This window comes from Gordionus sp. m RMFG-2023, chromosome 2 (genome assembly GCF_954871325.1).
Source record: "Gordionus sp. m RMFG-2023 chromosome 2, tfGorSpeb1-WG-v2, whole genome shotgun sequence".
Lineage (NCBI taxonomy): Eukaryota > Metazoa > Nematomorpha > Gordioida > Chordodea > Parachordodidae > Gordionus > Gordionus sp. m RMFG-2023.
In genome coordinates this window covers 46,784,354-46,895,745 of record NC_088776.1, presented here as the reverse complement: position 1 = coordinate 46,895,745, position 111,392 = coordinate 46,784,354, and the positions used below count along the sequence as shown (strand labels likewise).

General features: G+C 26.8%; 5 protein-coding genes and 2 long non-coding RNA genes across 13 annotated transcripts; 5 read left to right on the top strand and 2 right to left on the bottom strand.

Annotated features, from left to right (window-relative positions):
* The first annotated feature begins 960 nt into the window (after positions 1–960).
* LOC135923346 (uncharacterized) lies at positions 961–5,517 on the top strand. 4 transcript variants are annotated; one of them, XR_010571194.1, is made up of 4 exons: positions 961–1,046; positions 1,094–1,225; positions 2,812–2,925; positions 3,545–5,517. It is a non-coding gene; the product is annotated as an uncharacterized LOC135923346 (long non-coding RNA). The 4 variants fall into 4 exon arrangements; XR_010571192.1 differs by lacking the exon at positions 3,545–5,517 and adding an exon at positions 2,984–3,466; XR_010571191.1 differs by lacking the exon at positions 3,545–5,517 and having other exon boundaries at positions 2,812–3,466.
* A 3,739-nt stretch (positions 5,518–9,256) lies between these two features.
* On the bottom strand, positions 9,257–13,667 carry LOC135923800 (uncharacterized). The gene is made up of 4 exons (XR_010571273.1): positions 13,509–13,667; positions 13,303–13,416; positions 9,396–9,516; positions 9,257–9,337 (listed from the first exon to the last, which is right to left on the bottom strand). It is a non-coding gene; the product is annotated as an uncharacterized LOC135923800 (long non-coding RNA).
* On the top strand, positions 10,698–35,967 carry LOC135923799 (uncharacterized). Of its 3 annotated transcripts, none has more exons than XM_065458746.1 (18): positions 10,698–11,403; positions 11,446–11,506; positions 11,550–11,658; positions 13,520–13,674; positions 14,365–14,613; positions 15,651–16,759; positions 17,066–17,215; positions 17,341–17,638; positions 17,879–18,068; positions 20,181–20,626; positions 20,912–20,999; positions 24,339–24,555; positions 24,786–24,954; positions 25,419–25,724; positions 26,444–26,552; positions 31,478–31,739; positions 33,992–34,147; positions 35,720–35,967. In XM_065458746.1, exons 1-18 carry the CDS (start codon positions 11,272–11,274, stop codon positions 35,780–35,782), a joined length of 4,269 nt encoding a protein of 1,422 aa, XP_065314818.1. In that variant the 5' UTR covers positions 10,698–11,271; the 3' UTR covers positions 35,783–35,967. The 3 variants fall into 3 exon arrangements, with proteins under 3 accessions (XP_065314818.1, XP_065314819.1, XP_065314817.1); XM_065458747.1 differs by having other exon boundaries at positions 10,712–11,403; positions 14,365–14,622; positions 34,022–34,147; positions 35,720–35,962; XM_065458745.1 differs by having other exon boundaries at positions 10,712–11,403; positions 14,365–14,622; positions 35,720–35,962.
* A 2,313-nt stretch (positions 35,968–38,280) lies between these two features.
* On the top strand, positions 38,281–58,905 carry LOC135924390 (endoplasmic reticulum metallopeptidase 1-like). The gene is made up of 13 exons (XM_065459446.1): positions 38,281–38,758; positions 38,908–39,035; positions 40,028–40,133; positions 40,535–40,774; positions 41,026–41,408; positions 42,992–43,195; positions 44,496–44,664; positions 45,854–46,035; positions 50,363–50,524; positions 54,928–55,163; positions 55,902–56,011; positions 56,277–56,467; positions 58,587–58,905. Exons 1-13 carry the CDS (start codon positions 38,281–38,283, stop codon positions 58,770–58,772), a joined length of 2,775 nt encoding a protein of 924 aa, XP_065315518.1. The 3' UTR covers positions 58,773–58,905.
* A 1,226-nt stretch (positions 58,906–60,131) lies between these two features.
* On the bottom strand, positions 60,132–70,417 carry LOC135923250 (CCR4-NOT transcription complex subunit 11-like). The gene is made up of 10 exons (XM_065457904.1): positions 70,306–70,417; positions 70,128–70,262; positions 69,967–70,086; positions 65,631–65,684; positions 65,467–65,579; positions 63,316–64,639; positions 63,038–63,117; positions 62,886–62,955; positions 62,645–62,800; positions 60,132–60,384 (listed from the first exon to the last, which is right to left on the bottom strand). The coding sequence occupies exons 1-10, from the start codon at positions 70,309–70,311 to the stop codon at positions 60,208–60,210; spliced, it is 2,235 nt and encodes a 744-aa protein (XP_065313976.1). The 5' UTR covers positions 70,312–70,417; the 3' UTR covers positions 60,132–60,207.
* A 606-nt stretch (positions 70,418–71,023) lies between these two features.
* Positions 71,024–82,401, top strand: LOC135924711 (mitochondrial import inner membrane translocase subunit Tim23-like). Of its 2 annotated transcripts, XR_010571371.1 has the most exons (8): positions 71,024–71,080; positions 71,123–71,181; positions 71,222–71,315; positions 71,366–71,453; positions 71,494–71,552; positions 71,671–71,781; positions 79,970–80,082; positions 82,178–82,308. XR_010571371.1 is itself a non-coding variant. In XM_065459813.1 (7 exons), exons 1-7 carry the CDS (start codon positions 71,047–71,049, stop codon positions 82,297–82,299), a joined length of 567 nt encoding a protein of 188 aa, XP_065315885.1. In that variant the 5' UTR covers positions 71,024–71,046; the 3' UTR covers positions 82,300–82,401. The 2 variants fall into 2 exon arrangements, 1 of the variants encoding a protein (XP_065315885.1); XM_065459813.1 differs by lacking the exon at positions 79,970–80,082 and having other exon boundaries at positions 82,178–82,401.
* Positions 82,402–94,249: 11,848 nt separating this feature from the next.
* On the top strand, positions 94,250–94,970 carry LOC135924719 (uncharacterized). Its single transcript, XM_065459826.1, has 3 exons — positions 94,250–94,360; positions 94,403–94,672; positions 94,714–94,970. The coding sequence occupies exons 1-3, from the start codon at positions 94,289–94,291 to the stop codon at positions 94,849–94,851; spliced, it is 480 nt and encodes a 159-aa protein (XP_065315898.1). The 5' UTR covers positions 94,250–94,288; the 3' UTR covers positions 94,852–94,970.
* Positions 94,971–111,392: the final 16,422 nt, after the last annotated feature.

Here is a 111,392-nt window from a genome sequence, read left to right as displayed (position 1 = left end):
AATCTATATATTGCAAACAATCATAGACATTATTTTCCAAATAAAACTTTCTGCTATCCTTTCAAATGTAATTTAAATGCTTCGATATTTTCAGCAAGCTCATAATGCTATAATAATAAATTCATTGTAAATGAAGGGAGTTTTAATTGAATTTATTATCTAAAAAATAACTCCTCTATATTCACATAATGTCGATAGTTGATAGTATAGATAAAATTATTTAAATAATTCTTTTAAAATTAAAGACTATCATTATAATTAAAAAAGTGAAATTAAAAACATCGCCGCCGAAGGTGGCAGTAATTTTTTAGGGGGGTAGGTATAGGTTTTTTAGGGGAGTTTGCATCCAGTGAAAATCCTGTCATGTAGACGCTGTCTATTCTTAACATCGTCAAAATCCTTTGAAGTTCATTTTTAACTGATACCTCTATTGTCCGTTTTTTCCTATCTCTAACGGTTCCACCCTTTCCTTGATATATTCTCTTCTTCTTTGTGTCTATCCAAAACTACTTTGTCTAGTCTCCCTTTTATATGATGTATTTATTCCTACGATGATTTTTTTTAGATTTTCCTAAAATCTACTTTATAAATTTTATTTCTATTATACCCACCTCTTTTTCCTAACTCATCTTGATAGCCCAACATTCTAATCCATACAAACCACCGTCTCCGCTGCAGCGGCTTTTATCACGGCGGGGATAAGGTTAGTAATATCAGTGAAGTTCTCAGAGGTACTGGGTAAAACGCACGATTATTCATTTTGTAAAATTTACAGGGAGTTAATTTCTTGGTAATCTCAATTATTTGCTAAATGTTACAATATGATGCTAGTTAATTTATAATATAATCGTTTTGCAATATGTTTATTAATTTTGTTATATAAATGTTCATTACGATTAAATTTATCCTTGATATAAAATTAATCTCTAGGCACTTATAGTGTTTTGTTTTATTCATTATATTTCTTTTATTTTGCAACTTATTTTAATTTCATACAGTTATATATAATTTAAAAACAGTTAATGAGATGGATATTATACTATTTAGTATTTATCTTGTATCAATAATTATTTTTTTGAACTTCAGCATTCAGCTAGACGATTTACTCTCCTACTCTCTATACCAAATCAAAGATTGCAAGAAAAGACAAATTAAAATTTTATTTCAATGATGATCTTGCTCCATACCGTCCTATTCCATGGTAGAAGTCTGGGTTTTAATGGTGGTAAGTATTGTAGTTAAAATTGATTATTTTAAATATACCATTTTTCTTGGTTTTTATATTTTCACTTTTCGTTTTCAAATTTCTGTTAGCTTAAAAGACGTTATAACCTATTTAATTTTTGTAGTATGGAAAGATGATTTTTCTAAAAAAAAAATCTTTGAACACACCACACAAAATTTTTCATAATAAACTAAAATAAAAAAATATATAAATATAAAGAGATAATTAATTCCAATTTTCCTGTTATATCATATAAAATGTTACATATAATAGTTGTTTTGTCCCTTGTGATAAAACAATGATAATTATAAATAATAAAAATCTGTAGAATATAATGTATAATATTATTTTTTTTATTTATTGATTAACATAAATTTAAAAAAATTATTGGTTTTCAACATTAAAAATAAATTTTTTTTTTTTATTTCATGATATCTTTTAATACTATTTCCCGATCATAAATTTTTATTGTCTCTTTCTCTTCTATTGTACCAATATATATTTTTTAATGTTATACAATATGTGTAAAAAAATTATATTTTTTCCTTGTATATTATAATTTATAAGTGTTATATACTACAATATTTATATGTTGTTTATGCATATTCATATGATATATTTATCGTCTATATGGCAGAATATTTATTGAAGGCAACACCCCTTTAAAAACCTATACCTAACCCCCCACCCTAAAATAAATTTCGCAACCTTTGGCGGTCATATTCCCACGTTATTAATTTCAAGTTATTAATTATGGCAATCCCTTAATATATTTTAAAAGGAATAACTTAAATTATCACTACTCTACCTCAAATTATAATTGTGAATGTAAAAGTGTTAGTTTTAGAATATGAATTAAATTAAAAATCTTTCCCTCATTCACAATAAATGCATTATTATAGTATGTTGTATGGTAAGAATATGAGTTTTTTGATAGAATGTCTAATAGTTTTAATTTACATTTAAAAATATTTAAAAAAATTATCCTGAAATGAGTTTTATTTGAAAAATAATGACTCTGATATGCAATATATAGATTTTGTCGATATTTAGTAATATACAGAGTTTCCCATTCAAAAAAAGAAAAGTGTCAATCATAAAAGGAAAAGATCATATCAAATAAGGAAAAGAGTCAATCATAAAAGGAAAAAGTTCAATCAAAAAAGGAAAAGACCCAAAGACCTAGGAAAAAGTCTGATCAAAAAAGGAAAAGTATCAAACAAAATAGGAAAGTGTCAATCAAAAAATGAAAATTCTCATTCAAAAAAGAATAATCGTTATTTTTTAAAAAAATATATATTTTAATCATTTTGAAAAAGATAACATGATGAATATGATTTTTGTGATAGATAATGAACCATTTCATCATAACCATACAATTAGGAAGTCGATAGAAAGAAAGTATACAATAAAATGTTTACCACCTTACAGTCCTTATCTTAATACCATTAAAAACATGTTTTTACAAGTTGTGATGACCAGAGAATAATTGGAAATATAATAGGAATCATTTGCTGAACATTACTAATTGTATTTCAAAGCAACCTAATGAATTAAATATTATTTCATTGTATATAATAAACCAGGCATACGATCAAACGTCATGTCTGGTCGAAATGGAAGATTACTAACTCTGCTTCAAAAAAAATTAATAAAAAAAACCTATTGCTACAACCACAAGTTGCATCGATTCAAAATTGGTATAAATAATTTGTTATTTTTTTAATTTTATCTAATGCTTAAATATATATTTTTTAGACATTTTAACATATCCTGTAAATATACAGGTCATACTCTTAAGAAACATCTAGATCCGAAGTGGACTGGTTATTTTAAAACATCTCGTATCATTTATAAGAATTTTGAGGCTATTGGTAAGGTATTATTATACACTTCTATTAGAATTCTTAACTCAGAGATTTCCACTCATGATTCAGTCGAAGCTTCTGGTCTTTTATTTCAATTCATTAATATAAACTAGTAGAAAGCCCATTAAAAATGACTGGGAATAGGATTTTTATTCATTTTTTACGATAGATGACATGCCAGGTTCAAGCTCACAATATTAGGAAGCATCCAAGATCTTATAATTATAAAATTGTTTATCAAACCCAGATCAACCCTTAATAATTTGTAAAAGATATTCCCAAGTCAGGTGCATGCTAATATTAATTTTGAAATTCCAAGCCCAGTCCTACCCATTATAATTTTGTGTTGATTGATTTAAATTTGAATATTGTTTATTTTATATATTAACTATTTAAGTTGATTGTTTAATATGTTCAATTAACTTTTTATATATATATACTATGTTTTTAGATATACAAAAAGAATAATAAAATTTGATTTTAAAAAGAATTAATTTAAATAGTTTCTTAAAACAAAATACTTTCTTTTATGGTGCCCCGGTTACGGTGGTACGTTTTTCGTTTTAAATTAAAGTTAAATGATAAAAGTTTTAAAAAAAAATTTTAAAAATATCCTTACCTTGAATTCTTTAGTAAAAATAAAAAGTAAACGAATTACTTATCAAATTCGTCGTTCGATATTGGAGATGATATAAGGACAAATAAAATTTTTTTGACTTTTCTTTTCGATAGTCAAAATTTTATCCAAATTTACAAAATTATAAAAGGTAAAAAAATTTTATTTAGAATAAATATAACTTGTTAACTTCTTGTTTCTTTTATGGCGCCCTGTTATGTTTTTGTAAAAAAAAAAAGAATAAAATATAGAAAATTTGCCTAAAACTAAAAGATATAAATTAAATTAAATTTGAAATTGATGACTACCTTATTTATTGATTTGACTACCTATTGTGACGATTGTGTAATCCATTGAGATGACTCTATTTATATGACTACCTATTGTGACGATTATTTAATCCATTGAGATGACTCTATTTATATGACTACCTATTTACTATCTATTGTGATGACTATCTAACCTATGGAGACTGCTTAACCTATGGAGATGACTACCTATTATGACTACCTAATCTATTGTGACTCCCTAATCTATTGTGATGACTATCTAACCTATGGAGACTGCGTAACCTATGGAGATGACTATCTATTATGACTACCTTATTTATTGTGACTGCCTAATCTATTGATATCCAATGCCTAATCTATGGAGATGTTAGCACGTTCTTTCATGCAAAAAGCTTCTTTCTTCGTCCCGGCTCTGGATGTTGGACTGGAATATGATAACCAGCACCTAACCTAATGTGACAACCTAGGAAGAACTGATATGGAAGTTGAACGATAGGTTATGAATTCTATTTTGTGAGACCAATGATATTAAAGTGAAATTAAAACATATGAATTAAAAGGGATTGATTTAAATAACCCTTATAAGTAATACTTAATATGATAAAAATGTTTTTGAAATAAAGCTTTTGAAGACAAAAGGTTATGTAAAAATTAAACATCATTATTTTAGAAAAATATTGTGTGAAATTTAAATTTTTTTTAAGAGAGGGAAATGTGCATAATATTTGCATATTTTAACCTCGGAGATTGAAAATAAATAAAAATAAATTAAGTATTAAAACGCTACTAATTAAATATGGAAACGCTAAAAAATGTAAAACGCAAAAAAATATAAAACGCTAAAAATATAAAACGCATAAAACGCTAAAAGTATAAAACGCTATGATTAACTTAACACCTAAAAAATAATATAATAATTATTTATCATTCCTTATTTTGGATTTTATTCCTTATTCCTTATCATTCCTTATTACATATTTTATTGTTCCGAAATTCAAAATTTTATTCGTGCATATTATTCATATATTTGATTTGATCAACTATTCCAAATTACATATTCCGACTTATTCCAAATTCCAATATTCGACTGGATTAATTATGAAACATGATAATAACAATTTTGAGAAATGTGAACAACATACGATAAGGATATCAAACCAACGATAACGTTCAACGATTTTATCAAACCTACGCGATTGATTCAAGCCTACAAAAAACGTACAAACTCACGCAACTCTAATAAACGATTTATCAAACCTACGTGATAGAATCAAGCCTACGAGAACATTTGAGACTTATGTGCTAACCAAGATGAAACCGAGTACAATCAAAACGGGAAAAAACTTCTGGGACAACAAGCTCTCGATGACTGCTGAGAAGAAGATTAGTTCTTTGTAGAAGAGGGGGAATGTTGATTGATTTAAATTTGAATATTGTTTATTTTATATATTAACTATTTAAGTTGATTGTTTAATATGTTCAATTAACTTTTTATATATATATATATATGTTTTTAGATAAAAAATATATAGTAATAAATTTGATTTAAATTTAAATAGTAATAGTTGATATAAGTCCCTTCTTTTATTTCTTTTATTTTGAAAATTTTTTCCCGCCTTGGACATAGTTAAATTTTTAATATTATCACATGAACGGGAAATATCTGATTTACCAATTAGTCTAATATGGAAAAAAAACATGTAAATTCCGTATTAAGAAAAACTGGGAAGGCCTGGGCAACCACTTATTAGAGAATCATGACAAATAAAATAAAAATAACCGACTCTTATACTTTTTTGTAATATGATCAATTAAAATTATATCTAAAAAATATGTTGTTTATTATATAAGGTTATTGTTGTTTTTCAGATAAATTTAATGTATGTCTTGCATTTCTGAAATTATTTGTCAGAGAATTTGATAAGGGATATATATTTTTTTATGTAAAGTAAAAAAAAATTGCTGTCTATTTAAATTACAAAAATGCCATTAAACACTATTGAAACTTATATGCAAATTATTTATATATTTTTTAAGATATTTTGTTTTATTGACATATAAATTTAGGATAATTTTTTTAAAAAATAATGAGGATTATTTATTATGTATTTGATAAAATTAAGAGCAAATCCTTGTTGACATTTTAATTTTTGATGGAAAAAGTGACAAAATAAATCTGGGCGGTCGTATGGAGAGGAAATAATTAATGTATAATTTTATATCATTTAGGGTTGTAGATGAAAGTAATGACGGATTAACAAAGCAGTGTACAAAACACATTGCGTCCTGATAAAGATGATATGCCTATGCCTTGGGATGCTGGTAAAAGATGAACGCAAAACGATATTTCTGTCAATGTCATCATTGGTATCCCCCTCTAAAATAGAATCATGAACGACAATGTTAACTCAACCATAAAACGGTCATAAAGGCCACGACAGAACTACTGCATATTTCCATTAATAAAGTTGATGAAATTGGCCGTACTGTACATTCAAGTTTGAACACGCAAAACGATATTTTTGTCAATGTCAGCATTGGTATCCCCTTCTAAAATAGAATCATGAACGACAATGTTAACTCAACCATAAAACGGTCGTTATTGTTTTAAAGGGCACGACAGAACTACTGCATATTTTTCCATTAATAAAGTTGATGAAATTGGCCATACTGTACATTCAAGTTTGAACATTCCTCTAAATATTCATGAAAGTTTCTCAAAGAATCGGATAAAGTAATATTTATATTAACTCCTAGTGAAGTGAATGATAGTACAGAATTAAATGTTTATATTTGTTAAAAAATAGGCGGAGGCATAGGGATTGTGGTAGTGGTGATAGTATAATTTGGAGAACTGGGTGAAAATAAAATAAACATATATATAAAACATAAGATAAAAAAAACAAAATCCATATGAGTTCATTTCAAGCGTAGTTCTTTATTATTTTGTCTACCAGTAACTCTAGAACGGGTAAGGCGTTTGTTTAATCGTCATTATTTTCTTTGCTTATCTTTTATAATAGATTCATCATATTTTGTAGCAATGTGAGGGATTAGGGTTAGCCTATACAAATAAAGAAATCAGGCAAATATATAAATAAACTATTGTTGAATTTAAACAAACATTAAAATAATGTAAAACCGGTAGATGGGTCAATATTAGATGCATATTTCTACTAGTTGAAGAGCTATCATCAAAAAAAATTTTTGGGGGACTTATCAAGCCTATTATGCTATTCTAAAAGTTAAAAAATAACATGATGAATGTAATGTTATTAAGATTAAGGTTAATTAATTGTAAGGTAATTAAAAAATAAGATTAAAAAAGGGGGGAAAAAGAAGATATAATTTATTATAATATAAAAATAATAAAAATTATATTAAAGGAATTGATAAGGTTTCGAGAAATAGGGGTTAATAGATAATAGAGATAGAAAGAAAAGAATGAGATAATAAAATTTAGTGATAAATAAATTCATTAAGGGAGGGGAAAAAAATAAAGAAAGAGTTATTTATAAGAATTGGAGAATATAAATAAGTTAGGAAAAGAATATTTAAATATTTGAATATACTTGATTATCTTCTTAATTATTGGTTATGAAAGAAAAATATGAGTACAAAAAATTGTAATGTAAGCACTGACAAAAATTGTGAGTATGTTCAAAATAAATATACAAGTTGAGTATCTTGTAGAGATTTCATTAATGTGTAATTGATATTATGAGATGAAAATTGATAAGGTAATCTAAAAAATAAAGAAAGGATTAAGTGAAATATTAGCCTGAATCTTTTTATTCACATCATTTATTTCATTCATATTTAGAAAGTTGAGGGAATATTGTTTATATATTTTCAAATCTCTCAATCCATGTTAAATATGTGTACACCATCAATTCTCTAAATTCCCTTCATCTGTTTGTATAAAATAAATAAATAAAATCAACAAATAAAAATAAATACATACCGATGACATTACGTAGCGATGACATGACGTCACGATGACGTAGTGAGGACATCGGAAAATTATAATATAAATTACATTTATTGGTCTTTTTAAGAGGTAATAATAACAATAGATTCAATAAATAAATATCTATAGTCAGTAAGTACTACTATAGTAGATGTTAAAAATTATATTAATTCTACAATTAATTTATTAAAAAATAAAAAAATTGATATTCTTTTGATTTGATAAGAATTAAAGCTGAGAAACCTATATCAAAATTTTATATCATCCCTAAATATCATCTTATGTACGTAAAACGCCTATACATCTTCAAGATTTTTTAGTCGATATATGCAATTTAATTGTTAAATGGACTTCAATTGGAGATCTTTAAAAAAGAATGATAAAATTGATTACTTTTAAGATATTTTTTAGATAGATTTACACAAGATGTTGATATTCTTCTATCATGTTTCCCTCCTTGACCCTCATTATTTTATATCAGATAAAATGAGCCCATTAGAAACATTATCATTAAATATGAAATGTTACATCATGAAATAAAAATAGCAAAAGGGCTATTAGCTGCAAAAGTTAAAGAAACATAATTTTGAAAATTTCGTAAATATTATGTATACAATAATTATCATCTTGCATTTAAAGAATTTATAAATGCTACTTCAGCAGCCATCATCATGTATCAACGCCGTTTTTTGAAGCCTCATTCTTTATATTAAAGAGAATTCTATCTATCACTAGAAAATCGATGAAAGATCGATATAAACAAAATTTAGTATTAATGGCTTAAGAAAAAAAATATTAAAGAATTTAGCTTTAAATTCATTTATTGTTACAAAAATCGTGGATTATAAATTTTTAATAAAAATAGTAAAAATATTTTATGAGTGCCTAACTATTTGTTTTATTTTTAAAAAATATTGACCACCCTAAAAGTTGCCCCCCCCCAGCAGGATATTCCTGGCTACGGCCCTAAAAATTAGGTTCACACCTCTTTATGATACATTATAAGTTAATATATATATATGTGTTGTATTATTATTATTTTCGAGTTATGATGTTTTGGATCCTAAATCTAGTTGTAAGATAGAAATTTATCTTAATCATATATTTCTTGTGATTTATAATATACATTCAGGGTTTACTTTAATATTTGTGATGTTTTAACAATATGTTCCAGGAATAAAATTCATTTTATATGATTTTATATAATATGAAAATGACAAGACGAAGTGGTATAGATAAATGAAAAATAAAAAGTTAAATATTTATTTAAACATAAATAATATATAATTCACTTGAGCAGTTCCTTGATTAATTCCAAAAGATATTATATAACTAAATTTATTAAAGCTGATGTCGCATTTCGAGATTCTTAATAAATTTTTTCCGAATAATCTATTTTTTTACATTATACTAAAATACAATTTACCTAGCCAAATCTCTCTTATCGGGTATGGACATTTTCTCCATCTTCTAATTGCCCACAAGCATTTATTGAGTCAGTTTCCTTGTGAGGTAGGTAATTGCTCCTGGTTAAAAATTGCTGAATACTTGTTGATTATGTATTTTTTATTTGCTTTAGATTAACATTTTTATTTCGTATTTTTATCTTTCGGTGTAATTCAATTTACCTAGATTTTTTAAATGGCCAGATTAAAATTTTAGCTAAAATTACATTATTTAACCCTCAAGATTTGGAGGCCCAAACCTTTCTGACATTTATGCGAATCTCCTGTCTTATATAATATTATTTTGGCTAAAATCTTAATCGGACCATTTTTAAAAATCGATCCAAACGAGCCATATAACAACACTATTAGGTGAAACGCTTATTTTATTATTATTTTTCTTTTTTTATCTATATCAGCGTAATAAAAAGTTTACTTATTTTTGTAATCTAAATTGAATTGAATAATAGACTTTTAATTGTAAAAGCTTGATATAAATAAACATATTGTGAAGATGATACTTTTTTTAATCAACTCAATTAATCAGATTATCGTATTATCTATGAATTAAACAACAATATCACCCTAAATATATATCCAAACCAACTAAAATAGCACTTCTCATTTAAATTTAAACTCTAAAACTAGTAAGATTGACATGAGTAAAGGTCTAGTTTTCTTATTTTACAACATAAAAATTATTGTGCTTAAAAAATGACAAATGATGAATTATATGTTCCAAAATACATAATACTATGTGCTAAAGCAATGAATAGTATCTTAAATTTTTGCTATGAATTTCTCGCATTTCTGTCATCTTCCTTCATCTATTGTATTTGTAATTTTTATCTAATTCTAGATCTAAAGTGACTTCCTGCGCATGAATAATTGCCATTTATAAAAGTGACGCATACAGAAAAAAATGCTATATTTTCTTTATTTATGTTTTCTTAACTTATTTAACAAAATTTAGGTAGAGAAAAGAATATAAAATAAAAAATAATTAGATGCTTAATCCCCAAGAATAAATTTCACATTTTATTCACAAAAATGCATCAAATTAATCGCTTAGCTTATTTTTGCATCTTTTAGAAAATATATTCTGCCAGTGTGCAATTCTAAATAATATTATCTTAATTTATATATTTATATTTGAGTTGAGTTGTATAACATTCTGTCATGTCATTAATGAAGTTGTCAGCTGTTTCATTAAACTTCAGTTTTGATAACAAATATTCATATTTATTAAATGCAATGAATTCAAAAACAGCTGAAAGCATGCTAGAGAGAAAACATCCAAATGAAATAAATATCTATAATTGTAAGCAATTAATTTATATTAAACCGAATAAACCAAAGAAGAAGGATAAAAATATAAACAAGAAACTACATTATCAATTTGATCTCGACAATTTAATATGCCAATTTGATAGGTTATCTATAGTTAAATCTCAGAACAATTCTGTTAAACAAGAAAATCATTCATATTCAGAGGATGATGATCTTAAAAAAATTATTAAGTCTGTAAACAAAAATATTTTAAAATTAAATAAATTATGTCCTTCACCGTCAATTCTTGATTCCCAAACAAAGCTAAAATTTAAGACTATATCAAAAGGTACAAGTTTGCCTTTAAAAAAAAGATTTGCAGAAATTAATGATTTTTCTAAAAAAAATAAAAGATTTAAATATATTAAAAATGATATAAATTTTAAAAATAAGCCTATAATCAATGCAAATATAAAAGTATTTGATGGAGAAAAAAAGAGAGATTCATCAATATTAGTGAAGCTAAAACGCAATAATAATGATACTTATAAAATAATAGATCAAGAGCCCTTAGATAAAAAGATCCAAATGGAAGATTTTAATAAAAAAATATTTGAAAATGCCACATTAAATAAAAATAAGAAATTGGATCATCCGTATAAAAATAAAAAGCACAATTATTTAGACATTATGAAGCCATCAAATACTAAACTCGAAAAGGTTTGATGTTGAGATGAATTAAATGATCTTATATATTTATAGGATAAAGGTATATCAGTAGATGTTGACATATCAAAATTATCTTATAAGAAAATAAAATCAAGTATATTAGATAAATTGGTAGACTTTTAAAATTTTATTTTAAGATATTTTTATTGACATTAAACCCCTAACGGGCTATGAAAACCAAGCTTGTTCCTGTAAAAAACCCAATCTGCCATTTCTTATGGGATGTCAAGACAACTGTTTAAACAGGTTGATATTTTATTAATACCCTTTTGAAAATCTTTATATTTTATTTGGGAAAAACTATAAATTTGTTATAATTCTAATCATTTGTCTTTTAACTTTTAAGGGTATACTGGTTTACATTTATATTTAAACAGAAATTTTAATTATTGCTTTTAAATATATTTTTATAATAAAAATTAAGGAAATTTTGTTTTATTGGCACAAAAAATTCTCATTAAATTTTAAATTAATATTCAATCTTCAAAATTTTAATAATCAATCTAAAAGTTAAATTAATAGATGTTAAAAATATCAAAGCTTAATATACAAATTTGACTAGGAGCTATATTCATCACTCAGTCACTCATTATCACTCATGTGTTAAAACCATATTAATGCAACTTTATTAAATTATTTTTAATCTTATTTTTCATCAATATAATACTTTTTTGAAATCAATATTCATTTGCTCTTTTGATACAGAAAATGTCTTTTTAGAAAATTTATGTTAGTTTTTCTATATATTTTTTTGCTCATTTAGATTTGGAGGTCTTTTATTAAACTATTGAATTTTTTGTTAATTTTAAACCTCTTCCCCTCCCCCTTCATTTAAAGTTGGCAACACTGGTAAAATAAACATTAAATAACTATATATGTTCTCTTGACCAATTTTTAAAAATAGAATTATAAAGCCTGGCCTGGATGGATTTGAATATTTTTCAACCCCAGTCTGGATTTTTATTTTTGATTTGTTTAAGTAATGTTGTTAAACTACTTAATTTGAGCTAATTTTTAAAGTGGCGACTCAATTTTTTAGCCAAAATAATTATGTCATAAGCCTCGAGATTTCCTAATAGATTGTCCAAATCTAATTTTCTTAATTTTCAATATCCCTATAAAATACCAAATATTGGGACTGGGCCAGGTCATAAAAATAGAGCCTATAAATTTTTTAAAAAATTTGGTGACAGGCCTGAAACGACCTCTGCAAATCTCTAATATTTGGGGAGAGTTGGCAGTATGGATAATAGCTCAACTCAAGAAATGTTCAACTGAAGGAGATATTTTAATTGATAATTAAGTAGAAGAGATATGGGCTAGGATTAATTAAAGTTTTAAGAGATATGAGTTAGGATTAAGATTATATTAAAAATTGTTTTTTAATAAAATTATATCATATTTATATTAAAACCTGTCAAATCTGACAAGTCATGTTATTAAACAAATAGAAATTAAATAAATCAGCTGTCGTAACGGCAATTTCCTTGAATTGAACCATGATCGGTATTGTTATTTCTTCATTTTAAACAAAAAAAACAAACGGAAATATTTTTCTCTTTTCATATTAGAGATATTTATCTAAATTTAAGAACCCCTGTTAAAAACCAGCCATTTTCATAAAACTTGTATCTTAATCCTTGAGATTTGGCGTTGATTCAGTATCGGATACTGGTAATTACCCGGTCTGAAAATTAACATAATGTGCGAATTAAATCGAATTTTTATTAAATAAAGGGTTCTATGTCAAATATCCGAAACCTGGGTTCCCGCCCCCGGTTAGCGCATTTTTTTGCCAGGTCAAATTTATTTTTTTGGAATATGCGGGGTCTTTCCCAGTCAAGTCAAACAGATACTTATACCCGTTTAGAAATAAAATTCATATATCACCTCTTTTAATTTTTTAATGGCTATTTTTCGGCCCAGTGTCCTATAACGATAGTCGTAGTATAACGAAAGTTTGGCCAAATTTTTACTTATTTGATCCATTTTTTCTCATTCAATCTTTATTATAAAGTATAATATTTTTTTTCAAAAAAAAATAGATCGATAATTTGATTTTTAAAACAAAAAATAAATAAAAAACGTATGTTAACTTTTTAAAAAGAATGATGTATGTAGAGTGCAATCCCTCTTCGTGCCCTTGCGAAGAAAAATGTTCCAACCAAAAGATTCAAAAATATCAGTGGTTTACCGGCATCGAACTATTTATGACACCTGATCGGGGTTACGGAATTAGAACGACCAAACCATTAAAATCTGGTTTATTAATAAATAAATATTTCGTCTTTTTTAAAATATCTTTTATAAAAAAGAATGAATGCCATATTATGTATATTTACCTATACTCACAAATTTATTCATTGAAATGCACTTTGAAGTGTCTATGATAAAAGTCAGCTGGTGACACGTTATATTGGTTTCCCATATAAAATTTTACATTTTCAAGATTTTAATTATTTATTAAAATGGCGATTACCAGCTGATTTGTATTGATACATATTTAAATGAATGAATTGGCAGTCTGAGTAGTATTTTATATAATTGTAAAAATATATTAGATTTTTTTATATAGATAAAAAGTGTCTTTCAAATTAGTTTTTTATTTATTTATTTTCACAAGAAATAGGAAAAAGAAAGAAATGATTTTTAAAACTATTTTGCTAATAAAAATATTTGTAAAATAAGAAGCATATTCACGTACGCAAGAACGACAAAGCAAAATCATTTGTCGGTTATTGTTAACTTTATTTACATAGCCCATGCGTTCATTTTATCCGATTTTGTTATTTTAAAATCTCTCTAATATCCAAAAACTCCTTTATTTTTCCTAAAAGTGAACACATTTTAAAAAAATCTTATTCGACCCTCCCCCTATTTAGTCATATTACACAATATTCCATTTTTTTATACTAATAACAATTTTCACCCCTACTTCCCTCCAAAAAATAGGCGAATTTATCCTAGAATATACGGGAGAGGTGGTCAGCGCCAAAGAATTTGCTCGCCGGTCCCACACCCCTGCTTACACGGCTTCACTACATCATTACTGCCTGTACGTGGACTCGAAATGCGTAATAGACGCTTCAAGACGAGGTTCCCCTGCCCGGTTTGTCAACCATTCCTGCGCCCCCAACTGTGTGGTCAAAAAGTGGAGCGTCAACGGATTCGTTAGAATGGCCCTTTTTTCCAAACCCGCCGGTAATCGAAGTACGTTTTATAAATATTAAATGCCATTTATGCCTGTGTCGCATCAGATCTATAAAATAATAAGTCGTACGTTTCTACATTTTAGCCATTTTTCAAAATATACTAATTGTTTTTCTTACTTCAGAAGCCAAACCCTAGCCTAAAGAGCCAACTTCACTAGGTCGGGAATTGCTGTATTTTTTTTTAAATAATATTTTTTATCTATATCAAACTCATAATTTATTCTGATCTCTCTAAATCATTAGTGATTTACCAAAATAATTTAGATATAATATTTCGTTGCTCCTGGGTTTCACCTATAAACCTATGAAAAATTTATTTGTTTAACTCTTTTTTTTAGATCTGTTTCACTTCCAAATAACATTTATTGTGAGTCATCGCTAATAAAATTGATCTAAATTAGGAGTCTACAACGGGTATAATTTTTTTTAAAATAATTAAACAAGTAAACGGACAGTCGATCAATTTTATTTTACGGATGAGATAGGAAATTAGGGCTTATAATATTTGTTATATTTTGAATATTTTATAAACATTTACTAAAATAAAAAATGAAACCAATTCAAATTATTTTAAAATATGGACTGGTGGGTGAATACAACATTTTCAAACTAGGGATCTAAAAAACAATTATTTTTTTTTCAAGCATAAAATACGGGAAATAGCGAGAAAAAAACAAAAATATACCTAGATATCTGTCGAAATTTTAAACATTTTAAAATTTTTTTAAAAAATAAGCTTTTTATAACTCGATTTAGCAAAATGAGAAAATTATAAAATAATTGCGATAATCAAAAATTTGCAATAAAATGTTGGTTGAATATATTCTCCATAATGATAGTAGTAATAATAGTAATTCAAAGCGGTTTTTTGCATCCCTATTTAAAACTATTGGACGAATTATTTTCACAAAATATAGGCGGGCGGACGTATTAATTTGGAAGGACCGACTTGTAGATTAAACGCGCCCGTTGTAGACCTCTTCTGTTTTTACAAAATAGGAAATTATTTATAATATTATCACTTAGATGTAATTCCTCCTGGCACTGAACTGACATACGATTATAATTTCACTTGTTTCGAGGGCGGAGCCGCTCAAACATGTTTGTGCGGTAGTGGTCCCGGCACTTGTAGAGGTTTCATAAGCACGCAAAATGGCAACAATAATGGCATCTGTAGTAACAACAACGCTCAAATTTATACGCCAAATAATACAAAAAATACTCACGGTAATGATGTTAATCGCGCTAAGACTAGGAGATCGAATTACATTAAGAAAGAAGAAGGCCAACCGACCAAATCGACTAATAAGATGACACATAAAACCAATAAATCTCTTAATGTAATCGAGCAAGTCAAATGCCGGAAATCGCGATTTGGAATGAAATATAAAAAGAAAAATCACGCTGACAAAGGTAAAGGTAATAATGGCGATAAGCTTAAATTAATAGAAACTAAACGCAAAACGAACGTTGATAAAATAAAGCGCTATACCAACGACATAGTTTTGGGGGTCACCTTGTATAATGGGGATGCTTCTATTAAGGATATTTTAAACTCAAATAAAAAGGTCAAACGCCACGACATCAATAGATATAAAAAAATGGTGATTAATGATCTAAAATCTGATAAATCTAAAAAACTATCCAAGCGCCCGAAATTTTTAAAGGGTTACAAAAAATGCTTAAGGAATCTCGAAACAACCCAAAAAACAACCAGCGGTGACAAATTATATAACATTAACAAAAAATCGAAACCATTACCTAATAACAAAGATATAATAAAGTCTAGGAAATTTGGCCTATTAGATAACACCTCCTCAATCCTAGATGATAAACAAAATTCATTAGTCAAAATCGATGGTGCAATTAATGGCCAACCTAAAAGTATCAACATAAAAGGAAAAGAAAAACACGGATCTAAGCGACCACTCATTGACATCCAACCTAAGAAAGGCCTCGTCAAAAATGGTCTAGTTAGAAAATTGCGGCAATCAACTTTCCGTCAAAGATATCAGGTGATGACCGGTGCTACGAAGAACTCGGTAAAAACCAAATATGTTGAGAAAAAAATATTGTCTGTACAAGGCAAAACGGGGCTTCCTACTGCGGGTTATCTCAAGAAAAGATCTCATAAAGTATAATTAATTTTTGTAGAACTTTTATCTCTAAAACATCACATTATTTAAATAAATATGATTAGTCATTTATATATAATATAAAATATAAAGTAAATTTCTCCAAGCCTGGGTACAACCCGGACCTTAAAATAATTTATTAGAAATTAGACCAAGTTTGAAATTTGATTTTACAAAGCCGGACCAGACCGGTAAATGAGTAACCCCACAAGTCTCTGCAAAATTATAATTTATTTGGTATAATCGCAATTATATTTGGTAAAATAAAGTTTTTTTATATTATACACACCAAAAAATTAAAATTAGGCTAAAAGTATTCAAATTGCAAACGAAAAAATTAAATTACTGAACAGTATTAAAATGGGTGCGCACAAATTACTACCAGCCAAGCATACATGTGACGGTGCTATATGTACTAAAAAGTTTAGGAAGGCAGATAAAATCTTACTTATAAAAGTATAAAATAACCTCTAAATTTCTCTTGTATAATTGAATCAAATTTAAGATTTTATTTCAACTTCTAGATATTATAATTTTTTACTAACTATTTAATATTGAATTAATCTCCCTTAACATAAAAGAGTCTACCTTCTCAACCCCTCGAAAAGTATCAACTCTTCAATTTTTACGCACATTTTAAAACTACTCCCGTATGCCTTTTGAAACGTCTCCTAACTGCTGCCCAAACTGAAATCGGCAATAAAAACTTGAATCATAACATCAAACACATTTTCCTCTCTCGAAATTTCAAGGAATATTTGAGATCTTATAGCGCTATTTTGAATAGGAATCTAACGCTTAAACGAATGATGATCAATCAAATCACCTATGATACGAATAAAAGCTCTGGTGGTGATGATGCTGGAACTGATGAAAAAGGTGTGTTATATAATATATAATATATTTACTATATATATTATATTTAGAGAATTATCAGAAACCTAAAGATCAATTTTAGACCGAACTGGGTTTAAAAATGAAAATATTCGCGAACCCATACATTAGGTACCTCCAGGTCTCTGAGTTTTACATTAATGAGTGTAATGACCAATTTATACGCTTACGTTATGTTTACAAACATATTAATTATACGATAAATATGTATATAAATAAATACAGAAAATATGAACGAAGCAACTGAAAATGGAATAACTTTGCTAAAAAAGATTTTCTATTTGGTCAAATTTCATCAGGACAAACGGATCAAAGAATGGAAATATTTGTCGAGTCCATTCTTAAACCCAATCATTAACGGATTTTTACCTAACACTAAATCATCGAAAACACACGATACCAATACGGATTTAAAGTTTAAAATTTAAAAAAATGATTGCCCATATTAATTCGAAATACGGTGTTTTGCTTTTGATAAAAATTACTTGATACGCTCGTGTTCTATAATTATATTTAAATTTATGTCATAATAAATATTCAAGTGGTTATCCTTGATCATAATTATTGTTATAACTCCACTTTTGATCAAAAAAAATTAAGGTCAAACGTTTATTAAAAATAATTGAAAATGGAGTTGGGACCAGTAACAGAGGCCTGTATTGGCTGGAGGATTATAAAAATGAAGAGGGGTTATCATTTTTCTTGCTAATAACAATTTTTCCGATTAGGCTACATTGCTATAATTTTTTACGAAGATTATTATATAAGGAATATGCTTTAAATTTGTTGAGTATATTTTATCGAAATCAAATAAAGATGGTATAAATTATTTTTTATGCTTTTTTTTAAAATATGAAAGAAGGAAATCTTTATATAAATCATTTAATGATTTTGAAAAATATTTAAATTTAATTATTAACTGTATTTTTATATCAGCCTCAAAATTATTTGCATCTCCTTCATTTTCAATATCAGATTTCGAAAATTATAAATATACAGTATTTCTAAATTGGACATTTCATAAATCACTAATCTTTCATTCCTTTGAGTCAAAAATATATCCAAAAGTGGAATAAAAACGATTATTTTATAGCATCCTCAATTCAGTCCACGTTAATACTGGAACGATTTGTTTGTCGGTGAAAGTCGAGGCTTGTGAATCTCAAAATCATATAATTTCGCTTTCATCTCAACAATCACATCTCAAGAAATTCCTAGTAGATATTGTCTCTCCGATTTCTAAGTTGTAATATAATGAAAATAATATTCGCGATTCTCATAACTTCAGCTAAAACCATATCATTTTTCTGAAAGATATTGCATAAAATTGTTGTGTAACAAATAATTTGTTAATACATTTTATTGTCATATTAAATCTAATAATGTATCAGCTTAATATAAAATATCTGTTCAGTTCATTCTGATATTTCTTTAAGGGCTTACAAAATTCTTCAAGTTCAAAAAATGCTGTAACAGCTTGATGTTGAAGGCTTTATCTTGTCGTGCAGGCTTTTTACAGTTTCTTATTCAGCAAATTCTCTATATTTGGATATACATTTCATACACTCTAGAAATGTTCTAATCATAGTTATTAGTAAAGATAAATTAAATATAATTTTTGGTTGATAAAATTTTCTTATATCCATCATTGTGTAAGGTTTAAAAAATGTAAGAAAATAAACTTTAAATTTTCGCGGGATACAATTGATATATTGCTACAGGAGGGGGGGGGTGTTAGCTACGTGCCTGGCACGTCGACTACTTGTTTTATTTATCATTATATGAATGCATATTCATGTCATATAATCGACGAGCAAACCACGAAATGTTGCTTTAGACTCATATGTATGGACACTTAAATGCATTTAATGAATAAATCGCCAATCTAGTGGTATATATATATACTGGTAATGGAAAAATTGGTATAAAACACTATGATCCTTAGCCGACCATATATTTAATAAAGTTTAAAAAAAATAATTAGCTACTAGCGCGCTACATTTAAAAAGTAGTTTTTTTATTTGGTAACAATTAAAGCCATCTACAAATTTGTTTGCTTGGATAAAATAGGAAAAAAGGAGAAGAGTTAAGAATATAATGACTTCAAAAGAATACCTTCAAGAATGAAATAATACAAATTGGTATGATATAGATGCTTTTAGTTGACCTTTATGCGGGCTGTGCCGGAATAGTACATTTTTATGCTTAAACTCTGCTCTTGACTCTGTGCAAGGTCTGAGCCAAATTTTTAAATTTATTTGGCCGTGTGTCGAGTTCATTTATTTTCAGGGGTCTGGGCGGCTATAACCACAAACACCTGGTGTATAAAGTGAAAACTTCTTTCCGATAATAATCAGAGACGCGTTCTAAAATTTATTTTGAATATCGGGTATTTTAAAAAAAATTTAAAAAATTATTGAATATAAATAACAATATTAAATGAATGTTTTTATGCGTTTATTCTCATACGAACAGGAGCTAATCCATATTCGATCTATAAAAATTTTATTGTATCTTTATTTATCAGCCACAAGAATTTACCCGGTACCGTTACTTGCTTTAAAGATTTAGAAAAAAAGCTCAACCTCAACTCATATAAATCTTTCTCCCATTTTGATCGCGATTTTTCCGCCATGCTCTCTAATTTTAAATCCACATATTGCAACAATCCGTTCTTACCTAATATCAAAAATCATGAGCTTGTCTTAAAAGCGACAGAAAATCTCTCTCAACCTAACAATCTCGACAAAATGGACATGTGTAGATTGGGGAAAAAATGTCGAAAAATGAGCCAGGCCCTTAAATATTTGGAACAAATTTACGTCATTCTCGTAAACGTAAGGATTCACGACCTGCGACGTTATTTTAAAGATGAATGTATCGATATCAAATCATTGGATATAATCAAAGAACCTTTTTGCCGATATCATGATTTGATTAAAAATAACGAATGTGATGATGATAACCTTACAAGTGAAATATTTTTTGTTTGTTTTAGATATACGACAACTAGGCGAAAGAAAATACAATGAATGCCACAAATCATGTTTACTTTTACGGGATTAGTCAATCATTTTTTTAACAATTATTTATAATTGAATCTTATACAAGATAACAGGTGACTAATGTTATTTGCTAAGCACATTTTTAATGAAACTTTGTCGAAAATTTGATAATAATTTCTTTAATCAGGAAATTCTATACTAAAGTCCTGACCTCAAACATTGCATCATATTCGTATTATTTTTATATTTTAAGAATCAAAGAATGACTCCATGGAAACGTTGGACACTGAATCACAATCCTTTGACAATTCTAGCACCAATGTTCAGCTCAACAATAATGAGTAAACCATTATATTTAATGATAGTATATACTAGAGATCCCCAGATCCCGGCACGCGGGCTTGAGAGGGCATTTTTTTTAAATAATAGAGCCGGGAAAAAAATTTACGGACAATTCATATATAAAAAATAGTGACAGGTCTTGCACATCTCTAATTTTTCGTGAAATTTTAATGAGCCAACCCGTGCATTAAAATTTTAATATATTTTTTTTTGAATTTCTAGCTAATATGTTGATTTTATTTAATACTATATGAAAATAAATTAGAAAAGTTATTTAAGATTTGATCCAATTACAACATGATACAGATATCAAAAAACAACTAAATTGAAAATTAGATATAGACATTAAAAGTGTGTTAGCCAGAAAATTCGTCTAACAAAATTAAACTGCCCAGACCTCTATTTTGTAAAATATTTACGGGCAGGGCCAGAAATACATTTAAATAACGGGTTAGAACTTTATCAAAAAATCTTAACGGAGTAGGCTTTGCGAATCTCCGTAATATATGGTTGTCCGTTGTTTTGAGCATAAAGTTACATTTGTGATATGGAAATAACAATTTATGTTTTGTACAATTTCGATTTGAACATCATAGATAAAAATATAATATCAATACCATTTCTCCCGTTTTATTAAAACTTTAAAAAGATTTATATATAAAAAATTTAGGAGAAGGATTACTTATTAATTAATTTTTTTGAATAAAATCAATTGTTATATGTGTTTCCTCCCAAATATTTACCTTATATTTTTTGGAATTTTTTTTCCTTTCCTAAAAGGTTCGCTAGGACATGCTCGACGCTTTAAAGAAATTTATTCATTTTAGGATAATTATTTTTGGATGAAACAAATTTTACGAAAAACAATTTAACATGCACTTTATAAAAAATAATTACAAAAAAATGAACAATTTAAATTAAGGAATTTATCGATAATTTCGTCATCAAAGATTTCCCCTCGTGGAGTACATTAATAATTTACCTAACCATAATATTAATTTTTAACAATTCTCTTGTATATGATGTTGAAAACATTTCGTATGCTTGAATTTTTTAATAATTGCGAGTTTCTACTCGAAACAAAAAAGAACAGACATTCTAATACAATATATGTCGTATTAGGATATGGAATCCATTAATTTTTAAGATCTAACTGGAAACATATTCCAGCGTATATAGGGTACGTGCCCTATTAATTTAATACAATTTCCCTCATAACTTTTGTGTATTACACATATCGGTCCGGTTCTTACGAGCCATTTTTATAGCTCGGCCTGGATTTTTAGTAGAAAATTCGGCGTCACCTAGGTAGTGTTTAGAAACGGCTTGATATTTAAAAATGATTAACCCAATGTTTTAGCCAAAAAAAATGCCCAAACCAGATTTTGCTCAAAGATAGCAGAAAGGATTTGGACATCTATTTAGACAAAATCTTGTAATATTATTTTGTCTAAATTTTTAATTTAAAATAGACTAAATCGAGCTGTTTAACAACTATATATACAAAGACCTATGCACCAACCACCATATCGGCGGCGTCAGTTCATTAAAAAGATCGGCTGGCCGCGGCAAATCGATTTAGGCGCCCCCACAAAAATCGGCGGCATCTGCAAATATCTTTCTAATTAAAATTATAAATATATTGGACACTTTTAAAATAATATGCCTTATTATGCAAATTACGAATTAAATTATAACTATAATTTAACGGTTTTATTAAGTTTTAATTATCATGTATTAATATTATTTTATTTAGACTTATAGGACATAATGATGATCTTTTAGAGTTCAGAGTGAGCCCAGCTATGGAACTGGAACACTCAGGACTTTTCTAGATAATATAGAAAGTTTAGGAAGATCCAATGTTCTTATCTATCCAAAATCTAAAACATCTCTTATCTTTATTATAAGGCGAAAATAATGAATAACATTCTTTTTCTAGGCTAGTTAAATAGTTTTATAATTCCAGATTCTTGTGATGAACATTTGGTTGCTAATATCTTAAGATAATCGAGTCTTGAAGCAACTTCTGCGGTTTCACATTCGGTTAATTCATCTGTGTAAGGCACCAGAGAGGTACTATGTTGAGATAAAAATTGCACCGGTAATATTTTTTCCTTTAAATATTCATTTACTATGTTAACAGATTAGAAAAGAAAATCCAAAAGTGCTCTAATCACTTAAGTAAAAAAAATAAACAAATTAATAAATAAAAACTAATTTATGTATTTTAAAATATTACCTGAAGATCGGTTATTTGAAGTCTATGATCAAATTTATTAAGCATATTTTGTTTAAGGGATGCTATGGGAGGACGAAATAAAAAGAATAAATTTAAGTAATCCTTTTTTGGGCGGATAAAAATTCAACAGTTTATGGTTTTAAGAAAATTTAAAAGTTCATGCACCAAGTTCCAATCGGAATTAAATAATTAGATATCCAGTTTTTTCGTTCTCTTTAATATATTAAAGGATTTTTATTATTTCACGTCTCACTTTCTAGCATTATTAAAATACTATGCCAGCGTGTAGGCGCATTTAATTTTAAAGTTTTGTTTTTTCTCATGATTTTTGATTTTCACTATCATCATCAAAACCAAAACGATCTTCGTAAAAAGGATCATTATCATCCAAATCTAAAATATTCGATGTATATAATATCGATTAAAATCATTTCCTATTTTCGATATTGATCAAAATCCGCTTTAAATCTTAGACAACTATAAATTCTCTCACTTTTTTAATGAGATTTTATATTTTATTAATTTTTTTTATTCCATCTACTACTACTAGATTATGTAATACATGCCTTAAACATGATGGCCATATTCTTATAGACAAATACTTTTCTTTACATTGGGTCGTGTTTCCTTAACCATTTAAAATTTCTTAGAGCCTAAATTTAATTCATTTTCGACTTTATCTATCTCGGAAAGAATAGCTTCGGCGGGATGTTTTTGAGTGACATGATGCATAGCCAAATTGCGATATTAAAATTATTATCTTTTTCATGTAATGTAAAGGTAATATAATTTTGCCGTCTTTATTTTTCCTTCTACATATCAAAAGTTATAGCAAAAAATAAAATCGCATTTTTTAATAATTTAAAATATGTATTAATATTATACTTAATAATAAAAAATATTTATCTTCGGCAGCGGCGTGATTTGCGCTGACACTTTTTTAGCCGCATGGTCAAAAATTACATGCGGCGGCGCACAGGATTATATACGCCAATAAAAAAATTTTTAAATGGATCTTTAGACTCTGACCCTTTAGTTATGCTATATTTGCAAGTCTATCACTTCAATACTAGTAATTTTGTTTTTTATTGATAAGCTCTCATTCAGAATCGACGACCAATAATAATGATGATATCGATCCCCAGGATATTGTCAACTGTCCTTGTCGGATATTTAGAGAGGAGGGGACCATGATTCAATGCGATAAATGTTTAACTTGGCAACATTGCGAATGTGTCGGTTATACAAAAACTAACGAATCGGAAGAAAATTGCTATATTTGCCCATTTTGTTCGGGACAAAACGCATCGATGGTTTGGATTATTTTTAATTTTTTTTGTTTCCTCGTGAATTATTTAGTTTATCTTAAAAAAATTAAAAATTTGACATTTAAAAAGATATTTAGTTATAAACCAAAAATTAAATTTATTTCTTTATTTGTTTCGGTGAGAAGATATTATTTTAAAAAACGTCTTTATATTTAAAATCGCACTGTCAATATAAAAAAATTTATTATCTTTTTCGCAAAAATATTATTATCCAGGATATAAAATTATGTACGGCCGTCGTTAAAGATTATGACTCCAAAGATTTATCACCTAGCTCCGAAAATGACCACAAAAATAGTCATGAATTAACCTACTTTCGTACAATGGCCAGTAACGATTCAACTTTTCGAATCAAAAGCGGGGAATGCTACTATGTTATACGGGGTTAAAATAGCAGTTTGAAATACACGACACTTTTTTTTAAATTTATGTAGAGGGAAAATCATTATGGTTCATACATTTAAAATTGTTTATGGTCAGTCCATCGAACCCGGAATAATATTGATTCGGGGTGGGTTCAGACCCCTTTCAGAAAATTGGATCCGATTAAGTTCCTTTTATCAAAATTTGAGCTAAATAGAGTTTAAAATTCCTGAAACTTCATTCGGGTTCATAGTTCTAAATGTAGTAAGAAAGAATTTATTATTTTTTTAAAGTAATGAATAAAAATTGATTTGTTTGGTAAATTAATTACCTATAAATTTAATTTAAAATAATAATAATTTAATTATTCAATTCTTCATATGTCTATAAAAAATTTAATTTTGGGTGACAATTTCACTGCTGATTTAATATTTTTTACTTGCAGAACAATTGATTATATATAATTATTTTTTTATCAATTTTAGCCAATATTCCTAATTCTAATCAAACTCTACCGAAACACGATGAAATGGACATATTTCGAATCCTTTACCTATTCACCGATAGTTTCAATAATAGATATGCTCAAGGGCATCATTTTTTTAGGCCCGCGGAAACTTTCCATGAACCTTCCAGAAAATTCTTCACCAACGAATTACTATTAGTTTACGTTTACGAAACAGTTCCAGTTAGTAGCATACATTCGGCTTGTTGGGTACTGGACCTGTCTACTTATTGTAAAGGCAGGCCTTTAATCGAGAAAAGGTGGGATATTAATGCAGAAAATAGAGGTTAAATCAAATCTAATATAACAAAATGTTGTTTTGTATCATATTTTTTTTAAAGAAAATCTTTATTGCCTTATAAATTATTTTTCATATTTTCCCATTTATTTTGAATCTCTATCTTTAACTATTAAATTATTTGTTGTTCATGTCTATTTTTTTTTAGCTTAAGATCTATTTAAAAATATTTACATTCTTTGCCTTAATATACCGAAGATAAAATTGTCACGCTGTTGATAAGTAGCCGGGCCACTCCATTTTGTATGTGATGATTTTTGCTAATACCTCTTATCAGAATTTTTATTTTCACACTTCCTAATATGCCCATTTTTTCCTTTTTTAAAAAAAAATCCAACCCCCCCCCCCCCCTCATTCCAACCATCTATTTATGCTAGAACCATATTAACCGTCGCAACATATGTTATTCGAATTTTTATAGTGTTTTCATCGTTTCGCTCCATATTCATAAATTATAACTATTTACTGATTGGTTTGATTTTGTAAATAACGCCGCGTTAAATACCGAACCGTTTGAACAAAACGCCTTCACTATAAAATGAAGCGGCAGGGGGGATTTTCCCATTTTGTTCGAGCGGTGCGGGTATTTACCGCTACGGAAATCACAGCTGATTCTTCACAGCGATAATAATATAAATGAGGCGCCTGACTGCATTTCCTCATTTTTTAAACCTTTAAAAAATAAATAAAATTTTTTTTAAATTTAGGATATACTAATTTGAATCAATTAATACTTCCCGATGAAAAAGATGTTTATGTTTGTCAGTTTAAAGTTGACAAAAAAGCCTTCCGTTTCGATAGACTCACTAAATTCAGGTAATTTTTGTTTAAAAATAACATGTTAATATAGTTGAAACTTGCAGGCCCATACCAATATGTCGCCTTGGTTCGATATTTATTTTAAATTGGCTGGGCTTAAAAAACTTCTCTTTTTTTGAAAATGGGTACTTTTACAGAACTCTGGAATCTTGATATTTGATTTCTCAAATAAACTCCATGAAATTCTATAAATAATATTATCTAAAAAAATCACATCGCATAATGTAAGTAGTAAGCTTACGATTTAACACACCTGCTTTATAAATTTTGAAATATTATATCAGCTAATTAAAAAAAATAAAAGGGTTATAGATATAATTTTAAATTATTAATTGACATTCAATTTGATTTTGTGTATAATATATAAAGGTTCCTTGGCTTAATTTAGGAAGTTACAAATATCATTTTAAATTTTAATGTTTTGGAGGATAAAATAGGCCTATAGTTGATGTAGTGGCTCTTATACCAACCTAAGCCTATGAAGCAAAATACTCCCCTAAATATAAGGACTAGTGATAATGCACGCTAAATCATTTGCTAAACAACGACTAAATTTTGTCAAAATTAAATAAGTCTCATTTATTTTCTAATCGGAATTATAGCCCGCCCAACTAGGCGGGCGAGTGGAATAAAATTTCTAAATAACGGGCAGACGGGTGAGCGGGTTAAGAAAATTTAAACTATGGATAAGCGGGCAGGCTGGTTAAAAAATTTACAACTTTTATGTTATTTAAAATCATTTGAGTGAACATTAAAAAAATATGCTCTATGAAATTTCAACATTTTTAATACCAAAGTACCGATAATTGAGGGTATTATCGTCGGAAGGAATTAATTAGGTAAAAAATATATCAAAAACATGTTAGATTTTGATGGATGAATATAACATCGACGTGGATGAAAATCTGATTTTACCCGTTTCCCCAATAGCAATAAGATTTCAATTAAAGATTATTAAATTATAATTGCAATGTTTGAAAAAGATAGCATCCACGTCAAAATTAAACAACAACAGATTGGAATATGTAGCTGCTACAGAGGAATGCATTACCTAATGACATAACCAAATATTATTTAAATTAGGGGTATACCGATACCATTTGGAGGCCGACCCCATCCGAATTGATATTCCCAATATTAAATTGATATCGGCCGATTACCGATCTGATATCATATCTAATTTTGTATTCTGTAAAGATACCAATGGTTTTAATTTTAATATACTTTTTATTAGTATAACATTAATTTAACTATACCATAATAACTTATGTCATTTAAATATATTATAATGATCAGTTATAGTTTATATATTCAATTCAATAAAATATTTTTATTGTTAAATCACTTTTATATAATAAATAATACATTAATTATATACATAATAAGTAATAAACAAATATTTATGAAATTTGAAATAAATATTTAAAATAATATTTAACATTAATATATCGAAGATTTCTTTTTAGAAATATCAAAATTTTCAATTTGTCAAAGGTCAGCCTGCAGCGATGGTAACTGTCAATATCACCAGCTTCACTAAAAACTGATTCTGAAGAAATTATCGCACACTTTTATAAACAGAATGCACAAAAAAAATAACAATATGGCAGAATGTTTATTAATTAATTATTATTATTAAAAAATATATATAAAAATGGATTTCGATTTTATTTATAAAAATAAATGATTTTAGATATAACTTCTTTTAAAAATTTTATAACATTTTATTTTTATTAAAGACGCCATTTTATATCGGATCGGATCGGAAAATTTTATAATATTTGCCGATAACCGATATTTTAAAATGGGTGATATCGGCCCGATCCGATAAAAAATATCGATACATCCCTAATTTAAATCTTTATGTAAAGAGATTTTGTTATTTGGCAAGATTTTAAGCTACTTAGTTTAGTTTAAATTACTTTATTTATTTATTATTAATGGGTTCACTTTTTATTTAAATAGCTCACTTGAGTAGAAAATATACTTTAACAAATATCCTATTTTGATGGAAACGACAATAAAAAGTTTTATCAAAGCTATCGAGTTAAGCTGAAAAAGCATTGGTAAAATATTGGCAATTCCAGAAACCAATGCTTTTTTTGAACAAGGAATTAGCATTGCTGGAAGGGTTTTAATATCAATATCAATAAATATTAATTTTATATTATTACATAAATATTTTATTAGATCAATTCCTTACCCGTAATTTAAATTAAATATTTTTTATGAAATTATAAAACTTTTTTGGGCGATGTAGCGCTGAAACGAATTCTTTTTTTTTATTAGATGCTTAAAAAAATTGAAAGAATTAGCTTATTTAAATTTTATATAAGCGGCGTGGGTTAAAATTTTTTTGTAAATAATGGGCGGCGGGTAAAAAATTTTATAAAGGGAAGCGAGTATATTTTTAAAACTATAGGTGGGTTGGGTGGATGGGTTAAAATTTTTTAATAACATTGGACTAGCCGGCTTGTGGGTTAAAAACTCGCCCATTGCAGACCACTAATCGGAATCACGTGGTCGAGTTTGATCTACTATATATAATCCCCCAAGTATAGAACTGCCAAGTTGACTTCAGAAAGAAACATGGCCTTTTATGGATTCGAGCCCTGGTCCTTCAGATTTGTGATCAACGCACTCACCGACTAGGCTACAGAAGATATACAAAAATATGATTTTTTTTCATTATATATATATATATATAATTAAACATCTTACGTGTATGGTAATTTATTAAAATCATGAAAAAACAGTGCACGATTGGCGTGCATTATTATATCCAAAAAGTAGCAGCTATATTTATAAAATTTGTATGAAAAATTTTTTAAATTACTTAAAAAAACTTTTTTTTCTTCGAAATCGAAATTTAATTAACTTGATCCTCATTACTTTTCTTCATTAATATTAATGGCATCACCATCAAAAGATATATATATTATATACCCCATAAAATAAATGTAAAATTATAATATTTTTTACTAAATTCATACTATTATTTGGTTCTTTTTTCTTGAATTTTGTTTTATACCCTTTAAGCTATGATTAATAGTAGTAGAAAACAATATACTACATTTAATTTAAATAAATATTGCGTTCCTATATGAGGCTTATCTCTTTATTTCCCTCAATCAAAATTCGTTACTTCATAAATGAAGCCAAGGATTTTTTATATTTAGACAACAAATTCAAATTGAAATTTTGGATTACAATTATGCTTCATTTCTGGCAGACAAAATTTACAAATAATTATACTTTTTTAATTTAGCTTTTTTAAATTTTATATTCATTCTATATATCTTGAAAAATTTTATGAAAAAGACTACTAAATGTAAAAGGAATTACCTTTCTACACGACTTAATATGGTCATAATTTTATTTTAAATACTCTGTAGTTTTTTATAAATAAATTTAATGAATTATCAAAAATATTTGATGGATTAACTCTTGAGTGGTAAGTTTTTTAATATCAATTTCAACAGGGGCGGACTGGCAAGTAAGTCTAGTGGAAAAATGTCCCACGGGGCCTTGAAATTTTAAAAATTTGGGAGCCTTTAGGAAAGAATTTTGGGCCTTAGGAAAGAGAAAAGATACTTTTTTAAATCGGTAAAAAACATAAAATAATTTTTCAATATTATAAATTTTTGATTTTATTTTCTGGTGGAATATAAGCGTTATAAAAAAAAGCAAATAGATTTAAATGTGTAGCCCTTAATAGTCGAAATATAAAACATTTCCCTATTATCATTTAAAATGTGAATTCAATAGAATTAAATAGGGAACACATTTTATTCTTATTATTTTCTTAAAATAAATAGCCAAGAATATTATAGTCTATATATAGAAAATAGAATATTATTATTATGTATATAAATATTTAATGGGAATAGACCAAAATAAAAATAATAATAACACAAACAAAATCAAGCCCCGTAAAAACATTTATTTTAATATTAAATATATGATATATTATATTATAAAATTAATCCTAATATATATATATATATGGGAAGATTATTTTAAATAATTTATTTATTAAAGGCGGATTGGCTTGACCGCCATTAAGTGAATGAAATAATATGTAAAATAATTATGAACACAAAATTTTATTAATTAACTTGAAGAATAATGTATTTAAACTTAAAAAACGAGCTATCATTTTAAATGGATCATACATAAATATTAAAAAGAAAAGAATTCTTTTAAATTTTAATATATTGGAGTAGGTTTCAAATTAAATCATAATGGGACCTCTTTTAGAAATGTCCCATAAACCCTTTAGTCTCCCAGTTCGCCCCTGAACTTCAATATAACCTTTTGAGTTTTGAAAATTGTTATTACAGATTAGCGTATATATATTTTTATATGGTTTTTAGTTACTACTATTTTATTCTGAACTATATATATGTAAATTTTCGTGCATTTTTAACGAGCAGTTCTTAAGAAAGTTTTTTAGAGGCTGGAAGCAATTGATTCTATTTGTTCTGTTCTTCCATGTTTTTAATATTGATTTTCATAGTAAAAATATGCTATGTAATAATTATGGCTATTTTATTTTTGACTTTTTGCATTAACTCTTTCATTTATTTATCATTCGATTTTCAAAATTTATATAATTAATTTATGGTTAACTTTAAAGAGTATTTTAGCTATAATACCTAAAAGAATATAGATCAGGCATTATAATGTTTATGAATACTTTATTTATTTTTTACTTTACCAAACTCTAGGATTAAAAAGGTTTTCAGTAATCAATCTATAAAGATATATTTTCTACACAAAATTTAACTCTGTTCGTAACTAGGGTTTCATAATAGGCCAATAGTGTTAGAACATAATGTTCAAATATTATTGCTCAAATCAAAACCTAAACCTATATAAATTGCAATTTAAATCAAAAAATATTAATATGATATATGAAGATATACATCGTTACAGAAATCGTACTGCTTCCATACTTTCCCTAACAAATTAAATCCCAAACGCATATTTTTCCCCCACGAAATCCCAAAGGCTTACACTAAAATGGACCCTTGCTTAAAATTTCTATCGTTAGATGCTGACAACTTGCCAAACAGTATTAAGAGTCAAATTATGGCGGACAAGAAAAATGTCAACGAAAAATCTCACAAAAATAACGATAAAAATTCCAAAAAACTATTTCCTAGTGGAGGATCAGATCAGGTCAGTCATAAAAAAAATAATGATTTTTCAAGAAATAACTTTTTTTAAAAATAATATTATTAACTAATATGTCTGGAAATAAATTATATGTTTTTTTTTGCTAAAGGTATCCCTATCCAAATATAGGATTTAATTGTATTATTTTTTCATCTTGAATTTTCTTTAACTAAAACTAATGCCAATATTTAAGCCACCAGTACTTATACTATATGCTCAGTATTTTTTTAATTATATTTATTTATATCAGATAAATTTATGATGTTAATGAAACGGTATTATTTTATAAAACAAGTTATCAGTAAAAAAAAAAATAAGTTTTCTAGCCAGAGATTCGAACCGAACCCGGGTTTTGGGTAAAAAATTTCAACCCGAACCGAACCTGAACATAAAATTTTCAAATCTCAAACCAAACCCAGTGTATTGTTTAAATTAATATAAGATATTTATATAATTATAAATACAAATATTAATAATTTACTTGACATTTTATAATATATTCAAATTTTCAATGAAGTGTTAATCAATTTTAAACAACTTAATTCATTTACTCCTTTTTTAAATTTATTTTCAAAGATTCTTATTGGATTGTTAATCACACGCCATTTATTTTTAATTTTTAACTTATTCTCAAAGATTATCGAACCCACCTTTTTTTTTAACCTTAAACCGAATCGAACCCGGGCAAAAATTTTGCCGGGTTCGCATCCCTGTTTTTAGCTGTAATCGATAAATTTTTTGTTTTTGAATAATGATTTTTTTTGTTACCATCGGAAGAATATATTTTAAAAAAATATGCCAAATTTAATTAATTCTTATAATTCACCTGAATAATGGAAAGGAGTTTAAATTTAAACTGACTCCTCTCATTGTCAAAACTAGTAATCTTACATGATATAAAATAAATCCGTAACAATCCGAAATATTTAATAAAGATTAGAAGCCCCAATAAAAAATATTATTTTATTATAAATATGAATTAATTCATTGTTATTACTTCGATAGAGTATAAAGATTAGATTAGAAGCTAGGTATTATATATTTCTTTTATTTATCGAGAGATTAGGGAAGGCATGATATTGGTAGTTTATATGTAAAATCATGTCACATACAAGTGGTGTCATTAAATAAATAGGCCAATACTAAAAATTTGATTATATTTAGCTTGAATAAAAGGATTACACATTTGGGACTCTGAAGAATGGTGGTAATATGAATACTATATATTAGGTATAGGTGAAAAACTTATATCGGGTATGGTTTGTTTCAAAGGTATAATGCTCTATTTTTAGAATTCATTTTGAAAAAAAAATCATCATATCTGGTTTTAATGCAAAAACTCATTTGGGTATGGGCTAGGTTTATATATTATTTTAATGGGGGGAAGGGGGGGGGGGGTATTATGAATGTCGCTAAAATTAATTTATTAGTATGGGCTATTTACCGGATTATGATCCAACTCAAGGAAATTGCTGTTACAACCGCTGATTTATTTTAAACCATTTTTAATACATCTTAATCCCTAACCCATGTCTCTCAAATCTTTTATTAACACTAATAACCCATATCTCTAACCTTTAATTCTACTCCTTTCAGATACTTGTTTAATTTTATATATCTCATCCAATTAAAAGATTTCCTTAAATTGAACATTCTTTGGGTTGAACTATTATCTATTTGCCGATACCAGTTGCCTGTAGTATAATTTTAGTTTAGTAAGAGAGAGCAAGTCTTATATTAATAATCATTTAAGCTTTTCCGGGTGTTTTTCTTTTGGGTTATTTTTCCTTTATTTTACACTAAGTATATGGGCCAAAGCTAGATGTGGTCTACGGTTAGTCAAGATAAGATAACTAGTTTTTTCTTGCTTGATTCGCCAAAATTAGATATAAGGTGATTGTTTAGTATATTGCCAAATTAATTAAAATAATGAAGTTTTTTTACTAGTAATATAAATTATGCTAATTTTTTTTACTATATATTTACCAACATTTTTTATTTCTAAACACTGTTATAGGTAAAAGGTTTTATTATTTATGATAAAAATACTGTGAATTTTTTTTAAAATACTGACCATTTAGTATAAAATACTGGAGAAATAAATAATAAACAAAACTTAATTATCATCGAAAACCCCCATCCAGATTACTGATTCTTATTACTATATAATATTTTCCTGCGTTTATAATTTTCATTGCGAGCTCCACAGACCCTGTGTTTTAATTTTTTTTTAACTGTATATTATATATAATCAGGATGACTCATTTTTTCGTCATCTTTCTCAGGATGAAAATATGTCTGAATATAACGATAAAATTATTCAAAATTTGATGTCTTCCGATCTCTTTTCGACATTTTTATCCGATCTACTCAAACCTAAAGTTCACAATTTAATCGATCTTGAACGAAAGGTAAAGCATATACATTTAATTTGGTTAGTTATTTAAATATGCTAAGTATAATCTAATTGCCCAGTTTTTTTTTAATAGTAAAGAAATTAATATTTCTCTTTTTAAATTGACCTCGAGAGATTAGGTGATGGCACAAGATTAAGTGGGATTTCGCTTACCCCTTTAAAAGATCTCATTAAATTTTTATAGCTTTGATATTTTAAAACTTATTTAGGTTAATCTTAAATTGATTAATAAATATAAAAATTTATGATTTAATGCAAGATAAACAAAATTCTAAATCATGTCGAAATAAATCCATTTAAAACATGTAAAAATTCTTTGACGAATAAACCACTGGTAAATTTTTGAAAATTATGGATTTTATTAAATATTAATATTAGTTAATTTTAAAATTATAATTTAAATATGCATTAGTTATTAATTTTTTTAATTTGTGACAGTGAATTCTTGTTTAATATTTCCTAAAACCAAATTAAAATAATTATTTATAAATAGTAAGATCAGTCAGGAGAGGAAATAATAGAGCTCTTCTACATCTTATAATCGTCTATATTTGTAGTTGCAAATATTACCAATAATCGCATGATTCTAATAGCAGAAACAATTAGAAAAACTTTATCTATGGAAGAATGGCTTTTTAAATAAATTAATTTCTATCATAATTATGGCAATAAAATGTATGAAATTTTTCATTTTTGTTGAGTTTTATATAAAATATGCGAAAAATTAGTTATAAGTATACTCATAAAACAAATATTCGATTTGTACATATAAAATTGTGGTCACCGTAACTATTTAATAAAAATATATGAAACTTTTCAGAAATTAGGATAAAATAGGCTACTGTTAAAATCAGGTTATCTACGCTTTTTTATAATAAAGATTTTAAAATATATGAGGTGTGGTGCCGCTATCCCACTCAGCCTCTTGCGTAGTGTTGTTAAATGGCTCAATTTGAGCCAATTTTTAAAAATGGTAAACTCCGACTCAAATCGAGCTGTTATACAAAACTACTCTTGATGATGGTTAAAGTTTTATATTAAAATTGCTAATTTTTCTAAAACTTGATTATATTTTTTATCAAAAGCCTTTAGAGAGAGGCACACCTATAGTAAATCCTGGCTCCGATTTTATAAATTTTTTAACTTGACCAGATTTTTTTTGCAGCTATCTGATTTTTAGAATTTAGTTATTCAGAATAATTTTGGTCACATTTTGTAATTATTAAAGTGAAGTCATCAAGCTAATGACAATAATGATTCTTGTGACATCTCAACTATTTGATATAAAGTAACTATTGGATTTTAGTTGGCTAAAAAATTATTCACACCCTGCACATGGTATCTTTCTAAAAATGTTTAGACCCACCCCATGAAAATTTGCTTGAAAAATTTAATTATCCATAAAAATTTTAACATTTTTTATTAAAACTGAGGTTTTTCATTAAAAACTACAATTACATAAAAAAATCAGAATATGGGAATTTTTATCCCAACTATAATTTTTTTAAAAATTTTACATGATCATTTTTTGTTTATATGCCATAAAAATATTTTATTTTATACTTAGAAACTTCATCTAGAAAATATGGTCCAAAAAATTTATGAACATAGAGGAAATCTGAAATCTTAGTAGCTAATGATATTTAATTGATTTTGGATACATTAGTAATTATATTATTTAGACAAAAAAATAAATTGATATTACTAAATAAATTTATTATTTATAAAATAATTTTTTTTATAAAAATTTTAAATACAATTGTGATATTTTATAATAGTTGCTTTTTAAAATTATTACAATTTTTTCATGAATGACATTTTACACATATTACAATTGTATATTTGCATCGTAATTATATTATATAACTTTTGATGATATATTTTAAATCATGAATTTTATAAAAATAATTTTTCTATAATAAATTATATTTTGTTTACAAATATTATTAAACCAGATGATAATCTAAATATTATTTTATGTATTAAATTAATTAGTCAAAGAATATTTAGTTATTAAATACTTCCATCTCAATAATCATTTAAATATGTATATGGCTGTTTAGGACTTTTGATTTTATGACAATTATAGTAGAATATATAAAATAAAATAAACAAATTTTTAATAAAGATAGTTATAAAAATTTTTTAAAGTATATACCATGTTAATCATAATTTCTTTTTATTATGTGGGAGAGATCATTTTTGATAAAGCTTTTAATATTTTGCAAAACTTCAGAATCAAATTCAGGAGGAACTTGAGATTCCTTAGTTATCCAGTTATACAAATCAACTTCATTTGTGTCATTTATCAATTTATCATATGATCTTAACTGATTTTCTGTATATGAATCTAGTTTTGCTTTTGAAAAATTCTTTAATATTAAGCCTAATTCCCTTGTTCCCCTATATATGCTTTGATATTTGAGTCTCCTTATTTCATTATTATTATAGGTTAGAGCACGAATTATATAAATTTTCTTGTGTACTTTGAAAAAATAAAAAAAATTGTACATATGATAGGATAAATGTCAAAACATCAGAATATATTTGGTAAACCTGTTTAATTACTAAAATCTTAACAGGCCTTCGTTAGTCATAGTCAAATTTAACAAGCAAAAGTATTTTATATTTTTGCCAAGATATGCTTAAATATTTTTTAAATCTTATGTTTATAGAATATATATAACATTAACGATTGTTTAATTCTTTATAAATATCATCTATTATGTATGTTATAAAACTAAGATCTTGTCTTAGGGCTATGTTGTGTTACAACTATAGTGTTAAAAACTAATGGGTGCTTAAAGAAATGATCAGCAATTTAGGATTTTTTTTAAAAAAAATATAAGATGTGTGTCATTTTTTTTAAAAAATGCAATATTAATGTCAAGTCAAAATAACTCTTGTGAAGATGTGTTAAAATATTAAAGGTTACTTATGAAATGTTAAAAACAGGGCCATGTAACGGAATAGAGAACGTCTTAGGTCGTATTCAATTGGCATCCGATGCGACATGATTTAACAGTTGATCAATTTTTAAAATCTGTTTACGAGATCAATTTCTTTAATAATATTAAATTTATCCTCAATTCTATTCATGAGAATGATATTAATTTTAATAAAGAAAAAATGACATCATAAACAGATTTTAAAAATTTATAATTTCTCCTAATATTTGTCCAATTTTCATGAACACATAAATATAAATAGAATAAATAATAATCTTAATAGAAATAATTTTACATTCATTTTTATTTTAATATTATAAAATATTATTTTTTATATTTAAAAAAAAACTTGGATCATAGAATTTAAATGACAATATATAAAATAGTCATCAATATTTTAATGTTCAGTATAATTTTTTATTTAATAATATATGTTTTTTAAATTCAGAATCCTTATAATCATTTAACTGATTATAAATTATTTATTATTAAAATAATGTGTTAGTTAGACTTAACCATCATTCATATATACTAAATATAAAATATGATTAACCAGGCAGGATTCAGGTGGTCAGGGTTCGTGGTCTAGTAAAATAAATACTTATATAAAATTTAGTAAAAATAACAGGAGCATCAGTTTTTCATCAACTTTATTTATTAAGCCCTACCATAAAATTAATTTATCATTATAAATAAAATATAAGCCAATTACCATGATATCTTTCAAAATGGAAATGCTAAAATTAAAATATCGATTTTTTATGCCTAATTTTGACAGTGCTTTGCAACTTGCAATTAAATAAGCTATTTTTATCTTGTGATTATATCTTTTCTTTGGTCTTATTTAAATTTAATAATCCTACAAATAAAAAAAGTTTAGATCTTTACAAAATAATTTTTATCAAAATATGTTTTTATATTAAAAAAAAAATTATGTTGTATGTTTTATAGAAATTGCATATTTTTTTATATTTAATTTTAATATAGTTTATATACTTATTTTTAATATATTTTAACATTTACTAAATTTAAAAAAGGGTTCTGGTTCAATAAAATATTGAGGGTTCGAAGTGGCTAAGGATTGGATCCAAAACCCTGATTTAAATAAATACATAGTTAGTGGAGTCAAAAAATATATTTAATATTTAAATTTTAAAAAATGCTTAGAAAAAATAGTCAAATGAATAATTATCTTATGCAGAAAGATTATTCTACATTTCATATTCCAGGCAATAAGCCGTCTAATCATTTTTTCCTATTATTTTTATTAATATTGATAGCTATAACTTATATAATAGGATGGATAATAAAACACCCTAGATCAAACCAAACCTATGCCAATAATGGATTTTTAGAAAAAAATGCTTTGACTGATTTAGATAAATTTATAACCAACACAAATGTTCGTCTATCTGGAACTACAAATATAGACCTTGCAACTTCATTACTATACAATATACTTAATGAAAAAATTGCTAATTCAAAACATGAAGTATCTATAGATATTCAGACAACTTCTGGCACATTCTCTTTACATTTCCTAGAATCTTTTACAAATTCATATGCTAATATTACAAATATTATTGTTAAACTAGGATCAAATAAAAAGAAAGCCATTTTGTTAAATTGCCATTATGATAGTGTTTTAAACTCACCAGGTATGTTTGATACAATATATCTTATCATATATCTTATGATCAATATTTAAATATGTCTTCTAAATATTAACTGATCATCAGATTAGGTGTGAATAGTTAAATATTATTGAAAAATTATATAGTTATATATATAATTGAAATAATTAAAGGGGCCAATGATGATGCTGTCAATTGCTTTATAATGATTGAAATTATGAGTTTATTAATATCATCAGCAACTCCAATTGAAATTCCAATCATTTTTTTATTCAATGGTGCAGAGGAAATGATTTTACAAGTTTTTTTTGTTATTATACCCACAAATCTTCTTTGTTTATAGCTCAACCAAGGAACGTTCATCTGAAAGTGTTATAATCAGATAAAATATATTTAATAAAAACAGGTAGCTGTAACAAGGGGTAGTATAAAAAAATGAGATTGGCTCAGTTTAATTAAATGCATGGAAGATATGAGGTTAAGGTTAATATATTAAAAATGGGTTTTAATAAAATTATATTTTTTATCTATCTAATTTAACTGGCCATAAGATTAAAACTAATATGATAGACCTTTGCACCACACCATTTCTAGATATTTCATGGCCCCACTAATTTTAAGCTGCATGCTGCTGTCTCCTGCCAATTTTTTTTAAATACCAGTGATGTGTCACTTATTTATAAATATCTTTAAATAGAAAACAAAACTTGTATAAAAATATAAAATTTTAAATTTATTCTAATATTAAAATCATTTATATTTCTTACTACCTATAATCTTGGTTGCCAACAAAAACAAGAAATACTTAGCCATAATTTGAAAAAATTATTAATTTTTTTATATGAAACATACACCTAAAATATTGAAAAAAATAGCACATATTTTTATTCTCATCCATATTTTAGAAGATTTTATGTTATTAATTAAATATTTACCTTTTGTTACATATTTCCTTAAATCTTTACAAGTATATTTAAAATTATATTTGATATTTTCGCTTCTAAAGTTGACATAGATAATTGATTGCTACCTTCTTTCCAGAATTTTTTTATTAGACTAAATGTATGCTCTGAATCAGTATTTATACAAAATTTATATTGTATTGTATTGTTTAAAATTTTGTGTTATTCATTGAATTGCTTATAACTAAGTTTAGAGACTAGTCAAATTTAGGCATTCTTTTTATATGTTTTAGAAACCTGAACCAACTTGCCTTATTAAAATATTCACAATCAGACCTTCCAGGGGTCTAATGTTGCTTTATAATATGAATATAACAGAATTTTAATTTAGGGTAGTCATGGATTTATGTCCAACCACAAATGGGCCTCTCAAGTATCCAGCGTTATAAATTTGGACGCTTGTGGTACGCCAGGTCGTTTGCTCCTTTTTCAAACCGGTATTTTTATGCTAAAATTTTATAAACGCTTTTATGATATGAATAAGAACTCCATAAATTGATATTATATGATAAACTTGTATTATTGTTTTAAATACTCCATCTATTGATCGAAACTAACATTTTATTTTGATGGGACCAGGCAGGTTAAACCTAACACTTTCGCAAATTTTAAAATTTTAATAAAATCGCGTTAAATTTTAGAAATTTATAATATTTTTTAGAATTATATTTTGGACATGTTTTTATTTTTATAATTAAAATTATTTAATTTTCATTAAAGTTTGTGAATTTCGATATTTTTTGCAAAACCATATAATGAGATAAGTAGGATATGCTTATTTCAAGTTGTTTTAATTTTTGTATTCATTGATTTATTTTCCCACATTTCCCCTTCTTAGGCGATAACAATTTGTTACTCAAGGCTTATTCTCGCTCTTTTAAAAACCCATTCGGTGGCAGTTTATATTTCGCTATATTTAGAAGCGGGATGATACCCATGCAAACAGATTTTTACGTATTTCACAAATTATTCGATATACAATCTTCGATCGATTTGGCTTTCGTTGATAATAATTACGTCTACCACACGCGTCATGATACTACAAGGTTTATCAAATCGGGGACTGTCCAAGCTGCTGGTAAACAGGGTGTGAAAATTAAAATCAATTTGATTTAAATCCCAAATGCTGGTAAAACTGGGTGTGGAAATTTAATGGGTGCCTATATCGTCGAACTTTTATTTTCGCCAATTTTTTATATTTGACAATCAAATTATGGTTCCTATATATCAGGTTGCTTATTCCACTTATAATGTTGAGCCTAATTCTATAAGTATACTAATATTAAGTTGTTATTAATAAAAAAAATAAACATGCTTTGCTTTTAAAAGGTGAAGATTTACTATCCCTGATTCGCAGTGTGGAATCTTTATCATACTCCGATTATCTTGAAGCCATTGGAAGCGACAAAAATAATAGCGAATCAAAATTATCGCCCATGGTCACCTTAGAGATTATAGGCTTGAAATTCATAGTTTATCCCAAGCGATGGGACAGATTAATATGCCTATTTATCTGCGCTCTTACTTGGTTATATTTGATCTCCAAGTACTACACCAGGTTCCGTATATCTAGAACTACATTTCTTTGCCATGCGCATGACGGAAAATGTCCCGATTTAAGAGATAATCGATTTTTTGATAGCATAGTAAATAAATATAATCAGGATGATAACGAAAAAAAAACACGTCAGACATGTTGTGTCTGCTTAAAGGTGAGAGTATTTATAATTTTATCTTAATGATTTGATATTAAAGTTAAGATAGAGTTGGGTGGCCTCTTAAAAAAAAGAATCTAGATACAGATACCTTAAATGTATCGTATGATATCAAAAAGGGTAAAGGTATAAGATACTTTACCTTTTGTCAAATGAGAGTATCTTAGGTACAAGATACTTTTTTGAAGAAGTGAAATCCCGTGGTTTTCATACTTTCTCACTCAACTGCTATAAAGAAATTGTGTATGACCCAGCAATAAAAGTGAAAATAAAGAGATGTATAAATTTAATCAAACATTGGTGAATAATAGCCTCAAAAATACAATTATCATGGTATCTAACCAAATCCCAAAACCGAAATAATCAACCAAAGCGTTATAAGAAAATTTTGAAAGGAGATTAAATAAAAGCGCAATACATAGAACCGTAACAGTTTTTGAAATTGTATTTATTTATTTTAAATATATTGGCTTAACTAATAATATTTTTTCATATTTTATAATAAAATGTAGAAATTCAACCTATTTATTTTAATTTTTTGGTTTTTGATTTTTTAAAATATTATTTATTAGGTGTCAACAAAATAATAGATAAGGTAATATAAAAGCCATAACATATATAAACAAGAATTAACCGTTAAGTTGTTAAGAAATAACCGAAATAGAACTAATCTTTTTACAATTTTAAACTATTAGCTGGAATGGGACAAACCTGTTAAATACCTAATGGTAACATCCTTATTAAATCAATTTAAACAAATACAATTAAGAAATCGAAATAACCCAAATAATACTATTTTTATTGGACAATAATTCCCCTATAAAATAAGATGATGATTATTATTTTAATACATTGATCAATTTAAATATGGATATGAAATTATAAAACTGTATTTTCTAATTTGCACAGAACACAGTAAAGTTGATAGTTAAATTTTAAATAATAATAAATATTAATTTAAAATATAGAGATAGGAAACAAAGTTTAAAACAAAATAAAAAAATTAATACAAGAATCACGGGGAAAAAAGTATTTGTATCTTTTGACAAGAAAATAAAAATATACAGAGTACAAGATACAAAAGGATCTTGTATCTTATATTTCAAGTATTCGCAGTACTGCCCAACTCTGAGTATATATTTATAGTAGAAACCATTTTGATTGCCAAATTTATTTTTAAAAAGAGCTTACTGCGTAACCCTGAATTCTCAGTTAGCTTGAATTCACGGCGAAGTATAAAAAATACAATATAATATAATAATAATAATAATTATACATTAATTTTTGTATACTTCGCCGTGAATTTGCGCTAACTGCGAATGTATGGTAATAATAGTAGAACCAATTTTATATATTATAAATAGCTTAAAAATATTTTCTTAATCCTTCACTTTATTTATTAATATTATTGGTCGGTTTTAGGCTTTCGTCGAAACCAATCAAAACTTATAAGGAAGATAAATTAGCCTCATAAGGTAGATAAATTAACCTTATAAGGAAGATCGAATTCAATTATCATTATTTTGTTTCTTTAACTAATAATAATATTTTACTTAACCCAATCGTTATTTATTTTATAGGGGCCTATTCTAGCCATATCAATTATAATCCTCGGCTGGGTGGTTAGCTTAATTATAAGTCTAACTGTAGCCCTTTTCGTCAATATTATAAACCGACAAATGTCTTGGTACAATAGAAATTTTCTGATCGTCGGCCTCTATTTCACGCCCACCTTGATAGGGTTATTTTTGGTTCATTCTTCTGACTTCAATCCTTTGACAAAAGTAAAGTTGTTTTAATTTTATTTCAATGTATTTTTTATTCTATATTTACATATCGACCTGCGTATCTGACATTTTGTTGCAAATTTTCGGAGAAACAAATAATAATTTAATTGCTATTTATTATAATAGTTATCAATCATTAGAACTTTGCTGATTCGCAAATTCTTCATCAATCCGATGTTTATATATAACCGATACGAAACCAATACAGATTCGATATTTAGAATGATTTTTATTTAACATTTTTGAACCATTAGCCATTAAAAAGCTAAGCTCTAAACTATAAAGCAAAAATAAAAAACGCTTTGAAATTTTCCGTTTCTTACGAGAAAAGCAATATTTGGTGCATTATCACGAAGTGTATTTTGTTTTTTTATATTTCCCAAAAGTTAGTCATCTTATTTAAAAAATATGAGCAATGTTTATGGCTGCATCTGAGTATGACACTTTAAATATTTTTAAATCATTTTCTTTTTGAATTACACAATTACATTTTGGTTCTTTTTATTCATTTATCATTATTGGGAAACTGTGTTCTTCTACATTTGTTGAACCCTTTCCCGGGTGAAGAACTAGTTTTCCATCTAACCCCATTTCTCCATTTACTGGTAACCTGGTCATCGCCACTAACCAAATCTAGCATTTTCATGTCATTATTTATTTCTTTCTTCCAGCTTGTATCTAGTCGCCCTCTGGGTCTTGATCCCTTTTACTTTCATCAGATGGCACCTATTAATCCACTGATGTATATATATATATATATACAATATAAAATCAAAAACAATGTTAATAACATCGGATCGGTTTTTTGAAAATATCGGCCCGATCCTATTTTTTTAAAGCTGTAAATATCGGCACAGCCCTTAATTAATAAACAAAAAACACCCTTCTATTTTATATTGATGCAAGAAAATAATTAATTTTGAAAATATGACGGTTTGCAATGCAGCCTACGTTATTATACTTTTTGTTCATAATATATATAATTTTCTTTACTAATAAAACCTAAACCGGTCGCTATATATCTATACTCAAAAAAATAATTTATTTAATCGAATCAGATCAATTTTTTTTTTGCCAAAAACAAATTTGATATTAGTCACAGAGTTCTATCAAGTTTCAGTCATATTTTTAATTTGGCTTTTATGTTGACCTGGCAAAATTTAGCACTATCCAGCTACTCTTTATAATAAAGATTTGTAATTTTAAATCTTTCCTATTATTTTGATTTGAACTACTGTATTTAATAAATAATATAATGTTTTTTAGAAAAAAACAATTTATCAAATTATTTTATAAGATTAAGAACGCGTACTTATTGAATTATCACGCATCTCTTTTAATCACCTCCTTCTTTTGTCTCACCCTAATCATCCTCAATGTGGATTTGGTCAATTATTATTGGATTTGGCTGATAGCGGCCCTTCTAGGATCCTATACTTTTGAAGGAAAATGGATAAATAATGAAAGTATATTTAATTTGTATTAAGAATTAGTTTACTATGTAGATTATTTCCAAACACGTTTTTTCAAAACGGTTAAAAATAAAATAAACACAACTCTTCTAGACTTAAACTATTAAGTTTAGTTTATTTTTTACCATATTGAAAAACGTCCAGTCTGAAAGACCTCTTAAACGGTTTATAGCAGAAGCTTTAATTTTTTAACATAGTTGAAAATTGTTTTTAAAGAATATTGAATGAATGTTTAATCGTTTCCTGTGCTTAGAGCAGGGTTGAAAAGTCGGTCAAATACGGTCAATTGACCGAAAAAATATTTGATCCGTCAAATATGGTAAATTATAGTCAAATCCTCTAAAATTTTATTTTCTTGATTGAATTTATCACATATAATAGACACCTTAATGAATTTGACTCCTAATCCAAAATAATGATATTATAATAGCTCAAATCTGACAAAGAGCATTATCAAAATGACAATCTTCCACTCGAATTAGAGGACAATATTTTACCAAGTAGAAATCACAATTTAATTTTTATTCCATCTTAACAAACTGGTGAATCTAAAATTAGAAAGAAAATAATCTAGTATAAAATGTCTTATAAATGAAATAACGCTAACAAAAAAATTAAAATGAAATAATTCGCCTTTGCAAGTAATTTTACATCGGACTAGGTATTGAATCTGTAAATATTATTCAGATCTCGACATCAAACCGATAAAATGGATTTTACCCACCTTGCGCTTTGAAGGAAGTGGAAAATGTCATAATTGCCCTTCAAAGTTCAATTTCTGCTTCAAAAATAAATTATCTCGGAATATTATTTATACCAAGAACCGAAATCGATTTAAAACTTTGACTAAGGGAAAAATTAGATAATACCAACGATTTTCTAAAAATATAAAAGAAAATGATTATAATCCAGTTAAATTCGAAAAAAGACTGCAATAGCAACCGAAACATTCTTTCTAGAACGAATCAACCAAAATATAAAATTATATGTATACATATATGAACCTATTTTGTATATTATACTATTTATATTATACTAAATAAATTAACAATGTCATAAAAACATAAAATAAAATGGCCGATTGTATTTGACCGCTCAAAAACACAACCCTAAATTAATGATCATTGCTATTACTAAATTATATTTTATTTTATTTTTCCCACATTTATTTTTTACATTTAAGAATCATCTTGCTGGGTGCACTTCATAATCCTCTGCTTCCCTCTTACACTGACCTTGTATACCGGAGTGGTATGCCCTAGATTTGCCTTACCTATATTTGGGTTTACGGGACACAAAATTTCACCCGATTATATCGTTGCCATTTTTAGTGGCTTTGTGATTAATATTCTGCTGCATTTTTTCGTACGAAATATTTTTTTTATAGTGTAATTATATATGAATAATTTTTCGACATATGTGATGTTTATGGATGTATAATCAGGGATCCGAATCATAAGGAATGCCGGTTTAGTTTAGGTGTAGGTTGAACCTTTAAAACCCGGTTCGAATCTTAACTTTTTAGAATAAGAGAACCTATTAAAAAAATTTATCGCTATTCCAAAATAATAATATTGAAACTTTTACTATTAAAATAGTTAAAATTCTCTTCTATTAAAATATATCTCGACAAAATTATTATATCGATTAAAGTTTTTTTTTAAAAAAACGATAATACTTTTATTTATAATTCTTCTGGTATATATACATTTATATAATTATCCAATTTAACTTCTAATAATATGCAATTTGATTAACCTCGATAATATAATATTACATGTCGGAATAATATAATATACAAATATAAGGTGACCTTTAAATATATCTTACAATAATAAATATTCAAATGTAACATATCTTCCAATTTAAGATCGTCTACCAATCTTTTTATTTACCAAGTTCAAGTTCATCTATTAATCTTTTTGTTGGCTTTAGTTCCCTTGTTGGATAACCCGTTTGCCTTCCTTTTTGACTTGGTTCATTGTTATTATTGATTTGATTTCGCGTAGTTGGTCGGGATGTTTTAATACGGTTTTGTACGTTTATTTTTTTCCCCTTTTTCTTCTTCCCTTTTCCAGGATTGTGATGGCGATTCTAGTTTTTCGACCAATTGTTCCCACCATCACTGTTTTATTTTCGCTTGTTATTTTATCATCATTTATTTGAGATCTATAGCGATTCGTTGGTAGAATTATTCTCAATCGTAGTTCACCTGAAGCTTACCACTACCATTGGAGTACTCCAGGTTACTCTAGTTTGTCAATATTCACGTTACCATTATCATTATATTGTTGATCATGTAATTTCTACATATGTTGGTAACGATAAGTCAAATTCTATAATCCCTAGAAATCCAAATAGGCTGTGTCAAATTTTATAATCCACGGAAATCCAAATAGGCTGTGTCAAATTTTATAATCCACGGAAATCCAACGAGGATGTATCAATCATTTTGATAGTGCTCTCATTTCTATAATCCATGGAAATCTAAATAGGCTGCATCAATCATTTTGATAGTGCCCTTTATCATTATTATAAATTCTATAATCCATGGAAATCTAAATAGGTTTATCATTATCATAAATTCTATAATCCATGGAAATCTAAACAGGCTGCATCAATCATTTTGATAGTGCCCTTTATCATTATCATAAATTCTATAATCCATGGAAATCTAAATAGGCTGCATCAATCATTTTGATAGTGCCCTTTATCATTATCATAAATTCTATAATCCATGGAAATCTAAATAGGCTGCATCAATCATTTTGATAGTGCCCTTTATCATTATCATAAATTCTCTAATTCATGGAAATCTAAATAGGCTGCATCATGCCTTTATCGTATAAATTCTATAATTTTGTTTAAGTTTCACGGTTGGTCTTCGTCTTTAGTATCTGGGTATCGTAAACATAGTTTTCCGGCGATTAATTGATCGCGAATTCTTAATTATTTATTACGGATTCAGTAGGGCCGCGACTTAATCTAATGAAATCAATTTCTCCTCTATCAATAGAAAATTTTGAGGATAGTCGTCAGTAGCCCATTTATCTCATTCATCTTTTATCCATGATTGCTAAATCAATTTATTTATTTATTTTCTTTAACAAAAAAAAAATTATAATTCTATATAATATTTAACTTGACCGAAGACCAAAAACCGCGCGACCTTTTTCCTCGTCGCCAAATATTATATCGATTAAAGTTTTTTTAAAAAAACGATAATACTTTTATTTGTAATTCTTTTGGTATATATACATTTATATAATTATTCAATTTAACTTCTAATAATATGCAATTTGATTAACCTCGATAATATAATATTACATATTGGAATAATATATTATACAAATATAAGGTGACCTTTAAATATATCTTACAATGATAAATATCAAAAATTATTAAAGGTTCTATTTAATCTCTGTAAATAGTAACGGTTAATTCCTGGTTATCGGTTTAGGTTCGGATTGGAGCCTTACATTAAATTTAATAGCAATGCACATAACTGTCCACCATTAAAATCCTATCCAAAATTAAATTATTCCAGCTTTTTATTTGACTCTATTCATGAATTTTGGAATCGACAAAATTATTATCGATTTATTTCTTACGATGAAAACAAATGGATATCACGAGGGACCAATCTGCTTACCTATTATGTTTGAGATAAACTAAGAGTTTAACTTATAATATATGCTGACCCAGGCCAAATCACCTATGCTCTCAATAAAATATCTAAATTATGTTGAAATTATTATAAATAAATAAAATTTTTAAACCTCTTTTTGAAACGTTAAACCAGTTATTTTTAATAATTATAATACTCTGGCTAAAGTTCGGAAGATTATCGAATTAGTTTCAGGTACGCGGTTTGGTTTGGCACCCTGGATTATCAAATATTAACCTTTTCTTATTACAAATATAAAATGCCATTTCGAAATAAAAAGGTTAAGTATGATAAACGCGTGCATTTTAGCTCACAAAGCTTGTTCAAACCAATTTTTTTTATTAAATTAGCCCCATAGACGTGAGACCTTCTAAACCCAATGTAGAGAACCCTCCCTGGAGGCTACCCCACCCCTCTAGCCTCAGTGGAAAATTACCCCCCCCCCCACCCCTTTCCTAATTATTATTATTTTTATAAATTCTCAATTATATACCATACACAAAATTATTTTGTTTTATAAAAAATATAAAATACAACGGCGTGATTTATTGTAAAAATAATATATTTCATAAGAAATTTATAATTTTATATATTATTTCAAAATATGTTTATTGCAAATTTTTTAATCAAAAATTAAAATAAAGAAGCAAAAATACTAGTAAGAAGCAAAAATACTAGTAAGAAGCAAAAATGCTATTAAGGAGTAAAAATGTTATAAGCTCTGAACTAATTTTTATATTACGGTAAAGACAATCAGTGGATTATCACCAACTAATGTTTATACGTTTTACCTGTTTTATATTATGATACTTGAAATAATTATGATTTTGTTGAATAAAGATTAAATAGTAGCTCAGTTAATTTGAATAATATTCTAAGATATATTTATTATTAATATGATCAATTAGCTATAGTATCATGGCGAATATCTGGCCAAAAATGCAGAATTATTGGGGAGAAGGGATTTGGAGGAGGGTTTTTTTTCTAGTGGATTTTCTGGTTTAGATGGTGATGATAATTAAATTTAAAAAAATATGAAAGTTATCCTCTTTAATCGATTTTGTTCGCCAACAATGATGAATTTACTTTAATAATATCAATATTTAGGCTTGTATGCCATGTTTTTTCTGTTTATGTTTATGGATATTCACCCGCCAATTTGATAGTCATATTTCTTTTGCTTCATACTGCTTGGCATGAATAAAATACCAACAAGGAATATAACATTTTAGCATTTATTATTCTATTTTTAATCAATAACTATATAAATTTAAAATAAATTTTTAACTGCGAGGGAGGAGGGGAGATGGGTATAAATATTATGTTAATATTTATAAAATCAAATAATCTTAGAATATTGTATCATAAAATCTCACTACGCATAGAGGTCAGCCCGGACCAAAAGGCTTTGGCCAAAAATAAAGATTTTTTGGCCGGGTCGGGCAAATTGTTCAAAATTTTTTATTAGCCGGGCCAAAGTTTTGAAAATGTTTCTAAAACTGATAAGCCAATTTATAACGTTTTCCTTCATAAAAATTTATTACGGGCTAGGACAGACAACTTATACTGGCCAGGCCGAAAAATCTGATAGAAAATTTCCACGTGCTGAACTGTGCTGACCTCTAGTTACCTCTTACCCCCCCTGAAATTTCAATGAAGAAGTTTCTCATACCGACTCCCCCTTGTTAAAGGGCTCTGCCCAGATGAGCGGCAATGATATGAAAAGGGATATTATGTCAATACATTCGTTTCTGTGGTTGTTAAGAATATATGGAATAAATTGTAATGCATATAAAAATGAATTATTTTGAGCAAAAAAAAATACACATATTTTATCCAATTTTGGGAGATAAATAAAACAAGATTCCATTTAGGTTCTAAATTAAATCTAAACGCGGCCAACCAATTTTTTGAAAAAAAAATCGGTTTTGTGGGAGTGCTTAATCTGGTCCTAGATAACCTTACTAACTATCTTATTTACTTCTTTTCTTTTAATACACACTACTATAATTCTATCATTCACAGGTCACGCGCATATACACTCTGCCAAAACGAGAAATCAATTCCCTACTCTTTTTGCTTAGCGCTTTTTTTGGAATAAACCTAATTCTAGCATGCTTTACTCCTTTAGGATTTCCTTTCAGTGCGGATCCACAAAAACCGGTGTTGAATAGACAATTTATTATCGTAATTTTTTTTTTCATTCACATTTATGATTGTTATATTTGAATGTTTATATATATTTTAAAAGGTTACGCTATTTGATTTATATATTATTATAACTTTCTTACATTTAATATTATCTTATGGAGGTCAATGTAATTGCATATTAGTAGAAGTTAAATGACATAATTATAAAAGACTCTATATAGGAAACAATTTTATAATAAAGAATCTATTGTTTTGACTATAAAAAATGGCGACAAAATAAAAAAAAAATCTAAGTCGCGCGGTTTTCGGTCAAGTTTTATAATATATAGAATTATAAAAAAAAAATTCTGTTTATACAAAAAAAAAATTACATATATTTAGAAATTATGGATAAAATTATTCTCCAGGACTTTAAAAACGAAGATTTTTCCATCGAGGACTACGTTGATTATATCAAATATATACTAAATGTGAAAAATATTCCTCAAACTGACGCCACTTTAAAAAAATTATTTATAGCTTATGGAGGAATAAACATTATAACTGATATCAAAAATTACTCTATCCTAGGAATAATGGTATATAAAAGAGCCGAATAAACATGATAATAATAATCGGATAAATCAACATGATAAAAATAATCGGCATTATAATAATAATATGATAAACGGCACTATCAAAAATGATAATAAAGCATATATAAAAAGAGAACTAGTGCCCGGGTATAATAACTACCATACAAATAATAATAGTAATTGGAGAAAACCATGCTATTTCTGTAATCGGTTTCATGCTATTAGAAATTGTCCCGCCTACGGAAAATTGTGCAGCAAATGTAGGAAACCAAACCACTTCGCCGTATGTTGTAAAGCTAAAGAAAAGATTTATGGAACAAATTACAATAATAAAGAAGTCGATTCGGATGTCTCAATAAGAAAAATATACAAATATGGGCAACATCCAACAAAGGTATTAATAAACAACCAAAAAATTAAAATGGAATATGATACTGGCTCGGCAGTAACCTGGAATAAAATCGGAAGGCCAAAACTTAGAAGAGCTAAAGCACCAACTACATATGGAAATAATAGAATAAAAATTATGGGTGAAGCTGATGTAAAAGTACAATTAAATAATAACATAAAATGGCTTCCATTATTAGTCACACAAACAAATGATGCAGCTCTATTTGGTTTCCATGGATTATCGAATTTGACTTATCGTTACCAAAAAATGTAAAAATCAATATGATCAATAATAGATATAAATACAATGATAATGATAACGTAAATATTGACAAACTATAAAGAATTTGCTACGGTGTTTGATAATAAATTAGGATTAATAAAAAATGTCGAACCGGTAAATCTACAATTGGAAGAAAATACAAAACCAATTGCATGCCAGCTAGAAGAGTACCGTTGCCTTTAAAAGTAGAAATTGAAGATGAACTGAAACGTTTAGAAGAAAATAATATAATCAAGAAAATAGATCCATCAACAACAAGTACTCCAATGGTAGTGGTACGTAAAACTTCAGTTGAACTACGATTATGTGGAGATTTCAAAGTAGCATTAAATAAATTTCTACTAAAAGACTATAACATTCTACCAACGTTTGAAGAATTAATAGCAAAAATAGCGATTGGGAATAAATATACAACATTAGATCTCAAAGATGCATACCTACAAATGAGCATTGACGATGAATCGCAAGAATTATTAACATTGGTAATACCAAATGGATACTACCGCTATTTACGATTACCTTTTGGTATAGGTACAGCACCAATAATATTTCAACGATATATGGACGATTTACTGGCTGATTGTAAAGATACAACAGTTTATTTAGATGATGTTATAATCACAGGAAAAAATGATACTGAACATATCGAGAATATAAAACAAGTCCTTAAAAAATTACAAAATGCGGGATTAAAAGTCAAAACAAGCAAAATAAATTTTATGAAAGAAAAAGTATCATATTTAGGATACATAATAGATCAAAATGGAATACACCCTGATAAAAATAAAATAATAGCAATACAAAAATATCCAACGCCAAAAGATAGACATGACATAAAATCATTTTTAGGTATATTAAACTATTATACACGGTTCATACCAAACTTACATGGAATCATAGCCGAATTACATAATAAAACTAGTAAAAATGTTAAATGGAATTGGACTAAAAAAGATGATGCATTATTTAAAAAAGCAAAAGGAATAGTAACAGAACACAATACTATACAATTTTATAAATCGGATCTTGAGTTAATACTAGAAACAGATGCATCAAACCAAGGATTTGGAGCACTCTTGCAAAAATATGATAATAGTAACGAATACCTTATAGCTTACATCTCGAGAACTTTACAAGATGCTGAAAAGAATTATTCGACAATCGACAAAGAAGCCAAAGCCATAGTAAACGGCGTAGAAAAATTTCATAACTATTTGTATGGACGAAAATTTAAAACACGAACGGACCATAAACCTTTAATAAAAATATATGGGGATAACAGAGATTTAAACGCCTTAACAGACCAAAGATTGTTACGTTTGGCTTATAAATTATCTGCATATGATTATGAAATAATGTATAAGAATGGCGCAAGTAATATAATTGCACATGCTTTATCACGAAACCCAATAGAGAAAAATGATAATAAAATAACAAGTGAAAATAAAACTGTAAAATATATACGAAATCTTACTTATGACACATTAACTCTATCAATAAAAGAACTTAGAGATGAAACTGCTAAAGATCCAATTTTAAGAAGAGATAAATATTATTAAATGGTACAAATATACAAAATCAAGCTTCAGAATTACAAGCTTTTAGAACAAGAATAGATGAAATAGAAAATAATGACGGTATCCTATTTTGGAATGGTCGTTTAATAATTCCATATTCACTACAAAAACGAGTTTTACAGATATTACATACAGGTCATCCCGGTATTACATCAATGAAATCCATTACGAGACATTATATATGGTGGGAAAAATTAGATAAAGATGTCGAAAAATTAGTCAACCGCTGTATTGGGTGTCAAAAACATCGCAGAGATATACCAGAAGTTGCCGTATACCCATGGAATCCGCCAGCACAACCCTGGGAAAGGGTAATTTAGATTTTGCCGGACCACTAGACGGATTTTATTGGCTGGTGGGAATCGATGCATATTCAAAATGGATAGAGATCGATAGAATCAAAGATACCACAAGTAAAAATTTAATAAATAGATTAGAAAATGGCTTACACGATATTGTGTTCCACGTCAAATTGTCACAGACAATGGTCCACAATTCATTTCAAATGAATTTTACAAATGGTGCAAAAATAAGAATATACAACACATAAAAACTACACCATACCATCCGAGAAGTAACGGATTAGTTGAAAGATGCATACAAAGTATAAAAAATCGGTATTTTGCTAATAGAGAACAAACAAATGATGGGGAAAAATGCCTTAATGAAGTATTAGTTACATATAGAAATTCCGAACATTTCTCAACGGGCCGAATACCTGCCAAACTATTTATGGGGAGAAGACTAAATACTTTATTAGACTGGGTAAACAATTACTGAAAAATTAGAAACCTCTGTAGTAAAACACGACCAGTTAAACAAAGGCATGCATAGAGATTTTGGAGAAAAAACGAATTAGTTTGGATAAAAAATCCACTTGAAAAAGGATGGCATGAAGGAAAAATAATAAATCAACAAGCAAAATTCTCGTATAACGTAGAAGAAAAAGATAAAATAGTACGAAAACACGCAGATCAACTACGAATAAGGGAAGAACCAGACTTAACCAAATCAATAATACCAATTGAACCAAGTCAAAAAGGAAGGCAACCGCGTTATTCAACAAGAGAACGAAAGCCAACAAAAAGATTAATAGATGAACTTGAACTTGGTAATAAAAAGATTGATAGACGATCTTAACTTGGTGGGAAAGAAGATATGTTATATTTGAATGTTTATATATATTTTAAAAGGTTACGCTATTTGAATTATATATTATTATAACTTTCTTAAATTTAATATTATCTTATAAAGGTCAATGTAATTACATATTAGTTGAAGTTAAATGACATAATTATAAAAGACTATATAGGAAACAATTTTATAATAAAGAATCTATTGTTTTGACTATAAAAATGATTTCGCTGAAGAAAAAATTCTTGCAGTTTAATTTTAAAGATTTCTTGAACGTTACTTAAAATTAATTAATTAAAGTTGTTTGTATGTGTAAAAAAAAATTGTATGATTTATAATATTTATTATTACAAACTCATTATTAATGTAATTTTTTTATAATATTACTTTTTAAATACAAAATATATAGGAAGCGTTATATAATTCCTTTAAGTAGTGTTCTTTCTATATTATAATTTTTTTCAATATTAATCTTGATAGCATCTTAACCGAGACTTTTATCGAATTCAAGGAAATTTTACAGATAATGTAAAGCCTTACTCTCAAGATTCAGGAATATGGATTTTGCCCTTGGATAACTACGGTTACGAATTTTTGACCAAAGATTACTTGAATCAAAAATACGATGCTAATATCTTAAAAAGTTTCTTGGTCGATTGTGATGATCACGTCCAATGCGGTATGCCTTTTCGGTTGCCGGTTCACAAAAATTTTAGGTACATACTAGGATATACCCATTTTTTTTAAGTATCATGCATAGGATATTTATTTTAACACGATAATATCAACAAAAAATACGAATAATTTAGTTGTTTTAAATATCAATAAAAATGCATAATTAGTTAAAAATAAAAATTTTAAACTAATTTATTTTAATATCTATTTTATCTTTATTCACTTTCATAACATCCTCTTTACGCAATTTGATATTTTTTAAAAAAAATATTCAAACTTTTTTTAAAATTTTTAGAAAATTTATGCACATTTTAGTGAAATTAATCTTATTTTCTAACTATATAAATATTTAAAAACTATAAAGCATGAATAAAATATTATGTTAAATAGAATTCCATTATATACTAGTGCAATCCGGATTACATTTATGAATCGGCGGATATTGTACATCGTCCGATATAAACCTTTCACATCGACTTAATCTATAAAACACTAGAGCGATTGTAGTAACATCTTTTCTCAATTGAAAACGATTAATAATACTCCCCCCCCCTGTTTTCTAAATTTTGAAAAGATCGTTTCCCAATGAACGTAATGAATTTGTCATCAAATCATTATTCTTACGTAGCTTGCTGGAAAACATTACTTCAAATGCTGAAATTACTTATTATTTCACTAAAATGTGTCTTGAGGTAGATAGAATATATATGTTGCCAAAAATATGTTAAATTTAAGAAAATAAACTTATTTTATATTCCATTTGTATATATTTTTTTAAGAAAATCCCTCTACATTCCAACTCAACCATTGAACTTTGATAAAACAGTAATTCATATATCACAAATAGATATGGATATTAAAGTCAAGCGGATTTCTATTGAAATTTCAGGTATCTCAAAATATATTTTATTATTTTAAATAAGTTTTTTATAGCTATCTGCCATTATATTTTAATTTATTTAAAATACAAAAATGTTTAATAAAATCCGACAAAAATATGCTATAAATAGAGATACTAAATTTTTTCATTGTTAAGAAAATCTTTAAATTACTTATGGCTTACAAAGATGCAATCATATAACTTGATTTAAAAAATAAAATTTAAATGAGTATAAAAAATTACCCGGTAAATTTTTTTACTTTACATTAAATAGATTTTCATCAGCTAACCTTGGCGATTAGTCCTTACGATCAAAACTGGAATTTAAAAAATTGGTCCTTCACTTCTGCTCCGATTTCACTAAAATCTCGCTTTAAAAACAGGCCTGTCTTTTTCCTCGTTCACAACAATGGAAACCATTTTAAATCTAAAGCCGGACTTCGTTTTTATCTTGATTTTACGAAGGTAAAATATTGGAATATTGGAAGAAAAAAAATGGCAGACCTGAAATTTCATTTGCAAACCTAGTCTTAAATCAATTTTAAAACCGGAGCCGGTAAATTAAAAATAATTACAGGTCTCTGAGAAAAAAAATTCTTTGAAGGTAATATGCCAAACTAATTGGGTCATTTCCGTGACAAATTGATCTAAAATGCAATTTTCGTCGATCAATTTTTATAAGGAATGAAACTTGATATATTTTGTCACTTTTAAAATTTTAAAACTCTAGCTCAAATTGGTTTAGATTTATAGAGGCCTGGTTTGTGCGCCATCTTTGTTCAATTAAATCCTAAAATTACACGAAAAATATTAGGAATTATAAGTTCAAGATAAATCTGTAACCTTTCTCAAATTGCTCTTTAAGAAAAATGCTGTTTGCGATAATAGATAGAAACAATCTTTTTACATATTTCGCCTTCGATGATACCGAGCATTTTATTAAATAAAAATATTTCATTATTGGGTGCTTTATTTCCAGGGGCTTTTTCCCTGAAAATCTTAAAAATTTATATTTTACTTTAGTTCATTTTTAATAAAAATCTAAGTACATCACTTCAATGCTAGTATCATCCATCCCCCATTACGATTATAAAAAAATATTAATATTCCATTTTGAGCATATCAATGGGATTACCAAAATGATAACTTATAATACCGTTTATTTGAATTGAGTATAACTTTTCCTTAAAAGGAAAAAAAGAAAGAACAGGGGGTATTTTTAGAGGTACAAGGAGAAGATTCTTAGAATTAAATTGAGCAAAATACATAAATTATTCCCTGCCACCATCTCTTTCTATTAAGATATTGTTACCCATCAAAGATTTTGTGTTCTACATTAATTGATAACCCACAAAATGGAATATGAAGGAAAAATAGTGCTGATTATAAAATATAATTAATAAAAGTATATTAGCAATAAACATATCTGGTAAGTTTTATTGTTCTAAATAGGGGTGTACCGATACCACTTTTTGGAGGCCGATCCGATATTCCAGATATTAAATTGATATCGGCCGATCCGATATCATATCTAATTTTGTATTCTGTAAAGATACCGGTTTTAATTTTTAATATACTTTTTATTAGTACAACATCTATAATTTACTATACCATAACATATGTCATTTAAATATATTATAATGATCAGTTATAGTTTATTCAATTCAATTGCTATTATTTATATAATAAGTAATAACATTAATCTATTTACATAATTAGTAATAAACAAATATATTTTGAAATTTGAAATTAATATTTAAAATTAATATACCGAAGATTTCTTTTTAGAAATACCAAAATTTCCAATTTATCAGAGATCGGTCTGCGGTGATGGGGACTGTTAATATCACTAGCATCACTAAAAACAGATTCTGAAGAGATTAATGAATACTTTTTTAAACAGAATGCGAAAAAAAATAACTATATTGCAGAATGTTTATTAACTAATTATTACTATTTAAAAAATTAAACATAAAAATATATTTCGATTTTATTTATAAAAATAAATGGTTTTTTAGATATAACTTTTTTTAAATTTTGTTAAAAGCGCCATTTTATATCGGATCAGATCATTTTATAATATTTGCTGATAACCGATATTTTAAAATGGGCGAAATATCGGCCCGATCCGATATAAAATATCAGTACATCCCTAGTTCTAAACCATGGACTTATCAAAGAAAAAATATGACATTAAAAAATTTTTAAAATTATTTTTGACATATTTTAAAGGTAGATATAATAACCTGCTACTAACATAAATATTGTTTGAAATTTACCTAAATCAAGATATCACTTGATCTGGATTTTGAGGGGACATATTTTTTCTTGCATATTTGAGCTAAAACTTGAATAATTTCAACTAAATTTATACAATTGTGCCAAGATCCATGGCCGAAACATTGAATAAATGAGCCAAATTCAATTGCAATCACTTAAGATTGGATACTAAGCAATTGGGTTTCGATTTTGAAAACGATATACTATGTAATGTAATACCTTATTGCTTTTTATGACCAATAAAGATATTTAACTTTTAATTTAAACCAAATAGAAATATATTAAAACATATAAAATTATAAAGAACAATGATTTGGTGAAGGCATCTAACTCTTATAACATTAGTTTAGTTTTGGATATAGCTCTTTCATTACATCATATGTCTGACCCAAAAATAAAATCAAAACAAATTGACGATTTTATTATCGGTTACCCTAAATGGATAGAAGCTACAACCTATACATCCGAATATTTCCATTATACTATATAATAAATAGATATAAAAATTCATTCAGTATTATTTCTTTTGCTTATTGAATTAAAGATAGCTTTTTTCATATTTTTTTAAGTAAAATTTTTTATATTCAACTTCATTTTAATTTAAAAAATTAGTTCAATTATGAATATATAAAATTTAGATATATTATATACCTATTCTTATTACTATTATAAAATTAAATAGTTTATAATATAGCAATAATCCATTTTTTTGATATATTATATATATGTATAATTTAATATTAATCAAATTCATTAAATAGCGCCATTTTTTTATACTTTGTCACGAGAATTATATTTAACGTACTTTAGTTTTCATTTTTGCACTAGAGTAAATAATATTTTTTATATCATTCTATTGTGTATATAAATTGCATAACTCTTAAATGCAGTATATAAATTATGATATGAAACAATTTTGCCAAGTTTGTATAAAAAAGGTAATAGGGCTCTTAAATGCATTATATAAATTATGATATGAAACAATTTTGCCAAGCTTGTATAAAAAAAGTAATAGGGCTCACAGTTTTCACCAATATTGACTAAAATCGACTACTTAAATTTAATTCATGTCTTGCTTATTTTGCATAGGCGATAAAGTCAAAAAATAAGTTATATTATATATATTTATCTAAAAAGATCTAAAGTATAATGGGCATTTTATTTATTTTTGAATTTAAAAAATAATCAATGAATGAGCCAATATTATACATACTAATTTACCGACAAGAATATAATCAATGGATAATATTGGCGAGTATATTAATGGATGATGGTCTATCTCCATCGTATTTTAGCATCTATCATTATATTTATATTATTTTCCCGCTTAGTTTTCATATAAATTTTAATCAGATAGCATTTACAGATGAAATTGATCCGCAAGTTTTTATGTTTTGGAATTTTATTTATTGAATCAAAATTACTTTCTGTTTATTTTTAATTATTTTTTCAATTGTTCAGTAAAAAAAATCAGTATTCTTTTTCTATAAAAGGATCGTGAATCGATTCATATTTTAAAAAAAAATTCCAACTTTAGATCCATTTTTTTTTTAAATCGTGATTCGTTCCTTTAAAAGGATCAATTAACAGGCCTGGCGTGATACCATTACCTTGTAAGATAATATTATTATCACATCCTCCTGTTTACCCTTAATTTATTGTTGAAACTTAAAACTAGCCATGATTTACTGATTATATATAATGACCCTTAAAAGTACCTAAACTTAACATGCCCACCATGTTAATTATTAAATTTTATAAAAAAAAACTTTTACAATACCATGTTTGAATCGCTTTTATATTAAAGTAAAAAAATATAACATACAACATTCAATCTAAATTTATTTCGTAAAAAATATAAATAAGCTCGAAAAAAACCTATACATCACATTATAAATGTGCTGTTATAATTTCATAAAAAAATATCAAAGTGAAAATTGATTTGTATCATTTAATATATCATTTTGTTGTTTTTCGCTATTATTTCCTCCACCCATTCCTTGGACGTTATTTTCTAAATTCCGTAAAAGTCGGAATAAACCTGCCGCTTCTCGTATTCTACTAAATTCTATGCAAAATGCTTGGACCTCGATAAATAAATCCTAATTTTTTTATAATCAATTAATCATTGAAAAATTTTGAATTAAATTGTATGAAATCAGCTTCTAATAAAATGAATATAAAAGAAAAATAAAGTAATTTATAGACTTGTCATTTATTTAAATCCAATGATGATATACTACTAGATTGGCGATTCATTCATTATATGAATTTTAAAATGCCCATAAATAGGAGTCAGCTGTAACGCCATTTTGTGGTTTGCACGCCAGATGGCTTAACCTGCACCCCCTGGTCCAATGGGAAATCCCTTATTTGGGATGCAACCTGCGTATCATCCTTTCCTTCAACAATTAATACAAACCCTCTTACTAGTGGGGAAAACAAAAAAATTAAGAAATATTTAAAATTAAATAACTATATTTCAGCCAATAGTCATTTCAACTAACGGCAATTTTTCACAGTCTACATATATTTATTTAAAAACTTTATCATGAAAATTTTTTAGCATAACAAACGAAAATCGCGAATCCCTTTTTTTTAATTTTCATTATTAAATTAAGTTCTTTTTAGAGCCTTTGATACTATTAATATATATTTTTATTTTTATATAGTTGATTTAATATTTTAGTGTTTTATCATTTTTAAAAAAAAATTATATCAATATTGATTAAATAACTTAATATGCCTTCATATATAATCATAAATAAAGATTAGCCTAAGTAAAAACCACAAAATAGCGCTACAACTCACTCTTATACATGGACACCTTTAATATGAATCGCTAATCTAGTAGTTTATATTAGTGTTGTAAACGAACGCGTTCAAAATGAACGCGTACGAAGTTCGTTTTTTTGAAAAAAATGATGAATGGCGTTCCTTTTATTTTTGACGAACTTTGAACGTGAACGCGTTCGAATTTAACGTTCGTTCAATTTTAAAAATATTTTTATTTACTTGAAAAATTATATATTTCCGAATTTTTTTAAAAAATGTATTATTTATATTTTTTTAATCGGCTGTGTATTTCTTTTTCACATTTCAATTTTTTTAACACATAGTTTATTAATTTGAATATTATCGTTTATATTTTAATTTAATAGATTAGCATAAGCATGGATATTATTATTTAATCCTCATCATCTGATTCTGAAAATCCAAAATCAGATGAATTAACATTACTATGGCAAAATATGATAAATGTTTTACATTAACATTCTATATTGAAGGAACTAATCCAATGCTTACCAAGTGTAAAATGTGGCCAAAAAGTATCATATTATCAAAATCTTCAGTTCCAATTTAAAACGACATTTGATTTTAATATTAATTATTTTTTTTATATGATATAACTAAATTAAATCATTAAATTTGAAGAAATAATGCATTTGGGATATTTGACCCTAACAATAACGATAGTTATTTTAAAATTAAAAAAAATTAGTGGCCTCAAATATGGTCAACCATTGATAGACGCCGTATTAAATGGGATTAATAAAAGGTATTAAACCTATCACTCTCAATTAATTACATATTTTTATTTTTTTAAAGATTTGAACATATATATAAGGATCAATATGTTCTTTCTGCAATTATACATCCAGCATTCAAACTTCAATGACCATGGATAAAACTTCCACAGAACGAACCTATTAAAAATAAACTTTAGCGTTATTGAAAAAAATGCTTTGAAAACCCTAGAGAACTGTTAATTTCGAGATATCCTTTTTTTTTGTCGAGAGTAGAGAATGGATTGGAGGAGGATATCTTATCTCAATTTTTTGCAAATAACAAAATAATATGTTTTTAATTAATTCTCCACGTTAAAAGAGCTGTTTATTAAGTATAATACCGCAATCCCCTCATCTGCCCCTGTAGTGCGTTTTTAGTTTAGCTAATGCCGTATTAACTGCCAGTGTTCCTGTCTATCAGATAAATATTTTGAAAACCATTGTTATTAAAATTTAATAAGAAATTTTTTTTATAAATAAAAATATCTTATTATTCGCTATATTATATTATCAAAATAAAAATATATTATTTTTTGACATGACTAAAATATATTGTATTAAAAAATATAAGTTTATTTATATTAAATTAAATTTAAAAAAAATTTATCCTAAAATTTTGAACGGCTTTATGAACGTGAACGCGTTCGTGAACGTGTTCCTTTTTTTTGAACAAGAACTTGAACGCGTTCGATTTTTTTAGAAATGTTTACAGCACTAGTTTATATACATAATTGGTTAAATTTAATAATGAAATTAATGAATGTTAATATTAAAAAAAGTCAATGAAACATACTTGAACATTAATGATTTTATTTCGGATTAAGGACTGCAAAAATACACAAACCAGGCGCACCAATCTATTTTGCATGTATTTATCTTTGATATTTTCACAAGTGGATATGCAATTGGATATATAAAGATGTATAAAATCCACAGGAAATTCTATAGCCTAGGTTGGATTACAAATTTTAAAATATTTAGATATATAAATAATAACATTTGAATGAATTTAAAAAATATTTTCGTTAACTAACCGTAGTTAATCTATTGACAACCTCCATTGAGTGAAGGGACATTTCCATATTGACTAATACTGAGAGGTATCTATATAATTAAAATGTAAGATAAGGGAAAGGTATTAAATTAATAAATTTAAAAAAATAGTTAAATGATAATAAAATTGTACTCGGTAATTTGGTTAGATGCTGCCATCTTTAGCAAAATTTCGATAGCAATTAATGGATTGTTTTCAACTAAATCTGGTAACTTTGTATTTATATAAGTTTTTATATTCGACAAATATGCTCATAAAAGTTTATGTTACGATGTTTACCTTAAATGCTTCTTGTATAATAAAGCTAAAAAAATGTCACGTTAATATTTAATTAATAAAATAACGGATTTAACAATAGCACCATTATATAAATTAGCATAAATTAATTAAAGTTATAAAATCATATAAACCTTGGATGGGCTTATTCCCAATTGAAATACTATTTTGGGGTCAGCTTCGAATTGCGCCAACAACCTTTGCTGTTGAGGCGGCGAAAGTGGTGATTTTGATGCCTTTCCAACCACGCTTTTAGCCTCAGTTAAACAAGAATCAATGTTAGTTGTACCAATCGATCCCACATTTTGAACATCCGAAAAAGTTGACCCCTCTTCATAATTGATTTTTGTGGGTTGCTTTTTTACTAATAACCCTGATGTAGATGTAAGAGTCGTCGATATGTTATCCGTGATTCCTTGCTCGTAGCTATCGCCCATAAGCATAGAACGATCCCACTCTATTTTAAAAAAGCTAGGAAATCTACAAGGTTGAGATGTATTGTTTAAACTAGCGACATTATTATTGCTATCGGAACTGCTCATTTTTTGCCCGTAAAATTCGTTATTAACGTTAGATGCTGCGTGACGGGACAATTCTAATAGAGTATCTCCTGATACATCAACGTCCACGTTGAAGTAATAATCGTCTACCGTGGAGTTATTGACAGAAGTATGAGAAAGGGCCGAAAAGGGAGCGGGAGAAGGGAAAGAAATTGATTCGTGGCTATAATATGGAAAGGAGGAGTGAAGAGGGTTGAGTATGGGGGAAGGAACGAGCCAAACCAATTCGCTGGCTCCTATAGATAACAAGGGCTCTAAACTTTCTCCTAGAATTTCTTTATCAATGGAAAATGTTGCATTTTCTTTGTCGTCCTGATCGATGTTCGATGACTTTTTTACATGACTTTTATCGTTGGTTGTAAGATCGGTGGTGATTATTGCATTGTCGTTATTCTCTAAGTAAAGGAGAAAAGTTTGTTGAGAGTGAAGGGGAGGCGCTAATCTGAGAAACTCGGGAACGAGACAATGGTCGGTGAGGGTTAAAGGACCAGCCAATAACTTTTCTATGGTGTTTTTAATCATCTTGTGACTCGACGTTAAATTGCTCGTTGTGCAAACGTTGGTTTGAGGCGGGCAATCGTTACTCATGGCGGATAGACCGTTATTATTCATTAAGCTACTGCCGCAATTTTGACAAGTCATCATCGTGCCATCAGAGATTCCGGAAACAATATTTGAACGATTAGCCCCGCAATTTACGCAACTGTGGCAATTAGATGAGGAATTGAAGGTCAGAGGTGAAGGAAGGGAAGCCACGGGCATAAGTAAAGGCGAAAGAAGAGGTGACAAATTTGAGGATTGATTGTTGGGTATATTAGAATTATTTGAGGCAGCATTCGATAAAAGCATAGAAGAAGGGCCTGAAGGAGAGGACATGAGAGCTGAGTCTAAACATATGCTTTTTATGTATTATATTATTTTAAAATAAATGGGAGAAATAGAGGTTTTATAAAATAGTTTTGATATGCTTTACATGAGAGCCTTGCATAGACCTATTTACGCTCAGCCCAGCTTTACAAAATCATATATCTGGCTTGAAAATTTTAGATTAATAGATTCATGATTAAAAATCAGATCGGGGCCGATTAGATTAACAGTGTTTTAAGAAATGGCGGATTTAACTTTTACCAACTCGATTCCTGTATAATAATCAAAAAGAGTATTAAAAAAAATAATGCTGATCTTTCTTCCTCAGAAGTGTTCATTCCGGATTTCCTTTTTTTTCTTATTTTTTTCTGCCTGGTTGAATATAACAATTAAAATATAAATTAAAAGAATTGGCAATATTGAAACTAGTTTGCTACAAAAATAGTTAAAAATTGATAATAGATAGGAATGACATAAAAGTTTCGAACCTGAGCATATTTAGTTTATACACCCCCCCCCTCCTTATATTTTTACGTTGGGATTTACTGATTCTTTAGCAAAATCCTAAATCAAGATTTTTGTTGTGGGGGAAAAATCCCTTTAATTTATATTTTTATATTTAAAACGGGACAAGGCTCAATAATCAATAAATAAAAATTAGGGTTGGGTTAGGTTTAAAAATATTATGCGCGAGGCTTTAGGTTAGTAAGCCATGGTTTGGTTCTTTTTGAGAACAATAAGGATAAATCAAAGTCTCTGAAGCGTACGTCCTGGCTCAGTCACAACTAGAGTTGCATTTAATTTTTAGTAAAATTATAGTTTATGATTGGCATAATAAATTTTTATATTAATTAATACCTTGATCTAAAATCGGGATCAGCAATTAAACAAGATAATCCTGCTTTAGCAGTTATAGGAAGTTGATTGTGCTTGTAAGAGAGAGTATCAAGAAGATTTGTCAAATCAGGTAACTAATATTTTTTAAGATTATTTATTCTGACAACACCAAATAATTAATATACTTGAAGTACAGGTGCATTGTTGGATATTATTTGATTTGGTGTCTTTTTTAAAAGCTACAATAAAAATATATAAAAATTATCAATAAAATTCTAATATGGTTCGTGTTATTAATATACTTTTAACCACAGGGCTCCTATAACGAGGTGGGGGTTGGGTACAAAATAAATTTCCCGTTAAATTGTAAGGGGGTCCAGATAGACCTATGTGTCGCGCCGCCAATGTTTTGATCAGTGGCGGCGTGGCGCTATTTTATAAATCTCTTTAAATAGCACAAAAACTTATACAAAAATATTTAAAATAAATTAAAAGTTATAACTAATAAATATAATCTATATTTCTTACAATCTTAACTATAATATGACATATTAGAAAAGCGAACCTAAGTTTGATGTGCTAATATTTTGGAAACGCATAAAATTGCTCAATTTAGCAGACAAGCCCCCTGAGTGAACATATTTGCTGGCTTGATATTGAAATTCAAAAAGATCTTCATTATCTCCAGAAAACTTTGACCAAATTATATTTACATGATAACTACAAAGATATATCATCTAATATAATTTAAATTTATATTGTATAAAATGCATTTTTATATTTCCCTTTATATAAATAATGTGCAACATGTTGTTATTCATTGCTTAAGTTGATGATTCAATCTTTATCTTATGTTAAAGATATTTTATAAACATAAATTTATCATATTTTGTTTGGTGTGTATTAAAGATGTATTTCCATTTTAATTTTAATGCTTAATTTTGTTGGCAATAATATACAAACAAATTTACAGTTTATCATGAATTTTGTTGTCGGCGTGCCGATCACCATCGATATAAAAATGCTCCGCCGCCGCGTACATCGGCGCACAGGTTTTAGGTATACACATTTGAAACAATTGTATTTTAAAAAACCCTCAAAAGAAAAGGAAATTTTTTTTAATGTTTGTTTTTAAATAGTCCAAATCAAGGTGATTTAACAATACAACTTAAATCGCACCCTCTCCATTGACTCAAGAATACTCTCTCCTTTATAATAATATCTGTGTCAGGCAGAGGCCTAGAAAAAAACATTTTTGTGTTCCTGTTCTGACTAAAGAAATAAGTTCCGTTGCAAATTTTAGAATATTCCAGAACATGTTACTGATAAATTTCTAATTTTATTTTTATATTTTATTAACCCAATAACGGAGCACAATTCATGGTACATTGATTTTGAACTAAATATTTTAACCATTTACGCTTTTATTTTAAAAAATTTAAACAATATATTTAGATAGATTATTATAAGCTTTATTAAAATATGTTATAAAAAAATTAAAAAAATTAAGGCTTGAACATGTATTTAAGTTATGTGGATTGTTTATCTGAACCAACTGATTTATAATATTAATGATTTTCTTAGTTTAACCCTTTGTGGTAAAAATCGATAAAAATACTAAAATACAAATAAAAACTAATTTTGCATAAGGCTGTGTCCAGTTTATTTCTTTTTTCACGTTAAAGTTTCGATTAATATATTCGAGTTGTTAAAGGATCGAATTAAAAGATCGCCGATCCTGGATTTGATCCTAAATTTGTCAATTTTTCCGGATTTATGATCCTGACTTAAATTGAGGATCTTGATCGAGATTATTTTTTCTTAATTTTCGATCCCGATCCTTTTAAAATTAATTTTTTACTTAATAAAATAAAAATTTTGAAAATTAAATTAAAATATTATTTTTAAAAAAAATCTATCTACATTATATTTTATCAACTTCCATTCCACCAATTTTATCTAGAACGAGATTTAGAGCCTACAAGTTTTATTTATTTAATTATATTATATAAAATATAAATAAATTCTAGGTCTTAATAATTTCCTCCATTAAAGATTTAAAAGATAATACATCTATTATTGGTGTGACATAAAATATAAGTGAGAATGAGAATCTTTTACCATTTCATAATTTACGCAAGTATTTTACTTTATGAAATGGGTGGAAGTAACTACACAATGATCAGTGTTATTCTCTTTATGTAAGAACAAAATATCTTCATAGATTAGTAGTTCAAACCTCAAAAGGTATTTAGAAGTAATTAATTCTTTTAAAAATACAGTTTTTATTATTTATTTCTGAAGAGCATAACAATATGCATATAATAAGAATTATTTACAATAATTAATAAAATATCTATTGATGGGTTAATAAGGGCTAAGTTTATACCTGTATATGAACGAACACTTATTTAATAATAAATTAATTATTTCCTTCATTGTATGATACAGTCATATTGGCAGTAATAATTCACCCAAAATTTAAGTTAAATTGGCCTTATATTAATCTGCCACAAAATCTGTTGGTAAAAAAAAGTTTAATTGCCCATTTGGAATAAATGCAGGATCAACCACATGCAGATGCTTCAAATGAATGTAACGATGAAATAGATTTGGGAAAATTTCTTCATAAAATGCTTGTTCCATTAATATTTTTTTTATTCAAATGATTCAATAAATATTTTTAATACTTATGTTAATTTTAAAAAAATATTTCCGGTGGAGCGCTTGTTTAGTAAAGCTAAACATGTGCTTAGTGAAATACGTGGATGTTTAAATGATAATAACTTAGAAAAGATTTTATTATTAAAGACTAATTTTAATATTAAATAAATATATTCTAAATATTTTTATTAGTTAATTTTGCAACGATCAGAAATTTCCTTCAGAAATTAAAATAAGAAAAGGATCGTGATCCTTTTTAAAAAAAAGGTCGATCCTGGATTTCGACCTCTTTTTTTGAAGGATCGTGATCGGGATTCGATCTTTTTAAAAAGATCGATTAACAAGCCTGATTATATTTTGATATTTAGGACACAGCCAATATGTCATTAATTGTTTTAACATTGTTTAAAATTTTCATATGTATTTTTATTAAAATAAAGAATCTATAAAATAACAATTATGCAATATTATAATTTTATTGTTAAAAAATATTTATAACCAGTAAATTACATAAATTATATCAATATTTCATATTTCAAATAAATACAACCTCAGAATTTTTTTAAAAAATTTAAAATAAATATGTGTTGATTATAAAATATCATAATAAATACATTTTATATAATAATTTTAATATTGATCAGTTTTTCTTAGTTTTTATCTATTTTCCTCATGAAAGTGAAAATTAAGAACTCCAATTTTTTTTATACGGATATAGATTTGTCTTAGTGGCATTTGCATAAAATTTTATAAAAAATAAACTGATTATTTTTTAAGGATTTTAAACTTTAAAAGAGGTTAAATGAACCGCCACATTAAAAAAAATAAATATAAAAAAAATAAAATGTAAATGATAGAATTAGTGTTGTTAAACGACTCGATTTTTAGAAACGGCTGACCCATCATCTTAGCCAAAAAATATGCAAGCCTCGAGGTTAATAGATGTCCAATCCTTCTTGTCAATTATGGGCAAAATCTCATAGTTTGCTTAATATTTTTTGGCTAAAATATTGTGTACGCCGTTTTTAAAAATCGGGCCATTTAGCAACACTAAATAAAATCATTATTTATAGTCTTTAGCAAATTTTAAATTGGAGGAAAATCGATAAGATAAGCATAAAATGATATCATTTTTATACTTTGACCCTTAGATATCTTCAAAAATATATGCTAGAATATTAAAATTTGAACACTGCTTTTGTAGGTGTAAGTTTATTACATATAAAATTATACCCATCTAAAGAGGTCAGGAGAATCATGATCTTTACTCATCTTTAAGACAATTTACAAAATACACCTAAAATTATTCAAAATAACGAAATTTTATAAATTATAGGCCATAAAATACTTAAAAATAAAAATCTAGATTGAGTCAAAAAATTTGGCCAGGTAAAGATAATCAATATTAGAGAGGCTCATAGATAGGAAGCTTCAGTTGATGGTGGCATTTTTATAAGTAGAAACAAATTTGTAGGTCAAACTTGGGGGCTAAAAAAATTAAGCCACCCCCAGGTTTACAGGGATGTTTAGAGATCAGCATTATCGTGTCCATAGAATTAGAAAGTTTTTATTAGCCTACTCCCAAAAAAAATTTCAAACAGGTTACCCATTCTAAAGATTTTTGTCCCTACCAGTAATTATTTTTTGTAAAGGAAAAATCATAAATTTGCATTTTTTTAAATGTTAGGCCAAACCTGCTAGATAAAATATTCTGGACAAATTGCCTAACACAGAAAAATGTGTTGCAAATGTTGACTAACCTTGGCTAAAATTTTAGGCCAGGTTTTTGTGTGTGCAATCCATGCATAATGTTCTGTTCAAAATTTCTGCTTTTGAAAAAAATATTTTTTCTTTTACCTCATTTGCATTGTTGGATAAAAGTGCTGCTAAAAAGTATTTTTCAGAAGCATTAATAGCTGCTAGAGTTCCATTAAAATCCATGCGTTGACTTTTATTTTTAATATCTTCAGACGAAGTCTATAAAATTTTGACATACTAATATTTTAATGTAAATTTACCAATAATAAATAAAAAACAGTTGTAAATGGATTTATATCCAATGGATCATTTTTATACATTTCATATAATAGGTAAATACATACTAAGCGTTGAGTAGACAGGGGAATTAAATCATGTTGCTGCAATAATAGAACCTTAAATTTAAAAAATTATAAATTTAATAAAGCATGTCTGTACCAGCATGGATCCTATTTTAAAATAATCCACTTTTTGAAAATAATGGTGAAACGAAGTAGATAAGCTTTCAAACGAATGATTTTCAACATAATCTTCTGCTAACAAGCTTGAAAAAATTTAAATATTATTGAATAAGCGATTACTTTGATAATGAATTAACTTCTGATTGCGAAAGCGTCATGGTTTTTTTTTATAAAAATTATGATTGAATGATTTGATAAAACAAACATATGACTTTATAGAGACCCAATTTAATGCTAAATCATAACTGGTCTTAATTGGCCATAGATAGAGCTCAAATTAAAAGAACTCAATATAATTATAATTTTAAAATCTATGCCAAACAATAAAATATTAAAAATATACTAAATAATTAATTCAAAATTCTTGTGTTGAAGTTGTTAAGAAAGACTCAGCGATATTGGTCAATAATTGTGGCAAAATTATTTCCAAGGAATTAGATATTAGACACAGAGATATCTACATCTCTAATTATAATCTTTCTAATAAATACTTATAAATCACGTTTTCGTGTTTCCATTTAATTATCTTTGGGATTAAAGATGGACCTTATAAGTATTGAGCTAGTTCATAAAGCAATGTTTAACTCAACCATTCTATCTATTTAAATTTAAAGACACATAGCGCTGTAACCTGTGGTTAAAAAAAGCTATATAATACATATAATAAGTCAATGAATAGTTACCCAATATTTTTACTATAGCAGCTATCACTTTAGCAATGAATGAGGATAATTTTAAGACTAAACATCAAAGTATTTTATTATTATTTTAATTTTCTTTTAATCTTTGTTTAGCGTATGCATCGACGATGATGTCCCCTTATTTAAACTTTGACCCTTCACTATTATATAAGGTTTATAGTTTTGACAAATATTATCATCTTTATTTTTAAGAATGAACCAGAATTCATACTTCCTGAAGGGGCAAATAAGCAACGAGGACGTTTTGAACTTGCTTTTTCTCAAATAGGATCGTCAGTAATTGCAGGTTTTTGAAAATTTATTATTATTTTTGTAAAATGCAAATTATTTATGAAGGCTCAGCAATTGGAGGAATAAATGGGCTATACAATGGATTGAAAGAAACACATGTGGCTGATCTAAAAGGCACAGTCAAAAGAACTCAGTAATTTATTTATTTTCTATATCTAACTTATATAATTTAGACTTCTAAATTTTATGACTAGACAAGGAGCTGGCACAGCAAACATATTAGGAATCATGGGTATAGTAATATAAAATTTGTTTAAAAGATATTTAATTTTTAATCAAATTGTTATTTTAATTAATAAATTGATTTGACACACTTTAGAATATATTAAATATGATTTATCATACAAAAGCTTTAATGTATAGTAGTTTTGGTGTGTTGTTATCTTGGGCAAGGGGCAAAGATGATGAAATAAATACGATAACTTCAGCAACCTTAACGGGGGCCTTATTTAAATCAACAAGTATGTTTTTCTTATTTATTTAAAAATACTCACAAGGAGACTATTTCTCTTTAAATATAAATAGTAGTGTTGTTAAACGACTCGATTTTTAATCCAATCCAATGTTTTAGCCAAAAAATATTGTGCATGCCTTGAGATTTTGTTAATAGATGTCCAAATATTTCTGCCTTCTATGAGAAAAATCTCGAGGCTTGCGAAATATTTTTGAGCTAAAATATTTGGTTAGCTGTTTTTAAAAATTGAGCCATTTAACAACTCTAATAACTAGAAGAGGTTTTCATATTTTTAAATAAAATTAGAATCTAATAAATGTAGGAGTTGTTTGAGACTTTTTTAAAAGCTATTTTAACTGAAAACAATAATCAAATATTATATGTTAGTCTCACTGCAATGATGTAGTAAATTTTTTTGGTTTATTAATATGTTTTTTAATATACTGTATATAAGCTAGGGCTGTGCTGATCAAAAAACTTTTCACCATTCTATCCAATATTTTTCAATATACTATAAAACTAATTAGATGACTGATACCAATCATATATTTAAATTTATTTTTATTTACCATCTAACTTTGAACTAATGTCATTAAAAAATTAATATTTTCTTTTCAAAGAAGCCAACTAACTTTCACAAATGATTTTGTATATTATGGGTTTTTAATCTCCAAGGTTAAAAAATCTCATTCTAAATATGTGAAATGTTTATGGCTGAATTTAGGTTGTTAAATGGCAGAATTAGCCGATTTTTAATATGGCGAAATCCAGACTTTTGCAAAAATAATTATAACAAAATTTTGCCAATAAATGTCCAAACTTTTCTGTTATATCAAAACATCCTAGCTTGGGTTATTTACGTTAAGCTAAAATATTTTGAACTACTTTTTAAAATTAGTCAAATCTAGCATTTCAACAGTGACTCATTAGTTATTTTTAGATGTTTTTCTTCTTGCAGGTATAAAATAATATCAATTTAACTACTCTCTCTTTTTAAATTATTCAATTTTTTTAAAAAAATTTTGGTTCCTATTGTTTATTATGAAATTATGTGGAAATAAAAATATATAATTATATATACATACAATCATAAAATAACAAAAACAATAAACGGCCAAATTCAAAAGAACTTTAAATCACTAAATATTGACCCTGATCCAATATTTAATGGCACTTGTTAAATGGCTTGATTTTTAAAAACAGTTAACCCAATATTTTCACCAAAAAATATTATGTAAGTGGATATTATGCTCATAGATGGTAGAAAGATTCGGACACGAATTCTCGAGACTTGCATAATATTATTTTGGCTAAAATCTTAATTTAAAATGGGTTACGTCAAACCTTTTTACAACAATAATACATAAACTAAATTTCGAATTAATGCTTTACTTCATTATTATTTAAAACTTCCATTCTATTCTTTAATAATTTGGCAAAAAAGATTAAATATGGTTAATTCACAATTATTTTTTTCATAAATCGACTCCTCTTATAAATTGAACATAGGAGATAATCACTCATATTTAGTTGGCTAATATTGATGGATATTTTATGTTGGGAGCTCTAGCATCTAAAAAGTGGAATTATTCTTGAGTAATGAGTGACTAAGGTCACAGGGTTGGCTGTAATTTCAATAACACAAAATTTCCATTTCTGTAAAAAAATTTTAAAAAAATGATGGTTCAAAGTAAAAAATATTTTCAGAAATTTTTTTGTCCATATTTTTATTCTGAGTGGCATCTCTTATATAATTTGGTGGTAAATTGGGTCATTCCACGTCAGATCGACCAAAAAACGAGATTTTCTGACGACCTTCTCTAAAATGGACAAAATTGACATGATAATCTATGTTGTATATTTAGTAAAATCAAAATTTTAAAGCTCTCAAATTATATATCATTTTATAGCCCTTTAAAATTTTACATTGAAAAAAATTAAAAAATTTCTTAATTCCGGTGAAAATAAAACATTGTTAGGAAGGGATTTTTTTATGTGATGTTATTCTTTAAAAATGTTTATTACCTTTATATTATACTATTTTATAAAAAGACTCGATAGTCATTTTTTTCTAATTTTATAGATATATAGATGGCGTTATATTCGAAAATCATTATAACATAATATATTTGATAAAAATATGAATTGTATTAGTATTAAAATAAATAATATTGAATATAACCAATATGATGTCCCGGGGCAATATGTAAGCAAGCGACGCTATATTGTAAAATATACATATTTTAAAATTTTATAGACAAACTATTATTTAAAAAAACCTCTTGTTTTTAGCGTATTTATTTTTACGCTTATTAATAGAATTTCCTGTGCGATAATTTGTAAGTACGTCCTGTCGCTGTTATGAGATTTAATCGTTATTATAGTCTTGTGCAGATTTGATGAAAAACATTTTCATATTTTTTAATTTATTTACAATTAAAATTATTTGTTGCAAAGAATTATTAGGTTAATGATACTTACTACCAAGTGAATGTATGGAAATATTCTAAATACCAACCTAATTTGCTAAATACCGACCAAAATTTATTAAAATGTAATAAGATCATTATTATTTAATATATTAATACGGAATCACGTGGTCGAGTCCGGCCTCCTATATATCATCCCCCCAAGGATGGAACCACCAAGTTAGATTAAGAAAAAAAACATGACCATTCCCGGGATTCGAACCTTAGTAAGCGAAGCTCTTGCCTACTAGGCCATAGGGGTTTTCCAAAAATCACGATTTTTCAAATATATATTATAAATATATTTGGTAGTGCCTATCCAAATGAAAAATAAACAAAATTCAAATTTGATAGGTAGTACCTTAAGGTAGTAAGCATCATTAACCGAATTCTTACAATAACATATTTATATATTCTTATAAATTTTTACAAGTTTAATAATTTTATTTACAAATAAATTAAAATATATGGAAATGTTTTCCATGAAATCTACACAACACTGTATTTGATTAATGGGCACCCATATCTTTTCCTCATTCGTGGGGTAAAAGAAAGATGGTGATGGTCCTAGGGAATGTAAAAAAGAAATATATATCTATCAGTCATTTCATTTTTTTTTGTTACTTTGGCTAACCACCAAAAATCTTCATAAATATACGGTCTTTTATTTAAGACCATGGTCTGGACCTGTCTGCCGATTTTTAGTGGTTAGCTACAGTACTAAAAGGAATAAAATTGCTGTGGAGATATATATTTTTACAACCCCATGGACTAACATCCTTCTTTTACCCCACAAATGACATCAAATAATAACGATAGTAGATCCCAACAGCGACAGGACAAACCAACAAATATGGCCTCGGGAAATTCCATTAATAAGCACAAAATAGAATACGATAATGATAATCAATATATTTTTTATAATAGTTTATATATAAAATTTTTAAATATGTTAATTTTACAATATAGCATCCAAATGTAATCATCTGTATGGGCTGTCTGCTTACATATCGCCGAGATCATATTGGCTATACTCAATATAACTTTTCATTTTAATACCAATACTATTGATGTTTTTATTAAATATATTATGTTATAAGATTTTTGAATATAAGGCCACCTAGATTATTTTTTTATTAATAAAAATAATAAACATTTTTAGAAAAATATCAACACCCCCAAAAAGTTGAGTCTGAATTGTTGATTACACTTGAAACGCTAGAGGATATTAAGAAAGTCTCATTTTATTCTGATAATATGAAAACACTTGAAAAATTTTAATTTTTTTACAATATTTTCCTACGTAAAATTTTAAGGGCTAGAAAATGATATATAATTTATAATTCTATCTTAAGTATTTTTAAAAAAAACAAGATTTAATTAAATCACACATTGCTCGATTTTCTACTTTGAAGGCGTATATCTTTAGATATGGTTGAGCTAGTGCAATATATTTTTTATTTTATTAAAATTTACAACATAAATGGCTAACATCCAAGTCCTTTATTTTTAAGATGGACGTCCAAATCACTGATCGATTTGTCATGGAATTACCTAATTATAACAATTTCAAGTTTATCAACAAATGAATTTTCTAAAAATATATCTACATTAGTTTCCAAATTAGAGAATTTTTTGTTAAATGGATTCTTATTTTAGATAACATTATTTACCAATGTTTGAAAATTTGAACATGTAATTATTTTGCTATATATCTTCAAATAATTAATACTTCTGAAACTAATATTATAGTTTAGTATGAGTTTTCAAATTAATAATATTTGAAATTAAAATTTATTTTAATTAATTTTTTTAGGAGGTTATAAATATAACAAAATGAGTTCAATTTTTTAAAATCATTATTTCCAGAAAAAGGAAAGATATGCCTAGACAATCTACATTCTTTTATCAAAATTATAAATCATAAAATAAATGAATAATTTTAAGTCAAATTTAATGTTTAAATTCCAGATCTATGCGCCACTTTTTAGTAGCATAGTTAATAGTACTCTATTTAAAAAATATCTATAGCGGTAATGCGCTCTTTTTAATATATACTATAAACAAATACAAAAATTTATTTATAATTTAATAATAATCAAGTTTATATTATAATCTTTAAGTGAAATTTATAGTTCGAAAAATGCTTTATAAATCTAATTTTAAGTTATTTAAAATAGTGGGCCGCCAATGGAGATAGATATGAAAGATTGTGACTTAGATGATGATCACAAAATTTCACTAAAAAATAATATTATGGAATTACCTTTCCTCAAATTTGTAAAAGTTTAAACTCAATAAAAAAAATTAATATTAGATGCATAAATAACGAAGGACGATATCTCTTAATAAATCAAGCAGCTTGATTTAAAAAAATATGGAAATATAATATTAATTATAGAATTATCAGAGTTGTTAAAAATACTATCAAATGTATCTAGCGACAGATACATCGTCTAAAAATGGATTTCGACGCATATATCTCTTCTAGAAACGTATCTAGATATTTTTATTATACTTATGTAAGGTGTGCATAAAGTTTAATTTAAGATTCTACTGTTAATATTCAAATTTGAGAGTGAGCTAATAAATTTAATAAAATTTTTGTTAGAATTTAATAATAAAATATTCTTGAAGAAAACAAGAAAAATACAAGTTATATTTTGTGTTTTGGATTAAATTTTATTTCTACTTTTAAAAATCAAATAATAATAATCATATGTATAATAATCAAATGGTATATATACTAAAACATTTCAATAGATATTTAAATTAATACTCAATTAACATCAAAATAAATTATTTCACAAATTTGAATAAACAACACAATTAACATTCCCCTCCTCGACAAAGCATCAAGTTGCTGCTCGGTGGGCGCATAAGTCTGTCTGAGTCGCGTGAGTCCATACGCTTTCGTAGGTTTGTTAAAATTGTTGTACGTTATCATTATCATAAGGAATAATTGATCAAATTTGAATATATGGAATACGGAATAAAATTTTAAATTTGGAATAAATATGTAGAATTCCGTAAGAATGATAAATCAAAAAAGATTATATAAAATTTCGCGTTTTTTTTAAATTTTGCGTTTTATATATTTTATTTTAATAATTTGTAGCGTTTTAATATTTTATTTTAATAATTTAAGTTGCGTTTTAATATTTAATTTATTTTTATTTATTTTCAATCTCCGAGGTTTAAATATGCAAATAAAATATTATTCACATTTCCCTCTCTTTAAATAAAAAATTTTAATTTCACACCCTAGTTTTAATTAAAAAAGTGTTATTTTTAATAAAAATTCTTCATAAGATAATTTTTAGAAAATGATCTCGTCACATCATTTAAATACTTATCTAAAATGAAGATGTTACATAACTTGTCTTCAAAAGCTTTATTTCAAAAACATTTTTATCATATTAAGTATTACTTATAAGGGTTATTTAAATCAATCATGTTATTTAAACCTTTTAATTCATGTTTTAATTACATTTTAATATATTTGAAATTAAAGTTTTATCTTCTTGTTTAGGATTTTTAATGGTTTATTTTTAATTATATCTAAAAATTCATCTTTAGGTTTAGTTAATTTACAACAATTGGTCATCATACAAGAAATCAAAAAAATATCAATATTTCACTAAGAAATTAAGTAAATAATTTTTTTAAGGCTTTTTATGTGTTCAAATATGTTCATTATTGATTTACATTTAAGTTATTTTAATAAGTATATTTATAACATGCCTTTATCTCGGCATAAAATTTTAATTTATAATAACTTTTCTTCTTACGTGGATTAGAATAATAAGTAATCATCATTGGTCTCACAATATAGAATTCATAACCTAACGTCCAGATTGTCACATTAAGTTAGGTGCTGGTTATCATATTCCAGTCCAACATCCAGAGCCAGGACACCATAAAGAAAGAAGCTTTTTGCCTGAAAAAACGTGCTAAGGTATGATTCTTGGTCATATCAATAGATAAGGTAGTCATCTCAATAGGTTAAGCAGTCATCTCAATAGGTTAAGCAGTCATCTCAATAGGTTAAGCAGTCATCACAATAGGTAGTCATATCAATAGATAAGGTAGTCATCTCAATAGGTAGTCATATCAATAGATTAAGCAATCATTACAATAGGTAGTCATCTAGGTAGTCATATCAATAGATAAGGTAGTCATCTCAATAGGTAGCTCACTTTTGTATATGTATATATCAGAATAATATTTGACTATATATATTTTTTTTTTAAAAACAAGTCATGTCCTTCGAATTTAATTTTTTTTTTTAATTTTAGGCAAATTTTATATATTTTCTTCTTTTTTTTTACAAAAACGTACCGGGGCGCCATGAAGAAAACAAGAAAAATACAAGTTATATTTTGTGTTTTGGATTAAATTTTATTTCTACTTTTAAAAATCAAATAATAATAATCATATGTATAATAATCAACTGGTATATATACTAAAACATTTCAATAGATATTTAAATTAATACTCAATTAACATCAAAATAAATTATTTCACAAATTTGAATAAACAACACAATTCTCAATATTTTTATATTAGGCACCCGTTTTTTTATCTGTAAAGACATTTTTAGCCACACGCGACTCTTTCTATATTTAATGAATAACAACTTTATATTGAGATAATCATTAAATATATTAAAACCCTGACACTCATTTTTAAAAGTAATTTCAAAATTTGATGAGTGTCAAAACTTATTTCAAAATCTAATTTTGATTTTTTTCAGAAATGGCTTAAAATATTGATCTAAAAATTATGATATTTTTTTTTTAAATCAATATAAATAAAATAAATTGTAATTTGTCGTCCATTGCATAAAATAAAATTTGTCTGGTTTGTTTTTATAATGAAATAAACTCGGACATATTATTAAATTATAATTTAAATATTATTATTTTTAATATAAAAAAACGTAAAATAAAATTATATCAAAATTGTTATGTTTGACCTCCCCCCCCCCTTGTCCCGTACAACTTATTTCTTTTTTTTCTCCACTTGTTTCTTTTGTTTTCCCATCTTCCTTTATTTTGTTATGAAATTGATATATTATACCTTATTTTTATATTGCATTTGAAACTGGTTCTTACCAGTTTCATGAATGATTGTATCACGATTAAATAACAACTTTTTTTTTATCTTTGTTTTAAAAATTATAAAGGTTGAAAACAAAACACTTTTTAGATCATTAATTATTTTCGTTCGTTTTAAAAAAAATTGATATTTTTTTTGTAATTTTACTTTGTTGAATAAACTTTGAAAATATTATTTTAACTACGTTGTCCAAGTGATTCCATGACTAAATCGATAAAACTCGGCCCCCTTGATCCCGTCATCGAATATCCCGGACCCCCAATCACGGACTGTATTTTTCCCATTCAGACTGGGGGATCCATCGGTCCAAATACTACAAAAATGTAGCTAAAAATTGATACAGATACCTTTTATAGTGTGTCAAGTTGCTGATACCACATTTTTGTATCTAGATGCTTTAACAACTGAAAATTATTATCTACTGTTTTAAATTTAGAATATCTTTACTTAAAATTTCAGAGATCGATAATATTGGTGTTACTAACAGAACCAGATGTTCAAAAATTAGCTGATAATAATTTTATAATTTATACAGTATAGCCAATTTCCTTGTTTCATTCATAATCACTTTTTTATAAATCTGAATTCATTTTTTTTGGTACTAAGATATCCTGTTCGCATAAGTAATGGCAAGAATTATAATTAAAAAGAGTCCTCAATATTAGATCTATCAAACGCCTCTTACATTTGCACACAGCAAATTGTTGGGACCCATGAAGGTAAAATAAAGTATATATGTTCTGGTCTTTTATTAACTTAATTGGAAAGAGTAGCAAATAGGCTATTGATAACGTTGATTAATTTAATACCCAACGAAGATACATTAGCTAAGAATCGCCTAGACGCTAAAATACTCAAATGAACATTTTTGATAATTTTTCTTATGTAAAAATTTAGAAAATTGAATATCACATTGCCCTCAATTGCAGGAACTTATTTAATAAGGTAAAACGTATACCTCCTGATCCTCGATTTAGACTTGGAGATGATAACATAGATGATTTAAATATTAATATGCAATAAAATAAATAATGCATATATTTTACATATTTTTATATCAATATTTTTGCGTGTTTGAATTTGAAATATTAATTTTATGGACCTATATTAGATTTATAAAAAATTTATTAATTTCGCTATTTTATATAAAAAAAGAGTAGCTAACGTACTACTTTTTTGAATTTTTGAAAGTGAATGATAGAAATCTTTCTTTGGAAGGAAGGACTTTCTAGCAATATCCCGTTAATATTATTTTGCCATATAGCGTTGGCGGTAGCGCGCTACTTTCAAAAGTAGTATTTAACGACACAGGAATATTTAAACATTAGTAAGTAATGGGTTAATCGATGTTTATTCATGTTATAAAGGATAATTTTATTACATAAATAGCTTATTAAATTTTAATTTATCATTAATTTTAAAATAATTTTTGTGTATTATTAAAATTTCTATTGCAGTGAGCCCGACAATATACTATAGTTCTGAATTGACCTATCCAACCAATCAAACTGAGGTTGGTTCTGATATGAGCACACATTTCTAGACTTGGTTTGGTTGAGCCTTATTAAAATTACACCAGGTTCGGTACAGGCTCATGTTTAAAATTAAGAAATGCTGTTCATTTTAGTCCGGTCCAAACAGATCGAACTCAGATTTGATCCAAACTATTAATCTAAGTTTATTTTATAAAAATATAAGGTGACAAATATTTTTAATATTACATCTAGAAACGTTAATGGTTATCAATATAAAGAACTCTAATAGACTTAGAACAGTTGTAACTTATTGCATTAATAGTAAAAACAAAAAATGAAGTTTCTTGACGTATAAGATTTTTTGTCTTGAAGAAGTTTTGTTATGACCAAACTTGGACCTTTAAATTTTTTTTGATTAACTTGTTTTACTAATACATTTAAAGGTATTCTATTTAAAAAAACCAAATTTTTCCTCCTGAATTTATAATTGAAAAATCAGAATATACTTAAACCCAGAGCCCTGCAAGTTTGCTTTTTTTGGCCAGTCCCTAAATTATTGCTAGGCCCGATCTCGATCCGACATTTTTAATTAAAAAATATAAATTTAAAGCATTTTTATGAGATAAATAAAGCAAAAATCGTTAATAGGGTTTTATAAATATATAAGTTTTACTTATCATTATATTTTGAGAAATTTTTTTTAGAATTTTTCAAGCCTGGCCCAAACTATTTTTAAATTTATAGGTCCGAGCCTATTTCAAATATATATTTTAAGAGTTTTTAAAAAAATAGTCAAATCAGGCTGGGCCTAAAATAGAAAGACCCAATGTATGTCCCTACTTTTTGCCGTTATTATATTATAACACCACCTTTAGATTTTATTTATTGATTAGGCTTGCAAAAAATTTAAACAAATGAAATATTTTTGTTTGAATGTTGTAAGGGAAATAAAATTTTAATTCAGTCACTATCAAAATAGATTAATAACTGCCAGGGAAAAAATTGACAATGTGGCCTTCCTAATTTATCATTTAAAAACTTTTTAATATTAATATTTGGGAATAATTCATAATATTAATTTATTATTGCTACTATTACTTCCTACAAATTCAAGCGATTTTGTTTCGCATTTTATTTCTTATTAAATGGTAATGTGTACATAAACGTGTTTTTTGCTTTAAAAAAACGCAAAATTGTTTGTGTTTTCTCCTTTTTAAAACAAATATCACCTCAATTTGAACAACGGAACCTTTTAATATTTCGATCGAATGGAATAATTTTTTGATAAAATCAAAGATTATATTTTAATGAAAAATAATAAATGAATTTATATTTTTAGCCGGACCTCGCAAAGTTTTAGTCGGCAGTCTTTTCGGGTTTGGCCTTTCTTCCGCATATTGCGCCTTCACAAATCGCGATAAAATAAGATCGATCGTGCAATCAAAATCTTTTTTTAGTTAAAGTTTTGACGGTCAAATTTATACAAAATGTTGTAATTTTACGAATGTATGTAAATGAATTAGCTAATTGTAATATTAATAAACAAATTTTATAATAAAATACCAAGACTTTTCTACTTATATATAAGTTTAAAATTTTTATTAAGAATATAAGTGAATTTAAATCGAAATATGTTCGAGCACCTCATATTCCGCTTTTATATTTGAAAAAATAAGATTATTATGTATGGAAATGAATTAGATAATTGTATTAATAAACAAATTTTATAATAAAATACCAAGACTTTTCTACTTATATATGTTTAAAATTTTTATTAAGAATATAAGTGATAATTGTGATTCACAAATTTACCTCTTTTTCTCCTAAATTTTAATATTTTTATAAAATATATTAATAAAGTATATTTAGTACCATATACAAACACTATTACCCCTCAACCCCGATTCTTGTCGGGTTATTAGCTAGTAATTTAATTAAAATTAATAAATATTTTATAAATTATGTTTATAAGTTACCCTATACAGTGATTTATTAATAATAAATCAATTATATTTTAATATAGTACAATACACATATCCTTAATTTATTATCTTATTCACCAATCCCTATAAAAATGACGAATTAAGTATTATTATCGCATGAAAAATATGTAAATCTGCAATTCAAAAACGTATATTTCGTTTTTGGAGATCATCCCTTCTCAGATAAAGTGTCATTGAAGCTTCCTATTCTTGGAAAAAAATACGAAACAGTTTTTAGACTTTATTTAATCATTTCTATGAAATTGTTATATAAAAAAGGTAAAATTTAAAAATCTGCAAAAATACTTTATATTGAATGAATATTTGAGTATTAAAAAGAGAGAAACATTTGATTTTATAACAAATATTTTCCAAATTGTTATGACATAATATTGTAATGTAAACTAGTCTAATAGTGAAGTGAAACTAAGATAATTCACTAAAAGATATCTTAACGGCTAATTTTAATTTTATGCTTAATGCTAAACCTAAAACAGACGTATTATTTTTATTTTTAAAAAATGTGATCCAAACTGTTACGATCTTAGTAATCGTAATATATTTATCAGAGACCTGCAGAGGTACCATTTGCACGGCCCGGCCTGGATTAAAAAATTTTATGCCCGGTCCAGGTTTAAAAATTTTAGGCTCGGCCCGTATATTTTAAAAAATATTTTTTGGGGGCCTGACCTGGACTTTAAAAAAAAATTTTTAAGCCCGGTTCGGAATTTTTTAAAATTATATTCGACCTGATATATACAAAAAAATTCATCTATTTGGTATTTTATCATATTTTTCGGCGAGTATTATCATTTAATAAGCAAGCATATTAGCTTAAACGGCTCGTTTTGAGCCTATTTTTAAAAACAGTCAACTCAATATTTTCGCCAAAGAAATATTGACTAAGCCTCGAAATTTCGATACTATATGTCTAGAACTTTGCTCCTTCTATGAGCAAAATTTTCAGGCTTGCATAATATTTTTCTGGATAAAAAACTGAGTTAGCCGTTTTTAAAAATCGGCTCAAAACGAGCCGTTTAACAACACTAATATATTTTATTTATTTTTATTCTAAACAGATACTTAGTATATATAACAAATTGATACTATAAAAAATTTGTGTAAATAATATTTTGAGAATACACTTTATTAATTGTATTTATAAAAAAAATATAACATATTATATAATAATGTATTTAATCTTTTGCTTATTTATTTCAGGCAAAAAAACTTTAATTATATTATGATAGATACTATGAGTGTTAGCTAGTGTTAACTTTCACCAAACATTATATTAATCATAACTATATAATCATTATAACCATATCTAATTGACGAATATAATAATTCATGTTGTATAAATTTTTTTAAAAAATACGCCTCGGCCCGGTTTTTAAAAAAAATTTTTTAGGCCTGGCCGGGTATATTTTAAATATATAAAATACTGCCCGGGCTTTGGGCCGGGCCTGCAGGTCTCTGATATTTATTGAGTGTTTTAAGGGAGACTAGATAAAAGTTCCAAGGCAAATTACAGAGATTATTAAATCTAAAATAAAAATGAAACTTATTAATTTGTATAAATTATGAAAAAAAACTATTACAATTAATTAATTCAACAACAATTCTTACGACTTTATTCAAATGGATTTCCGAAATTTACACCAAAAACTATCCAAACAAAAACTGTTATATTATATAATCGTTGCGTATTTATATAAATTTTAAAAATTAAAAGTAAATCAAAGTTCATGATATAATAATATATTCAAACAACTTAAATATTCAAATATTTCTAAATATTAAATTATATTAGTCAAAAACTCTATTAACACAATATTCAAAACGAAAATAATTATTTAACAACATTATTCCTGTTCAAATATTCAAATTACAAAGTAATTATTTAAATATAAAAAATTAAAATAAAAACAAGCAAATATAACATCACCCCCCCCCCCCCCATAAAAATTAACTTTCCGTTTTTAGACGGTTCCCCCTCTTCTCGCACTGATAAAATTGCATTATTATCAGATGTTACAATATCCGTGTGACAATATTTCAGCTTGTGCGTTCCTCCGCCATTTCTTATTAAATTTTTCTTTACTATACCCTTCCCCCATTTTATTGGACCATTAAACATAAGTATCCACACTAAGCTTCCAATTTTAAATTTATTATTATATGGGCTTTTTTGCTTCTCTAATTTTTCCTTTATTCTAATTCAGTTCTTATTTTCCTACCTAAAAATATCTCAGCAGGTGACCTACCTTTGGCTGTCCTAGAGTTGTTGTAAGCTAATAACAATAACCACCAATTTCCTTCTCCATATTTCTCTTTCTTTATCCAGCTTTTAACAATAGCTACCATTCTCTCGGCTTGCCCATTACTTCTCGGGTAATGTGGTGGTGACAATAAATGTTTAATATTCCACCTATCACAAAATTTGTCACCTCTATCTTTAAACGCTGGGCCTCCATCCGATATCAAAGTTTCCATTAATCCATATTTCCTGCAAAATCTTTTATTTTCTTCAAAGCTACTTTTGTCGTTAAACTTGAAACCTGTTGACAATCTATCCATTTCGAACCAGCATTTACCATGATAAAATATTTTCTTTTTTCATATTCTAAAAACCTACATGTATTCTTTTACCTGGAATGTCCATTTCTGGCCATTTATCTGCTTTATTTTTTGCTGGTACATTAGCCCACATGTTAAAAGTTCACAACTTCTAGCTAATTTTTCTATTTCACTATTTATCTTGGGCCACCAAATATATTCTCGTGCCTTATTTTTCATTTTTTCTATACCTTGGTGTCCTGCATGTATTGCTGCTAAAATATCCTTTCTTAATACCAATGGAATCACTAAACGATATCCTCTCATGAGATAATTGTCTTCCATGTTTAATTCATTCTTACCCTTTTTGAATGCTTTGTCCAATCTATGTCTCCTTTCAAACATTCTTTAATTCTCATTAATTCTTCATCTTGTTTAGATACGTTATCTACTAGTTCTAAAGTTATCGGTTTCTCTCTAGTATACTTTCAAAGATCTTATAATAATATTATTTACTTACTCTTCTACGAAAAATCTTTCTAAACTATTAATTTTGGATTCTCTTTCTTCCTCTTCTGTTTCTTTTATGAACAATCTTGATAAAATATCTGGTAAACAATCTAATTTACCTTCTCTGTATCTTATTTCAAAATCGGAATTATCTACCAATAACAACCATTTTTGTAGCTTGGGCGATAGCATTAACTCCTTATTTTTTTCTTAAATAAATAAACTAACGGTTTATGGTCCGCATATAATACAAAACTCCAATCAGATATTCTTTTGCATTTTGGTAGTCCGAATTTAACGGCAAGAGCCTACTTCTCAATGGTTGAATACTTTTTTTCAGCGCAACTAAACCGTCTCGATAAGAATAAAAAGGTTTCTCAACCTTATCTGTCATTTGTAATAAAGTTCCTCCTATACCTTCATAGATGCATCTACTGCTAATATAATATCTAAATTCTCTAAAACAATTCAAAATCGGTTTCTCTACCATTCTCATTTTAAGTATCTCAAAACTTGTTCTTGTTCCTTTTGCCATTCGATTTATATTTTTCTTTAACAGCTCTGCGAAATTTGGTATAAATCGATGATAATAATTTGTAGCTCCCCAAAACGCTTGTAATTGCATCTTATTACTTGGTGCTCTCATATTTATAATTATATCTGTATTCTTCGAAATGGATAAATTTCATCTCCCATTACATGTCCTAAGTACTTTACTACTTTTACTCCAAAAATACTCTTTTTCATATTAGCTTTCAGACCATTTTCTAAAATAATATCTGGCACTTTAATTAATCTACTATTATATTCTTGTTCTGTTTTACCTGCTATTAAAACATCATCCAAATAATACATAATACCACTTAATCCTTGGAACATAGCAGCCATTGTTCTTTGAAATATTTGTGCTGATACCTTCAATCCAAAAGGCAATCGGCAGAATGCAAACAAACCTCTATGCGTTGTAATCGTTAATATCTTACGTGTCTTCTCACACATAATTTGCAAGTAAGCATTAGAAAAATCTATTTTCGTAAAAATTGTTGCTCCTTTTAAATTAGCCAATAATCTGTAGTGGATATTTTTCATCTATTAACCACGAGTTAACCGATAGTCTATGCATAGTCTTAAACTGTTATCCAGTTTTCTTATGAGAACTTAAGGTGTTGCCCATACACTATGCACCATTGGTCTTATTATTCCTTCTTTTAGCCATTTGTCCAATTCTTTATCTATCTCTTCTATCCACGAAAACGGTAATCTATTTATTCCGCAAAATTTAGGTCGATAATTTTCTTCTAATCGTATATCCACTTCAAAATCTTTTAGAGTACCTAATTCTTCTTTAAAGATTTCCTTATACCTATTCAATATATTCTTTATTTCTTTGTTAAAATTATCCTCAACAACATTCATTTCTACCATATTCTTAATTCCTTGTCGTTAATTTTTGTGAAAAATTTGCATTCTCGGAATATTTGTTGATGTGATTTTATCTGTTTATTAGTTATGCAAACCAGACATTTGTGAGGAAAAATTGGCAATTTTCCCATGATTTTCATTTCTTGAATCCGATTTGAAGGATTGCCTCCCCCCCCCCTCCTCAACTTCAAGGCACTATCTATAACTCAACAACAAGGATCATGTTAGGATTTTTCTAATTTTAAAAGTTTGGTTTCATTTACCATAAATTTTCTATTAATTTACTTAAATTTATAATTATATAAGAGTTTTGAAGTAATCTTGATAAGTTTGCAAATTTTGCAAATTGAGGATAATGTTAATAGTTGTATTAGTGGCATAACTACTAAGAAGGTCATGAGAAGCCCCCTGTTCAAAATATCTACTCCATATACAAGAAAATGCTGATGTGTCAAAAGGTACCTTATTTTCTATAAATTAACTTCCTATACCATTTTACATTATTAAATATATACATTTCGACTATTTTTATATATTTATTGCTTTTTTTTATAAATAATATTTCATTTAATATACTATATAAAATTCCATACATTAACAAATAAAAAGTGTCATCTTTAAATTTTCTTTTGATATACTATATATTAATTTTAGTAATAAAAAAATAGTCATTTGTTTAAGACCATTTTTAATAAAAAGGTTTGCTTTTCTCACTCCTCGTCGTTGTGTTGGGTCTATAGTTACGCCACTTTGTAGGTAAGTTAGGGTTTACTTATTCTTGATTTAGTAAGATTTAATTTTATAGGGAATATTTTAATGTGGAATGTAAAATTTTATGTTTAATCATTTTAACATTAACAGAGTGCAATTAAATGATAAGAATATTGTAATTAATCTAAGAAGGGAAACACAAAAAAATAAATTGCAAACAGAATTCAACTTTTTTAAGCTGTTTATAAAAAATTTTAAGGAAATACAATTCAAAAGGCATGAAATATTATACCAGAGGTAAATTTTGTAAATTATATTGGGACTCAATATCAAAACACCCCAGCGAGTAGATGTTATGAAATAAGTAGGGGGGGGGGGTGAAAATGATACGATGTCCGAAACTGATTTATTGTTTCATTGCTATAAATTATATGTTTGTTTATGAAACAAAATTTAATGTGGATAGCATTAATAGATCAAATCTAGCCGAACTACAACTTGATTAATGTGCTGTCCAATCAAAACGCCTCCTTCGAAATTTTACTATTTATCCACCCTATGAGCTATCAGAAGCCCTTTCAAATATATCAATTGCCCTAAGAATTTTATCTACAGTTCCGATCACCGTGGCTTGTGCAGCCCATTATGAATTTTGGAAACTATAAATTAATCAAGAAGCCTATTAGAGATAATTTTACATGGTGCAGGATCCGGGATCAGCTCGTTGGCCTATTTATAATTTCCATTGAATCTTCTAAAGACTTCATAGATGCAACATTATACTTTGCAAACAAAATTTTATTAATTATAATTTGTTTTGTCATTTTGTAATTGTACTCATATTTAAAAAATATCCATTAAAATTAAATGCCATTTAATCATAATTCCATAAGAATCAGTTACCGGAATATTTTTTTCATTGGTCAGATTGCGTAAGTAAATATCTATATGTTATTATAAAACTTTGTTAATTATAAATACACTATATACAAATTTTTTTTTAACACAGCTTATAATATCACAACTTCTATGCTTTGTATTTGCCATATGATCCTTATAGCGCCCATTTATATTTGTAAATATCTTATAAATTCATAGCTTCAAATACACTAGAAATCACTTTTAAATTTAAAAATCTGTGCTCGGGATTAGGGCTCAGCGCTTGTTTAGTCGATTTTTAGTCCCAAACGCCGGGTCAGGGGTTTACACATCCAATCAATTAACAACACTAATCAGTTCTATATTATTCTATATCATAAAAATATTATATAATTTCGAATAGTATTTTATTTGCATATTTCATTGTATGGTTATTTAAATATAAAAATTTATTATAAAGATGCTAATCTATAAAAGATTTTTTTTAATGGTTATAGAATGCTATATTACTCATACTCAGTGACGTTTGGTCAAATTTTAAGGATTGGTTTCTGGGTTATTTTTGTAAAATAATGATAACGAGTTTCTCGGGTTTTCATTTTAATAATACAAATCCATGTTGTAAGGAAATTAATGCTGTACTAAATTAAGAACAAATCGCATGATTTTTGTTCGTCCTAGATAATCAGCTGTACAATATATGTAGTACCAGCATATTAAAAATCATATTTGATATAATCTCATGGCAATTTTATCAAGCCCACTGTAATATCAAAATTAAAACCCGAGAAACTCGGTATCATTATTTTACAAAAATAACCAAGAAAACAATCACTAAAATTTGACCAAACGTTACTGAGTATGAGTAATATAGCATTCTATATCAATTTTAAATTTTTTTTTACAAGTTTGCATCTTAATAAATTTTATATATAAATAACCACAAATATGTGAATAAAATATATGCAGATAATAATAAATGGTTCAGAAAATTAAAATAGAGTGAACTAAATAGGCAATAAAAATGAGAGCTTTTTAGATTAAATTACATGATTTTATTTTTTAATTTTATAGAAGGTTGCATTTTTGTTATTTTAAAATAAGATTATTTTCATTTCTATAATAACTTGTAATTTGAGTTTTTAATAAAAAATTTATATTCATATCGGCGGGGAGGATTATTCGAGATGGAGATTGTTGTGTTGATTATAATATGAATATTTGATTTATATGTGATTTATAAAGTGCATATCAATTGAATTAGGTTTAAATGAATAAATAATATGAATTTTATAATATTGATAGAGTCATTGATATAAGCACGAATTATTATGAATTGTTGTGGTATTATATAATTGGTGATAGAAACACATGATGATGGCTGGCTAAGATTAAGGAAATTATTTTATTAAATTAAAATGAAGAATTACAATATGATATTATATCTAAAAAATTTCCCCTTTATATAATATTATTTTAGAATATAAATTTGAATATGAAATGAAATAATTTAGTAAAAATCGCGATATGTATTATAGTCAGAAGTAGATCGCGATATATTTTATAAAAGGTCATACGACTATTGTAAATTATTTTAATTAATATTATAATTTATTTTAAATTATAAATTATTTAAATTAATTTTATACTATATTTTTATAATGAAATTATAATTTATTATATTATAATTATTATTTTATTTTAAATAATATTAAAATATTATTTTAATCATATTATCTTATTTTAAATAATATTAAAATATTATTTTTTTTAAACATTTATAACAGAATTGTTAAAAATTTTATGAATTTAGATATAACTATCATGTAAGTCTGCTTTGGGTGTATAGGGTGTATGTTAATGGTGATTTTAAATTATGGATATATATTAGTGATATAATATTTTTTTTTAAATACCATAAGTATTTTGAATTGGTGAACAAATCGAAATTGTTTAATAGATAACTTACGTTGAATAAGATATTGAAACACCCATATGAATATTTAATAATTTTGCAATGTTTATAAATATAATTAAAAAAAATATGAGATTTTAATACATAAGAATTTTGTTGTATGATATTTAACCATAGGCGTAGCCAGGATTTTTCTAAGGGGGAAGGGGGGGGGGGGGGAATTAAAATTTTTTTTGCAAATTTTATTAAAAAAAATAAGCCTGGAACAAATATGATTTATATTTTTATTAGTTTATATAAAATATAATAAATTACTTGTATATACATTAATATAAAAGCATGGTAATAATTTATTCCAAACAATTATAAAAAATTTATTTATAAAAAGTAAATGATATAGTTGATATTCCTCTATTATAAAGAATTAGTTACAATACTAGGTAAAATTTCACTTTTACAGACATATTTGACAGTTAGAGAATATATTACAATTAATAATTTAACAAATTTTAGTGATATAAATATAGCAACAATTTGCATTCAATTATTTAACGCCATCTATTTATTATTAAATAAAAAAAGATATAAAAATTAAATCTTCATATTATTCATCCCACAATGTCTTTAAAAGATATTTTCTGATGTCCTTATCAATATTTTATAGTTTTCTGTAAAATATTTAATTCGCTATATTGATAAAAATTACTTGATTATCATATGATAATTGATAAAATTAGATATACTGTAAATCTACGACATATAATATTCCACTGTTTGTATTGTGCTTTAATATTTTTATTTAATTTATGATTTAATTTTATCTAAATTAAAATTACTCACTTTATAAAAAATTATATTTGATATATTCAGTGGCGTAGCTAGAAATTTTCCTTAGAGGGGGTCCATACATATAAGCCTGGGGGCTTCGCCCCCCAGGCCCCCTTTAAGGGGCCTTCGGCCCTTTTGCCCAGCCTTCGGCGGGGTTTATCTTAAAAATCATAACCATATCTTCGATAATTAATAATAAATTTTTAAATGCAACAATAATATGTTATTATAATTTAGTAGATTATTCTCAATGACTTTATAATAATACTACCCAAAATAATTTCAATAGTAATATATTATCCTTTCACAAACATCAAAACCAAAAATATAAATATTAATGGTATTTATTTGATATAAAGTCACTTTTAAGTCTTTTGAACGTATAATCTAAAAAAATAATTTTGCTCTGGAAGGGGTCCAAACCCGAAAACCACCCCCGTAGCTACGCCACTGGATATATTATATTAGTAATTTTATGGATCTATTATTAATAATTATAATACATTTCACATTTGTCTTAAGACTTATCTTTGGCTTATATTCCATTTATTAAAAAACATTTTTGGTTCATATTATATATTTATATTATATTTCCCAAAAATGTATAAATTATGATGAATAGTTTTATAAAAAAATATCAACTTTTACATTTTTTCTTTCAAATTATTGTTTAAGATATATGCATACATTTTTGAGGGTCAGGGAGTGGGGACTAAGGGGGATATTTTTTATTAGCTAAAAATGATATTTACAAAAAATGATAAATTTCTGAACCCACCCCCTGACTACGCCTATGAATTCAACAATACATTAAGTACAAGTATTGATTCAAGTATAAAAATAAAGAATATTATAAAAAAATATTTATTATGACATCATAAAATCGGAAAAATATAATATAGATAGATAACAACTAAACAATAAATTATTTATAATATAAATAATTATCTTATTTATTTTCCCAAAAAACAATTGAGACATGCATTTTTAATATTCTCGAGATTCTCTGCTGTCAAATTATATCTATCAAGATAAAGAATTTAAAAAAATTAAGTATACTTCTTAATATACAAAAATATTTAAAAATAATGACTAATACTTACTTTTTAAATAAATCAACAGGTTCACAGACCTTATTAACCTTAGTAAAAATTGAAGCCGGACCGGGCAAAGACTAAATTCTCATCTAGCCGGTCTAAAAATTTTGCTCATTTGCAGAAGATATGTAAAATTTTAGGAATAAGTAAAGTAAGTTAAATGTTTTATATTTTTTATTCTATCATTGCAAAAAAAAAATTCGGCCCAAAAAATTGAAGATAAAATAAATTTAAAAATAAATAACTGCAGAAAATATATCTTTGATAGAAATACAATTTGAAAAACAAATTTGTATATATTTAATGAATAGAAAAAATTAATAAAACTTAATAAAGGTCAAGAATTAAGTTTAATTATAATTATCAGTAAATTTAATGTATATGCGAGATAATTGATATTAACTTTTTGAGTTATTTACTTTTTATTTTTTGGAATATAATTTGTACTTTTATTTAAATTTTGACTTGACTTTCAATTTTTTTAATTTTAAAATCTTTTTATTATTTTAAATTTCTTATTTATATTTTTATATTTTTAATATTATTATTTACCGATGGAATTTATGTCTTATAAATAGAAGGATCTGTAAAATTAATATACAAATATATTTTAATATATTTTTGGATACCTTATTTACAGACTGAATGGTTATAACAAAAAAACTGAAATAAAATTATTTTTACATTTCAGCTCTTTCGGCCAAAAAATATCTATGCAAATTTTTAAATTTTATATTTTTATCTTAATTTAAAACATATGATGCCAATAATAGATAAAATATTGTTATTATGATTTTATTAGTTTATTTTATTATAAATTTAAATAATAATTAAGAGTTTATTTAAAAATTTATAAAATATATATTCTACAAATTAATCGCTTTGATTAGATTGTAGAACATTAAATATATCGTAATCTCGAGACTATAGAGAGAAATTTCAAAAGTTTATACATCAGTTCAATCTCAAGTAGGAGAGGAGCACAAGTCTAACAACTTCAAAGGTCTCCATACAAATTAAAACCCTTGATATAAATAATAATGGTGCCCATCATTTTAGGTAAGTTGCCTATATAGCCCGATTATAAAAAAAAATATATATTCGTTAATATTCTTAGAAAAATTATTTTATTTTATATTTTTACTATTAATAAATAATAAAAAAAATCTTTTATTATTATTATAAAATTATATGTAATAAAATGTAGAAGAAAAATAAAATAATAATGATAAAAAATAATTGCAAAAAAAAAATTCGGTCAAAAAAATTGAAGATAAAATAAATTTAAAAATAAATAACTGAAAATATATCTTTAATAAAAATACAATTTGGAAAACAAATTTGTATATATTTAATGAAGGTTTAATTATAATTATCAGTAAAATTTAAGTATACGCGAGATAATTGAATTAATTTGACAAGAAATTGATATCTAAAATTAAATATTGATATACCGTCAATCGAATTCGACATCTAAGAAATGCCTATAAAAATCAATCATACTGACATATGATACGTTTTTCATTATACTAAGCTCATTTGATAAAATGGCATATCGATTTAATTCCATTTGGGGAAAATTGGTTAAATCATCAGTGTTATCTTCTTATATTAAACAGGTTATATAAATTCGCCATAATATTACATTCGCTAATTTTAAGGGCTTAAAAGAATTTAAATTATCTGAAAATACTCAAATTAAAGACTCTTCTGGATATATATACAATAACCTTCATAAATCATCAACAACATCGCAAAAAAGTTTAAGATATAATGAAATACAGACGGAACTTCCTGTTCAGAATGGAGTAGTTAGAAATATCGTTTATAATGGTCCATCAGAAATAAAGGTTTTTGCTTATAAGCTAATTAAAAACAAAGAGGGTGCTTATTATAATCCCAGAGTTAAAGAAGTTCAGGCTAAATTTGCAGTATTCTATTTTATATTTAATGAGTTATTTATTTTTCAAAGGAACAAGCAGCCAAAGGGGTGCCCATTTATTTTTGGGCTGGAACTAGAGATTATATAGCCTTTGGAATATATGTTGCTTTATTAGTTTGTATCCTTTCCAATGCATTATATGTGTTATATAGCTTTGTACATAGATAATTATTTAATTTGATTTTTGAATATCAAATTTTTATTTATATGTTATTTGATTTGTCTAACCAATTAGATTTATTATTATATGGTTTAAAGTGGATATAAAGATTATAAAGCCTCTATCATTATTTAAGGTTAAATCTCTGTTACAAGTGGTAACTAACAGAACCTATGATAATGGACAAGATATTTAATTTTCTAAATCTAAAAAAATAATTTAAAATATTTTTTTTCAGCAATTATTTGTTCAATTATTATCTGTACATACTTTTCTTTCTCTACTATCAAGTGGAAGTTTAATTATTATAATTGAGTTGATATTTTTATCTTTTTCTAATAGATATTGATTATGTACATCTACAAATAAACCTGTAAAATCAAACATTTATATATATCTTATCTAGCCTACCCTTCATATAAATATGCTGATTTTTTTCTCAAGGATACCAACAACCTTGTACCCAGTTGAAATTTAACAAAATGAATGTTACATACTGATTTTGTAAATGAAGATATATTCATTTGATTTCGAAGTAATGAGAATCTTGTAAAAGTGGTGATTTTATATAAGATTTATAAAAGCCTAAATTTTTTCTTATTCTTGTTGGTCTATTCTGGATTAAGCCAAATTCTTCAGTAATGGCTAGATTTGGAGACCACTATCTAATTTATGTTTTAGAATTATGCAGAGTTTAAATGATTATTCTATAACTCTTATTTTAAAAAATAATTTTATAGTCTTGTTAACATAAATTTTAAATTAATGGGTGTGGCAGGCTTTTCCAACATGTTTGCAAAACATGAAAGAGTGTGAACATAGATTTCCATGAATTGATAAAATTTTAATTTTTAAAATTATTTTTTGTGAATACTTTGCAATTTTAATCATAATATATAAGAATGCTCAGATAATCTACAGTTTCTCATCCCACTATACATGTAGTATATTTATTGAAATAAAAATTAATAAAATTATATCAATATTCAGAAGGTGGTACAGTAATAATCAAAACCTTAAAAAACAGTACAATATTTATTTTAAAGAAAAGATTTATTATGCAGCCACTACATAAGGTAGACTTAAAATCCAAATTTCAAAAGTTTTTAACAGATAAGTCAATGCCAACTATCATTTTAACCTTTCTAATTCACCCTGCTTGTAAAAAATCGATTCTAAATAAAACATTAAAATAATTTCTAGGTATTCCGACGAGGCAACAACTCTACCAATGAAAGTTTTGATTAAAGAGATTTGTCGTTCATAAAACAAGTAACAATTAAAATATGAAGTTTTAGAAGCTGGAAGATTCATTTCCGTTTTTGAGAAAATTTGCTAGTAAAATTCTATTAACTGGCAAGTTCGGCTTCCAGGGAAAGATTATTTTTTCTATAGCCAATCACTTAGAAGAAAGACCAACACAATCAAAATCTAAATATATGGACTATTTTGTTTTATAAATGGTAATTATTTTAAAAAGAAAAAAAAACTATGATAGAATAAATTCAAAAAAGCGTAAAAGTAGTAAGATTTGAGAAATTTAGAAAAAAAATTAAAAACCATGAAATTCTCGGGTTTGGCAAAATATTCTCTTACTCTTACGTGAGTTGGCGGGTGGGGTTAAAATTTTTTTAGTAGCAAGCATGATTTTTTTGCCACCATTAATGGGCAGGCCTTGAATAAAAAAAAGGGCCCACACTTACCTCTACTCATACCAGAGTAAAGTTCAAATTTCTTATCAGGGGATCACGGAGAGTAGGCCTTTTCATATATAGGGAACATTTAACTGCCCTCATAAACTTTACAATTGTTTCGCCAAAAATTTAACCTTTTCACTTATTATATAGGCTATAAATTATTTATTGATAATTATGACTTTAAACATCTTATAATATTTTTATTTCCCTTGGTTTTTATTGTCCTATATTATTTTGTCCAAAATCTATTGTTTTACCTATTAAGGCCCGTTCCGGTTTAAAATTTTCATCCATTTTAAAGCCTGTCAAAATTTTATGGCAATATTCTCTTTAATGATGATAGAAATATTATTATGAATATTGAATCATTTAAATTAGATCGAAACTATATTGTCAAAATCAAAATATAGAATATATCAAAAACATGGAAATGAAATATTGGCCAAAATTAATTTTAATTTTGCATTAAAAATTATCAGGGTTTTATATTCGCTTTCATTCTTCGCATATGGTTAATTTACATCTAAAATTCTTTTTTTTAAATAATCTTTATGACTTACTTTTTCCCACAATAGAATTTTTCCATAGGTAATATACTAATTTAATAATTCCTACATTATAAGATTTCGCAATTTCTTACACATCTGTATTCGTGAATCCATCTTGATTTAAATCACGTTGCCAAAATCTAAGTATTAAATATTTGAATATATATGCAATTATCTTCATTAATTTTCGGCCGTTTACTTTGGATATAGTTTTCCTATGAGGAAATTGCGATGGTAAATTAATTTTACTATAATCTGATACTAATTAGAGGTTGGCGCGGGCCTAATTTTTCATTCACGGCCTGCCCGCACACGGTGGTAATAAAAAATATCACGCCCATTCACGCTTAACCCCGTCATGCCCGAAAATTCACGGTGTTTTTAAATTTTTCAAAACTATTGCTATAATTTTATACTTTTTTGAATTCATTCTATTTATTTCTCTAATTTCATAATCCATATTAATAACAAAAAATAAATACAAGCTATAAATTAAAATTTATTTGGGAAAAGAAGAATGTCCATCTTTTTTTATTTCAATTGTGTACCCTCTAGTAAGAGATTGGCTACAGAAAATAACCTTTCACTTGAAGCCGAACTTGCAGCTGACAAAATTTTACTCGATAATTTTCTCAAAAAAGGAAATGAATATTCCTGCTTCCAAAACTTCAAAATATTGTCTTGTTATTTATCTTATATGAATCTTTTAAGTTCATCCTCACAGCTTTCATCGGTGATGTTGATGCTTCATCAGAATCTTCATCAGAATTATCTAGAAATATATTGTCTTTTATAAGTGTAGGATAAATTAGGAAAGTGATAGTTGGTATTGATCATTTAGAATATACGGTTTTTTATGAGTTTAGGATAAGTTAGGAAAGTTATAAATGGTAGTTGGCATCGGCTTATGCATATCATCTAATTTTATATCATTTAGCATTTTTAAGATTGTTTTATATATATCATTTTCTTCTTTTATTAAATACTTAAGTCTTTTGAAATTCGGGTCTAGAATTAAGCCTACTATAGTGGCTGCATAATAATCTTTTAAATGAAATCTAGTTCTGTATTTTAAGGTTTTGATTATTATTGTATCACGTTCAGAAGGTTAACAAAATTTAATTAATTTTTGTTTCCATAGACAAACTTTATTTATTGTGGGAGCTGCTCTCAGATTATCCGAACATTCTTTAAATATTGATAAAAATTTATCTAACTCGCGTATGATGCTGATAACACTTATGGCTAATCTGTTTAATTCTTGCTTGCTAAACAAGTACATCTCTATTTCAGAATATGATTTTAAGAAACTCTGTATCATGATATATACAGTGTTCTCGTTATTCTCGCTATTACATATTGTTTAAAGGTGTGGCTTAGTTTGCTATTAGCTGTGTTTGAAATATTGTACTATTTTTTTTTCAGCATTTATATTTAAGGCTATTTCAGTTAAACAATTGTCAAAAATATAATACATAATATTATTTAGTATATGGCATATACATGCTAGCGTTTCGTCATCTTTGAATGTATTTATAAGATTTGTTCCGTTATCACACAACTATACATTTATTTAAGTTATTTTCTACTTCTGTATATTCTCCTAAAATTGAATTGACTATACTTTTAATTTTGACGCTTTTTTCATCCATTGCCCTTGTGGCCAAAACAAATATTTTTAATTAAAATCCTTAATGATAATATGTCCAATAATGGTTAAAAAACTTAGATTTTTATAGTCATCCGTCCAAATATCAGTGATTATGGACAATGATCATGCTTTTAGTCTTAAATTTTATTTTATGGTATATTTTTGAACCTATAGTATTCATAAGAGTTTTCCGGTCCACAACTTTTATATTTTGTTATCTATATGTAACACCAACATTTATCTCTTGATCTAACTTGTAAAATCCTTCACTTTCTGTTGTATTTAAAGATTGAAGATCTTTACAAATAAAATATAACTGACTTTTCTGTAAAAAGTTTAAGCAAAATTTAGCATAAAGTCTCGCGATAAAAAACACCTAAACATAAAAAGAAAATAGAACTAACAAAATGGTCCCGGATGTTATTTATAAAATGCGGAACATTTTTAGTTTTCATAAATTATTCTTTTGTAAAAAAGAACTAAATTAAATTAGAAAATATATAAAATTATTATAAAATTGCAATTTATAATTATAAAATTGCAAATTTATATTTATAAAAAACAATTATAAAAATTAAAATTTCCGTGATTCAGGGGAAATTTATGTTCACGCCCGCGGAAAATTTTGGGAAGGCCCGTCACGCTTGGAATTTAAAATTTATTCACAATCACGCCGTGACCCCCGTGACACGATGGGTCACGCCTAATTTCACGGCCCGCGCCCACCTTTAGTATGAATATAACCACTTATAATCATATAGACTTTTATCGGGATATTTATAAGTGTCTTAAAAGAATATATATAATTGGATAATTTTTTTTATCATTCAAATGTTTCTAATTTATTAGCCCGATCTTTAATGTTATTTTATATAGGTTAGCCGTCCTTCTGACATCAATAATTTTGTATTTAAAAAATATATTAAATGTTGAGTATTCTTTTCTTCTTACTGTTTAATCAAATATAAATCACATTACTCATTTTATCTGAGCAACCAGAGCTTCCGTTCAGCATTATTCTGTTCTCTTCGCATCGTATGAAGTTGGGATATAAATTTTAATAGATATAAATTAACTTCAATCTCGATGAAAACCAAAAAATATATTCGCTTCAAACTGGAAATTAATTCAAAAAAATTATTTTAACTTTGAGGGTAAAAAATAAAATATCTTAGGTTAAGTTTTGAAAAAATGGGCATCAAAATTCGGGGTTTAGCCAAAAAATAAATAGATTCCAATCACGTAGCTGCATTCATAATTAAGCTTATTTTTAAAAAAATGGCTTCAACCTCTTGGCTAAGTTCATAAAAAAGGTTTCAATCCCGAGGTTAAGTTAAAATAAATTGGCAACTCGAAATTAAACACTAAAAATAAGATGGGCTTAACCAAATTAGTTTTTAAAAAATATACGTCATTCTCGATGATTGGCCAAAAATATATTGGCTTCAACCTGGAGGTTATTAAAATAAAATGTTCCAACCTTGAGGTTAGGTAAAATAAAATAGCTCAGGCATAAGTTAAAAAAAAGGTTTTAAACACTTGAAGTAAACTAAAATATCTTAAAGCCATTCTTATGCAACATATTTTATTCTTAATGCTTGTTTTATTTATTATGAATTTATACAATTTTATAATTAAGACCTTTGGAAAAATTTAAGTCGTTTATTCTTTAAATTCTTTGCTATATGTATATAATCCCCATAATTTATATTATATATGATACAAAGCATTATCGGGTTGGGTCAAATTATTTATACATAAAATACAGGGCATTGCGAATCTCTAATATTTCATAAAAATTTAATAGGCCAGTTCGGGAATTAAAACTGATATATTTTATTGAATATAAGGTAATATTTTGATGAATACTATTTGAAAATAAATACCAACATGCTTATTTCTTTAAAATACTAAATCTATAAATAATATTGTAAATTCCCCATGATTTAATGATAAAAAATGAATATTACCATAAATAGAGATTTTTATTACATAAATTAGTCTTTTTACTTAAATTTTTTTATAATCAAAACTAATTATATTTAAATATTTATAAATGTTGATTTTTATATATTATATACTATACAATTACATTATAAGCAAAAAATAAAACAAATTTATTTCTAAATTTTTTTATAAAAATACACAAATTATTTATGAAAGATCTAATTACAAATTCATAATACAGATATCAAATAATTGATTTGTAAAACAGTTGTTTAGAAAAGTTGAGAGATATAAATCCCTTAATTGACATTGGGAAAAAATTAGATATAGATAGATATTAAAACTGTGATAGCAGGAGAATTTGTAAAAAAAATTTAACCCGCCGGGTAGCTTGATTTTTCGTAAAGTTTTTTATAGGCCGGGCTGATCAAATTTTTAAAAAACAATAATAGGCTGGGCCTGACAAAAAAATTTGGGCCGAAATGGACAACTTATGCGTAACCAGCCGAAGCGGGCCCGACAGGACTTTATATAAATTTTAATATTATTACATTTTTAAACTTTAGCTAGTTCTTATACCTAACTAGTTAATTTTACAATATGTAACAGATAAATTTTATTGATAGGGTTGGCAAGGCAGGGCTAGATATGGCAAATAGGCAAGTCAGTACTAGGTAGGGTAAGGCAAGGCACAGGGCTATATAATACAAGGGGCGACTAAGCAGGGTAAATGCAGGGCTAGGCAGGATAAAGGCAAGGTATAGCAAGGTAGAGCTAAGCAGGGTTAAAAAGAGCAATGCGGGGCTTTATAAAGCAAGGCAACGTTAGATAGAGCTAAGTAAGGAAATCTGGAGCTAGCTAGGGTAGGGCAGACTTGGTAGGACATGGGTGGGCTGGGAAAGCAAAGGTAAGGCAGGTATAGAGGGAAAAGGTCAATGCAGGGCAAGCAATTTAGGGCACGGGAAGGTAAGGCTGGACAGGGGGAGGAGGCAGTGCACAAAAAGGCAAGGGGAGGGAGGTCTCGACAGAGGCAAGCAAGGCAAAGGGGGGGGGGCAAGGCAGACAAGGGAACTTCCCTAGGTCTTGCAATGTAATCTTGCCATGTCTTGTCTTGATTTGCTGGCGTAACCTATTGTGACTTGCCTTGAAATATTTTGTCTTTCTTTGTCATATCTTATCATGTCTTGTCTTGTTGTTCTTCTCTTTTCCTGTCTTGACTTGCCATGCCTTACTGGGAATGAATGAAAAGGGGAAGTATTGTCTTAAGGTGAGGGGAAGGGAACGGGAAAGGAAAAAGTAAAGGGCTCTGCCTTGCTCTGCATAAGGGAAAGGGAAGTGTAAAACCCTGCCTTGCTTTGAACTAGGGAGAAAAAAGAGAAGTGCTCATTATTAACATAATATATTTTATTATCTTTACTTTTCAATTATTTATTAACTGTAAATTTAAAGAAATAATAGCCCATAAAAATAGTCAATATTTTAAATTTAAATACGACTTATTCGTAAATATTTAAATCATTGATTAATATAAATTATTTGAAAATAATCATTATTATATTTCAAATGGCTACTGCAAAATATCTTATTTCTTGTGGTTGTATATCCAGATTAACGCTAACGATGGCCAGTTTAGACATTCATAAGCATATGAATTTATATGCTCCGTGGAATGCACTTGCACACAGATAGGAAAAAGAACCAGCAAATTATACACAGTTCCTGGCTAATACCCTATCCTAAAGAGGCGCCAACTCATATAATATATTTTATCATAACTTTTTAATAATTTATTTTATTATAATAAATTATAATATAATATGCGTAATTTATATATTATACCTTAACTAAATAGATTTTTATTTTTTAATTAAAGTTTTGTAGAAATAAAATATGATTTCTTTATTCAAATAAATTTATTAGCAGTAATTTTGAATTAAGATAATCTGACTCCTATTTATGATAAAATTTATAAATTAGGATCCTGATATTATGTATGTAAAGCGCGCTAATTTCAATATAAATATAACCAAACTGACTAGACATCTAAGATATCTATACATATATTAATATGAAAGACAAATATTAAAAACAGAAAAAACTTTATTTTTCAAATATTATTGGACAACCTTGAAATTTACTCATATTATATTTTCGAGAAGGATAGATATAATTTCCCAAGATTATATAATAATATTAAGAAAGGAATTTATTTTTTATAGGAATTCGAGATGAAACAATATGTTAAATGAAATTCATAGGTATTTTTAATTTTAATGATATCAAGATTATATTTACATCCTTAATTTTGATATATGATTATATAGATAAAAATATTTTTGTCGAAGGAATAACGTCAACTAATTTACAACCGTTTCAAGGAAGTTGAAAAAGGAAGGGAATGTTTTTAAGGTGGCTTTTTGTGTCGAAGGGTAAATCTTAGATATATTATGGGTGGGGGGGGGGTTCAAAAATCGATTAAAATGGAATGATGAAATAGAGGATACATAAAGTCAACTTCCTATTGCTGATATGGCATGGCATACTATATGCAGAGGAATAATGCGCTGACCGAAAATAGGGAAGATTAGCACACCTGCTCTAGTTAGTAAGATATTCTAGATAATTCCAGAATTAAAAATTAATTAGGCGTTAGCCATTATTATTGGGAGGCGGGGAGGGGGCATTGGATTTCTTTAGACTACCCAGATTACATTTTAAAAATATCATTTTCATTTTTCTAAACGAAGAATACCTCCATATTGTAAAAATTATATACCATAGTGTATATTCAAATTGATATCAACTTATGCTTACTTTAAAAAAGCTTAATAAATATAATTATTGTATTTATTTTATGGGAAAAGGGTGTAGAGTGGTCTTTGAAGAGCTGAACAGCGTCTTTATGATAGAAAATATATTAGATGCAAACCCTCTTAAAAAACCTATACTCACCCCCTTAAAAAATTTTCCACTCTATAGTATTTCTAATTATAATGGTAGTCAATTTTACAAATAATAAGTTGATTATTGATACTCAACTATAAACTATGAAAATTTTATGAATGTTAGAGTTATTTTTTAGAATATGAATTAAATAAAAGCCTTCTATTTCATTACGATGAATGCATTATTACAGCATTGTTTGACATAAGTTTAAGTTTACTGTTGGAATACCTACCCCCTTTTAAATTCATTTAAAAATATAGCAAAAAATATCCAGGAATTGTTTTTTTTTCAGTAAAATTACTCATGACTATGATTTTTTTATAGCAGGGTTCGACAAATTTTCAGAAAATTGTATCCGATTTACAGATATGATACAGATGATTTCCAAAATCATGTATTTATATACAATATACTTAGGAAAAATTTAAAATAAATATAAGATAAAATATCAATACTTGTATTTTTATAAACAAAATATCTGTTACGGGATACATTTTTTAAGATGGAATGTAATATTATATTAAAATATAATATTTATGAAAAAAATATCTTATTTATAAATAATTCTGTTTTTTTTTAAAAAAAAATTTCAGGCCCGGCTAGATTTTTTTAAAATATATGATATATTTCTTTAATTTTCATTAATGATGGCGATTTAAAGTATTTGGTTTTAAAATATGCAACTCAGCCCGACCCGGATATTTAAAAAAAATTTATCCGGCCCTACCTGATTTTATTAAAAATTAAAATACTATCCCGTGTGCCCTGGGTGGCTGGGCCGAAGTACCGGTCCTGCAAATCTCTGGCATAATAATATGATCTATTTTTACAAAAAAATTTTTAAAGATGCAATACAATAGCCATTTATTTATCTTATAAATTTTAATTTTAAGCATATATAAATTTTTAAAAAAAGATTTTAAAGGTAGGTAATTTTGTACTATCATACATAAAGGGTACCCCTAATATGAAGATTATATTTTGGACACGCGTGTAAAGGGTCAATAAAAATAAATTTTGTTTTTGGAGTAATTTCTAAAATTCCAAATCACATGTTAAATATTTTCATAGCAAATCTGACATAATAATTTTTACAAGAAAAAATAGGTTATTAATATAGGCTGCATCTTTAGATTTAATTCTGAATATTTAATTTGAGATATCATATTTATGAAAGGAAATTTTGCTTCCTGAACAATATTTTTGGTTACAGCCATATGCACTACAATATATTATCATTTTCTTAAAATATAAAAAATACATTAAATTTTATAATAAATTTCAAATCATAATATATCTTTCCTCACTTTGATTTTTGTTATTGAATATATAAACATAAAATATTAAATTAATTCTTATAAAAAATATTCATTCTAACTTGATAAGATATATATTTGAAAAATCTTAAAGATATTCATGAGGTATTAAAGAAAACAATAAATCCTTACTTATCTAGAAATGACAAAATTTTAAACTATATTCTTATTACTATACAGATTTTATTTTATATTGATTAGTCTATATAAAATATTATAGATATTCATTAAGTAATAAACTGCAAATGTTTATAAAATGTTTTTTATTCATCTAGTAAAAAAATAAGATTTTAAATATAATATATAATAAAAATAAACCTGAAATTTATGAAATTATCATATTTTTCTTACATAAAAGATCCAAACACAAAATGGCCGCTACTCAATTCGTGATACGTGATAAAAGTGTTTTTACCCTTTGGTTGTGGGCACAACAGAGCTACGCTAGGTTTTCCTCAAAATCCATCAAACTGGATAGTTAATTAGGGGAAGAAAAATGAGGAGTCCTTCACACGTTTGTGGGCAAGCTGCACGTACTTGTAGGCACAACATTTTGAAAAAAGTTGCTTAAACCTCTATAGGCTTAGTAAAAAGGAGTGGGGTAAAAAAGAGCCTATACCCGAGAACTACAGTATAATTTAATTACTTTAAAGGTGGGTGATGGCTGATTTTAAGTTTAAATTCTTTAATGTAAGTTTTGATGATTACTATCACTATTGAGATTTAATGTTCATAGAATCTGTAAATAAATATGAATAAAATATAAAAATTTGCCTGAACAGTAGATATAGTGTTATTTTTTTTTATTTATGATTCAACCCATACAATACAGTAATCATAGTCTATGTTCAATTTAATGTAACCATTTCAGCTTCAAGGGGAATTGAGTGGGATAAAAATATTTAGTATAAAATTGGATGATCCTTTGCTCTTATAAATTGCAAAAGGATGTAGATATATACAATCAAGAGTGGAATGAAATGTTCAATAACCTAATTGTGGGATCTTTTGGTTCTTATATTTACAAGAATAAGGAATTCAATATATCTAATTGTGTGACCCTTCACTTAACTTTGGATCTGATATACTCAACAATTTAAATTAGATCAAATGTAACCATTCCAGTTTAGAATGTATATGTGTAAGCAGAGACTTGCAGAGGTACCATTTGCACGACCCGGCCCGGTTTTAAATTTTTTAGGCCCAGCCCGGATATTTAAAAAAAAATTTTTTACGGCCCGGCATGGATTTAAAAATTTATCGGAATTTTTAAAATTATATTCGACCTGGTATATAAAAAAATTCACCTATGAGGTATTTTACCATATTTTTCAGCGAGTATTATCGCTTATTATTTAAAAAATACATGTAAAAAGCTAATATTATAACTGTTATTTATAAAAATGGATATTTTGAGCATATACTATATTTTATATTGCATTTATAAAAATAAAACTAATATTCATAAAAATGGTAATAATATTTTGAGCATATACTATATTATATTGCATTTAAAAAAATAAAACTGATATTTATTTTATAAAAATGGAAAATATTTTGAGAATATAATATATTGTATTTTAATTATAAAATAAAAATAAATCGCTATTTAAAAAAATGCATGTTGAAAATATAATCTAATTGCACAATATTAATATAATTTATTTTATAATATAAATTTTTAACAAAAGAAGATAATTGTATTTTATATTATTGTAAAAAAAAATAATGAAAAATGTTGGATTAAAAACTTTTATGACTCAAGGTAAATATAATAAATGCAATAAATATTTGACAGTTTGCAAAAAAACCAGCATGATTGACGAAACCCTATACTCAAGAAAGATATTAAAAATTCACAAATTATCATGAAGAAAGAGAAGCATATCTACCTTTTCAGGTTGAAGATTACTTCTTCTTTCTTCAAGAATTCTCCCAGTAGTAGAAAAATTCCGCTCACAGCTTGCACTTGAAGCAGGAATTGCCAATACCCGTTTTGCCAATTTTGCTAAAATTGGAAATTCGCTATGATGAGCCGCCCACCACTCTAACAAATTATCCACCTTAAATGTTTCATCTATTTTCTTAATTATGTAATTATAATATTCATCATCGGGTATTGACATATTACCGGAATTATCATCGCCCCATTTGTCATAAAACGATTCAGTTTGTTTAACAACAGTTGTAATTTGACTGGTAGATGGTATTTCATTTACTTCCTGAGCCTCTTGCAATTTAATATAATCTTTTATATAGTTTTGCGTCATCTTGCGATCTGTCCCTGACAACATACGTAATTGCTTGAATTTGGGACAGAGAAAAAGAGAAATAAAATGATACTTGTGTAAAACAAATTTTTTAATTAAAAAAATGCTTTATATTAAGTAAAATCAATTTTATTTCTCCTTTTTCGCTTTGAAAGGTATTGAAAAACTTCAAGAAGTGATATTCCTTTATTTGATTGTTTTGGTAAAATATACTCTAAAAATTTAGATATGAATTATAAAAAAATATATTAATAATACTTGAATATTGGGGCTTATTTAAGATATTCCTTTATTTGATTGTTTTGGTAAAATATGTTGTAAAAATTTAGATATGAATTATAAAAAAATATATTAATACTTTGAATAAATTTGCAGGAAATTAATAATTAGATTGATCTGTGGGTATTAGGTAGTGTTAACCATCCCTCAATATTATATTAATCATAACTGTAATATAATATAATCTTATAACCATTAACTCATAATATAAAAATTTTTATAAAAAATATTAAGGCCCGGCCCGGCCCGGGTTTAACAATCTTAGGCCCGGCCCGGCCCGGCCCGGCCCGGATATGTTAAAAAAAAAATTTTTTAGGCCCGGGCAGGGTATATTTAAAAAATTTAAAATATGGCCCGGGCCGGGTTTAGGGCCGGGCCTGCAGGTCTCTGTGTGTAAGTAATTTATAATTGCAAAAGGAAGTGTAGAATATCATAATAAATCTAATTGTATGGTTATTTTTTACTTACTGAGTGGAATAAAAAATTTTCAATATAAAATTGCATGTCTCTTAATCCTTATAAAGAATAAAAATATTCTATGTATAATCAAGAGTGGAATGAAATGTTCAATAACCAAATTGTGTGGTCTTTTAGATCTATCTGATATACACAACAAAGTTATAATAGATCAAATGTAACTATTCCAGTTTAAAGGTATATGTGTAAAAAAAGATGTATTTATCTACATTATAGTTAATAAATGCTACTTCCTTAAAAGGGATTTATAGATGCAATATCATTACAGTTCTAAAAACATGTCCATAATTAGGGTTCCACAGGTACCAAAACCTTTCTTTAGGTGTAACTAAGGGATTCACAAATGCAAGATCATTACAATTCTTTATATGTCCATAATTAGGTTTCCACAAGTACCAAAACCTTTCTTTAGATGTAACTATCTATGTACTGACCAGGATTCAAATGTATATAAGATAGGAAAATTCATGTTATAATTATAAATTGTATAAACTGGAAGTACATAATTAACAAAATATCTTATCTTGAGGATCTTCTGATAAATGTAAAGCTTCTTGAAAATAATTCCATAACTTTGAATATTCTTAATAGGACTTCAATTAGTGTTTACATGACATACCCGCCACCGATACTATAGTTTGATCTAAAAAAATAAATATACATTATAATAATAACTTCTAATATAGTATTGAATCTTGGTATTCTATATTGTGATTGAGGATAACAAATTTTATTTCGTTCCAGTCAAATATTTAATATGTTAATATCGAACACGAATGATTGAAACAAACAACAAATTTTGATAAGAGGCCCTCTCAGCTGACCTTAATTTGTTGACGACAGGTGAATTCAATTTTTGCCACTTCAAATACATTAATCTTTAAGGAGTGACAGAAGAATTTTCGTAGCCAGCAAAGCCTTTGAGGTTGATGACATGAGTGGTGGAAGATTACATGATGCATACAATAAACTCAAATATTTCTGTAAATCTAAATTTCTTAGGGATTTACCTTATATACGGTTAGGAAATGATAAGATTATATTTGATCAGGATGATCAAGTTTCCCTCTGGACCGACTACTATATGACTATCTTCGAATCCAGAAAACCCATGATGGTTTCTCGAGAACAAGATTTTACCACTCTATCTGCCTCCAATTTTACATTGGCTGAGATATCTAATGCCTTAAAGAAATTGAAAAACCATAAAGCTCCTGGAACAATTGAAAGCTGCACTTGACGCGGTACCACGTTTTTTGCTTATTATTTTTAATAAGGTATGGGCCTCCGGGACAACTCCCAAAGATTGGAACTTATCAACGTTATGTAATTTTCCAAAGACTCCTAATCCCATTAACTTTCGGGATTATAGAGCTATAGCCCTCACATCTACTGCGTCTAAAGTCTTTATGGTTCTACTTAAGACGCGTATTTTACAAACATCTCATAATCTCTTCGCGAAATACATTTGCGCTTATCGTCCTGGTAAAAATATCTTAGAGCCTTTCCTTGCTCTTAAAATCATAATTCAAAAATGCGATAGATATAAATTACCTTTCTTCTTCACCTTTATTGATTTCAAACAGGCTTTCGACAATGTCAACCATGAAACACTCTGGGCAACATTATCAGAGGTTGGAATCGACCCCAATATAATTAGAATATTAAGGCATCATTATAATAACTTGTAAACCACATGCAGAATAAATAACAATGTTTCCCCTCCGTTTAGGATAAGGAAAGGAGTAAAACAAGGCTGTGTCCTTTCTCCTATCCTTTTCAATATCATAATGAATAAAATTCTTAGAGATACACTAGGTGCGGCAAACTTGATGGAACTCAACGCTTCATTGAACAACACGTTTCACCTAGAAAATAGAATCATCTCCTACGCCGACGATGTGGTAATTATCACAAGGGACCTTGAGGAAACTGTGAATCTAATCCAACTACTGAAACTTGTGAGTTTGAAAGCTGGACTAGAAATTAATTTTAAGAAAACTATGATCCTCCCAGCAAGGCATACGCCTCCTGTGGGAAATATTGTTATCGGATTGGAGACTATTAAAGTGGTTACTCAAATCAAATACCTAGGTATTACTTTAAATTACAGAGGAGGGTGTAAAGAGGAACTTAGGCTGAGATTACAAAAGACCAGGGTAGCCTTCTATAAATATTTCAAGCTCTGGAACACGAGAGAAATTCTCACCCTCACTATTCTACGGTGATTCCTATTTTATTATACGGTTGTGAAACTTGGGAAATCACGAAAGCAGAAAACAAAAGATGCCAGACATTTATAAACAACAAAATACTCAAGAAGAAGCGTATACAATTTCTAGCTCATATCCTTAGACACCCCAACAATAACTTAGTCCATGACGCCTTAACGTGGCTCTTTACTTGCAGAGGTAAATCATATAGTAGATATAAAACGCTATGGTTTCACCGTGTCCTGAAAGACGTTACTGATCTAAACATTAATTGGAAACAGTTCATTAGACTGAATAATAATAAAAATTCTATTAAAAAGCTTCTGAAGATCAAGTCTAGATACCGATGAAATTCCTTAGCCGTTACCAAACCTCTTCTTCCCCCTCTTTTTCTACTCGATTACTTTTATAGTACAGGTTTCTTCTCTCTTTTAATTATTACATTATATATATGACTCGTCAAATATTAACTTAAATAGCCCCCCATTTTCCAATTTTTGATTTAGATACAATTAGGTTTATAGGTATGGGTGTGGGCTGTCTTTTAGGCTTCCCCCTCTTAATCAGCCCACAGACGTTTAAATAATAGCTTATAAACTATTATGCGTACAAGTATGTGCGGCTTGCCCACAAACGTGTGAAGGGCTCCTCATATTTTACTTTATACCTTAACTTAATTTCTCCAATTAGATGGAAATGAGGAAAACCTAGCGTAGCTCTGTTGTACCTACAACATTGAGAGGGCGCATGCGCTTTATTCCGTATTCCGTATAATCGGCAGTCTATAGTATTAATGTCATTGGTGCAATATATCGAGTTGGTCGATGTTTACTATTATTATTATTATAATGGGTCTAAAATAAAAGTATTAATTTTTGCAACAATACATTTTGGTTTTATCTTATAATTTAATAGATAGCTCAATATATTTATCCATACCCTAGCCTACCCCTTTTAAATGTTTACCCTCTACCTTCTTCCCTTCAAAAAGTGAATGCAAACATGTTCCAACCCCTCCCCCCCCCTTTGGCTTACGTAGATGCTTGTTGAAATTAAATTTGATATATAAATTAAATAACATATAGGATATGTTCTATAATGATATAGCACATGAAATATTTGATTTGCCATGTCTAATAACAACCTAATATGTAAAAGGACTAGATCCGAAGTATTGGGTATAGGTAAGTTGTAAAAAGATAAAC

What these genes read in the sequence shown, in the direction of transcription:
- LOC135924711 (XM_065459813.1), top strand. Translation starts at nt 71,047, where the DNA reads ATGAATGAGGATAATTTTAAGACTAAACATCAAA. An exon ending in TTTTAAGACTAAACATCAAA is followed by an intron (nt 71,081 to 71,122) that starts GTATTTTATTAT and finishes ATCTTTGTTTAG; the next exon opens with CGTATGCATCGACGATGATG. An exon ending in GGCCTTATTTAAATCAACAA is followed by an intron (nt 71,782 to 82,177) that starts GTATGTTTTTCT and finishes TTATATTTTTAG; the next exon opens with CCGGACCTCGCAAAGTTTTA.
- LOC135924719 (XM_065459826.1), top strand. Translation starts at nt 94,289, where the DNA reads ATGGCATATCGATTTAATTCCATTTGGGGAAAATTGGTTAAATCATCA. An exon ending in TATCTTCTTATATTAAACAG is followed by an intron (nt 94,361 to 94,402) that starts GTTATATAAATT and finishes GCTAATTTTAAG; the next exon opens with GGCTTAAAAGAATTTAAATT. An exon ending in AAGTTCAGGCTAAATTTGCA is followed by an intron (nt 94,673 to 94,713) that starts GTATTCTATTTT and finishes TATTTTTCAAAG; the next exon opens with GAACAAGCAGCCAAAGGGGT.
- LOC135923250 (XM_065457904.1), bottom strand. An exon ending in TATCCAACAATGCAAATGAG is followed by an intron (nt 65,685 to 69,966) that starts GTAAAAGAAAAA and finishes TTTTTATTGTAG; the next exon opens with CTTTTAAAAAAGACACCAAA. An exon ending in ACAATGCACCTGTACTTCAA is followed by an intron (nt 65,580 to 65,630) that starts GTATATTAATTA and finishes AAAAAATATTAG; the next exon opens with TTACCTGATTTGACAAATCT.
- LOC135924390 (XM_065459446.1), top strand. Translation starts at nt 38,281, where the DNA reads ATGAATAATTATCTTATGCAGAAAGATTATTCTACATTTCATATTCCA. An exon ending in GGGGACTGTCCAAGCTGCTG is followed by an intron (nt 40,775 to 41,025) that starts GTAAACAGGGTG and finishes TGCTTTTAAAAG; the next exon opens with GTGAAGATTTACTATCCCTG. An exon ending in ATATTCTGCTGCATTTTTTC is followed by an intron (nt 46,036 to 50,362) that starts GTACGAAATATT and finishes TATCATTCACAG; the next exon opens with GTCACGCGCATATACACTCT.
- LOC135923799 (XM_065458745.1), top strand. Translation starts at nt 11,272, where the DNA reads ATGGAAGATTTTAATAAAAAAATATTTGAAAATGCCACATTAAATAAA. An exon ending in TCAAGAAAAGATCTCATAAA is followed by an intron (nt 16,760 to 17,065) that starts GTATAATTAATT and finishes AATTAAAATTAG; the next exon opens with GCTAAAAGTATTCAAATTGC. An exon ending in TGATGATGATAACCTTACAA is followed by an intron (nt 20,627 to 20,911) that starts GTGAAATATTTT and finishes TTATATTTTAAG; the next exon opens with AATCAAAGAATGACTCCATG.